The sequence below is a fragment of the Typopeltis vanoorti genome, chromosome 4 (assembly GCF_054136105.1).
Source record: "Typopeltis vanoorti isolate ZY-2024b chromosome 4, IOZ_Tvanoo_1.0, whole genome shotgun sequence".
NCBI lineage: Eukaryota > Metazoa > Arthropoda > Arachnida > Uropygi > Thelyphonidae > Typopeltis > Typopeltis vanoorti.
This window is the reverse complement of record NC_143552.1, coordinates 3,878,821-3,994,290: the sequence shown is the minus strand read 5'-3', so window position 1 is coordinate 3,994,290 and position 115,470 is coordinate 3,878,821. Positions and strand designations below refer to the sequence as shown.

Sequence of the window (115,470 nt, the reverse complement as noted above, 5' to 3'; positions counted from 1 at the left end):
AATAGAAACATTCGGAGACATTCAACTGATACTCACAGGACAAAACGGGCCAAGAGTCATCAGTGCAGAATGGAACGACGTGTTCGTCGATAATATAGATGAAATCACTCGTGAAAAGATCATTGGTCTTATCGATGCAGAGGACGACGTGGGACTAGCACTGCACAGAGGCCTCTACATGCTAAACCACGTCCGTGGAGACAAATTAGCAGATCTCATCATCAAAACCCACAACAATAGACAGCAGGAGGATTTAAACCTCGCCTAACAAGTCAGTCGACTCCTAGTATCGATCTGCCAGAGGGGAAAAAAAAAAAAAAATTCTGGTTTGTTTTTTCTTCTTTTTGTCCTCTTTCAGATTAGAATTTTTGTTGTAAAAAAGGTCTATGTCTATTCCACACAGGAGGGGGTATCCTGAGAACCTGGGCTGCGAAGGCTTACACCGAGGCGGTGCAGCTCCTTGTGGGCTGCATCACCCAGGCCAGGATCTGCCCCCGCTCTTCTCTTCTCAGTATTAAACTGGTCATTCAGGTTGAAATTTCAGAATTTACCTAGTTTCTTACAAATTGTTATATGTAATTTTAAAGGTTATTTACCAGTTCCTCTTTTTCATGTGGTGCTTCTTTCATTTGTTTTTCCCCACTTTCCTCGGGCAGACACCTGAAGAGGTGACTGACCGGGAAAAGCTGAAAAGAACGGATGGAGGGAGATAATGTCGGAGATCTGCTTGGTGCTGACATTTAAGTCAGGCCAAGTAGATCGACTGAGGCCTCTTTTAACTATCTACTGCTATCCACTCTATCTTTCTCCTCCTCTCTCACTATCAAGCTGACTCTCAGCACAACTTTTTTAAATCTAAAGAGGCCAGTGATGAAAGGCATGAACTCCCATTCGACCTCAATAAAGGTCGAAACCGGTCTGGGTAGTGGCCCCTTGCCTTTAATACAAAACATCATACATCCCCTTATTGGAGATGTGTTTTGGCATTAAGGATAAATATTAAGATTAGTGATCGGAGCTTGTTCCACGTCTACCACGAGTTGCCCTGGTCTTGCACTACCTGTAGGATCAGCTTGTCTTGTATCACTTGCAGGCGCAAACTTAACATTTTTGTCTGTTTGCTTACTTGGGAAATATGGAGTAAAACCAAGTTTAAAATTGCTTGGTATCTTTAACATATATTCATCAAAGCTTGATTTGCTTCCTCAGTCTTCAGTGGAATATAACCAGCCTTTTATTAAGAAAAGGCTGGTCATATTCCACTAATTCGACCCTACCCAAGGGCCTATGAGTTGTGGAAATACTTTCTGAAAATGAAAGCTGTGCCGAACAAAGTGGCCTTTTGCAGCTGCTCAATTTTTAATTTATCTAACTCGAGTGCTTCTAGATGTTCTTTCAATGTTTTAGGGATGACGCCTAAAGCACCTATTATTATGGGAACAACTTTCTTTTTTTTTTTTTTGCCAGATTCGTTCAACTTCGATTTGCAAGTCGCGATATTTCTATAAACCGAACACCCTTGTTTTCACTTTTTTCAACCACTGTTATATCGGGTGTATTACATTCCAAGCTTTTGTCAGTCTTTATTTTGAAATCCCAGAGTATTTTAGCTTTTTCATTCTAAACCACTTTCTGGTGAACTTTATGCTTCCAATAGTCTTTAGATACTTTAATCCCATACTTTTTACATAAATGCCAATGGATGATCTTAGCTACGTTATCATGCCTTTTACGGTACTCAATTTGAGCAATTTTGCTGCATCCACTTATAATGTGGTCTACTGTTTCTTCATTTTCTTTGAACAATCTACATTTACTGTTTTTTTGAATTTTTTGTATTTCTGCACTCATAACGTTGGTTTTAATGGCCTGTTCTTGTGCAGCAAAAATTACCGATTCTGTTTCTTTCTTTAGTGCTCCATTTCTCAACCATTGCCAGGTCAAATTGCTATCAGCACTATCCTCTATGCTGTGAAGGTATTTTCAATGATGCCTTATTTTTCCATATTTCAGTTCTCACTTTTACTTGGTTGGTTTTGTATTTCAATTTTGTCTCCATGGGTTTAAATAAACACTTTCCTTATCTCAATTAGAAATGTTTTCGTTGTTTGCTGCAGATAATCATCCAGATTTCGTTTTTATTCTTCAACAACTTGCTTTACTTGTAATAATCCTCTACCTCCTTTTTTTGCGTGGTAGATAGAGCCTATCAATATCACTGCGAGGATTAAGGTCATGGTGCATTGTCATTAATTTTCGAGTTTTTCGGTCTAAATCTTCCACCTCTAGCTGGGTCCATTCAACAATGCCTGCTGAATATCTCAGAACAGGTATGGCCCAAGTATTAATTGCTTTTATCAAATTTCCAGCATTAAGCATTGACTTAAGGAGTTTTCGCAATCGTCTTATATATTCTGCTGTAGTTCTTTCTTTGATCTTATTGTGCAGAATTTGTGAATGCTTCTAAAATTCCCAAATATTTATAGCTGTCTTCGAATTTTATTCCCTTGATTATTTCACCATTGAGCAGCTCGATTTCGTTCAGATCTTTAAACTTTCCTCTTGTTATTCCAGCAGTTGCACATTTGTCTAAGCCAAAATTCATTGACATATCTTGACTGAATATGTGCACAGTATTAAGCAATGATCCGAGTTCATTCTCTGCTTTTGCATACAACTCCAGATCGTCCATGTATAAAAGGTGAAATATCTTTGCACTTTTTTGCGCAGTTTGATAACCATGAGCAGTTTTATTTAAAATTTTAGTTAAGGGGATCAATGACAATATAAACAATAGAGGAGATAATGAGTCTCCTTGAAAGATACCCCTTTTTATGTTTACCTCTCCAATTTCTTCTCTATTCAGAACCAACGTTGTTTTCCAGTTTTTCATGCTGGATTGCAAAAATGTTTTGTACGTTTTCGCTAATACCAAATAGTTTTGTGCATTTTAAAATCCAACTGTGAGGCACCGAATCAAACACTTTTTTATAATCTATCCAAGCCATATGAAGGTTGGTTTTTCTACGTTCAATTTTCCAGAATCATTTTATCAATCAGCAATTGGTCTTTTGTGCTTCTTGAGTTTTTGCTGTTACCTTTTTGTTCAATTGGAAAAAGAGAATTTGCTTTAAGATAGCTGTATATTTTATCAGCTAGTATGCCTGTGAGTAGCTTAAAAGTTGTTGGCAGGCAGGTTATTGGTCGGAAGTTTTCTGGGTTTGGACCTTTTTCTTTATCCTTTATGATCAAAAACGTTTTCCATGCTGTGAGCCACTCTTCTTTGTTTTTTTCCTTCTAGAAAATCATAAAATTGGTTAGCAAGTCTTTCTTGTAAGCCTGTTAGATATTTCAACCAGTAGCCATGTAATTCATCCTTCCCGGTGTTGACCAATTTTTTATCTTTTTAGCTTGCTTTTGAAATATTTCAGTTGTTATTTTCAATTGGTCCATTTTTCGTTCTTGAGATTCGTTCGTAATTTGTTCAATTCACTTTGCCTTGTTATTGTGCCTCCTAGGGTTGTCCCATACACTTTTCAAAAACTTAAGAGTATTTTCTTTGTCTCTGGTATTTATATTTATATTTTCTTTAAGATTATCATTCCTGCAGCAATCAAGTTTCTTGTAAAACTGGTGCTGATTTGTGCGAAACATCGACTTTTGCTTGTACTGTTCAATGCGTGTACTGTATCTTCTTATTTTAGCTACAACTGCAACTATTTTTTTGCTTCACTTCCTTTAATACTTCATCAATAGGTCATGTTCCAGTATTATATTTCTTTATGAAGTTATTTCGGATTTTCGTGTTTTTCAGCTTCTTTTCCTTAAGGTTTTTCAAATTTCTCACGTCTGCTCTGAGTTTAAGAATTTTATTCTCCAGTCGATGCTTCCCATTTTGGTTACTGAGCCTTACTGCTTTTGGGTTCACTAATCTTATATCCTAATTCAGATGTTACGACGTAGGATATATATATATACACACACACACACACACACATGGTGGTTCAAAATTCCACGTACAAACTTTGAGGGATGGTAGAGAACATCAAAATCAAACATATAGGAAAGTATGACCGGAAACGCCACCCGAAGCGCTGGCGCTGTTCGCCAGCGCTCCAGGTTAGCAATTGGGACATCCTCATTTAAGCTTTCGACGTCGTACGAAGAACATGCGTCGTTTTACGCATGTTCTTCGTTTCACACACCTGATGTGAAACCATATTATGTATCCAACTACTATTGAACTGTTCAGTTATGCCTAATAAAGTTTTTACGCTACTTACTGCCTTGTGTTATTGCTGTATCTTTGTGTCTTTGTGTCTCTGTTAGTACCTTCCGGTGGCGTTTCCGGTCATGCTTTCCTATGTGAATATGGTTGATTTTGATGTAATTCAAAAATGCACTGACTCAATTGATTGAGTCAGTGCATTTTTGAATATAATTAATTTTGTCTTGTCAGAGTTTAAGTGTATGGAGTTTTTGGTGAGCCAGTCAATGAAGAGATTTATATCATGCTGCATATTTGTTTGGGCTATGCTTGCATTATTATGGATGGATATTATAGCTGTATCGTCTGTGTATTGGAAGATTTTAGCTTTGAGAGGTAGCTGGTTAATATCGTGCATATAAATGTTGAATAGAGTTGGGGAGAGAACAGCTGCCTGTGGCACTCTACAGATTACTGGTAGCTGTATTGAGGTTGGGCCCGATACGTGTGATCTGTTTTCTATTTTGAAGGTAGTTTCTAAACCACCTGTGCAGAGATCCATCTATTCCAACATGCCTTAGCTTTTCTAATAAGGTTTGATGTGAGAGTGTGTCAAATCTTTAGTCAAATCAATAAAGACTACCGTGACAATTTTGTTTTTATCTAAGGCGATAATAATTGCGTCCGTAAAATCTTCCAAGAGAGATGTTGTTCCCTTATTGTGCTTTGGGGATAATATGAAAGTTCTGTGTATATGTTGCGAGTTTCCTTAGTACGATCCGCTCCATAATTTGATTGATAATTGGTAGAGTTGCTAGGTTTCTGTAATTATCGATTAAGTTTCTTTTTCCATTTTTGTATATGGGTGTAATTATGGCCATCTTCAACATACTTGGTATGTTGAAGACGGCCTATTCCTCTATTCCTCTTACAGTTCTTATTCCTTATCCCAGCTCCATCCAGCAAAGTAAGGTTGGCCAGTATTATGGGACTTTCAATGTTTTCTATGTAGTAAAATATAGTATTTTTTAAATAACTGGCTAAACATATATATTTGATGAACAGGAAACAAGTAACTATTTACATTTTAAACTAAATATAGAAATGTACAAATTTGTACAAAATGTACAAATGTACAAATTGTTTTTAAATTACATAAAAATAAAAGAAAAAAAGAAAGAAGAAAGGAAGGATGCTTCTCTTTCTCTTGATGCAGAGTACACACTATTTGTCCGGTTTTAAATATTTTGTTTATTAATTTTATTAAGAGAGGGCCTAGGTTAGTTTCGTGTTGTTTTGATATCCTTAGGTCTTATACCATCGATTCCTGGGCCTTTGTTTGGTTTGATTTGTTGTATTACAGAGAGAGAAATTCTGCTTCTTTTATGGTTAGGAACCATAATGTCTGTTTTGCATGTGGTCGTGGTGGAGGATCAGGTTTCGTGATTGGTGGGATATTTCTCTGTAGTACTTGGATGGAATCTACAAAGTATTGGTTAAAGTCATTTGCTAGTTGTTGGATAGGTTTTGAGTCTTCATGAAGTTGTGTTTTTGGTTTCAGAAGCGGTGGTGTTGGAAGCACAATCTAGCATCTTGTTGTTCAGATGCCGGACTTGTTTCATGTTGCTTTGTGCAGAGGTTAATTTGTCTCTGTAGTAGTAGTTTCTTTTTGCATTTCTTATTTGCGTTCTAAGGCGATTCCTTGTTATCTTATATTCGGTTTTTAAAGCTGCTTTATTTGATATCGCTTTAATTGTTTCCACAGAGCGTCCTTTCTGTGTATATCAAGGATTATGTTTTGCACTATTCAAGGATTATGTTTTGCGCTATTCAAGGATTTAATTTGGCTTCTTTTAACATGTCTGGGATGGTTCTACTTGTTTTCCTCTTGTTTGTGAACGAATTCTGGCTTTCTTTGGAGCTTTCTTATATATTTCCTGCAGTATGAGTTTAACGGGGTTGTATGAGGTACTTGTTGAATCTGGTGATGCCATGTGTTTACAGTCGATTTTTCCTATTTCGTGGTTGACTATTTCTTGCCTGTTATTGTTTTATGTTGCTTTTCATATGTGGGACGCTGCTACTTTGCTCCTTATCACTTCTGTAATGTAACTATTGGCGGTGCTCGAATGCTTATATCAAGGGTGTTCAACCCGTCGATCGTGATCGACTGGTCGATCGCGGAGCGATTTTTGGTCGATCTCTTGTGTATTCCTCCTTACTTACAAATTTAATTAACACACTGAAAACATAATGTTTTATTTATCATTATTTTGTATTATTTTTAATTCGCTTCAAGTGTATTACTGTTGTTTATTTATTTTTCGTTAAAATTGTCAAATCAGTAATTTTCTTATAAGTCCGGGTAAATGAATTAATTTGGATCATTGGAAGTCAAACAGCCAGTTGAGTGAATACGATTATAAGCAAAGTGTAAAAACTCGATTGTAGCTTAAACATTAAATATTCCAAAACACATTACATGATTTTTTACTTAGGTTAAGTCCCATGAATATTGTAAACAAATAAATTTTGTTTGTCTCGGTATAGTTTGTATTAGATGTTTTTGTAAATAACTCTTTTGAACCTAACTGTATATACTGCTTTAATAAGAATATGTTAGAGTGTTAACCCCTTAACATACAAAGACGTCTGTGACACGTCTTTTGCTTATTGCACCAAAATTGATTTTGAATTTTGGTTTCACATATAAATACAACCGAATATAGACGCTAGACAATCTTGTGCCTATTTCCTTTCAGCCGAGAAAAGATGCCAACGGCGTGTATCGGCTATTTCGTTTGCGTTTGCACGAATTCATCATTATTTTTCAAATAATGATGACTTTGATTCAGCAAATAACCCTCGGCCAAAAAATTGGCAGAAAAACGACCGTTTTCTGATTTTTAATTGGTACGTTAAGTGATTAAAAACAAAGGCAATGTTTTTGTCGCCGAAGCTGTTCATGGCAGCATTAGAAAGATTGTTATTGAAACTTGTATGTATGTATGAGAAAGGTTTGCAGGCTATAAGTGTAAACATCTCCGAAGTCAGTCAGAAAGAGTTCTGACAACCTTCCGATGGCCGGCAACTTACAATCAAAAGAAAGCGGAGGAGAACAAAAGGTGTGCCGAACTTGAAACTTAAGATGAAAGACTCATACCGATTCTTTGGGGATTGCCAAACTTCATGTGAGGTCTCAGAGGAGGCCTAATAAAAAGGGACTGAAGCAAGCAGAAGGGGTCCCGGTTCCAGAATTGCTGTGAGAGAGGAGGCTGCCTGGTCCAGAGTCGCTGTCAGAGATACTGCCTGGATCCACATTGCTTGAGAGAGGAGTTTCCCGCTTCCAGAAAGGAGCTTATCAGTTCGAGACGTCGATAGAGAGAGACTACTTCTAGACCGCGGACAAGGTTGCAAATTGCCGAATGGAAGAGTTCCAATTGCCGGAGAAAAGTTTCCAGGCCAGGTTAATGTCAGACATTCACCAGTGTGTTGTGTTTTCATTACAATTTGATGAATCAAACGACTTCACTGATATTGCTCATTTAATGGTATTTATTCATGGTATTTCAAGATTATTCAAGGAAAGAAGAACTTTTGGAAATTATACTATTATTGGGAAGGACTAGGGGAGCAGACACTTTTTCGGCATTTGGTGAATTTGTGAAAAAACACAAACTTCCGCTTTTTAAACTTGTGTCTATTACTACTGATGGTGCTCCTGCAATGATAGGTAATAAATCAGGCTTCATTTCATTATGTAAAAACGATGATAAACATCCAGGTTTTTAAACGTACTACTGTATTATTCACCAACAAGTACTGTGTAGTAAAAGAGTAAACACAAAAGATGTTTTGGATATTACATTTAAAATTGTAAATTCTGTTCGAGGAAAACCCTGCAATGGCGGTTATTTAAATTACAGGCAGATGATGATAGGGAACTTCTGTTGTACAATAATGTTCGCTGGCTCAGCAGAAGTCAATTTTTAGAAAGATTTCTTGTATTAATTAACGATATAAAATTTTTTCTTGATGAAAATGGAGATATTTATCCACAATTGAGTGATAACAGATGGTTGTTACACTTATCATTTTTAGTAGACTTCTGTACGAAATTAAGCAATTTAAATTTAGAGTTACAAGGTAGAGATAAAAATTTAATTGACAGGTTAAATTCAATAAAATCTTTTCAACAATACTTACTTTTATTAAAGAAAAAAATGACTGCCAATTTAGATATCTCCCATATTTATTAAAATTTTTTGAACAAAATCAAGAAATGCTTCGCTATGATTTAAAAGAATTTATTCGTGAAATAGAATTAGTTGAGAAATAAATAAATTCAATATTTAAAGATTTTAATAAAACTGAAATGATTGTATCTTTCATCAATAATCTATTTCAAGAAAACTTGAACATCACAGAAATTTCAAATAAAATTAGTGGGATGTTTGATATAAACGAAGCTGAAGTAGAACTTGAGAATAAATATTTCAGAATAGTTTACATTTAAAATCAATAAACAATGAGGTCATTTGGAAGTATGCACATGAAAAATTTCAAATATTAACTGATATTGCGCGAAACCTTCTGTCGTGTTTCGGATCGACATACTTGTTAGAATCCGCTTTTTCAAATATGACCGTGATAAAAAATCAATTAAGAAACCAAATTACAAATGATCATTTGGATGATTGTCTGCGATTGGCCACTTCTTCATATCAACTTGCTATGAAAATATTGCGAGGTCCAAACAATGCCAAATTTCACATAATATTTTTTTTTTTAATCTACCAGCATTTTCTGTAACTTTTCAGTTTGTAATCAATCTGTTGTTTTTTCTAACTTTGGTTTTCCGAAATAGAGAAATATTTTATTAAAAAAATATATATATTTTTGTCAATTATTAAAATAATTAAAAGTGATAAATAAATTTTTAAATACACAAATAAAGTTTTTAGTTGTGTGTTTTTTTTAGTTTATTTTTAGTTGTTTATTTGTGCGTTGGGGGAACGTGATCTATATAAGAGAGTAGATCGTCGAATAACTTATATATAAGAGAGTAGATCGCCGAATAACTTTTTATAGAAAAGTAGCTCACGTAGTAAAAAAAGATTGAACACCACTGGCTTATATGATCTAGGCAGGAAGTAGTGATAGTATTTCCAACTATTTTTTCTCTAGTACATGATATTCTTGTTGGTATTAGGTTATACATGGATAGCGTATCTAGGTATTGTATAGTGTTGTTATGGTTTTCGTTTGCAATATTTATGTTTATATCACCGATTATCATTTGGTATTCTGTTGAGCGTAATTCGTGAAAGCCAGCAATTGAGTTCGTGCAGGAATTTTATCACGTTTAAGTTTGGTGGCGTTTAAATAGCATTTAGTATTATGGGGTGTTCTGTCGATTGGCGGTATTAATGATTTTCAAAGGGTTTCAGCATGCTCAAACTGATAAACAGTTTCTTTTGCTGTTAATTTATGTTTGGTAAATATTAATATTCCATCCCCTCTTTTTGATTGGCCGCAGGATCTATGTTATTGAAAGCCTGGAATGTGCAAGTCAGTTGCTTTATCATTATTAACGGATACTTCTGTTAGGACCAATATATCAATAACGTCGGTGTAATTCTTCAGATAAGCCTGTAACATTAACCAATGTTTTTGGATGCTTCTGATGTTAATATGCAGGATGGAGAGTCCTCGCACTTGAACTTTATGTTGTTTACATGCATCAAGTGAGTCAAAAGTACAATTGCTGATATATTCTGGTGTTATTACATCTGTCTGATGGTTCACATTCATTTTTTTTATTGTGGTGAGGTCTTTTTGTTCTAATTAGGAGTCTTTTGTTTGCACTGTGTCAGTCTATGTCTTCTGAGTTTTATTTGTGTCAGTTTTGTAGTTTGTGACTCCCTCAAGAATATCTTGGCATCTCTGATCAACAAAAAACTGGTAATTTTTTTATATTTTTGCTTTTCTTGCTTGGTACTACTGATTCTGGTTGAATAGTGTTAAATACTCAGATAGGAAGATTGTTGTATTGCCTTGCGATGCATTTAAGTCCTTGGCAACTGTTGTTTTCAGTCTGCTGGTTTTTATGAGATTGTCTCTTGGATTTGCTTGTAACATGAACTATGACTGGTGTGGGTCATGGCAAGCGTTGTTTTTTGCTCTTCCAATTTACTGTCTGAATGGCGTTATTCTGGTAGGGGATGTCAACTTCATGGCCTAACTTTAAAACTACTCTGAGATTTTCTGTAGGTTCGGTTTAGGAAGACCGTTTACGACAAGATCTTTATATTGTTGCTGATTTAAAAGTTCGTATTGTAGTTTTAAGGAATTAAGTTCTTGAAGAAGTTCGGAGGTCTCTTTCATCAAATTCTGCTTCCTGTTAGTCCGTACGTTAACTCTAATTTTGATGTCTCTTGACGTTTGCAAGACTTCTTTCACTGCTAAATTATTATATTTAACAAAATCCTCATATTCGCTAAATTTGTTTTGTTATTTGTTCGTTCTGCTTATCAAAGAGTTCTTGGACAAGATCAGCTAAACTGGCTTTTATAGTCTCTAAACAGTTTTCTAGTAGCATATTTAAAGAATTCAGCTTATAGGGCTCACCTGTATTTTTTGCCTCTTCAGTTCATCGTCTGAAGTTCTTGGCTTATTACAATCTGCACTGTAGGTGAGACCTCATCTCATCCTCTATGAGTATGCAGATGAGGTTGAGGATTGAGATGTTGATGCAGATGCAAAGGGGAGTCAGGATGTACTGAAGTGAGGTGGTATATTTTCTTCAAATTATTAGGTAGAAGTAGTAAGAGATTTCCAGAAGACAAAATAATTTGTATGGTAGGCTCTTGAGTGTTTCTAGTTGAAATTCAGATTCTTTCAGGTAGGTGTACATATCTGGAAAGTTTTCGTAATGACTGTTTCAACTTGTTGATATTGCTGTTTTGCTTTGGGAGTTTTCAGCAGTTTTCCACTTCTAATTCAGAGTTAGAAGGTCACTTATAGTTCTTATTTCTCTATTCCTCTTACAGCTCTTATTCCTTATCCCAGCAAAGAAAGGTTGGCCAGTGTTATGGGACTTTCAATGTTTTCTATGTAGATAAAATATAGTATTTTTTAAATAAATGGCTAAACATACATATTTGATGAACAGGAAACAAGTAAATATTTACATTTTATAAACTAAATATAGGAATGTACAAATTGTTTTTAAATTACATAAAATAAAATAAAAGAAAGAAGAAAGGAAGGATGCATCTCTTTCTCTTGATGCAGAATACACACTATAATTCATTGTGATTTTTTAACCATACGAGAACGAAGAAGTTATTCTGTTGCACTCGGAGGATGAGGCAGAACTCTTTGCATTACTCAGTTGGTAGTGATTATTTGATGTGGACATGCGAGACGAGAATATTTATATCACCCTCTTCAAAGTTAAAATGGGTTCTCGGTAAGATATAGTACATATTTTTAGTAGATTATATATATATATATATATACACACACACAAAGATAGTTATAGACATTTATAGACAGTTTACACAAACATCGATTATTAAATATAATAATTAAAAGATTGATTAAATCTGCAGTCAAGTTTCGAATCATTCTTCGCATGGGTCTAAGCCAGTATTTCCCAACGTTTTTTGGATCATGCCCTACTTCAACGCCTCAAAGATTTTGATGCCCCCCCCGCCAATAATGGTGAGTGTTTTTAGTATATCAGTGATGAGGTGACGAATGCAACATCATTTTCTAATTGCCCCCAAAATATTTAAATTGCCCCCACGTTGAGAAACACTGTTCTAAGCCATGCAAATACTGGAAATCTCTTCTTCCCTTTCTCGGGGAATGCCACTCCTGCTGTTAAGTTGGAAATTGGACAGTGCTACTGTTGCACTGCTCAGTTAGGAATTGGTTCCTTTTATTCTAGTGTTGGTATAAGAGGACAACGTTTTCCTTAACGGCTGCAAGTAAGTGGTCATTTGCTTCTCTAAGTGAAGGTGTCATACTGTCCCCCTTTGGGTGTCTGAGATAAAAGTTATATATCACTGCTCTCGCAGTGATAAAGAGCCAAATGAGACGAACGGATCATTTGGCGGTTTACAGGGCACTCTAAGTAGATGTGACGAATTGTTCCATTTCTGTTGGAGAAGACACAATTCTCTCATAATTCAGAGTAAAATTTGTGTTGTATAGTAGGATTGAGGAGTGCTTCATGTCATATTCTCCACTGTATGTCAGCGTCAGGTTTACTCCTTCGGTAGGCAGATCCCACTTAATGAGTGTTGAGATGACGAAAGATTCTATTGTAAACCTGATTGCTATTTCTTTCGATTAGAAATTCATGCTCTTTGCACACGTTGGATAAGCCGAGTGCCACGACCGTATTGCTTGTTTGTAAGAGATACAGAGGCGTCGAGTTTTCTACTATTAGTTCTTTAAGGTTTGCTACAAGTGCGATATCTGGTATTTCTATCTGAAGTGCAGATTTGATGGTATCCATTTAACTTGATTCCCATATTCAATGTTTGCTAGCGATTAGAGGCAGTGCCATGTGAAGTTTGAGGATAAAATATCCACTATGGTTTTCACCCTTCGCCAACTCCATGTAGTAAAAAAAGCTGTTAGTGTTAGTATTAGGACTTCTTATCTTGTTAAACAGGGCTCCTTGAGTATTTCTGGAAGTGAAGCTGCTTTCACTGTATGTTACAGATCGACTCTTTTCCACCTTTGGAGGGCATATCTGTAGAAGATGGTCAGATGTGCCAGCAAATACGCAGTTATCATTCTTAGGGCAGTGGAGAGAGAGACCTCTGGTGGCAGAGGAGAATAAATATTCTGCAGTCTGTTCGTGTTGCTTTTCATCACGTTGACTGTTTATGGAAAACAGAGTAAGAAAGGTTGTTATCTTGTAGTCGATTGATGCCAAGCCCTGCCCTCCCATACGAAGAGAAAGACAGAACTTGTTGTAGGGGAGCCAGTTGCATTTGTTCCGTATGAAGCAGTAGATTTCTGATATGTTCTGGAGGAGCTAGAATTTTTAATGAATGCTAAAAGACACTAGCAGTTATTTGACCGATAATTATCACTTTCTCTTTAACGGAGGCAGAGGTTCTTACTTCCGCCAATTTTCCTAGTAATTGCTTGAAACGTTTGATATTTCCCAGTTCTTATCCATATAAGAGGATGGGTTTCCTAAGTAATTCCCAGGTATTTGTTTCTCTCTGAAGACCAGTGGTCAAACCAGGGACATCAGTTAGGCTTCTCCACTTGCCATTACAGTCCTGTGGTTTTATTTGTATTTATTTTTTTTTCTCCTCAGGCTGTTTGATATTCTTGGTATGGTCTGTCATTTTTAGAAAAATTCTGATGGTGGACTATAACAGTAACATCATCATCGGAACATGCTGTCAGGGTAATAGCTTGGTACTGGAGATTAGGATGGGTTGGCCCAAGCAACATGTTTATACGATTGCCAAAAACCCTCAAAAAGGGTTTTTGGCAATCGTATAAATAGGACCAGAAAGAAGACAGCCTTCTTCAACCCCTCTGCTGTATGGTATACATATGATGAGCCCGTTTTTTATTCTTCAAGCAGAAGTGAGCGTTAATGTGTAGCGTCTTAATGGCTTGAAGCCTGGGCAAAAACCGAAGGCTTTTAAACAGCTGAAAAGGTATGAATTTCAATACAATCGAAAGCTTTTTCTTGGTCAAGTATTACAAGGTTCATAGTTTCGATGTTATAAAGGACTTGATATGCTTATCAAGTCCTTTATAAGATATGATTTTTCTTGGATGGATCGTCCTGGGAAGAATAGCTCTGGTACTATTTATTAATTAGTTCAGAGTGAGCTTACGTCTGTTAGCAATAGCTTTTGATAATATCTTACAGTCAGTGTTTGTAATGGAGATGGGTAAGCAAGTTTTCTAGTTTCACAAGGTCACCTTTCTTTTTTTTGGGGGGGGGTATAAGCTTAATGACAGATATTCTCATGTTGGGTAGAAGGCTATTGGCAATTGCTTCGATATACATAGTCGGATATTCTATTATTATCGTATTAGTCGTATTATTCTATTCATACATTGTGTATATTCTATGGAATCAAGATTCAAACTGTTCCCAGAAGTATTTGTAAAACTCAATGGTGATTCCGTCTATACCAGGAGATTTATCTTTCGCTAAATAAATTCAGGCTTTTGTCAAATCACGTAGCATGATGGCGGCTCTATTTTATGTTTTATCCAGGGTGAGAGTCTTCTCAGATTAAAGAGGATTTTACTGGTGGCATCAATGGCATGTTTGTACATTGTAAAGTATATCGCAGCATTTCATTGCGATACCAGATATTCATTTTTATATATTTTAAATTTAACTTGATAAAATATACATTGGAAGATAGGCAACAAAAAGACATATTACATATTATAAGAATATATATTACAGAGGAAAAAAGGATATTCTTTTTAGATATACAATAGAAAGGAGGCAAAAGTGGTAGACAGGATTTTGTCTTTTTTAGTAAAAGTCAATATTACGGTTCAGTATCACTTTTAGTTATTTTTCAGCTGAAGTGTATCGTCGCCGCCAATCCAGAACAGGGCATCAGTTGGATTCCACTTCTATATGAATTTCGCGACAGTTCTTGTTTCATTATAACAATCAAGTTCCAGTAAAAGCCTGCTTTATAGTTTCCGACGTAGGCTACACATGAGAGTTTGTTCCGATTCAGTGATGGATGGGTGCTGGTTATTTCTTGTGTGCTTAAGGTAGAAACTGTAAATTACGGCCTTGGCGCAGATGAAGAGGAAATTGCATATTCTGTGTCTGTTCCCTTCTTTATGGACTAAATTCCAGTAGTCTTCTTGGCTGTGTGCGTAGTTACGGGTGCTTAAGGCAGTATTCAGGGCATAGGTGATCATCACTTTGTTTGCAGGACTGGTTAGATATATATCTTTCAAGGTACCTGAAACTTCGCAGAATAGACAGAGATCCGATTCTCTAAGTTTAAATTTGTACAGCTTAGTAGGAGTTGGTAAGATGTTATACCATAGCCTCCACTGTATGTCGGAATCTGGTTTGACACACTTCGATTTATATGGAAGATCCCACTGAAAACTGGGTGGCATTTGCAACTTTGTATATGAGAGGGTTAAGATGAATACGAGGGGTGATACGAATACGAAGGGCGAAGTGTGAGGCACTGACATGAGGAAGTGGTATATTTTCTTGTAGTTGGAGGGAAGAAGTGCAAGTGAGACTTCAGATGATGCAAGATGAAAGGTGAGCTCCCCGCAGTTGCTAGAACGAATACGGATTCCTTGAGGTGTAGCGATATCTGGGAAGATATTTATAATAGCAGCTTGCATCTGTTGATATTGCTTTTCAGTTTTTGGGTTTTTCAATGGTAGGCATGTGAGTGTTTTCCACTTTAGGGTCGGGGTCAGGAGATCCCCTATGATTCTTATTCCCCTATGTAGGGAAAAGAAAGGGCTGACCAGTTGTGAGACCTCTTATGTTTCTGTTTGAATACAGTGGTTCTGTTAGTACAGCTGACTCTATTGAACTTGTCACTGTGTGTGATGAAGTTCTGTGTTTTTCCACCGCTGTAGAGCGTCTCTGTAAAAATGAGGTCGTTTAATAGGAGTTGGCACATAACTGGCCATTCAGAGGATTGCGGAAAGTGTAAGTCTTCTGGCGGATGATTTCGTGATGTAATCGAAGGTGGTTACATAAGTGTGATTGGAACTGACGCGTCTTTAGGAGAAAAATTACCCTGAAGGATGTAATCTTGTTTTCAAGGAAATCAGGCCTTGACATCCCTTATTGAGTGGCTTGTAGAGTTCAGAGTATGTTGTCCAGTTAGTATTGTTCAATAGGAAACGTTTTATTTCCTTTTGAATGAAATAAGAAAATCTTCAGGGGAGGGGGGATTTCACTACTTTGAGGGCATGCCATAGTAAACTCGCAGCCATCTGGTTGATTATTCAGACTCTTCCTCCAAGCGAAGACATTGAACGAATGCTGTTCCATTTTCCCAGCACCTTTTTAAATCGTTTGTGCAGCTGTGTCCAGTTCAGTGCATTATATATTTTGGTATTGTCAGCGTGTACAACTATGTTTGTGCTTTATTTGACCAGAAACATTCAATTGGAGAATCAGTCCTAGCCTTCTATCTGCTTGACAACAAGCCAGTGGCTTTTGCAGAGTTTAATTTGGTCCCTGAGGCTTGTGCATATAGTCTGTGTGCTTCATCGGTTACTGTCATTTCTTCGTCATTACGGATTATTACGGTGACGTCATCGGCATATGTTGATAGGCTTATTTTTAGATGTGGTTCTCTTATGTTGGTTCCTTTGGAAATCATGGTGTCGTGTACTCTTTTTAAGAATGGTCCTATGGCCAGCGTGTATAATTATATAGAGAGACGACATCATTGTTTGATCCCTGAATAGTATGGCAAAGTGCGAGTGAGCCTGTTGTTGATTTTTAAACAGAAGAGTGCATCTCTGTATAGCAGTTGGACTGTTTCAATGATGACAGGACCATAGCTGAATTCCTTTAGGACTTCATAAAGGTACTCGTGCTCTATTCTGTCTAAAGCCTTCTCCTGATCAGGCTAACGAGTGCTAAGTTTTCATTTCATCCACATCGCAAACGATTGCTGTTTGCGATGTGGATGAAATCTTATTAAATGGAAGTTAATCAAGTATTCATTTTCCTGGAACAGAATAAGTTTGATGTCGTCCAATAACTTCAGGCGGTGTTGGCTTTAGTCGGTTTGCGATAACTTTGGAAATGATTTTGCAATCTGTATTGATTAGTGAGATTGGACGCCTGTTTCGGATGTCTGTGTGGTCTCCCTTTGGTATCAGTCGTGCTACTGTGGTCGTAACGCATTCTGGAGCCCTTTGAGGTAGGCTTCTTGCAGTGTTTTAAGGAGAAGTGGTCCGAATTGATTCCAGAAGACTTGGAAATACTCTGTTGTAAAGCCATCAAGGCCGGGAGATTTGTTCTTTGGCAAGGATGTGCATGCAGTTTTCAGTTCATGTAGAGTTATTGGGTTTTCTAAGTGGTTCCAATCTGTTGCAGAGATTCTTTTTGATTCTTACAGTGTTTCGTGAATAGCATGAAGGCATGCTCCTGTAGAGCTGTATGCATTCTTGTAGGATTTCGGAAGTGATTTTACTTGGATCTTCTGTGATGCTGCCATCTTGAAGTCTAATAGCAGAGATGAAGTTTGACGCCTGGTATTTTTTTTTTCCACAACGAAAAAATATTTTGTGGGTGCATCTGAAAGATTTATTTATGTATGCCGCGATCTAAGTAGGGCAGCCTTTGTGGATACTTCTAAATGTCTTTGCATGGCTTGGAGGGCTCAATGATTTTCAGAGCTTTCTTCTGGTAGATACTGGAGCTGTTCTTCGAGTTGTCGGATGCTAATGTTCCTCTGTTGATTTTTCTGGTGACTGTAGGTGATTTTAGGTGAGGCGACCATGTTTTCATTGGTTCTGTATTTTCCCCCTTCGAGTGAGTGAGGTTAGTATTAAAGCCTAAGAGTTTATTATATAGGGTGGTTCAAAATTCCACGTACAAACTTTAGGGGGGGAGGTAGAGAACATCAAAATCAACCATATTCACATAGGAAAGCATGACTGGAAACGCCACCGGAAGGTACTAACAGAGACACAAAGATACAGAAATAACACAAGGCAGTAAGTAGTGTAAAAAACTTTATTAGGCGTAACTGAACAGTTCAATAGTAGTTGGATACATAATATGGTAAACGAGGCATGTATGCCATCTCAGCGTTCGTAAAATGACGCATGTTCTTTGTACGACGTCGAAAACTTGAATGAGGAAGCCCCAATTGCTCACCTGGAGCCCTGGCGAACACCACCACCTATCACTTTCGGGTGGCGTTTCCGGTCATGCTTTCCTATGTAAATATGGTTGATTTTGATGCTCTCTACCTCCCCTCAAAGTTTGTACGTGGAATTTTGAACCATCCTGTATAATCTGAATCTATCAGGACGGTTTTGTTGAAGATCCAATAGGCACTTCCTCATTTGGATGCTTCCAACGATAATGATAGTTGCAGCTTTATGAAGAAATGATCTGAGATGTTTCTAGCTAGAGAAACAGTGTGTTTGGAAGTGTAGTATCTGTCCAGTCGTGCTTGGTAGAGAGGCCTATTAGCTACTGTGATTGCTGATCTCCATGTGTAGGATCTCTTATCTGGATGTTGATACCGAAAGACATCAATGAGTTCATTATCGTTTACCAGTGTTTGAAGCTTGTTTATTAACGAGATACGATGATCAGCACATTGAAGTCTGTCTTTTTCTTGGTCAAGAGTACAGTTAAAGTTTCCAGCTATTATGATATGTTCTTGTCAATACTAGAAAGATGGTTTTGAATGAAGTCCAAGATTTGTGATGCTAGAACATCCTGCAGTGGTATGTAAATATTGAACGCATGCAGGGTATTATGATTGGGTGCTTTTATGTGAGCATACAAGGCGTATCCTGGTATATCTACAATCACTTTCAGTTTGTAGGGGGGTCGACGATGTACACCTAAGCTAACTCCTGCTCCATGATGTTGTTGGGTTGCAGAGTGATGTAGGTCACAGTCGCGCACTCAGGATTTAATCTTGGGGGGGGGGGGGAGGCCGAGTTGAGTAGACGATTTGAGAATACACACTACGCATCGCATACGACCTATGACTGAGCATCTGCAATGATCGCTATTTCATAAGTAGTATAGAAATAGAAGACAACACAAAATAAATAAAAAAAAAAGGAATTTTAATTAGGAAAAGATTTTTGGACAATTTTCTAGTGTTTTTTTCTCCTTTTTGTGGGGGTATGGGTCCCTTGACCTCCTCTGGGTGCGTTACTGTAGGTCATAAGGCCACTCTGCCCATTTTCTAGATAAATTGGATGAGGAGTTGATATTTGTTTCTTGTAGAAGTATTAGGTCTATATGATATTTTTGTACCTGGTCAAGGTATATTCTGTTGCGTAAAGCAGAGGCACATTCTCTTGCATTGAGAGAAAAAAGACTCAAAGACATTATGTTTATGAAAGTTTGATTGTAAGTTGAATCTAATATTGGTCCTGGTATTGTGTCTGTAGCCCATTAATCAGGTAGTAGATTCGCTTACTCCTGTTAACCTCTGCTCTTCTCTTTTTTACATTTCAGTTTCAAGTGTAGGTCCTGAAGTTGAGATGTTAGTTCCGGGATTCTCGTGGTGTATTTACGGGCTATAGTTAATTTGTGAGGGGAACCTTGCACTTTCTGTATGAAGGATAACAGCTGCTTCATGGTTAGGGGATCCTCAGTGTGGGGAAGTTTTCCCTCAGCTTCTTCCTCTTCTAAGTCATCATGTGGAAGTACAGTTTCATCATCGTCTGGAAACTCTCTTCCTCCTTGGCTGGCTGCAGGTGATGAAAGGCCATTTTAAGTAGTTTCTTCTATCGGATGAGGTTTTGAATTATTGGGAGGATGGGTTAGTGATTCTGGTTATTGTGTCGGGGTGTTGCTTTTAATTAGTTCATCCTGGTCATCTCTGTTTGGAGGATCCGTGTTTTCATGCTGTTTGTTAAGTGTTGCGTGCTGTGAGACTTCGTTACTAGAGCTTCGGAACTCATTACTTGGCAGGCATTCAAGAAGTACGGAAAAGTGAAGCGAGATCTTTTATACGATAAAGAAAGTTGGACTTTGTTTTGGTCGAATTAAAAGTGATTAGGCTATCCTCACGCTATTGATGGATGCATTGAAGATCTGTGTTTAGGATAATTTGTTTGGAGACCGTTTTATTTTTCATTCAAAAATCGGAATGATCTCCCACTTGTCTTACTTTCTTCAAATGAAGCTAATAAGAAATTAGGTTCTTGGGCTTAATAGGACTAGTTTGGTAGTTCATCGAAAATCTGTGTTTTTCCTTTCCTGGCGACTCCACATTCTAGTCTTCTAAGCTTGTTTTTCAACCATTTCAGTTGTTATCATAATTACTTCCATGTATTTGAGTTTTCTTTTATGGTTTATTTTGTGTCTAAGTTTTACTAAATATGTGAAGCTACTTTTGATCTTTTCACATCAGTTTTCTGTTTGTAGACCGCTTCCCCATTGAATCCTCATTTTTCACCATCTTTATTTTATATTATGTTTTTTGTGTTCACAGCTGCATTGTACATTAACCGATGTTTCCTTCAATGGTGGAATGTTTTTAATTATTTCATTTATTTCTTGTAATTTGTTAAAGCTAGTGCAGCCCTGTTGCTTTGTTACTTCATTGATGCGCTGCGCGATCTTTTCCTTTAACACTTTCATTGCCAAGCTGAAAATTGGAATTTCGTGTGGTGGCCAAATTTTTTATATTTTTTTTATTTAGTTAACGACGTCCACTCGATAACGCGTGATCGGCCGTTTGGTGAGAACTCGCATCGTGCGATATCGCGTGATTGGCAATGAACGTGTTAATTCTTATCGCTTAGCCATCAGTTGAGATTCCTAACAGAATACTTTACTTCTGATTATAAACGAACACTACTTAAAAGTAAAGTGCATTCACTTGTATCAAATGTAAAGAACTCCAAAGCAACTGAAATTAGTGAAGTCCAAAATAAGCAACAGAAGAAAGAGCCGACATAAATTAGGAAACATTAGTAACTCTAAGCAGAATCTCAACTGATTGCTAAGCAACAAGAATTAAACAATTCTTTGTTTTCCCTAATATTTGATAATTCGAGTTAGATATCCGCGAGCAAGTGGGTTTGGTTAATAGTAATATTATATAGCAACTTTATTTTCAGTCAACCCATTTTTAATTTTTGCGAATTATAATTTAAGCGAATTATAAGCATCATGAAGTTTCTAAGAAGTGAAGTTTGTACTGTTCGTAACAGGTCACTGAGCCCAACATATAGAGTAACCAGAACAACATATCAAATAACAAGACCACATTCAACAAACTACGTAACATATAAGTACAACAATCACTACAGCAAAGCCACCCGAAACTTCTACGTACCTGACATGATAAACAAACTGCCGTTCGACAACAGAAACCTAGGAACATACAGAGAGCTGAAACAGGCACTATATAATTATTATAGCGAGAATGAAAATTACAGCAATTCCTGTTTCTCTCTCCCACACCACACATACACACACACACACAAACCTACAACCCCTCCTCTCAAAAAACTACCACTACAAGATAGCAGTCGAAGTCTTTCAAGCACGTACCAACAAACAGTAAAATCAACACCTGGCTTGTGACCACTATAGGAACACAACCATGAAACCACCACCCTCTGTCATCTATTACTTCCTCAGATAAGCTCTGCTAAGCTTCGAGGAAGAAAATTACTAACTTGCAAGTATCTGTTATACACACTTGTAATGCATTATAAATATTATATACATATAATTACTACAGCAACTATGTATGCAATTCATCTGAGACATAAAAAAAAATAATAAAATAAAATTAAAAAAAAAAAATTCTGTATAATCCTTATTGTAAATACTGTAAATATTATTATTGTATGTAACTTATACTGAGACATAATAAAATGTAAAAAATGTAAAAATGTAAAATTATCATCAATCTATTATTATTATTATTATTATTATTATTATTATTATTATTATTATTATTATTATTATTATTAATCTAATTAATAATAATAATAATTAACAATAATAATTATTATTCTTAATTATTATTATTATTAATCAATAAAAGATCTACTTTGATTAGTTTCGACCAGGCCCAAGCCTCCGTAAAAGGCGGCTTTTTCAGCAAGAAATTGAAAACCATTATTATTATTATGAAACAAAAAAAAAATCAGCTTTGCTTGCGATCCTAAATCCCTCAAACAGTTGGCAAACAACTTTAACCAGCACATTGTGAACTCTGTCCAAAATCTTCAGGAACATTCTCTCCGATGAACATATTTTCACAAAGAAATATTCTCCATTATTATATTTTCACAAAGAAATATTTTCATGTAGTACTGTCATATCCTGTACATCCCTTGAGGGTACATGGCAGGAATTTGATGATGATGATGATGATATTCTCCATTATGACGACGGGAAATCCAGTCAATGTGGTCCCACCTGTAACAAAGGAAGAACTGTCACTTGCAAGTCATTAATCCCAACAAGGGACCAGTACGGGATCGGACCAACGTACATCAAAGGACACTGAACCAAACTATGTCCTGTTATACTAAAACTGTTAAATAACGTCTTCGAAACGGGGTACATACTTGAAGCACTAAACACTGTTCGGAACGAAAGACTGAATTAATCCACCCATACATAAACACATAATTCCAAGCACTAAATATGGTTTTCAAAAGAAAAAAGGAACAACAACGCTCCTGGAAGCCTTTCACAGACCTAATAAACGCTACTTTAGATAGAAACAGTATTAGTAATATAAATAGTATTAGTTGTTTTTATTGACCTGACGAAAGCGTTTGATACACTAACACAAAACCTCGTCGAACAACCTTATACATATCGGAATCGGAGGACGCCAGCTCCTGTGGTTCAAAATATACATGGAAAACAAAAAGTACATCACGCTTATAGGATCAGCGCACGCCAAAGATTTACCGGTAACCTGTGGAGTACCACAAGGAGCTGTTCTTTCTTCGATTCTACTTAACACATACACACACGACAATTACAAACTTACCTAAAAAGAAATATCTTACAATACGCGGACGACACGGTCATAGTGTTACTTCACAAGAAGCAATATGCAACATGACATTAATCTGGTCACCAGCAGGCAACTGTAAGTGGCATATACATAACATGTGAGAAAACAAAGCTGATGATATTCAAAAACCCAGTTGGACAGTGGAAGAAGATGGAGGAGGTGAGAAGGAAGTGGGATGCAGGATACAAGCAGGTTGGAGGAACTGGAGGGAGATGGCTGGAGTGTTATGTGATAAGAGGGTGCCGATCAATCTGAAAGGCAAAATTTATAGGACAGTAGTGAGGCCAGCTATGACATATGCTATAGAAACTGTGGCCCTGAGGAAAAATAACATTAGCAGGATGGAAGTAGCAGAAATGAGAATGCTTAGGTGGATGTGCGGAGTGACCAGAAAGGATCATCTGAGAAATGACTATGTCAGGGGAACAGTGAAAGTTACGAACTTAGGAGCGAAAATACAGGAGGCAAGGTTGAGATGGTTTGGTCATGTGATGAGGAGGGAGGACGAATATGTGGGAAGAAGGGTCATGCAGATGGATGTGCAAGGAAGGCGGAAGCGTGGGCGGCCAAAGAAGAGATGGAGGGAGCTGGTAGAAGAGGACTTGAAGATGAAGAACTTGGATGTGGTGACAGCCCAAGACAGGAAGGTGTGGAGGAGACTCATAATAAACAGTGACCCCACTTAAGTGGGAGAAGCTGCAGAAGAAGAAGAAGATAGACTCAACTCATAGATACTGATCACCTAACTATCTGACATCCATCGCCTATACACAAAGCACTGATCCTAAAACCTCAATCATTACACAGGTGATAACAACACGTTAGCTTAACCTTCACTTCGATTTTGATCTAAGTTGAAATATAAATATAAATTATCTCTGGATAACAGATGTTTAGACCAGGACTTATTTCCTTTGCAGCAAAAGCTATTCTATGAATCATGCAATGTGTCCAAATAAATTGTGGGGATTTTTTCCTCACAAGTGCTTGTAAACTTTTAAACCATCCAGACATAACTCGAGCGCCATCAATGCAAATTCCAACACAATTTTTCCACTGTAAGTTTGCCTTGCATATAAAATCGTCCAATATTTTGAACAATTAAGGTGCTGTGGCTCTTCTTTCTATTGTTTACAAACCAATAACTCTTCAACTGCTGATAATCTATCGCAAAATCGAACATAAGCATTAAATGCCAATTCTTGTTGCTATCTGTTGCCTCGTAAAGTTGAATTGAGAATAATTGTCACAAAGTTCGACAAAAGTTGTTTGCTGCGTATCTTCACATATATATATATATCACCAATTCGCCGAGCAACAGTATCATTTGATAGAGTTATGCACTGTAGTTGTTTAGTAAAACTAAACAACTACAGTTGGTAGAATTAGGTCTTCTCCGATAGTGTGGGGCTTTTTGCACCTAGCTATTTTATATGCAACTTTGCAAGAAGCTAGTAAAGCTATTTCATTTACAGACAAAGCTTTTTTAATGCTAGATTTTTGCAAAGGGGGAACGTGGGCAACTGTAAGTGGAGACACAAAACTAATGTTAAAAAATTAATATTTGGACACACATGAAAGAAGGTTGAGAAACCCTGCTATAAAAACAGACTACGACTTAACAGATTACAATGGTTGCAGTATAAAATGGTAAAAATGATAACCTGGGAACAAAGATATCTTACACTTATACAGGTCGCAATGAAAGAACACAAAATATTTAAATTAAAAAAAAAAAAACACACACAAGAAACAATTATGCCACTACACAGTGATGCTAAAACATTACTTCAGCCCAACCAGCAGAGTAATGAGAACAACATATCAGATAACAAGACCACAGTCAACAAAGTGCTTAACATATAAGTATAATAATCACGACGGAAAAGTCACCCGAAGCAAGCTTCTACATACTTCACATGATCAACAAACTGCCATCCGATAAGAGAAACTTAGAGACCTACGACAGGACAAAATTAGAGAGAAATTCCTCAAAAAAAACAAACAAACAAAAAACAAACAATAAAAAAACAACAACATAACGACCTTCTCTCAAACTTTAGTATGAGGATCACAAACACATCCTATCCAGCTCTCTCCCTGGAAAAAAAAAAAAAAGTTCAAGAGCGCATATTCAGTGGTTGTCCGTGGGCTCATTGTTGTGCTGCTATAAACTAAACTCACACACAGTTAAATCGACACTTGGCTTGTCCTGGATACTGAAACAAAACCCCAAACCACCTCCATCTAATATCTTACTTAGGTAAGCTCAGCAAAAGCTTCGAGGAAGACAACAGAAACGTCATCAGAGCAAAAAAAAAAAAATTCAGTGCAGCAGTGACAAAAACAGTCATGAATATTTATCCAAGCGAATGTTCTCAGTATTTTGTATTGACCAGTAAATGTAATAATTTAGTTTTAACTGTACATATGCAAAAATGTTATTTATTATAAAAATTATTATCAAATAATTTAGATGAATTATTATTTATCAAAAAATAACATACTCAGCATTTTGTGTACAGAATTTTTGTAGTGATCAAAAATATAATAATTATATTTTAACTGTATATGTAAATATGCTTTATAATAATAAACTTTAGCATTATATCATTGTAAAATATTATTATTATTTATATTTTTTAAATTTAAAATGTGAAAGTATTTTTATTTTAAAATTATTATTATTGTTAATGCTAAAATGAACAAAATAGTATGAGATTAGACAGCGTCTTGTCATGAGTAAAATGTTATGTGTGAAATGCGGAGTGTTTGTCTGCGATTGTTAACGATAATATTCCATTCTCAAGTTCTGTTTGTGAGCTTTCATCGTCTTTTGAAACTTCATCCAATTTGTTTTTGGATGTTTGGATTTATAAAAGACTACGATGAACCTTTTGCGAGGCCACCCGAATAATGTGAACAGTATTCTCAAAGGTTCGACGAGTGAGATATTTGAGATCCATCTCGGTAGTTTCATCACTCCATAACGGCCACTGTGTCACGCCAACGTTTTTATGCTTATATTTATCGCGCACTACGGAACTTCACTTTAATGCAGAACTTTCTAATCCACTCTTCTCACTTAGTACTTCACGTCTGGTCACATCTTTTGTTTAGTGGGTATAGTTAGCATAATCTGACGAATAACACTTTGTAGTAATAACAGTTAGCTTCTTTCTTGTATTGTAATGTAAAAAAAACAAAATTCATGAAAAGATATGCTATTCACCCGGCCTGGTTGGCCGAGTGAATAGCATATCCGCTCCCCCTCCCCCCCCAGCAGGTGTGAGTTTGATTTCCACCTTGGCACGGATGTTTGTAAAAGCCTGCTGCTCTAGAAGCGTGATAGTTCTTTGTTTGATTGTAAAAAAATATCAAACGTAGTGTCAGTGTGTCAATTGACTTAGCCAACAGCCATTCTGAATATTAGTATTAAGCGACCTGCCCTTTTATTTTTATAGCAATCCCACTCACGAAGGGTGGGATTAAATCTGACGTACGTTAGTCCTTGGTTGAGCAAAGAGCTCAACCAAGGACTAACTTGGTTGAGCTCTTCGCAGATTTAGCTGATCCGTTCTTCATCACAAAAGAGAGACCAAACATGGACTTCTTTAAGCTACTTTAGGTCTCCAAAGCAAAGTGGCTTAGAAACATCTGCATATCCACAACGGGATTAGAACCCACAATCTGTTGGTTGGAGAGTATGCTAATAATCCGGTCAATTAGTACGCAGAAATATTTGGCCACCGAACCAAAGCATCGTAATCCAGGACTAGTTTTTGTGGCCCAAATCTGTAGGACATCCTCAATAAGTTGTCCTTGCTTAAAAAGTCCGTTCTTCTGATCTGTTCCTACACTCCGGTATTTTTATACTCTTATTTATATTTTTTTCATAACATACTGCAATTTTCGCTTAATTTCATCACTCGCCTACTTTTGAACAACTCCGTTTATTCGTAACTCTCTAAATTCAGCTTGTTTTCCTTGTTTTATCAGAAAAATATTTCTTCTCAATTTTATAACGGAGGATAATGACGTAGTTTTCTTTTGCTTACTCTGTTATAAAATTTCCACTAGTCATTATAATTGCTCAATGACAGAGAATTCATTGCGCAATGGTAGAGCATAAGCAGAAAACGTACCCCCCCCCCCCCTCCCAGTTCTGTCTGTCGCCATAACTGGCACCTTGTGATATTTCTTGATGCTTCCATTTGATTCAAGGTCACGTTTTTTACAGCATCAAGGTGTTTTCTTCAGCGAAGGAGATAAGCAGCGTATTTGCCTACAAGAGAATAATTATGGTTCATGATAAACCAAAGGAATAAGCTTTACAGAAATCAGAAGAAGCAATCTAGGGGATCTAATAAAACTTTAGGGGCCGTCTGTATATCAGACTCTGTAAACAATGCTAGCGATTAATTTATAGCTCTTAGCGTATGTTTGTTCAGTATGTTTGTTTTCAAAATGCCATACATTGTGAAAAGTGTATGGCATTTTTTTTACCTTCGTTTTTCAGGAAATTAAAAATAAATTAGAAATTATTAGTAATTGTAATGCTTATATTGTAATTATTGTAATTATTACTCCGGAAATATATTTCTCTCTCAAAAATTCTATCAAACATGATGCCACTAATCTGCTCCAAAAGATAAAAAAATGTGACCTAGAATTTTGACGGGACAAATTTTATTTAGATGAAGGATTCTGTTTTTCAGATAACAGGCTGCTTGTCTATATGACGAAGCATCCATCTCTCAAATCGTACACTTGGTTGCCAAGAATGAGATAAGATTCTGCATTTCCAAAACTATTTCGGTTTATATACATGAATTTCTTCCAGAAAGCTTTTCTTTCTGCAGATGTGTTTCCAACGTGGACTTAAAGCATCCCTTCATATCCGATACTGTCCGAACCAACGCGATAAATAAATTTGATCCAGTTATGAACTTTGGGAACTTTACAGATGACATATTTAATAGAACAGAAGTAAGTCCAATCTCTTCTTATTTTATTTTATTATTATTTTCTATCTACAATTTATTGTCATTTAGTGCTCTTCAAGCACCTACTTGAACTTATAACTGAAGACGCACTTCGCGACCACCTGCAAGTTGAGCATCGTTAGGCGCATTCCTTTCACTCTATTCAAGTTTAAACACATAAAAACACCTAGAGGAACCTATTCAGTCTCTTTCACTACGTGTATATGTTTGAACTCTGATATAGTTGAATTTACAACTATATCAGAGTTCAAACACATAATCCCATTTCCCTTGGCCCCAAATCTCTCCCCTCCCTCTCTTTGCATAAGCAACTAATTAAAATGGAAACTAACAGTTCTTTCCCATTTCTCAACTGCGTAATAAATTTACTTTCTGTCTCTCTTGGTTTATTTTCTTTAGAGAAAATCCACATTCATTTAAAGGTATCTCAAGGTAAAGTCTCATCCTGATAATCGAAAAGTAAGCGCAATCAAAACATCATTGTTTTGATTTCGTTTTGGCGTTTTCATGTCGTTCAGTAGATCGATGAATGCTATGTCATCTATAGAAAGTCTGTTTCACACGAACAGGAAAGTAAATGGACTGATTGCTTTCTTTCCGAGATGATAACATTTCTAAAATGAACAGTGAATCCACTGCATTCGATCTGGTATATATTTAAAAGACATCTCCAAACATTTTCTCATATTCTTGAGTTTAATTAGACTGCTGAATAATTTTTAAAGCACTTTAATTTCGTGATTCTAATGAATTCCGAGAAGCTAGAAAAAAAACTCGTTTCTACAGCTATGTCCGCTTTTCGTACTTTTTTAGAATATTTATCATGACGGATAAATAAGAGGAGACCTCATATAATAGCATACACGGAATGCAGAGACTGTCCGGGTCTTCTGTTCCGGACAGTCTCTGCATTCCTTGTATCTGGATACTGAAGAAACTACTGGCTGGGCTACAATTTTGGGCCTTAGCCTACATATTTGGTCAGTTATTGTCAACACACGAATATGATGGCCCAACTTTATCAAATGTTATGTCGGATACGACGCTTCTCCGTTTTTGCGAAGAAACCGGGATGAACAGTGAAGCCTGAGTTGATGAAGTAACCACAGAACTCAACAGAATTGAAGACAGGAACAATGAACGTAGGCATCAGCACTGGAAAAGAGGCGTGGAACTAAAGGAACAATTATAGTAAACGTTAGAGTTAATTGAGAGGAAGAAGATTATAACAAGTGAGATATTCCTTAATAATAACGATAACAGACAAATTTATGCCAAGGTGATCAGAGAAAGAATATGCAGTATCTGTGGCATCAACACAAAACAAGATAAAAACTTGTTGAGCGTTTTCAGTCAGTTTCAAGCAGAGTGATGTGGGAAATTTCAAACGAGAAACTGCTCGATGGGAAATTGAACAATGAGAAATAGTTGTGCTTATGGATCCACAAAATAGTATGCACCCCCCCCCCCAAAAAAAAAAAAACCACCTGGTTCCTGTCGAAGACTGAAACAGGAGTGTAAGAAATCACAAACCTACAGAAATATTCAAATGAAAAATGGAAAACAGATAATATTAATGATAACTTCTTTCTATGTTTCCGTTTAAGATGTGTTCTTAAACGGAAATATAGGAAAAAGTTATCATTAATGTTATCTGTTTTCCAAATTTTCATTTGAATATTTCTGTAGGTTTGTGATTTCTTACACTCCTGTTTCAGTCTTCGTCAGGAACCAGGTGTGTTTTTTTTTTGTTTCAATACTGTGCACAATACGACGTGTGTGTGTGTGTGTGTGTGTGTGTGTGTGTGTGTGTGTGTGTGTGTGTGTGCGTGTGCGTGTGCGTGCGTGCGTGCGCGTGCGTGCGTGCGTGCAATGAGAAAAACATAACTAAGTTAAATGTAAAAGTCAATAAAGCAAAAACATAGGAAGATTCGTAATAATATAGGGTATCCTCTGTGTTATCATGAAATATCATCTACAATATCAAGAAAGTGGCCGAATGTTTTGAAGCCATTAAAAAACTTGGAAATGCTGGAAAGAATATATAAGCAATCAGAGACGACGATAAAAAAAAAAACAACTAAAAATAACGTTATTCTGAATGTTGGGAATAATTACACTAAAATATTCAATGAAATAATCAGTAACATGGTGGAAGGAAGATATTCAGGCGATACTCAATCTGTAGGCACTGGAATAAAAGATATTCGATACATAACGTTCAAATGTAGAAATATAAACTTTTCACATGGCTACCCTATAAAACTTTTATATTTCATCATTCCAAACATATACGACCTTCTGACCAGAAATCGTATAAGTTTGGATCAGAATTCTTATAGTAATCATCTTTAAAAAGAGAAATGAAATGAACTTGAGAATTTCAGAGGAATTCCCTACAGAGTGTTGCAAATAAGATTTATGTAGGCATACTTAAGAAATGGCTAAAAAATGTGAAAAAGAAATCTGAGTAACATAAGGTAGGTCACTCCAAATGGGATTTTTAAAGATCAGATTTTGACTTTTCTTTTCTTTTTAAGCAAGCCTTATAAACTCGAGGAGCTATATTAGTTCGTCCAGAGCAGCTTTGACCAAGATTCATGCCCACAATGAGATTCGAAGTCACAACCGGGTCTTTCAGAGAAATCATAGGAATATACCAAATATCAGTTTACTTTTTTGTAGATCTCAAAAAGGCATATGATAAGGTATAAAGACAAAGAGTATAAACAGAATATCATATAGAGCAATATATAGCATCTATATTGAAGTTGTACGTCGGCACTTAGAACTGAAGGATGCATAAGAAGTTAGTTTGATGTAAAATCAGGTGGAAGCCAAGAATGTACACCATTTCTGCTGTGACTTGTCATCTGTATCGATTCGATCACATTAAGAATGAAATTAGCACTGAATTCCGATATCATTTCAGCTCCTTACTTTATGCAAATGATGTTATACTTATAAATAAGTACAGTGAAAGAAATCACTACTTTATAACTAAATTTAGTAACAGCTGCAACATGTTTAGTATGAAAGTCAAACTCTGAGCCTCTCTCTTTCATTAATGAACGTTGCAATACAAACTCAGTCTGTCGCTCGTGTTCTAATGTCTTTGAATTTCTCATTGACGTTGGAAAACAAGAGCAAAATGCTTTCAAATCTATGATGCCTAAGTAAGCGTTAATCATCCACCACATCACTCTTGAGGTAAAGAAAAAAAGTGCTGCATTCTCTCTCTCTCTCTCTCTGCTGCTGCTGATGCTGCAGCCTTGTGAATCATTTGGAACCGAATTCAGGAAAAACCGATTTCGGCACTAATTAGAACTGACCATAGATTCAGAAAAATGCTTTCGCCATGATTTGTGGACAACAAAAAGATGCCTATTGATTCTTACATCGATTAGTAATTCGTCTGGATTTTCCATGAATCCCAAACATTTCATGTTGTACTCAATATGAAATGTACCCTCATAATGTACCCAATATGACCAGCACGGCACTTTTAAATCTTCTAGCACCTGCTCGCACCGCAGAATATTTCAGTACTCACTGACTGACGGATGATAATCCTTATGCATCCCTTGTGAATAGGAAGTCATCAGGAATCAGCTGGTTCCTACTCAGGAAAGATTTCATGAACCAATAATGCGTTCGTATCGTGGAAGGACTAAGGACTTTTTCTACTTTTAAAAATTAATTTTATATATTGTTTGCGAGGTCTGAAAATCCTTCGTGGAACTTTTTTGAGCCACTTCAGGCCTCCAATAAGCTGGAGATGGTTTTACCGGGAGATGAAATTCATCTCTACCTAAAGAACATCCGAAAACAGCCCACCCACGGCTGGATTCAAACCGGCAGCTTGTTCTTTAGAGATCGATTGCATTAATAACTCGGCTAATAATGTAGTCAGGTGAAATTAAGCCTTACAGCATAATTAGCCGAGTGGTTAATTAGCCAGAATATTTTGCGGGTTACTTTTTATTGCATTTTTCTTCAAAATTTGTTGTTGGTCATTTTTCGAGCTTTGAGGATGTTAGTTGTTACGCTGTTTAAACATTAGCTTCAATAAAAGTTATTTGATTGTATGGTTGATTGCATCTTAATCCGCTTTTAAACGTTGAACTTTATTTAAAATTGGGATAGACAATGATACGCACTTAACAAGCCAGCAGTGCAGTTTCATGCAAGTTTTTACTGAAGTTTCTTGTTTATTCATTTTCAGTGCAGAAATGTGAATTTTCTCAACGCATCTCTGCGGTGTAATTTTGTTCAAACAGCAGAGGGATGCCGAAGTGACATCGGATACATAGACTACGTAACGTCCATGTACTGTGCTCTAGGTCCAAACGGGGAATCATGGGCAGTTGGAATCAGTGTAAGTTACAGTCTTCCTAAGAAGTGTTTGACGCATGCCATTAACTTCTGAAATAAATGTAACACAAGAGTAAAATAATCAAAATCTTGGGCAGCAGCAGAAACTAAATAATTAAAAACGTGCTTTTCGTTAATAAAAAGCATCTATGATAGCTTATTTCAATTCGAATACATTGCGCATGGCGCTGAAAGATCATTTGGTAATTACGATTCATGAGTACCAATTCAATATTTCATAGATACTTTTTTTTTATTAAATTCTGTCATGCATTTTAAAATAATTTAAACAGTCACATGAAATATTTCAACTATTATTAAGATTACGTTATCTAATACTGAACAAACAATAAGTAATTTAATTTAATTTTATTTAGGTGCTGTGGCTGTTACTGTTGTTTGTTGGATTGGGAGTCACCGCAAATGATTTGTAAGTAATGAACTTCGTCAAACTTTACCTCCACGTATATACATTACAGTTTGACTTTGCTATTTTGCGTGAATGATACAGAGCATTTTCTTTCTTTTTTTAGTCTTTGTCCTTCGCTGTTTGTCATATCCAAGAGTCTTGGGATGTCACAGAACGTTGCTGTATCCTTTTCCTTGTTTGCTAACAAAAGAAAGCGACACTACTGTAATTTAAGTATGCGAAGGACACTCTTTCGTCCAGAAGCATGGGCGGAAAGCAAAAACTTGTAGTAGCTTACTAAGTAAACCATCTCTCTGTCCTTTTGCTTTAAAAATATACGGTGTCGCAATGATTTCGTTCTGTCGGTATTTGCACAACTCTGCTTCAGAAATGTTACTTCGCGAAACGTTTGAATTTAATAATTTCGAAATTTTCTCAAAAGGAGGAGAGAGAGTCATCTATAAATTGCATAACTGTTCAAAAAAGAAAAAAAAAAGACGTCTTACCCTTTCACCTACGTCACCAAACGCTGTACGATAGTAATAACAAATAGAAGGTACTAAAAATGGGGAAAGGAACATCAAGTAAAAAATTGCAGCAATACAGAGATTCTTCAGTTCTAGTGCTCTCCTGCCCTTATGATTCTTGAACAGCTACAAAAAACCGACTTTCGAAAAAATCGGTTTTCGATTCGAATTTCAGTATTTCCAAAAAATCGGTTTTCGAATTTTTACAAAAAATTAAAATAAAAAAATAAATAAAAGAGTAAAAAATATTTATACTTATTTTAAAAGATTTATGATTAAAAGATAACTAAAATTCGTACAAAATATAAATTCTAATATTTTATTTCATTTAGTATTTTGCTTCAGGAAATATGATTTCAAAAAACATAAAACGTCCACTGAACGATTACATAATCTTGTTCTTATTCTTCATACAACATTGCCTGAACCAGAAAACACTCTCCCTCAGTGGCTACTGAACTTTGTTTTAGCGTTTTCAGGGATTCAAATAATAAATCTAAATTCTTTGTTCTTTAATTGGTTGCCTCAAATACCGAAAATTCGGCCTTCAGTGTCTTTGGATTTGATATTATTTCTTCAGGTTCCTCAAGAAACCTAAGAATTGTTTTTTCCATGGCTTCTTTTTGAGCATTGCCCTACTTAATAGTTTCTCATCATCATCATCATCATCATCATCATACGTATCAAGGATTTAGGCCTAGTATGGCCTGTTCCGGCCTCAGAAGTCATCGTTGAATCGTTTAAGAGGACGTCCTGGTTTTCTTTTTCCTAATGGCTTGTACTTTAAGGCTTGTTTTGGTAATCTTTCTGTTTTCATTCTTTGAACGTGTTCCATCCATCTATGTTTATAATTTTTAATTTTTTCAATTAATATTTATTTTCAATTAATATTTCAATTAATTTCAATAAATATTCTTGGTTTAATTCTTTCATAATATCTTCGTTTCTTCTTCTTCTTTCTTCTTTCCAGATAATAGTTTCTCCGTCTCCGATATATTCATCAAACGAATCCGTTTCCATACAAGAATTTGGATATATTCTAGACAATATTTTTCCAGATAACTTAATAACATCGAGTTTTGAAGCTAGTGGAAATCCACTAGATTTCTTTGTTGAAATGTTTTGTGGATTTTGCAAATATAGCAAAAGGATTTCCAATCCAACTTGTCTTCTTTCTTTAATTCGTACTTCTAAAGCATTTGTTTAAATTTTTTAGTTAATAGAAATTCAAATATGCCTTCACTTGTTAATAAATTGGCATGTGCCGCCGCCTTAAGGCCTCAGCTGCTAGATATACTGGTCCCAACACTTTAAGAAGCTCCATGATTTTAGAATATTGAGCTGCATTCCGCATATGAAAAGCACCAATATCATTCAAAGCTAAAACAACACATTCTTTTAATGTAATTATAAATCTTTCAATCGTGGTCTCTAAACTATTCCATCTCGTTTGGCAGTCAAGAATCAGACTTAATTCCTTTCCTTTTTCTTGTTTTACATAATTCTGAAGGATGCTATCTCTTACGGGAGATTTTCTAAAAAATTTGCAAATTTTTTAAACATTTTTTAAAAACATTCACCTGACTCATGAAGATTAGTTTTATTACAATATGCATTAATTTTCAAGTCAAAATGTTAACGTTTTTAATTAAATAAATAATTAATTTTTACATATTAATTCTACTATCTAAAACCGGTTTTTTAAATTTAAAAACCGGTTTTCGAATTTTATAAATTTATCCAAAGAAACCGGTTTTTAAAAACCGACAAACCCGACATAACATAAACATTCTTGAAGCCTTAATCAGTACTTTTTTTTTTGTTCGTGAAACAGTAGGTACTCGCTGTTTGTTAGCAGGTAAAAGTGAAAATTAAATCGATGTGAAAACAAACAAAACTTAAACTTTGTTCTTACTTCATAGTGTGATACTATTTTTGAAATAAGAACTGAAACTGAGTATATAACACAGTTTCTTAAGCATAAATTTATTAAATAATATGTATTGCAAATAATAATAATAATTTTGAATAAAAATTTGATGTCGCAAATATCTTTGCGACATCATTTTTTTTTTTAAAAACATTCGCCTGACTCATGAAGATTAATTTTATTACAATATGCTTGTGCCCGAGGCGATTTCAAGTCAAAATGTTTACGTTTTTAATTAAATAAATAATTAATTTTTACATATTAATTCTACTATCTAAAACCGGTTTTTTAAATTAAAAAAAACGGTTTTTAAATTTAAAAAAGTTTCCATTTATATTTTTCGCTATCTTAACAATAGCGAAAAATATAAATTTCATTAAACTAAACTTATTTGTATAGTAAGTAAACGTGTAAAAAATTACTGAATGTCACAAATTTCTAAATGTCCCACATCCGCATGTCACATGCCACTGTTCAACAAAGGTGCTGGTGCACCCAAAAAAAAAGCACTGGCCATGCAAATTTAAGCACACGAGTAACAATGATTTCACAATGCCTGCGTTGTGAAGACTTGTGCGTCATTAACAGTCTGCTTTTGTCCGCTGCCATGCGTAGGCTAAACGGGATACTTGATCAGAGCCAAGTGATTCAGTTAAGGCAGTGTGATCAATGCGCGAGTACGAACCAATGCTACTGGATACAGAAGTCAATATTTGCATGAAAATACTTGATTTAGTAAATAAACGACAGGAATATATTTTTTTTCCGTAAAAAAGAAGTTGCTGCTTGGCGTTAATAATAGAACTACAGATGCCTTGTATTCCCCCCCTCAAAAAAAAAAAAACTGTAATTTTACATGTAAACCAGTAACACTTCTCGCTACCCTCCGAAATCCCTCAGAAGGGCGCAACCTGGTATGCGTGCTCTCTCTTGGGCTGTATGCTAGTACATGATATGATGCATTTGTAGAATCCACTGCGATTCTTTTGTGCTTCTTGGAGTATTTGAGTCGTGGAAACGGAAGATTAAATCAACAGAAGCAAAGGCTGCACATTGACGTTCCTGCTATAACTAAATCAGAGGAAGATTTATTTGCTTTTTTACCATTTCGCTTTGTAATTTTACGCGAAAAAAAAATGTATAGGTGAGTCTTGAAATAGATTCATTCTTATTTCTAGTACGAAGTTTCCATAACTGTAATTCTAGGGAGTCACTTTATTGGCGTTTGGGAATGGTTCTCCTGACATTTTCTCTTCTCTTGCAAGTATCCAACAAGGAAGAACAGAACTAGTGATCGGAAGTCTTATAGGTGAGTTTTCTGATGCTCTAAATAATTTATTAACAATATTATTATTCATTGATGATTAGTATTAATTACAGTTATCCATTTCACAATGATAAGCAGTCAGTGCAGACAACGTCGTGATTACTCACTTCTGAGTGTATTCAATTCCAGAATTCATTATTTAGTTTCAAGCGTTTTTTATTTATTTTCTTCGGTTCTATCTAATCACTCCCGGATAAATTACCTGAAATAGCAAGGAAGGTATATTCAGCTTTTTTTTTCTTTTCTGCAATTCACTTGCGTAGAGTGTTGGTATGCGAAATATATATTTGGTGAAATTGGTAATAATAATAATAGTAATATTAGTATTGGCTTGGTGGCTAATGATTTGGAAATAGAGCCTTGATTTAACATGGTAGCCATATTTAACAGTAATGATATCATGAAGAATCAGTTTATTTAAAATAAGAATATTCATAGTTCCTAGGAGTAAAACTCTGTAACTAAAACTCTGTAGCTAACGGACATCATTTACTTTCATCTCTTTTAGTGTGTAATAAAATGCTTTACAGTATACTAAGTGCATGTTTTATCCTTTGCAAATAGTGTTTTCTTCCATAGCGCTAGACCGGCAGAGGAAAGACACTTTTAAGTTCACTTGTGATAGCAGACTATAGAGATTAACTTTCTCTAAACCTTTTTTTTTTTTTTTTTGAACTTCTTCCAGAGTTAGTCAATCTTCGGCACTGTCAAATAGAGTGTTTTCCTCCAGGAAACTCAAATTTTTTTATTCCATAACTAAAGAAAATTAATCGTAGAACTTATGCTATTTTAGAAAATGATATGTCGTTCAAAATGGTGTGATATGTAGGATGGCGCAATCGTCTGCTGCACTCTCCTCCACTTATGTTTATGAGATAAACGCAAGTGGAGGAGAGCCATTAATACCTTTTATGCTAGCTGTTACTGATGGCTAAGGATAGAAATTTAGGACTAAAGAGCCTCTTCATTTACTTTCTCTTGGGAATAAAAGTCAGAAGATTTATTTATTTACAAAATGTAGTAAATAGAATAATAGTTATGCCTAAAGTATTCGCGGACTGAGTTAATGAACAAAACTTTTAAACAATTTTTTGTTTTTTGTTCTATTCTTCAAAATGTGTGAATTTGGGATCTGCATTGATCTTGTGAAAAAAACATGTCTGTGCGTATGTTCAACTTCATTGTTTGCATTTTATGTCAACGAAATGTTGACATGAAATGTTACACCGTGACATTTCATGGCATCACCGTGACATCATAATATGTCAAGTGACGTTCTTTTCGAATCCGCCATTTGAGTCTGAGAATGAGCTTAATCGTCATCGTCTCATTTTACTTTTGCGCTACATGGTACACTTTATAATAAAAATCAATGTCCGCGAGGAACAGAGGGAGCAGTGGTTTGTAAAATGTATTATTTTGTAAGCGCGATGAGCAAAGAACGGCTCGTGCTCATTCCGTCTTCACACTTCACGACGCAAATCCTTAACCTATACAGGCTTTCATTCATGGGATTCCCGATCGGCTAAGCAGTCAGTTGCAGTGTAATTGCCTGCAAATAGGATGTAAAGATAACAGGTCCTGGAGAGAAGGAGACTTAAAATTTGGTGGAATGTGACAAAAAAAAAAAAAAAAGCGTTTGCATAAATGTCACCTGTAATAAATTTGCTTTTGTTTTTCCATTAGTGTGTTTTATTTTTTTGCATTCCCCAAAGGAAAACATATTTTCTCTTAAAAATGCACAAATGATTATCAGTGGTCGTACAGTTAACACACTGGGGCGCGGTCGAATTGTACGTCATGGAAAATGCTCAATTCTAATCCAGGTTTCTTTCAAAATCGGTTGTTTTCTAACAGGCGTCACTTTGAACTGAGGAAGGTAAGGTTCGCTTTCCTTGTAACGCTGCATGACTTGTTTTGAGGTCGAAGTTAAGCGTGTTAGTAAAGAAACCGCTTACATACAGGTCGAGTATGCAAAGTACTTGTAAACTGAAGATTATTTGTTCTTCTGTCTTTTATTTACATTTCATCATCTAATTTTTATAGTTCTTTTATATATTTCAATAAGGTACCTGAGGCAAATAAGGCCAACCTTATTTGAAATTTGAATAAGTTAGACAATTGTTTAGAGACAATTGTTTGTTCATATTAAAGTTTGTATTATCACTAATTAATAAAAAAAACACAAATAAGAACAATTCATGCAGTAATTTATATTTTAATCAAATCTTTAAAAAACACCTTGTATGGGCCTTATTAAACCATAGTAGTGTTAATAAAGCCCTTGAACAAAATTAAATATTTAAAAAATAATATAATTATTTTTAATTATTATTAATTTTAATCATAATTATTAGCTTAAGAACAGTCATAAGGGGATACAAATACGCCACATTCTTCTTGGTGAGACCAACACACTCTTCATGGTACCATTTAAAGACACCGTGTGCATTGCCTCATATCAGCAACTTTTCTCTCTGCATCCATGGCAATACCACCCCTCTTTTGACACTCTGTTTGTTCCTTTATTTCTTTTTTGGTTCTTCCTGTTTTTTAGTTGCAGCCTTCTCTTTCTTACTATCATTTTCTTTGAAAAGATCTTTGGTCACTCTCTGGCCCTTATAATTTAACGCTTTTCTTCGTGGTGTTGCCTCTACAACTGCATAATTTGGCGTTGGCATCAACTCATGAAACGATGACTTCAAAGAGTTCTTTGTTTTTAGATTTACCAATGGAATCTCATGATCGGAGTTATCTGAATCACAAGATGGAGGATTAGGACATGTTCTTACAGCTCGAGCAGGTTTCTAAAATTGAGCTTTACGTTTAGAAATTGTTGGGTTTCTCTTTAAAAATAACTGCAACCTATCTTTTCCTGCGAGGTCACTTTCTTTATTGAAGTTATTCCTAATTTTATTTTCTTCGCAAAATACACAAGTTTTCCTGCATATAGCTTTTGGAGTTAAAGGGACGCCAATTGAAGCAAACTTTACTACTATTCTTTCTACCGAGTTCTTCTCTTGTTCTTTAGTTAGCACAGTATTTCTTCCTAATCTTTTCTGTCTTTAGGACGCCAATTGAAGCAAACTTTACTACTATTCTTTCTACCGAGTTCTTCTCTTGTTCTTTAGTTAGCACAGTATTTCTTCCTAATCTTTTCTGTCTTTAAATGGTTCCTCAATGTTCTTCTAGGTACTTCATAGCGTTTTGATGCTGCACGTTGTGACAGTTGTCCTCTTTGCACAGCTTTCATAGCTGCTTCTAGTCTTTCATCAGTCCAAAGACCCCGTTTCTTCTTAACATCTGATATTTTCAGAGGCCTTTAGCAATAAAATAAGTAACTATTATGAGAAATCACCAAAAAATAAAATAATAAATTATAGCAGTTTAATAAGGCCCATTAACAAATTTACTGGGCCTTATTAATTACCGCGAACTAGATTAGATCACATCTATTTTCACGTAAAATATGAATTAAAATCAATTAAACCATTTTTTATCATAAAACTGAATGTTGAAAGAACAATTTAAATATAAAAACAATGCGAAAAGAACAATTTTTTTAAATTAAAACTTACCAATTATTGCGGCGTAATATTATTAAACGGAAAGACACAACCACCTCCCACAAAGGTCTAGGTCAAACTGACACAATACAGTCGCTAGACATCATGGCACCACTGATTTGCCATTGCTTATTGCGTCCTGTGTGTGTGTAAGAAACCAAACCGGCACAACTTACCGTAAATGTGATTTTTTTAAAACGGGCCTTATTAAACGCTGGGCCTTATTTACCTCAGGCACCTTATTTTGTTTATATTTGCTTCTCAGAAATTAAAAAATCTCTGTTAGTGACTTAATCGTTCATCACGTGTTTAGCGCGGAGCCCGGGAACTCTGCTTGTAGATAGTCCCGATGGCGAATAGTCGACTTAACCTGAGGAATAAATTATTCATGACTTTTGTACCGAATCGTGATGAAGGTAACCCCAAGAATATCAGTGTAAAGGCGGAGGGTTATTTTTTTTTAATCATACAAGAGTAGAATGAAAGGTTTTGCTTTTATAAATTGCCAAACGTTTTAAAAAGACCTGTGTAGATGGAGAATGATTGAGTAGTGTATACAAGGGGTTGTATGCTGTACACACTACGTGAGCCCTTTTTTCTTTCTACTAAATGTCAAGAACAACAACAATGATAATAAAACAGCAAACCAGCTAGAAGAAAACACGCAATTTACAAACACGATAGTCTGGCTTCATAGCTTTAGTTGTTTCGCCATAAATTGAAACACTCAACTCATCTATTAATATTATTTTCCTGTACTAAGAGTAGCGTTCTCCTTCTCTGAACTGATAATATTCTCTTATATTCTCCGTTTTAGATACAACTGCATGTTTGGAATTCGATGCGCTCATTAGATAATCAGTCAGCGCCACTGTTATTACAAATCAGTGTGCATTCGTATTTCACCTTCATGCTTGCAGTACTACAGAACTAAACCGCGTGATTTAATGATTTTCTTACAGCAAAAAGAGAGAGAGAAAAAATTATTACTTTAATGTTCATTTGCTACAGCGATAAAAGTACATTAAAAGGTTGTTTTTTATTCTCGTGTAGGTGGAGGAATATTCGTCACGACTGTTGTAGCAGGTTCCATCTTCCTGACTCAGTCGTTCACATTGATGAAGAGACCATTTCTTAGGGATGTCATCTTTTATAGCGGAGCTGGCTGTTGGGCATTCTACCTATTTTATTCTGAATCCATCGTCGTTTATCACGCTATAGGTAAGTTTTCTGTGAATTATGATACGTATTTAAAATATTTGTAGCGTGCTTTCGTAGCTTCGTACATTAGGGCACTAAGTTAAAATCGGATACAGAATCGCTATGTATTATATTAGCATATTATGCTAAAATGGCATAAAACTCTGATAAATTACCTACCAAACAATTCAGATCATATAATGTTCAGCTACCACTATTAACGAATTATACTTAATCAAACGCTTATCCAAATATTACTATCATAAACTGCAGAAATTCGGAAACATTGCAGTGCCATCCTCTCGAGGCTAACTAGAGCGATTTGAGTTATGAAATCTCCATTAACGCAACAACCGGCAATTCAGTGATACACGCAGCAAGATATTAAATAATCTTTAAGAATATTTAAAATGATTTGAGATATAAATTTAGAAGTCTCTAATTTATGGCATCGATGGGATTTCAGAGCGGAACTTTATTTTCAACAGTGAAGTAAGCGCTTCCTTTATATGATTTCAAGCACTTATTTGTTTTAAGTAGGTAAAACAGTCCATGATTAATTGCGAAATCTGTAATGGTATCGTTCCTTGACAATCTTGCCCTCAATTCCATCCCTGTTGTATAGAAACTGTCGGGGAACTTTAAACTTAAGAAGCAACTATTCATATATTCAAAATCAGGATACAAACGGTCGAAACGATGTAACTTATACTGTAGATGTATCGGTGAAATGTCCACTTATAATCCCTTTTTTTTTATTACACCGATGTTCTCAGAGCGGAGAGCGTAAGCAACTAGAGCAGTGGTTCCCAACCTTTTTCCACTTGTGTACCCCTTTTAAACCAATTTCTATAAATTGTTCCCCTTGTTTTTAAAATAGCGGTGATTCAAACTTAACATTTATTGTTCCATAACTAACGTTTTGCATTTTGTTTAATTTACTTGTTTTTCCGTCATTACTGATATCATATTTTTCGTGTATACCCCTGAATGGCCCAGCACGTAACCCCGGGATACGCGTACCACTGGTTGGGAACCGATGAACTAAAGGAACAGTTATGTTCTAAATTTGATAGAAATTGGTTGAAAAACGCAACGCTGCATGTAAGGTGCTTATAAGTGGAAGCAAGAAGAAAGGACCCTTTTCCCCTTTGCTGCTATTTTCAAAGAGCTCTTTTTTCCTTTCTTCTCTCTCTCTCTCTCTCTCTCTCTCTCTCTCTCTCTCTCTCTCTCTCTCTCTCTCTCTATATATATATATATATATATATATATATATATATATATATATATATATATATATATATATATATATATATATATATATATATATATATATATATATATATATATATTAATGTTTATTATTTACTCGGTAGAACTGTATATAAAAGGAAATTAAATGACTCTATACCGAGAATGATAAGTTTAATGTTAAGATACAACTAGTTTCGTTGAATATATCAACTTCTTCAGGTATCACAGGCAAAGAATTAAATAAAAAAATAACAGAGACATGATAAAATACATTAACAGATCTAGTATAAATCACAAGTACATTTACATTTAAAAGAGAGGAATGTGTGCTTGAGTTCCAACTGAAGTTGACTACGTGCGAGAGCTGGCGTAAGTGCGCCAGTATTGGATAGTGGCAACGTGCACGTCAGAGATATTATAGCTAAGACTATTGTTAATATGAGATGAATCAAGCGATATTTCTCTAGATTCAATTATTTTTCTTTCAAGTTCAACATAGCACACATGGATATTAGAAGTTCGTGGCCAGTCTACGAGGTGTTGGCGGCCCTCATTCTAGTTGATAGAGAAGAGAACATGGCTAGAGAGGGCTCTGGTTCTGTTGTAGGAAATGTCTCTTTTATGTTCTTCCATGCGTAAAAGGATGGATTTAGCTGTCTGGCCTTAGTATAGTCTGCCACAATCACACAGAATCTTGTAGACTCCTGGATACTGAGTAGGGAGATGTTTCATTTTAGGTCTACTGAGTATGGAACGAAGTTTAGGAAACGTAATGAAGCAAGTTCATTTATTGGGAATTTATTTATAGAGAACATGGCTAGTTTCTCTCCAGAATTTTCATTCCAGAGAATCGAAGCATTCATCGAAAACACGGCGCTAGCAGAGGAATCACAGAAATACCAAGGCGAGATAATTGGTATAATGAAGACGTGGAAGAATAAAACAAGCGCGATATGTCTGTGTGATAATCCCTAATTTACACAACAGCGATCAAGGAAGGTAAGAAGCAGCTATAGTTGAGATTGTGATGTGAGCAGAATTTCAAAAAGGCAAACTGGCAATGTTTCTTATTTGTGCCTGCCGTCCCAAGAAGAGTGTAACTGAAAGAAGTAAGGAAATTTTTCGAGTAATTAGAGGGCAGCTGACAGTGTCTATGAAGGCTCACATAACTTGGTATATACTTGTTAATATATTAGAATCATAACTCGACATGATATTAAATTATAATGATTTCTTATAATATACACCCTCTGTCCAAAAGGAAACCGAACTTTTCGAAAATAGAAGAAATTAGTGGCGCCATCTGTTGTATCTTTTTGTTGTCGTAAACGGCAACCTTCATTAGTGTTGTTTCAACTGTTTATGATATTTGTTTCATTAGAAGCCGAGTTATAGTGTCAAGATTGACGAACGGTCGGAAAATGAGTTTGAAACAGAGAGCTGCGATTGACTTTGGTGTTAAATTTGGTAAAAGTTTTACCGAAACGCATTAAATGCTTCAAAAAGCATACAGTGATGAATGCTTATCCCGTACTCAAGTTTACGAGTGGTTTAAGCGATTTCAAAGTGGTCGTGAGACGCTTGTGGACGACGAAAAGCTGGGCCGTCCAAAAACTAGACTGAACCAAGTTAACATCCAAAAAGTGCGTAATTTCTTCAAAGAAAACCTGAAATCGTCCGTGAGATTGATTGAAGATGAATTGAGTATTCCAAAATTAACTATGCACAACATTTTGACCGAGAATTTGGGCCTTCGTAAATTGAATTCACGATTTGTTTCCCACAAGTTGACCAAAACATGTATCGAATTGAACACTGCAAGGACCTTATTAAAACCGCTCGTAAGGATTCAGACTTCCTTGAAACGATAGCTGCTGGTGACGAAACGTGGTGTTTTGAGTATGAGCCCGAAACAAAGCTCGAGAGTGCTGAGTGGAGACCACCAGAAGAAGGGCATCCGAAAAAAAGTCGCTTGGAGATGTCAAAAGTAAAGACAATGCTGATTTGTTTCTACGATTCCAAGGGCATTATCCACAAAGAATTCCTTCCGCTTGGCGAAACGGTAAATGGTGAGTTTTATCTCGAAGTTTTGAAGCGATTGATAGCGAGAATTCATCGCGTACGGCATGAATATCGTGACGACCGACCATTCGCCAAAATGCACTCACTCTTGATACTGTAACTCGACTTCTAATGAAACAAATACCATAAGCAGTTGACACAACACTAATGAAGGTTGCCGCTTTCGACAACAAAAAGATACAACAGGTGGCGCCACTAGTTTCTTCTAATTTCAAAAAGTTCAGTTTCTTTTTGGACAGCGTGTACGTTTAAAATGAATGTCAACATTATTTAGTCCCATGAGGTGATCTCTCAATCTTTTTCTGAGGTTATTGATTTGATTTCATTTCGGAATTTATTGTAGCTGCTTGTTGCTAGGTTTTCAGAGGATTTATGAAAAATTTATTTGTTTACCTTGGGTACTTACCAGCAAGTTCCGGCTATAGCGTAAAACCATAGTCCGAAAAACTCACAACGTTCTTTCTTACATATATTATACAATAATAAAGATATAGAGTTTCTGTAATGGTAAAAGTATTATGAATGCCAAACAGATCGTTGGTTGAATGTGCGAAGTCAGTAAATGGCTATAGTAGCTCTAATTATTCTATTTTGTTTTCGTAATGTAAGCAGATTGTTTTAATAATCTCCACCCAACAGTAAGGAATTTACCCAAGAATAGTATAAGCATCTTAAGAATGCTGCATTTACAAACTTTTTAACATAATATATTCTGTTATTTACGAACTTCAACTTATTTGTTAAAAATGTGATGTGGGAGTTCCATTTCACATTGCTATCGATGTGGAGACCCAAATACCTGACTGATTTTGGACTAAGCTACAATTACAGTTGTAGATATCACTACATTTCGCTCTTTGTGCCATTTTATGGTTGTATCGTGAACTATCTTATCTGTTAACGTGAATACATATATCTTGTTTTATCGGTATTAATTTTAAGACCATTATTGCTAAACCACTTATTTAGTTGTAAAATATCATGGTTAATCCGATTTTCTAGATCCTCAAGGGTCGTTTCGGTGTATACTAATGCCGTATCATCAGCGAACGATATCATTTTGCCAAAACGTTTGTAGTTACACAGATCTTGTTGTTCTGTTGAATGTGCTCTAGCGGTATATTGTTTTCTATTATTCAAATAGGATTTGAACCAGTCTTTAGTAACTCCTCTAATGCCGTATTTAGACATTTTCAGTAGGTAGGTCATGGTGAACACTTTAGATATACCAAGAAAAACGGCTGCTATGTACATTCCTTTATTTATTCCACTACAAACTATTTTATGGAACTCCAATAGCGCCATTTCAGTATCGGCTATTGAGACATGCTTAAATTACTATGGAGGGAACATGCAAGAAAGAAGAAAACTATTCTTAGCGTGCTATTGTTGATAGTGGTGGATTTTATTTCGGGATACAAGAATATACACGGGAATATTAAATAGAAAGTGATCGCCATCTACTTTAATAGCATAAATTTCCTGTTCATCTAGATGCTGATGCCTCTTGCAAGTAAATAATATTGATAAATTTCCTGTAATTCGAAGTATGGTTTGGGATGATGAATCTAGAGGGAGAGGGCTGCTTAGGAAAATAAGATTTGCGAATTGATTGTCAATATGAATTGTCAAAGAAACGGAGCTACAAGAATTTCATGGAATTTGTTTCTTTTGGTTTAGAAATTTCCTGAATATGAGTGTACATAAGTTAAAATAAATCCTCTAACGGCAAAAACTTTTAAAAATAAAATGAGAATCGAATATGCCAAATGCCAATATTAATGCCGAAAAATGAAAATATTTGTAAATGAAAAAATAAACCAACCTTAATACCCAATGGCAAAATATGAACAAAACATTGTTTGGTTAAGCCGGGAAGCGAAGTATAGATAGAAAATGGAGTGATCAGTTATAGGATGCAGTTCTGCAAAGAATAAAACTTATCGAAAATTGCACATGCAGATTTATTTTAATAAATTAGCGTGTGAAATTTTCATTTATTCACTTTGAGAAAATTTTAGAAAGATGAAAAGTTTAAATACATAAATGGATCAAAGAAACATCTGAAGCTGCAAGATATCTAAATATCTAGAGGGGTGGCTACAAATGTAGATGAATCCAAACAGACAGTAATCCTCAGAAGCTAAACAAGTGTTTGGTGTTATGAACATGTCTCCTGAGTGAGACATAAACGAACGACTAAGTCAACAAGTTTTGATTCTCATCTTAGAAAACCCTCTGCCATTGTGGAATGATAATAATCAGAATGTGAATACATACTTGATTGATTTCAAACAACGGCCGAAAAAGCTGTCATTCCAAACAACTAACCTGTCTGTAAATTGCGTATGCGCTGCTGGAAGAATTGCCCAATTTTCCCGATGAAAAACTCTGAACACCACCGTATTAAAGAGACCGAATAATTTACTTTCAGATGAAAATACTCTTAAAAGCCTTCCTCGCGTTCTTGATAAGATTCGAACAAAAGTCTTTCAAACAAATCTTGTCGTCGATACCGACTGAGCTACGAAGACTTGGAAAACATAATGAAGACGTCATCGAAACACAGCGGAGACGTGAGATGGAAGAAGAGCAACTGGAACACATACCATCGGAAAATGCAAACTGAATCCGGTCCTCGTATTGATAAAATGAAATGCAAACGTCATTCAAGTTTCCATCTTCTTTTAGTTATTTCTTTTTTCATACTATCTTATTCAGTTATTTTATTTATTTCCTGTCACTTAGTTTCTTCTTTTTTGTGTTTCGCTAAAAAAGTCAACTAATCTTAAATTACTTTGTGTGTGTGTGTGTGTGTGTGTGTGTGTGTGTGTGTGTGTGTGTGTGTGTGTGTGTGTGTGTGTGTGTGTGTGTGTGTGTGTGAGAGAGAGAGAGACATATTAATGAGTAAGGTGCATTGTAACCATAAATAAGACCTCTGAAAAAGGTGCGCATAACGCTATGATATCATTCGGTAATGATGCGTACTACAGCGAAACTCGCCGATTTGTAACTATAAACGCACACACCGACCATTGAATTAGAAACGTTTATGCGGATATACGTAAACATTACTTACACAGCGTATATGCAAAATACTTGGTCACGTGCGTTACCACGTGTTCCAGGCAACTATTTAAGAATGCTGCTGTCAGTAATCGAGAACAGTATCGATCGCAATGGGAAAAACGAAGGATCTTTCGGAGTTCGATAAAGGACTTAATGTGGTACCCGTCTGGCTGGAGCTACGATTTTGTAAAGAGCAGAGTTGACTGGTTTCTCAAAAGGTGAGATATCCCGGTTGTTTAATCAGTGGAAAAATAATCTACATTGCTTGTCTAAGAGGGGTAACTGGGGTCCTAAGATAGTCTGTGAGGAACGAGATCGCTGTCGTCTGAGAATGCTTGCGAGGACAAACAGAACTTTATGTGTGCAGCAATTGATCGAAGCATTTAATGAAGGATGTTCCCGAGCCAGATATTTCAATGAACTATACGCAGGGAAGAGAATTGAAGAGAATCGGTATCGGCAGTCGCATGCTTATATGTAAAATTACGCTAATTGCTGATATTGACTATATTGGTTTGTTTCAGTCTCTTTATCCATCCAATATTATCTTTTGAGGTCTACTCGGCCTTCTCCTTCCATTCGGTTTATATTTTATTAATTGTTTGGGATACAAACAATTAATAAAACATTGGCTATTCGGTTTACAATTTCTATCCAATTTTGTTTATAATTGCTTAGTTTTTCTTAAGTGGATTTTATTTTTAGTTCATTTAAAATGTCTTCATTCCTTTTTTTTTTTGTGTAATAATGTGTATTTTGCAATCCTTCTCATGAATCTCATTTAACTTGTTTTTATTCTTTGCTTATCTTGTTTGTTTATTGCCAAAATTTCGCTGCTTTATAATAATGTGGGCAATGCTAAAGTATTGTATATTTTCAAGCGTGTTTCTTTTTATACAATATTTGGATTCAGTATTCTATTTATCAGGCCTACAATCACTAAAAAGTGTGAAGTTTTTTAATATGATATGATATTTCCTTCATATGATATTTCACATTCAAGATAAGTTAAAGTATTTATCTGTTCTGTTATTTTATTATTAATAACTATTTTACATCTAATTGAAATTTGTCTGCAAAATGCCATTGCTTTAGTTTTATCTGTGGATATTTTTTATTCCAAACTGCTCTACTGTAATGTTTAAATTATATATTGCTCTTTGTAAATTGTTTTCCTTATCTGATCATCTGCAAATAATAGCGTATTTCTTTTGTTATTCCGGGAAATATCTATACTTGGATTATTTAAGGCGTTCTACTGTATTAATATTTCATTAATATAAATATTAAAAAGTGTTGGAGAGAGAGGGCATTCCTGTCATAATCCTTGGTTTTCAGATTTGTTTTTCAGACATTTTTTCATTTATTTTTATTTTATTATATATATTCAATATTACGTGCACCAAAATATTAGGTATATTTATTCTTTATAATATATATATCAAACAGTATATATCTTTTCACTTTGTCAAATGCTTTTTCATAATCTATAAACAAAATATGACTTTCTAAATTGAATTCTCTTCTTTTCTCTATCTTCTTCTTCTTCTTTCACTCTGCCTTATTCCATGTTAAACGGGATCGGCGCACCAATCTTTAACCTTCTTCTTCCAAGTTCTCCGGTCCAGAGCATCCTTCGGACTCCATCCTTTCTCCCTAAGATCCTCTGTCATCTTATCCCTCTACCTGAGCTTGGGCCTGCCTCTTTTCCTCCTTCCCTCCAACTCCATATACTCCACTCGTTTACCAACATACTCCTCATCCTTCCTCTCAACATGTCCAAACTACCTCAGCCTACTTTCTTGTATCTTCTTGCCAATTGGTCCCACCTTAACCGTCCCTCTGATGTAGTCATTCCTTATCCTGTCCTTCTTTGTCACACCACTCATCCATCTCAACATCCGCATCTCCGCTACCTCCATCTTCCTCTCCTGTGCCTTGGTTATAGGCCACGTCTCCGCACCATGGAGCATCGCCGGCCTTACCACCATCTTATAGAGCTTTCCTTTCCTCTTACAACGCACTCTCTTGTCGCACAGGATCCCGCTCATCTTCCTCCAATTCATCCAACCGCATGTTATTCGGTGCTGTATTTCCTCATCCAGGTCACCATTCCTCTCGACAACCGACCCAAGGTACTTGAATTTCTTCCCTGAAATTAGCCTTTCACCCTGGAGTCGTATGACGATATCCTCATCACTCCCCGTTGACATATATTCAGTATTCACCCGGTGAATTCTCATGCCACTCTCCTCCAATGCCTTTCTCCACTCTTCCAGGGTATTTTCAAGCTTCTCTCGGGATAATTCGCATAGAACAATGTCATCGGCAAACAGCATACTCCATGGTGCCTCCTTCTTGACATCCTCCACTAGTACATCCATGACCAGGTCAAAGAGGTAGGGGCTCAGAGCTGACCCTTGGTGGAGCCCTACGACAATAGGGAACCCTTCTGTCATGCCGATACTAGACCTGACCTGAGTTTCTGTTCCCTCATACATCTCCTTCACCAACCTCACGTACTTCTCCGACACCCCTTCTTCCTCATACACCTCCATACCTCCTGCCTGGCCACTCTGTCGTATGCCTTTTCCAGGTCTATAAACACCATGTGCAGATCCATTTGCATCTCTCTATATTTCTCCATCAATCGCCTTAGCGCAAATATTGCATCCGTTGTCCCTCTTCCTGGCATAAATCCAAACTGCTCCTCACCAATTTTCGTTTCCTGCCGTAACCTTGCTTCAATTACTCTTTCCCATATTTTTAATGTGTGTGACATCAGCTTGATTCCTCTATAGTTGCCACAATCTTGAACATCTCCTCCTTTGTAGATTGGGACGAGAATACTTTTCCTCCATTCCTCTGGTATCTTTTCCTGTTGGGCTATTTTTACACATCAGATCCCATAACATATCCACGCCCTCACTGCCCAAACTTTTCCACACTTCCCCAGGTATCTGGTCTGCTCCCACAGCCTTTCCATTCTTCATTTTTCTCAGTACCCAAACCACTTCCTCTCTACTTATGTCTTGCACCGGTTTCTCATTTACCTCTCCATCCTCGCACCTCTCTCTTGGATTCTCCTCATTTAGTAGTGTTCGGAAATATTCTTTCCATCTTCCTCTGATTTTGTCCTCGTCTTGTAATACTACTCCTGAGGCATCCTTTATCTGCTTGACTGATGTTATGTCTTTCGAGGCCTTATCTCTGGCTTTCGCTATTCTCAACAACTGAGCTTTGCCACCGTTTCTCTCCAGTTCTTCATAAACCTCATCAACTGCCCTCGCTTTCGCCCTTGCCACAGCTCTCTTTGCATTTTTCTTTGCTAATCTATATGCCTCCTTGTCGGCTCTAGTTCCAGTCATGTCCCATTTTTTCTTTGCCTCTTTCTTTTCCTTGATCTCCAACTGCACCTCCTCATTCCACCACCATGTCTCCTTATCCTCAGGTGGTCCCTTTCCTGATGTTATACCAAGCACTTCTTCTCCAATTTTTCTAATATTCCGACTATTAACGTCCCACCATTCTTCCACATCCTCTGGTAACTTCATTTCTTTCAATACCTCTTCTTTAAACTTATTCCTTGGTCCTTCCTCTTCCAATTTCCACCACTTTATTCCACCACTCTGTACCCACCACTTCCGTCTATTCTTTCCCCCTTTTATATCACAGTCTACCACAACCAACCTGTGCTGTACTGCTACACTTTCTCCATTAATCACTTTACAGTTTTTCACCTCCTTCAGATGTTTCCTACGGCACATAATATAGTCAATCTGACTCATTCTATCCCCGCTCTTATAGGTTATCAGATGCCCATCTCTCTTCTTGAACCACGTGCTAGCTATAGCCAGATCGAAGGCCACAGCATATTCTATGATTTTTTTACCTTCTTCATTCCTTTCACCACTACTCCAACCTCCATGTACCCTTTCTTCACCACTTCGTCGCCTTCCTACATGCCCGTTCAAATCTGCTCCGACGATCACTCTCTCACCATCAGGGATTCCCATTACTACTTGGTCAAGTTCTCTCCAGAATGTCTCTTTCTCCTCATCAGCACAACCTACTTGCGGGGCGTAGCCACACACTATAGTAGCCATACTTCCTCCCATCTCAAGCTTAACGCTCATAATCCGATCATTCTTCCGGCACACCTCGTAGACTCCACTCTTTAGCTCCTTATCGATGATAATTCCAACTCCGTTTCTTCCCTTCTCATTCACACCGCTATAAAACAGTTTATATCCCTCCGCCAGCTCCTTTGCTTTATTGCCTTTCCACCTTGTCTCTTGCACGCCCAAGATCTTCAGCTTCCTTCTTCTCATCATGTCCACTATCTCTATAAGTAGTCTTAAACAAAAAGCTGCATCCATTGTTGAGCGTCATTTTCTAAATTGATTTTTAATTCTAATAATATTTTTTCACTTTACATTTTCAATTTTTCACTAAGTATTTTACTATATAATTTGTAGCTTGTATTCAATAAACTATTACCTCTGTAATTAGCAGGTTTTCTTTTATCCCTTTTTTAAATATAGGTATTACTCTAGTTGTATTCCATTCTATTCCTATTTTCCATTTGTATATATATTTTAAAAATGCTAATTATGTATGTCCATTAGGACACTTTTTTACACATTTATATATCACTTTTAACGCGTTTATTATGGGAATTTTACTAATGCGACGTGTTTTGCTTTATTGCATTTTCTGTTTCAGGGTTTGTGGTTTTGTACGTGCTATATATAGTAGTGGTGGTATCCAGCAGGTTTGTCCATCAACGATTCCTTAAGACCACAGAGAAAGAGTCAGGTTAGTGGCAATATTTATGAACTTTATATCTTCTGTAGAGATTCTAAGAAATATTATTAATAAGAATTATAATAGAATTATAAGAATGCTTTGATTCATAATAAGACCACACATACACTAATCGATGGCATCATAAAGTGTCTTTGCTATACGCATTTCGAAAGATATTCCTGCTCTTTGATACTGAGGGCATTCTGAACACGATAACAGATCAAGGCGAAAATTGAGGAGTAGCGGTATGCATGTTTTTTTATGGATTGTTCCAAGAAATGCAAACCTCTAACATCTAAGTAAAATGGAAGAGCTAAAGAAAATATAATTCTGTGACCCTGTCTCCAGATGACATCGCATTTTTAAGCCACTTCAGACCATTAAAAAGCAGAACAATGATCGCAAACAAGGCTGCAACTTAAATATTCATAAAACTGACTATGGAATTTGAACTCATTTTGTGGGCAACAAATCGGAGAGTAGTCTGCACTAAGATTAAAGTCTACACCGCTTGAAAAGACATCAACGATACCAAGTGTGAGAAACGAGCAGCCATGGCGTCCAACTTAATAAGATGTAAGGCCTCCTTTCGTTGCAATGACTACAGCAGTTCTACGGGGCATACTTTCAACAAGCGTACGATAGCGATCAATGGGAATTCGGACAATTCTTCCTGTAGGCATGTAATGAGATCCTGGAATGCTGTTTGGCTGACGTCACTTGACCCCATCCGACGCTCCAGTTCATCTCACAGCAGTTTAATAGGGTTAAGATTAGGGATCTGTGGAGGTCACTCAAGTGTAGTGACGTTGATGTCGATAAACCACGCATTTATAGCAGTAGCAGCCTTATACGAGGGTGTGATGGAAAGTTGTGATAATCACCATGAGGGAATTGAGGTACTTGACATGTCTTCTTATATATCCTAAAAGAAAAAGAACAAATTATTACAATTAGATTGTGGTTATATCAGTTGCTTTAATGTCATTTTTGTAGCTGCTTATCAGAACTTTTCAGCTCCCTCGTAACAAGCTGCATTGTCTTGCTGAAAGAGTGATAATCGCCGTTTCCGTAGAAACACCAGAAAGTTCAGTGTTTGTGGCACCACAAACAGAGGTCCGAGGACAAACCAGGAAAAACAGGACCATACCATCGTACCGCAACCTCCGAATTTCGTAGTTGGGATTACGCACTCTGGTAAGAGACGTTCATCCACCACATCCCTCCATCTGCACGGGAGAAGGTGTTGCGTGATTCGTCGCTGCATACAGCTTTCCAATCTTCCATGTCCCACTGTACATGCTCTTTCCACCACTGAAGACGACTGTCTTCAGTAGTGGAAAGTGGTGGACAGTCTCTATGTTGGTTCGAGTATTGCGGGGCTTGCATATTGTGGTGCTACCATGTGGAAACCCATGTTGTGAGCCTCTGAATGTCTTTGTGCAAATTCGTGTTCTAGTCGATGCCCGCAACTCCGCATTCAACTTGTCGGCCGACGAATGTTGGTTTTTACATATTATCCCTCGTAGCTCCCCGCAGTCACGATTGGTGAGTGTACTTGGTCGTTCATTGCCGTAGCACTTCCAGTTGACTCCCTGCGCTTCCATCTCAGTATGGTATCACTGACTGTTGACCTGGGATGGCCCAATATGTCAACAATTCGCCGAACAGACATGCCTGCAACATGGCATTCTATCAGAACGCCTCTTTTAAATTTCTTCAGTTCTCTTCTAGCAGCCATTTCACCCGGGTACAGTTGCAGTGATTTGGGAGCATCATATTGCTCCAATTTATATTAGAGGAATATGATGCTATTATATACACTGCTCCGAAAGAAGTCAACGGACACCCCAAAGGCAAGATGCATCGAATAGCATACCGTCCATGTGTTACTGATAGATTAAATTTTACAAATGACATTTTTTAGAACACATTCATCATTGGGAAGTATCATTCCGGCCACAGCAAATGCAGCACGCAGTTGGGCATTTTGGCATCGCTACCTAAACTAACTTAAGTTTATATGCTATTAACAAATTATTTTCTTTTATAAAAAATACACTAATTATAAAGTAATATTTCTTTCATTTTGTTCAGACAAATCTTCCAAAATTTTATCGAAATAAAATTTTTGAAGATTTTATTGCGGAATAAAATCATAGTGCGGAACGGACTGGATTTGGTTGTTTATAGCCGGCCCGATTTCTGAGCAATAACTCTACCAAAAACGTTAACACCATATTAAGGATTATCCCAAAGAAACCTGCGCTAAGAAATTTGTATTATAACTGGTAATTGCAGCTAATTACCAGTTATTACTTATAGCTGCTAATCAATCTTCACTTAAAAAGCCGTGATGAAATTTTAAACAATGTAGGCTTTTAAACGGCATTTTTAATATTTTCGACATCATCGCTACCGTTTCTCAAAGATTTTAAATTTAATTAAACGTGAATCTTGGAAGGGATTGTTTTTATTTTCATGCCCACTACATCTGTTAGTGGGCATAACAGAAGTTGCAAATTTGTGTAATCCATCCATAAGGAAACATATTTCTTACCCAGTATATTTTCAGAGTGTGAGCTTGCTTAGTTAGCCCCACCGCTTTTTTTTTTTTTTTTTTACAAGCTGATTTTATATGCGTTCAAAAGAGATCATATTATCTATCCCACGACCTGAATTCGTCAAGTTGCGCTCCTGGTGCGGATCCTCATTGTAACAGGATCCGGATGAAACATAAAGTACTAGTGCTACCATATTACTGTATTATCATTACTACTACTACTTTATTGAGATCCTCCGTAGCTCAGTCGGTATAGACGAAGCCCTTTGGTCGGAAAGACCTGGGTTCGATTTCCGTCTATGACGTGAGGAACTTTCATCTGGTCTCTTTAGACTGAAGGTGAGTTAGCCGGAGGCAGAGGGTTTTCTCTCTCAAAAAATCGGGTTTTTCGTCCCTCAAACCAAGCAAGCCATCCCCCTGAACACACACGAATCCACAGTCAAAAATGTATACTTAGTCCTTAGAAGTCCCTCCAATGAGGGACTTCTAAGGACTTCTAAGTATGCATTTGTAAGGGACTTCTAAGCACAGCCACAGGATGATGGTGTGATTGTTTGTGTAAGTATCTGCCTGTATGTGTGGGTTTTCTGAAAAACTGAAAATGATAAGGAACCATCTGGGAGACGTGTGATGAGTGTATCCAGGAAGGGCAGACAGTTGTTGGCTTCCAGTTCCATAGTAAAGTGGATTTTTGGATGTTGGCTATTTAAATGTGCTAAGAATGTTTTCAATGTCTCAGGGCCATGTGGCCAAATAGCAAGCACATCATCAACATAGCGTAGCCAAAGTGTTGGTTTGAGAGTGGCTGTATTGATTGCTTGTTTTTCCAGGTGTTCTATGTAAAAGTTGGCTAGGGGGGGGAGAAAGGGGGGAGCCCATGGCTGTCCCATCAATTTGTTTGTATATTTTCCCTTTCCATGTGAATAAATTAATTATTTACTTAGTTTCTGTGTTCTATTATACCGTTAAAATAATAAACAACATGTTCGACGAACACATAAGTCTGTCCACACGTTTAACAAACTAATTTATTGTTTATTCATAATCTAAATTGGTAGTTTGATCGATATTTCTGTTTTTTTTTAGAAGCTGAAGAAGAAGTAGTGAAAGAGAAGAAACTGGTTCGGAGAACAAAAAAGAGGGAGGATAATCCAGAGGCAGCTGGGATTGTTTTGACAGGTAAGCTGGCTATTTAAATATGTTATTGACACTAAAACGGAGGGATTGCTATGAGTAATACCCTCCACCGACAAGAACAAACAAAGGGACAGCAAAGTTAGATATAACTGATTGCTAGTTTTTCTCATTTGCTTTCTAGATCGCATGGAATATCCACTTTCATCTTGATAGCTTAGGGCTGTCAGTAAATTTTACGAAATAAGCAAGGAAATAAATAAAAAAAAAACCCATTTCGTTTCCACGTTTTCAAATGATCAGCAATTACTGGCGCATTTTTCATTTTACCTGTTTTAATAATTCTCTGATTTATATAATATAATATACATTATCAGAAATGTCAAGTTCCTACTTAGGAATTATGTACTGTTTTCAACATTGATTGTTGAAAAATACTTGGCAAACTTAGCAATCATATATTTTGGAATATAACAGTAGAAATATTTTTTCTTTAAACTTCTTACTTATGTACCTCACAATCGGCAGCGTATAAAATATACTAACTATACGTATAAATATAAAAGAATTAATATACATGAGCAATTATTATTGACTGCGATTTAAAAAAAAAGCCCATTTATTATTTAATAAAATTGAAAAATGTAACGTGAAATAGGAAATGCATATTAGGTATAGTCATCAATTTGTTACTTTTCTTTTTAAATAAAAACGCGATTCTTCTATTAGCAGAGCATTAGCAGTTTTAACCTAAAACTATGAACAGTATGTTTGTTTAACACACACACACACACACACATACACACACAGTTTTTCAGTTATGATTATTATAAGACACTCTGATATTTGGAATTTTGTTTAGCTAAACCGATTTTATCTCGATGTTTTATATTTATTCTAGTGAAAAACAATCTACTCTTAAAAAGAAAGCTCCAAATTTAAAATTATATTCATTTAGAAAAGACAATTTAAATAATTTCAGGTTTCGTATAATTAACACTGTTGTTAATATTTAAAAGAATAAAACCTATAGACAAGAGATGGTTTATTAATAAAACTTCATCTTGATAGATAGATTTAGGATAAGAAAAAGTAATAATAGATCTGAAGCTAAATTAAAACTTTGTGTGTGTTGTGTGTACACACATGATCCTCCGTACCTCTGTCAGTATAGATGAAGTCCTTACGTCGGAAAGACCTTGATTCAATTCCCGTCAGTGACGTGAAAAACTTTGTATTTAAATATCTGGTCTCTTTCGACTAAAGGTGAGTTAGCCGGTCTCGTAGGTAGGGTTTTTTCCCCACCGGGAAACTCAGGTTTTTTTGTCCCCCAGAACAGGCAAACCGGACCGTGAACACGCGCATGTACACACATAGAGCTAACCACTTTTATCCTCGCTACGGTAGCAGTTAAATGTAGAGAAATCCCTGATACCGTAAGGTAAAAGAGGAGGGAAGGAATAAAAAAGTATATATATATATATATGTATATATATACACTATGATATTATATCACTCCCACACGCTGGAAGTCGTATAATAAGTAAATGCCTTTGGGAACCTGAGTTAAGAGAAAAGAAAAGAACTGGAGTCTTGATGGAATATGTCGTGGCGGGGGGGAGGGATTGTTCCATGGATCTGAGTAGATGGAACGAAAGATGAGGACTAGCTGGTTCGGTCATTCACAAGTTCAACTGTAAAAGAGCGTTGGGTAGTTGCTATAGGCATAGTAGAAATGGGGGAGCATAATAAATACTAGTTCTGCTGAACAGCCCCCATTGATAGATCTTTAGAAGAAGAGACGTAATGCTAAAATGTAGTCTCTGAGACGATGGCTGAAGGGAGTCAGTGAGAGAGAGAGCAGTCGTTAATCAGCGGAACTACACTCTTCTGAATACCACCAGAAATGTGAGATTCAGTATTCCACAGTTGGGAGGATTTGATTTTTTTACAAAGTAAGTAACTGAACACTTAAATGTAACGTCTCGAGGGAAAGAGGATGCTAAAAAGTGATGTGATTGTATTGTGTAAGGAATGTCTAGGAGTAAGAGTCAGTCCCAGAAGAGAGATATCATCTTGATTGTGAAATTGAGTTTTTGAGAGAGAAAGACAAAGCTGAGTCTTGGACATTGCAGATGACTAGGTATTATGTTCCCATTGCAGGAAGGTGTGAAGATCAGGCATCTCAAGATATTGACGCTTGAGATAGTTGGGCTCCACACTCACCCTACTCATACGACAAACGTTGTAGTGTTGCAATAATGCCAGTGTTCCTCAATGTCCCAAACTCGTCTTAGTGTACGTAAACGTTTCCCTGACTTCAAATCCAGCTCACAACTTTGCCGATGATGATAAGCTATGAGAATGCAATGAAGTCAGGGAAAGCTGGTCGTTTACGTACACTAAGATGAGTTTGGGACAACCAGGAACACTTGCATTATTAGTACTGATGAAAACACCTTCCACATTAAATGTAACGAAGAGAAAATTAGCACTCCAACTGCAAAAGAAGATAGACTGTAAGATGCAGCCTGATAGCCAAATCCTGTCTAATGCCTTGGAAATATCAAGTGCAGCAGATTTGGATGATCTAAGTTAAGAGATTTCGCCAATCAAGATTTCTGGATCTTGATTGTCGAAATCAATATTAGTGGTCACTAATTAGCTGACAGTTCTACGAATGTCGAACTTTTTAAATATATGTAATTTTGGTTTGTAAGACCAACATATGTTTAAGTATTAAAAATAATGGCAATTTATATAAGATTTTTAGTTTTATTTATTTATTTTTTCTTTTTTCTTTGTCTGTGTATCTTATGGAAACTTTACTAATGTTGGTCTTAAGAATGTCTTACGATTTCCAGGTTATCAACTATTAGAGAGACTTTTTCCATGCGTTTTTTTTTTCTTCTTCTTTTTTTTTTTTTAATTTCTTTAATTATTTTTAGAGCGAATTCCAGAATTTGTCGATATATAGCGTAGGCAAGCAGGATTTTTCTCCCTGGTATTACGTAAATAGATGGATTAAGGCTTAGGAACGTACTCCCTTTTTTAGACGCTATGAGAATGCAATGAACGGGTGGACCCAGTATTAGGGCGCCCAGATTGAAACAGCAAGAGATGAGTATAAAAGATGGACGGCTTTGCTTTACAGTTCTGTACTCGGCGCCTCCTTAGTAGAGTCACACTTGGTACCCCCACAACATCAGTGGGTACGTGATGGGACAAGATTACTTCCAGGTTTTGAGTTTATTGATTTAATAAATGCTGCCCTGCCCACTAGGGCCCGTACAGCCCGATTGGACAGTGAAGACATTAGCTGTAGGGCTGGCTGCCGTTACAGCGAGACTTTGTCTCATATTTCGGAATGCTGTTTCCGGACACATAGTGTCCGTGTGCAGAGACATGATACTGTGATCTCCATATTGGCTAACCGTTTTAAGAACAAAGGTTGGGATACCACAGTTGAACCACACTATAGAACAACTTCTGGACTTAGAAAGCCAGATATAGTAATGAGGAGAGATGGTGGTGTTTGGGTGATTGATGTCTAGGTAGTGGGTACTGGGCGCTCACTTACCTATTGCCATAAGAGCAAGGTTCAGTACAACGAGCGAAATGCTGACCTTGCCAGGCAAATAGAAGAGGAGTTTGGAGCGGCTCCTCGTTTTACCAGCTCCACCGTTTTATGAACAGCGTGTGGAGTGCTGCTACTATAGCGACTTGTCCTTACTTGGTTTACTCAAGAGTGATGTTAAAGTTATTTCTTTGAGGGCCCTTCAGGGTAAACTGGTGGCCTGGCGTTACCATCAGCGCATGACAAATAGGATACCAAAGACTGGTGTCGGGTGATACTCTTGCAATCTTTCTTTTATGTAAAGGTTTCTTTTATGTAAAGGCGCACAATAATGAGGATGAGGTCGTGGTGATGCACATACAGTGGAGAGTGCAAAGGAGAGTGTTAAAGATGATATCAACATTGTGGATTCATTGTGGATGATATCAACATTGTGGATTCATTGTGGATGATATCAACATTGTAAATTCTTAAGTCCTTTTGGACTTAATAATCTCTTCGTACTGCTGGCTTCGTACTGCTCTATCAGTACGAAATATAATAAAATAAAATGAAATATAAAAATATTACGCGTAAGTTAGACAAGGGGAATGCATATATCATGATACTTTTGAACTTTGCTAAGACTGTTAAGTGGATACAACATTGAAGACTGTTGCATAAGTTATAGGATATGGGATTGATTATAAGCTGTTAGCTAAAATAAGAGGATGAATAAGTGAGAGACACAGAAGTGATGTATGGTGGGGGTGAATCTGTAAAATTTCAAGGTGAGCAGTGGTGTATCCCAGTGATATATCCTTGGCACATTAGTTTTCAATCTTTGCAGTAAAGACACTGGGAAGGATATGACCGGTGACATACAATTACAGCCGTTTGCTGATGATGCAAAGTTAGGCAGAGTAATCATGAATGCGACTGACATGCAACACTTCCACAGTGATTTGAATTGGCTGTAATTGTGGTCATGTGAAAATGGCTATCAGTTTTATGTTCGAAATGCAGAACTATGCCCTTTGGTGTGTTAAGATATCCAGTGACTGGTGGGATTGTGCTAGAATAAACTCTCCAGTCTGTTCATCTTAGAGTTTCAATAGATAGGAAGTGGAAGTTCAAGAGTATACTAAAGATTGCGAATACAACTCCTAGGATAATTGCAATGCTCAAACGGTCATTGACATATAAGGATAAAGGAAGTCATTTTGCCTGTTTACATGGTTATGATACCACCTTACCTGGACTGTTGTGTTCAGATCTGGTCTCGTGACCTGCGCACAATAATGAGGATGAGGTCGTGATGCACATACAGTGGAGAGAGTGCAAATGAGAGTGTTAAAGATGATATCACCATTGTGGAACGTTGATTACGAGAATGCATAGACTGCAGACGCTAGCAAACAGGAGAAAGAGGGGGTGATGTGACAGTCCTATAAACCTCTGAAAGGGGTTGCAGGTGTGCAGGTTATATAACATTGGTAGATGTGATGTCTCGTTTTATGGAGGATGAGAAGAGGACGAGAGGGCATCCATGCAAATTTCCTTAGTTTCTGGACTGCATTCGGTGAAGAAAGGCATGCAAACTAGATTTTCTCATACAGTAGTGCGTGATTGGAATGGCTTGCATTTCGAGGTGATGACGAGTAGCTGGTGTCGGTGATTTGTCGCCTCCATACATGAGTTCTTGGAGGTCTCTGCTAATAATAATATTAACAAATAAATAAATAAATTTTGGAATGCGATTCTTCTTGTATATCTAGCTGGCCGAACCGTGAGCGTATCCGCTATCCAACCAAAAGGCTGCTGGTTTGAATCCCGTCATGGGAATAGACGTTTGTGAATGATTTTATGGAAGATATGATTTTCATTGCATAGTCAATGTGAGCCCACCATCTTGTTGACTGGAGGCCAGGAGCGATTTGATAAAGGTCCATGTTTGGTCTTTAGAGTTGGGTGGGGTTTCCAGATTACGCTAAAATGCGAAAATACAAAATTAAATCCAACACTCCAAATCTCGCAGCTTATCCACGGTACCAGTGTACTACAGAGCTCAGTCTTTCATACGTGGAGGTCACATACAAATCTGATATTAACCTAAAGATTTATATTAATATTGCTTATGTAAATTATAATTTTATCTATTTTCATAAGGGTGCCTGGGTAGACTTGAGGAAACGCTTTTGCTTCCATAACACTAGGACCCGAAGAAAGATGTTAAACACTTTTTCTTGGTCTTCTTTCAGGGTACACTGGTGTACCCTGAAAGAAGACCAAGGACATAACACTTCCATAACACTAGGACCCGAAGAAAGATGTTAAACACTTTTTCTTGGTCTCCCTTCAGGGTACACTGGTGGCCTGGCGTTACCATCAGCGCATGACAAATAACGCATGACTTCTGAGTTAGTAGATCTTTAAGGACAAGTAAGGTTTCTCCATGAAGCTCGGATTTTTACTCGCATTTCAAAAACTGGCGTAGAACTCACGCTATTACGAGTGTTAATTAGGATTTAGTCCCACTAGATGGGACAGTTGTCTGTCGTACTCGCTCTCTCTCTCCTCCCTAATGATTTGATTCCTTGATAGCTTGGGTTCACTCTCAGTAAAAGCTGAAGGTTAGAGACTGCTAACACTTTGTGAAACAATTAAATAATCAAACATCATTAGCAATGTGTTTTTCGACCACTAAATACTTAAATAAGATAACCGAAAATTGGGTTTTAATTGGTCGGAAATTTGATACAACCAGTAACCGACTAGTTTTTTCGCCACGTTGACTGGTGGCTTCTTCTGGGTTAGATGAATATGCATACTTAGATTGTTTTGAGCTGTTATATGTATATTCATCTAACCCAGAAGACACGACCAGTCAACGTGGCGAAACTAGTCGGTTACTAGTTGTATCAAATTTCCGACCAATTAAAACCCAATTTTCAGTAATCTTAATCAGACATCAGCTAAAATCACATAAAAATAATCCGATTCACAACTATGGAGAAATACCAATGCTCCAGAATTTAAAAATACAATAGTCTGATCCATCTGATAGCTTTAATGAATTTACAAATTAAGTAATGTCGGGTATGAATGATTATTTTCACATTCGTGTTGGCTTTTATAAATTTTGTTTGTATTGTTGAATGATAATATAATTTAAATAAGAACTTGACGTATCTGTAGCTTGGAACTCAGTGATTACTCACACATAATATTTGCAAGTGGAAAATAAGGGTAAACATGCGCAGATCATGCACTTCGAAGAAACAGCTTGGTTCGTCCGGAATTATCTTTCAATTTCTGCAGCGTAAACGTCTAAAATAATGTTAGTCAGGAATGCAGGTTTTACTTCTTAGTACCTGAGAAATATGAACGGCAACTGAAATGTTCAATCTGACACTTCGATGAAAATGCATCGGTATCCATAGGGACGAGATACAATTTTAGATCCCCTCAGGATTTTCGTTATTGTTTTACGATACTGTAAGTTAAATTCTGTCGCTCTAAGAATTTTCTAGGAACTTTGTGTATTGACATTCAACGCCGCCCGAGTTAACCACAGTTAATGAATGCAAATAAGAAACCACGTGAGTGAGGCGTTTGTTTTGGCATTGGGAATGCATTTCATTAGTGCAAAATAAACGCTTGGCATTATGGATAAAGAAATCGAGGAAATTTCGTGAACATTTTTCGAGGAAAACTTTTTCTTACTATAAGTAGGTATTTCCTTCTTTTATTGGATAAGAAACATAAATGATCCTCACGATGTGTATTAAATTTTCCTTTCTTTCTTTATTCCCCCCCCCACCCTCTCCCCTAGCTTTCAGAAAAAAAGCAATTTTTCAAAGATACGAAATGAAGTTGTACGTGCAGTTCTTTTTTTAAGCATGAAAAGTGCAGTTCGCGCAGCTATGTCACGTGACAAGTTCACGTGAAGCAATCTTAATGATTTACTGGCATTTTACTCGGCTCTTTTTGTTTGTTTGTTTAGTATTACATGAGAGGCTAAATGGTATTTATACTTGATTTAAAGTGGTGATATTTCTCATGAATTAAGTTTAGTTGGCAAATTTGATTTTTGTGTTGATTCATTTAATCCATTTGTTTTTTATTTAATCTCTTTCATTTAATCTCATATTTGTCTCTTATTTGATCACGAATAAACCACTCAGCCATTTTGTTATCTTCGTCATCATTCTGTCACTTTGTAGTTTGTAATTATTGCAAGATAATACATAAAAAGACAAAAAAAAATGTTCTGAAGTACAGGATAATGTTTAAAGAGAGAAAAAACAGAGCACTGCGTTTTTTTTTAAGTGGAGTTCATTTAAGTTATGAATATTTCTTTCGTGTAATAATAAACCAATTCCGACATATTTAGTTGCTTATGTCTCGTATCCTTCTTTCTTCTTAGTCAGGGACGCGAAATGACCCTAAACCGGCATCTTCAATGTTGATCTCAATACTAATCCCCCCCTCTCCCTCCCCTCCATTTTCTTTTCACATTTTTTTTCAGTATTCCAAGTTTTAAAATGTCCATTTTTCTCTTTAATCTTTCAAATCCTTCCCATTTTTTATTTCAGTTTTTAAATTCTCGCTCTTTACTTCAAAATGTTTATCTTTGCACATTGTTTAACGTTGCTCAGTTTTTGCAACTGAATTCCCATTTTTGTTTGTCTTTTTCCTATTTATATTTGTCTCTGTGGGCTCCAAATAATCTGGTTTTGCGGATTATTGTGAAAATATCTAATAAATTTAGTCATTTAATTATGGGTAATGGATGTTTGTGATTGTCTGTGAAAATACTAGTAGTAGTTGTGGGTGGTAGATGGCATTGATGTAGTTGCAGTTCGTTATAGTTGGTGGATTGAGTGGTGGAGACAGAGCGTTGTAGAGTAGGTGCCCTCCCTCGATGAGTCTTTGGACTCCCTGGAGGTGTCACGTAATGATAATAATAACTGTTAAGATTCTCTATGGAGAATCGTAATTGAATTCATACTGTGAATTCAACGGTGGTGAGAAAGCAATTTGTTCAAAACAGTTCTCCACCCAATGCAGAAACAAGAGGCTCGATGCTTCACGCAACGCAACCCCAGAGCTGTGGGACAGCGGTTTCAACTAGGAAAATTGAACCAGATTAAAGATAATTAAAGATAAGAATTATGCTATCTTGAAAATATGAGAGGTGTATATTTTTCATAAACTTTTTGTAGTGCTCCTATGCTGTTATCACGTACTTCCTCTTGCGCAGTATTGATATCGTATATTACTGAGTGGTTGTCGATATATAAAAAAAAAAAGCAATATTACGAAATAAAGGGAGCAGCTGATATGCAAGGTCAGCAGATAAGCGAGAATGGAATAAAGCAGCAACATATTTGTAGCAAGAATCAGTTTAATCTATGATATATGCAAGATATATCATAGATCAAAACATGTATCTTGCGTCCCTTGTAATGCAAGATACGTTTTCAGTACTTAAAAAGAGAATTAACATTTAAAAATGGCCATATATTGCAAACTTGTTTATATAACAGTTCTCAGTGAATTTAAAATGCATTTAAAAACGAAATAAATTTACTTGTTTAACGAAGAGCAGATAAGGCGCTCGAATTTAGAAGTTATTACTTAGTTATTAAACTTAGTGTTGCCATTTCTGTCTCAAAAGAAAGAATTCTGCTTGCTAAATTGCTCCGAGCGACTGCAGAGAGTGAACGTTGTTTTTATTTATTTTTTTTCACACTTGCTTTTTGTAAACTGTGCAAAGTCGCAACGCTAATCACGGAGAACATGATTTGAAATCTCCAAGAAATATACTATTGTTATCTGAAAAGAATATTGAATTGACTTAGTTGTTCAAATATTTTAATAACGTTATAAAGAATTCATCAATTTCTCATTAAAAAAAATAATTGTGTATGTTGAGAAGCAGACCTTGATTTATTAAAGTTATTAGAATAACGAATCTTTAGATGACATCTTCAATTTCCAAACAAATGGTCGCAATATTTTAAAACTTTTAATTGCGTTTTACTGCATGAAATCGATTTTTTTTTGGTGTTATGGAAACCTTTCTCAGGATTTCTAAATTACCGCAATGGACTACTTTTTCTTGTAGCTTTTTTCTTTCTCAACGATGAGTGGGAAAGTGAAGATTGCATCTCCACTACATCCACTGACGAAGAAATTTATTCCATTTCGATAGCTAATGACAGCCAGTCTTGTGGTAAGTTAGCTCATAAAAAATCTATGTAGAAAGTAAGCAAAGTACATGAGGAAGCAGAAAGTTGGCTGCGATTTAGAAGCGACTGATTTAATGACAGTTTTTTTTTTTAAATTAGTGGTATTGTTGTTGTTGCTAATGTTATGGTACTGCTAATTTCTAAAGAGAATTCTCAGATTTAACAATTAAAACAGTCAGCCAAGTAGTTGCTTAATTGCAGTCATCTTCTTGTTTTTCCCGCACTTGATTCACTTTTAATAATATGCCATTTTTTTTTAAATGAGACGTGACTTTTCTTTCCTTATAACAAGTATGTAAAGCCGTCAACTATCGCATTTTTTCGCTTCCGTTGTAACCTGGTGTTACATTTTTGTCCAAATATGCAGAAGTTGGTGGGGGGGGGGGAAGGAAGACAGAGAGAGAGGATTTAACATCGTAAGAAACAAAAGCAAGTTTTATAAATGTGGCTGAAAAATATTGAACGAAGTGTCTGAAAGCAATCTTTCCACAATTTCTCTCTCTTCAGTTTACTGACTGAACTATATTTTAAGTTCCGAAAGAATCTTATGAAATTTAAGAAACAACGATACATCAGATTTGGTCGAATCCGTTGCGTAACTTTTTTTATTATTATTTAATTAGATTTAAGAGTTCCAATTTGGCAGCTGTCTGCGGAGGCGGCCACGTATCTCCACTTCCGCTCTTCATTTTAGTCCTAATGCGGTAGATTTCGGGAATTTTCAATTGTTTGAACGATATAACCCATAGAGTCACCGGAGGAAGGAAGATTTCCTTTTATAACTTTCGTTTTTGTTGAAGTTTGCTGAAAATTTTACGAAGAATAAATCTGATCGATCGAACGATCCAACATGCAGAGGTGTGTACGTTGGAAGCACAATTCCTATGCTATTCTGTACAACCTTTTAGTCTGTTTAGACTAAAAGGTTGTACAGAATAGCACAGGAATTTCTTAGGGGTCCTTTACCAATTTAAAAAACTATTTTATCCAACAGTCCGTTTATTTGCTGTTTTACTAATTTTTCTAGTTTTTGTTTGTTTAAGAGGATTTAACAGTTCCACTTTGACAGTCTCTTTTGTTGCTGAATGCTTCCATTCAATAAAAGCGGCAGCTTAGCCGCATTCAGTTTCGAAGCGGAGTAACAACTCATGACTCTGGATTTCAAGTTTAGTTCATATCGGTTGCAAGAGGAAGTCTGTGGAAGAGGATGAAGAGAAGAAGGTAGTTTTCGCTGTTTTCAAATTGCTATTTTTTAAATTTCTTTCGTTCTAATTCGAGGAATTCTTCTTTGAATGTCAAACAGATGTGGCAGATCGATAATATTCCACTTATAACGGAGGTCATGGCAAATCGAGTTTATGCAGTAATGATTCTTGTAAATAAAATAGTAAGTGGCTCGTTAGTATTACTTGCGTTAAAAATTACTTCCTTGATTCCATTTCTGTAATTAAATTCAAAAAGAAGGAAGTCGTTTAGAAGTAACTGAAAGGGACAAATAACTAGAATTAACTTGGAGGAAAGATTTAGATTGCATTTTTCTTTCTTAAGCTGATTTAGTCAAGCGAAAGCTAAGAATGAACAATATCATTCTTCAGACGCCTCGTTCCCACTCTTTCCTGGATTTTTTAGAACCTTCCCTTCTTCACAAAATGACACGTATATTAAACATCCCAGAATTACAATAATTAATCCTTCCCTTTCTCTATGAGCCACCAGCGTCATAATAAGCGAATAACATTATTTTTTATCTTGGTTTCGTATATAAATAAAACAACCCAATTTATTCAGTATTTTAATAATTTTAATATACTTTTCTTCAATCAATCATACTTATATACCATTTGTATTAGTACGTGTACATATGCATGCAAGTACATACATTATATGTACGTGCAACTACAATGAAAATGTACATAAAATTCTAATGTTACCTTTTACAAATTCTGCACTAATTATAATTATGCGTTGCTTTATAATATGTACTTACAATAATCTAGTTACCTTTAATGAAATATTTTTTCATTTTTATATCAGTTTTCTTAGGTTAATCTATCTGTTTGAATCCGCGAAGCTTGTGTTACGCTTCGAGAAAGCAGGTCATCATCTTACAATCTTTTGATAGGATTATTATACGATTCCATTCCATTCTAGTCTGTCATTCTCTCTGCTTATTCGACAAGCTCAAACATCCTAGGCACCAAGATCTCTTACAACCAGTTCTTAAGCACTGATGTTATTACCAACCAAACCATTCTTCAATGGGGCGAGGATAACGTAGTCATTTTCGATGCTACTGAAACTCAGTATTGCTTTCTTTCTCGCAAAATCGATGGCAACTCGCCTTCCCTAACTGCCAGTAATACACATTTGCACAAATGTGCACAAATCTCTCTTCTTTGACTAACATTTATTTCTAAATTTTCCTGCCATCAACCATCAACATATCACGTCGATAGCTTCTCGAGCCTTTAACAAACTGGTAATTCTTTTCCGTTCAAGATGCTACTTTTCACCCATCCAGCTATCAATGCTTTGCAAATTCCAAATCTCCCCATCTTTAGCAATACTTTTCTTATGTTTAGAGTGGCATGCCAAAAACTCTTGATCCTGTCGACAGCGATTCGACAGATAAATGATTCCTCTCTCAAAAATAGGAGCAGTAGCTGCTCACCATTCGTTTTTAGTCCAATGGCAAACGGATACCGAACGTGCTTCGCTTGTTTCTGTTCTATTCCGCTTCCCTTTGTTTTTACAACAGCCTTTCTCATAAAGTGCTATCCAGTAACACCCTCTGGGTTTTCCAGTCAATAAATTCACCGGTCATTAAATTTTTCCCACCTCCCATGGATATGACTGATACTGGAAAAAAAAAAAAAAAACCTCTAGGCAAAAACCCTCTTAGTCTACCCATGGTAGTAATATGCGTACTTAGGTTTCCGGATTGCATCGATGAGATTACCACATATAATAAATATTAATATATAATGATTTGAATATCTTTCGTTTATTAAACGTTTCAAGGCTGTTTATGAATATTTATGCGCATTTCTGCCGGCCAATTCATCCGGGTATGATTAATACATGCACTCCCATAAACAGGTATGAATCCGACTGTGAGCGTGAGTTTGTCTTTAGCAGGTGGTGGACGGTTTCCGTCGTCCAGTTTGAGTCCCAAACACCGCTAATTGTAGGCCTTAAATGGCATGGCTTGAAAAGTTCCATGTTTAGTCTCTAGAGCAGAGTTTTGGGATTTTCTACCTTATACCACCCACGGTGTATCAGTGTTCTAAGATATTAGAAATGTACGACCTTTGGTGGGTAGGATGCACATAAAAACATATATCTGCATGTCTATTTGCTGTTATCAATTTTCAAGGGTCAGTTGAATAAGGATCTGAAAGTCCAACCTAAAAATTCAAGATAAATTACACTGGAAATTTATCATACAGTCGCGAGCAACGATGTTGACACGGTAACACTCTATACTTCATTTTCACCAGGGTAATCATTACCATATTTTATTTTTTTTCTTCAAATCATTATTATTTTAGAAAAATAATGATAATAATTATAATTATTATAATCGTTATCATATTATTAAATTATTACTATAGATTTAATATATTACTTATTTTAATTTTATACATTTGAAGAAGTCCTCTGTAATAAGGATGAAATTAGTGGTAACATAGCTTCATTTGGAAACAAACAGGATGGATAGTGGTTATTCAGGTCTGCAAAGACTAATCCTCTAAAGTGATGATTCTGAGAATGTACCTAAGAAGTCATCTAAAGAATGGTTGCCATCTGTCAGTCTCCGCAGTATTAGTTTCAGCTACCCGGCGGTTCCTCAGGCTTAATGTAACTTGCTGTCTTCTCCCTGCAACGTTTCTCTTTTCGCGTATTCAGTCTCTGAGGTCAGTCTCGAGGACATCGCAACATTTGCCCTTCGGCTCGACTGCTGGAAAGGCCTTGGTTTGTCTAGAACCCGAAAAAGCTTTATTTCACTATTTATTTATTATTATTATTTTTAATCAGGGCTTTGCAACTGAAAGCAAGTCAGCCCATCTCATACGGTGGTGTACAGTTTTAATACCTGAAAATTGGGCAGTGCACTTAATACTGAACAGACATAATACTCTCACGTCAGCTCTCGTTTCTTCGGCCATAACTTTAAACAGCCAACCTTCCAAGTCAAAAAAGTTGACCATGGAATAGCTAGAATTTTATCCGCATTAGATCTTAGTAGTCTCCTGTCGATGATGACCTGAAGATCATTGTCCAAAAAAAATCGGGATTATATAAAATAGTTACGGAAGTCTAAATTGAAAATATTCTTGACATTAAAATACTGTATACCGCCATCCTCATCGCAATATACAAGATACTATGGTAGTACTATATAATAATGTTGATAATTTTACTGACACTTTCCGGCAAAATCATCTGTCAACACGCGATAATTGTCAAAGCTAATGTTTTAGTCTCACCGATACTTCTAGATCAAGGTGTTATTCGAGATCTTTTCTTGCCATAGCTTTACCTCACCTCACTCATTTAGTGTAATTGATCCTGTCTGGCTGCTTGATCGGAGTGTAACGTACTGGTTCTTCATCTAACAGGTCTCCGAATCGAATCACGCCTTGGGCATAAATGTTTGTGATTCTCTTTAAGTATTTTTTAAGTAGGAGTGGGGAGTGGCATTGCCAGGTGCAATACCACTCCCCGCTTATTGGAAGCCTGAAGTTGGTCTCTAGAGCAGGGTTTCTGGACTATATACAAAAAATAAACATAAAATCATAAAAAAATAAAAATCCTTATCCTATCCACAGTATGAATGTACTACAGGTTCACAAATAAATAGACATTTCTTAGGTGGAAGCCATATAAAAAAGAAATAACAAAATAAGAAAACTGTTGTGCCATTCGACTATGTACACTGGTCACATGATTTAACCAAAATCTCTATAATTCATATTGCCAAGTGCACTCTGGTTTTGTTTTGTAATTTATGTACTGTTTTTTTTTTTTTTTTTTAGCAATAACAAACTTTTGAATTTGTTTTTCTTTCATTTATATTTCCCTAATTCAAGAGGCATTTTTATTATGTTCAACTTCCCGAATTCGAGTGCTTCTACTTTTCTGGCAATTGAGGTTGCTGCAGCTGTAGGGATTAGAAGATGTGACGTTGGTCAAGTCGAAAGTTGACCACCTCGTATACATACATACCGATTGATTCTTGATTCACATCTTAAGTTTCTGCGCAATCGCTACAATTATTTGCTTCAGCTCGTCAGTAACTTCACCCGTTGTTTTGTTGATGAAAATTATATACCTTTATAAGCTAGTTTTTGATTATATTATTTTCATCTGTCTTTTTTCAGATTGTTTAACTTGCTAGATCAGCACGAAGAGCATGCAGTTTTTGACTTTTCATTTCAACCGGAATTTCGGTTGTGCAGCTTGTTTTTGCTTCTTATATTGCGATTTGCAACCAAGCTTCATTGCAGTGATATAGGCCGCGCTGTACAATTGTTTCCTTTAAAATTTTAGTTAGAATCGTTTCTTTTACTACTTCTGTGTCTAATAGACTATTTTAACGGACATTTATTTTTAATGTTGGTAGCATTTGTCTATCATTGGTTTCCAATAAAAGGTTTCCAATATGGCCTGACCCTGCATTTCTGTCAAAGTATGAGGTATGTTTGATCATCAAGCTGATGATCATTGAGTTGACTTGAATTTCTAGCCTACATGCAGCTGCTTCCTGATGATTTGTTACGTAGTTCTGACTGAAGTCCAATAAAAATAAAAATTATTTTCTTGGATGTCTCTTCTGTTATTCAGATTTTTTCTGATATTCTCTAAATCATCTGCACTGGTTTACTAAAACCCCGTTTTTCTGCTGTTGATTCGTAATAGCATTTCATAACGTCTGGGTTGCCTTCTACAGTTCAAATTTTGTCTACTTTCCTTCTATAGTCCATTCTGTTTTTCTTTTGCTTTTTTCCAATGATTTTCAGCGTCCTGCTCTGAATGTTCAGCAAGGAGAGCTTTGTTCTCTAATTCACTCACCAGATGCTCTAGATCCCAACATCTGAACTAGTTCTTTCTAACCAGGGTGCCGAATGATCCAGATGGGGTAGAGCATCCTGATTCTGGCTCTTTAGTTGAGATCCGTCCGATTTGGGTGGTGCTTTTGGTAGCTACACCATTACCAGCATAGCTCAATATCATTGAAGCACAATCTCACGCCACAGGAAGGCTATGTTCACTGTAGAGATTATTGCAATACTTCCAGAGCGAAAGATTCATTATGAATCCCTCTTCGGATCGATTTTTTCCTTTTGTAATATTACTTGTTGCAGTAAAAAAAAAAACGCCCAGAAAAGTTAATTTTTATATTATATATCAAATTATAAATACCACAGTCTATTATATAAAGTATGTAGTTGTGCAGAATTTACCATATCTTGTGTACAGCATTTGTGAAAGTATGTTTGCTCTGCAGACAGCGTGAGTGTCTTAATGGACACTTCTTATCAGACGAAGAGTGAATGCTTGAAGCAAAAGAAAGATGAGTGCGAGAAGGAAGAAATGCTGACTTGCATGGAATTTCTCTACAGATTGTCTCCAGTGGACGTCAAAGAATGGAAGAACCAGAAATGGTGGGAAAATGTCTTGGACATCTGTAAGGTTAGTTGCGAGATATTTTTAAAAAAATTATTAGTTTTTTTTAAAGTTTGCACAGAATTATTTCTCAAACAATATTTAGTCGTATCATTTACCCAGTAATTACAACGGACATTTTATTTTATTTATTTATTTTTCTGTCGATATAAACAAATGAGCTCCTTTTCTTTGCCACCTACTTTGAGAGGAGAGGCTTTCGCTCATTATGAAAATGCATTTCAAAAATTTTCATTATTTAAATTGTTTATAGTTCCCTTATTTTCTAGCGCAGACACACAACGCCGTAGTAAATTCCAAGAAAGAATGCAAATAAATAAATAAAAAAAAACATGCGTGTGATTCCGAATTTATTAATGGTTCTGGGATGGAACAAGAATAAAAAGTTTTAAGTTTTGTCAAGTTCTTGATAGCTTATCGGAATAACGAAATACCAAGATAAGGTGTACAAAATTGTTCCTTTACCGTCATCCGGCATTTTAAATTTCAATTCTCGACAGTTTTCTTCTTTGTAATTACCGAAGAAGTACTGATTAAAGGATTTCCCTGCAGGCAATTCAAAGGAGGTTGATTTGTATTCTCAACTGTCATCAAACAGAAGCTGCATAATTTGAAGACTAACAAAGATAACTTCCTTTAAAGTGAATGAGTTTGAAGTAAGTTAACCGATCTCATAGCAGGTTTTTTCTTCAGATAATTCGAGTTTTTAATCCCATATAGGAAAATCAGCCAAACGCAATTTACAGATAAGAATATTGTTAACATACCCAATGAAAAAACAAATGTGTATCAATGTTATCATCTAGAATAAACTGCATCATCGAAATATATATATATATATATATATATATATGAGTGTCTGTAAAAATACTAGGGCTGGTGGTTGTTGTGGTTTAGTTGTGGTTGGTGGATTGAGTGGTGTAGATGGAGAGTTGAAGAGTTGGTACCCTCCCTCGATGAGTCTTTGGACTCCCTGGAGGTGTCACGTATGGACCCATAAGTGTTTCCCAGATATTTCATCGGAAGAATTGCGATGTGCAACAGAATACATTGAGAAGACAAGAGCTAAAAGCATCATAAAGTAATTTAACCAAATAAAAATCATTCTACGCCACATTACGAATCAAATTTCGCTACTAGAATATCTTAAAAAATTCTAACAATCTTCTATAATGGAAAAACTGATAAAAGCTTTTCTGTGTGCGAGTATGTCGTCATAATAATATGACGACACGCACACAGAGAAGTACAACGTCATATTTAACAGACAGTATGGTTTCTCAGAGAAGAATATCACCTACCTCTAGATCGGAGGAAAGCATTCGGAACCTCGAGAGAATGTTTAAAAACAACTATATAGCCGGTTTATAGCCTTCCTACTGGATAGAACATAGACCAAGTACACATGCAGCAATGTACTGCATACACCAACAGTAGTAAGGGCATTTACACCAAGGAATCACTGTTCCAGTGTGCTAGTGACAGTGCTCTGAACCACTTTATCCACACTACTCCAAGTATGAAGTAGCAAGTTTTAATGTATAAAACTTGTAAATATAATGTATAAAACCTCATCTTTCCTCAGAGCACACAAATCTATAGTACACGATGTATCTGACTATTAATTAATCAGTTTCACAATAGACAGAATCAAAGTGTACCTCCCGAGCAATCATATAATATATGCCATAAAGAAACTTACTCAACACAGACATCGAGGCCTCTGTACAGAGACGAATACATGAACTAGACAAGACATGTTAATCGCATTTGTTAAAAGATGCAACCCTAGCCACAACTCTGTCCAGTTAGACACCGCTACGCTATTCCTTTCTGTGAAAATCCCGTACAAAAACCTGTGTGTGTGTATGTGTACAAAAATGTATAGCGAACCGTCTAAACCTTTACCTCCTTAACGTGTAGGCTGAGCTTGGCTCAGCCGACAAGCCACGAAATAATCTACTGGAATTGTACCAAAGCCTAAATACAAACCTCAGCAAGAAGTGAGGTTTCTTTGAAGCTATAGTACACGATGTATCTGACTCTAAGATATCAGACGCTGTCTGATGGGTCTTGTGAACACCTTACCTCTGAACCAGAGAACTAAAAATAGTTCTGCAAAACTCCTCAGTGTTTAAGTTTAGTCAATCCGAACAAACTTAAAACCAAATCTGAACATTTCGATTTCACCTCTGTGTGCTATACTAATATACACTATCTACCAATAATTGGCCAGACACCTCTGTTATTTGAAGTTATGGAACACTCCAGGTTTGTTAACATAAAATCCGGTTTGCAGATAATAGGAAGCAATATTTCATCGTAGCAGCTGAACATGAGTGGTATTTGAACACGACGTGAACTCAGTGACTTTGAGAGAGATGTCATCGTGGGCTGTCACATTTTTGCATGTACATATGTGAAATTGTCAACTAGAGCATTCAAAATCAACGATGGGCGATGTGATCAACAAATGGACACGTTATTGTATCACTAGTGCAGTAAAACAACCAGGGGGGGGCGCCGAAAATGATTGACAGGGACAAGAGGGTGATGAAAAATGTGTGGCATGCAAAAACTGGCTAAAATTGGCACAGACCATCCGTGATGAGTTTAGGAGTGCCAGGAACACCATGATGAGCACTGATAGTTTACGAAAATAACTCCATTTACTGGGTTTCCACGGAAGAACACACAAGTCAAACATCGCAACAACGCGGCTCGTCTGGCCTGGTGCAAAGAGCATGTAACCTGGACATTTGACCACTGGAAAACGGTACTCTGGAGCGATGAATCAAAATTCATCTATTTCTAGTCTGATGAGAGTGTGTGTGTGGGTGGGTGGGTGGGTGTAGAGGCAGCCTGACAAACGCTTGTTACCACAGTAAAGTTTGGTGGTGGAGTAATCGTGTGGAGTGCATTTAGCTGGTTTGGAGTGGGATCACTGGTCGTTGTCCATGGTTCCATGAATACACCTCAGTGCCTTGATATGCTGGATAATTATGTGCTGCCTACACTGAGGAGTTTTTATGGAACGAACCCATGTTACTATCAAGACGACAATGTCCCATTCCACAAAGCTGCAGCTGTTATGGAATGGTATGAAGAGATGGGTTTTAAACGACTGCCCTGGCCTGCGCAGAGTCCTGACCTCACAACCCCACCGAACACTTGTTGGAAGAACTAGAGCGGCGATTGAGGTACAGAGCAGCACGTTCTCTATATGTCGCCGAACTCAGTGTTGCTGTGATGGAGGAATGGAGACAAATTTCACCTGATGTCTGTCGATTATTTCACTTTCTATTAACTAAACTAACAATAGTATCATTTGGTAAAGCAAATATCATGTCAAGCTATTTAAATATCTTTACGTTTAAAACACGACACTATACCGTGCATGTGTTGAAGATCAGATCTGATCGAACAGCAGGATTCGTTATTTAATCCCAGTCTGCCGGGTTTGTTAATTTTGGTATTCTTTGCCAGTTTGCAGGGTATGTGGAAGGAAACCCTATCACTCATGTGTGATTTTTTAAAAAAAAAAACATTATTATTTATTTATTTTTTTTTTCAGAGTCCTGTGACTTTCTTGCTAATTATCACAACTCCAGTGGTTGATTTCCGCAGCGAGAAGCGCAACTGGTGTCGGTTGCTGAATACCATCCATTGTGTCACTGGTCCAATGTTCTTGACTGCTGTTAGCGGTAGTAAGTATTTCACTTTCTTCAGTAGACATGGAGAATATTTCAAAGAAAAATAACATTTTTTTAAAATATTTCCAGAACTGGTGTGCAATTTGCAGTTCATTCTTGATAGCGAACAATTTTTAATACTGGGAGGTGCTTTTTTTACATTCCTTTAGCTAATCCCCAAAAATCTGATAGTACATTTATTCTTCCATGAATATCTTCCATATCTACCATCTCACGTGCATCTCAACTGTAATATTCGATGTAGAGATGACCGTGAATCTTTTGGCTTGAACAAAGTGGAAACATATTTGACTAGAATTAATTATACAAATATTTCGTTTTAAGTTGATTACAGTTCCACTGTGTTTACGTATATTTTATTTTCATAATATATAAAAAGTTAGTCAAATTCAGACGACGTGTGTGTGGATAAGGGGGGGGGGATTATCTGTAATTTTAAATCTCCTACTTTGCTTAAATTTTAATAATTGCTGGCGTTATTGCTGTTACGGTAGTGCTCGAATTTCAGCAAAAAGGCAGTGTCGTCATTTAAAGGCAGCCGCATTTAAATTGCCGCCAATCTCTTACTTTCTCAGTACTTGGCTCACTTTCGAGCAAATCTAATTTGACATTTTTAGTTTAGGTAAAAGAATAAAAAAAATTGATTTAATCGATTGAAACATGAGATCTGCAACGGTGTGTCCGCAAATTTTTTCCCCTTTTCTCTCTGCTTTACAGTCCTGTCCTCCCATTTTGATTAAATTATGATGAAATTGTCAGAAAAGCTAACTTGGTAAAAATGTTGAAATGTGGTCAATTGTTGAGCGAGGCCACGCGAAGAACGATTCCTCCCCCACCACAATCGGTCGAGTTCGACTGCGTTGAAGTTCTCAAGCTAACATGAACAATGCAAGAAATAACAATAGACCAGATTTGATCGAAACTTAGTGTTGAAACGACAAAAGGCGTACAGACGTAATGCTTGTTTTTACTGCCGTGAACAGCTAATCCTCATTCATGTTAGTTTTATTAGAAGGAATATTCAGGAGGTCTTATGCAATGAAGCAACTGCATTCGAATTCTTGAAATTAGTGGATGATGTGATCTGGGGAAGTGTCTGAGAACAAAAAATTAAAAAAAAAAAATCTACTTTTTTTGACCTTTTTCGCTATTCGTAAGGTGTTCTAGTGTTTCCATTACATTTGTATTTCATTTGATTTAAGCCATCTAATTAGGTTTGATCTGTCTTATTCACTAAACATGATGAATCGATAGTATTAAACTTAGACCAGAAGTTACAGTAGGTCGAACTTTAGCCCCGAAACACTGCAATGTAGGAAAGCTTAGCAGCTTATCTTCCCAACAAAGTGCTCCTTGGGACTTAAAATACTGAAAAACGGACTGCGGAATGTTCTTCAGGGCTCTCTCTCTCCCCTGATAGCTTGTTTCGGTCTCGGCCCAGTTCTGTTGTGGACCTTGAAAATCCACTTACACGTTGTTCTGTATCTTAATGTTGAGGTGTGTATCTCTAAGTCTTCCTTCATACCTTCTTCTCCTAGATCGTTTTCCTGGTCATCCCTTTGGACTTTCTTTAAAGAGTTTGTCTGGCGTGAGTTCCTCTTCAGTTGTATTAAGTTCGAAATATTGAATTTTCCCCTTTTACTGTACTGTCCAGTACTGAGTGTTTATGTATTTCCCACTGCAGAAACTTTTTTTTATTTTGAGAAGCGTTTCTGTCCGATATGAACTTGGCGAAACGAAATGATTTCAGATTATGCAGCAGATCTTTCATGCAGTTGAATGTTTTGCTGCATAAAATGAACACAATGTCTGTGAAAGGTCCTCAACTGTTATTATAAATTTTGCAGACGATGGGCGATATTCACGCTAGTTTTAAATTGGAGAATTAGTTTATCTTTCGTAATTTGTACGTTATTTCAAACTGACCTCTCATCTTTCGTTATCTGTATGGCAAGCAAATGGAGGATAGAAATCGATCCGACGCTTCCCTTGTTCCGTCCGTAAAATCCAAATCTCATCGGATAATGGTGCCGAATGCGATTCAAGTTACTAAGAAATTCTGCTAAGTTATTTGTTTAATTTGCCTGAGTAACTGCTTTAAAGTAAGGGGGCGGGGGTGTTTGTAATACAATTTCCAACTCTTCCCGTGTCAACATGTCATCGGTTTCTTAATTAAATAAAAGTCGAGATTACTTTGAAAGAAAGATGAATCACAGGAATTCACCAAAGGAATGGGCAGTATTTTTGTATTTCATTTGAAATAAATAAAAAATCTTTCGAAGAAAGGACATTTTTTTAACATTGTTTCCTGGAATGCTTTTGTGTCATAATCAAACAGAAGTTGAAAAGTTTAAAAGTTTTGAAATTGGCCAGAAAACTATTAGAACACGAGCTCCAGCATTGGGGTTGCCTGGGGTTTGCGCTATTTAAATCATGATGGATTCTTCTTCTTCTTGTAAGAAGACGTATTTGGCTAAGAAAGAATAATGGACATTCATTCTTTGAATAGCTGAAGCCTTATCGGACTTTTATTCAACACTTATACCTGAAGTGGCTTTGGACGCCTCATTTATTACGTCTCTTTTTATAATACCACTCACAAACCCGCGAACGGTTGCAAACTTGTATTATTATTCGATTATGCTAAGCAGTAGATATTCCGGAAACCCCTGCTCTAGAGACTAAGCGTGGAACTACCCCCGCCCCCCAATCCACTGCAACCTTTTCTCTCTCTCTACCCAGCAGGGTGATGGTTTCACCGTCAGGTAATGAAATTGATTATCCACCTAAGGACATTCAACAGCAGCACTCATAATCTGCTGCTGTTGAATGTCCTTAGGTGGATTGTCCTTGGACGATCTGGCGTGAAAAACAGACGTTACATTCGTGCAGGTTAATCTTACGCAAAACTTCTGTATATTTCATACAGAATTAATAGACTTTTTGCCACCTCTCCATCCTCACTTCCCATTCTGTATCCTCTCCACATATTGCTTGATTTCAGTTTGGGTTTTATCATTTTAGACCTGCAATTGTATTTATTTCCTCCGATCTTCATGCTGTGGTAAGCACGATTTTGGATGTTCATATGACGTAGTGCTATACTGTATTCTAGAGACCAGTTTATGGTCTAAGGGGCATGTTTGGGTACAGTTCAGACAGGACACCGCCCTATATGAGCGACTGAAGTCATTTTTCGTTAAATAATCGCTCATTTCCGATAGTTTCTCGTCTAAGTCGGCTCCAACACAAAGACGCCTCCATTGAAGCATTAAGGAATTATAATTCCTTATGGATGCAGAGTGAAAAAAAATTAGGTAATCGTATTCCCCCCCCCCCCTCTTTACAAGTTTCCTTTGGACTTGATTTGAATTTGCATGTATATCCGCAGAACTTCCACCTGATAAGTGTGTGTATCAGTTTTGTTTCTCGACCTTCTTAATCGATCTCTGAAGTGCTGTGCTACCAAGCGATACCCTTTCAAAAAGACATGCAGTTTACTGGACCCTTCGTGTTGAGAACACATGTTTCAAACAGCGTGCCTCCCCGTCGCTTTGTTTTGTTTGCTTGTGCATATTTGTATTTGGAAAGTATTTGTGTTATTAGCGGAATTATGATTATTATAACAGATCTTTATGAAATCTGTCTGATTGTATCCTTCATGGACTCTTTTCCATCGAAGATTTTTTGTCGAAATTTGGCTTCTTCAGTATAAGAACTGATTTGGAGATTTAGTTTTCAGCGTTACCAGATGCTAATTTTTTTATTATCTTTTTTTCTAGCCTTTCCTCCTCGTCAGCAGAATCAAGTATTTAAATAAAGAGTTCATGGGAGAATTAGAGATGAAGTTACTCTTGCTTCGAAGAATCCCCCCCCCCCCTAAATGCATTCTGTGGGTATAGTAGGGAAGGAAGTTAACCAGAGAGAGAGAGAGAGAGAAGCAACAGAGAAACAAAGAAAGGCAATTGTGCAGCTCATTCCATTTAGCACTTTTCTAGGCCCGAAGGACTCAAGTATGATTATGGAAGATATTCTATGAGAATACTTCTTTACAGAATGTTAACACTTTGTGAAGAATGTTCTTCACAAAGAGTTAGCTTCACATCTGATGGCAGATGTGAAGCTAACACTATAAATTGTTGGACGGACTAGTTGGCAGATTGGATAACACACTCGCTTTGCAACCATCAGTTTGGAGAGTTCGAAAGCGAGTTCAAATCAGATTCCCACTGAGCATGAATGTTTAAGACTGTCTTAGGTGGAGAATGATTTTAGAGCCCGTGTAAGAACATCTCGCTCCCTGCTTTATTGGAGTCTTAAAGAAGTTTCATGTTCTATGAACGTCTTTTCCAGATTATGTACACACAATTTTTTTTTAAAAAAAGGAATCTTATTTCACTCACGGTACTAATGTACTACAAGTCTATAACATTTCGACGGTGTCATATGAAAAATGTCTCCCAGCAGTTTCACAAAGATCGAGAAGAATCGGAGCTCGTTACGAAATTTAAGCGTTTTTTTTTTCTTTTCCAGATCCCTTTCTGCTGATTGGAGCCAGGGTTCCCTTAATCGTAGTGGTCACCGGAGTGTGTCTCTGCGCCGCAGCTGCAGTCTATCTTACCTCTTCAGACGAGAATCCGCCAAGATATCATTTCCTTTTCTCTTACTTGGGATTTGCTGTTGCAGTTACGTGGATCTACATCATTGCCAACGAGATTGTTGTACTGCTGCAGGTGAATCTCATTGCTGTTGAAATTATGACTTCCATTATTTCCCTTTTTTTTAAAAAAAATTCTTCTAAAAAATTTATTCAAAACTTCATATCGTAATACACAATTTTGGATAATCAAATGTGTAACGTAAGAGCAATAGCTCGACTAGGTTACGCTATGCATATAATTACAGACCGTTATGTAAGCAAACATCACTTGTTGGATATTTACATATTCGTTATTGTTTTTATGAATAGCAGTAATATATAAAGGTATAAATATTTAATGTTTAATATGGCGTACTCGTATTTGTTGCACATTGCACTGTCCTTGTATTTGTTTCTAGTTAAGTTTTAAATTGCTTTATTCTGAGTCGAAAGTTTTAGCGTAGTGCGATAGATCCCTCCCCCCCCCGCCAACTTAAAATACCATATTGTAGTGTGCTTTGAATCCATGCAGAATATAACGGATTTGACATTTTTAAATTTAAGAATCTATTAAAACAGTAAAGTCTGTTTAATCCTCACTTTTTTTTTGCGACATCGGCGATGTGCGTGCGGTTTCCAAACTTAAATTACTATCAATTTTTAATCACAAATAAGTTATTACATTAACTTTTCTATTTTCCTACAGTCACAATTTGCGAAATATTAGCTGTATTTCGGAAGTTCATATTTAGTTTTTGAGACATTCAAACTAAGTTACTTGACTGGATCCAATTTCTTGCTTTTAAAAGAACGGCATTCATTATGATTTGCATTTGTTTGGATGTGTCCGAAGAGAAAATTGGCACCGTATCATCCGTGAAAGCGAATGATGCAGTTTTCATGTTTAGTTCAAGATTTAAGAAGTCATCGATATAAATACTAAATAAAATTGGCCCAGATTATTGTGGTACAGCGAAATATACGTTTTAAACTGCTGTAATTATTGTTTATTTTTTAGAATTTAATTTAGCTGTTTAGTAATGTTTGAACCAATATAGGGCTGTTTCTCGTATTCCTATCGCTTTTATTTTTTTTTATAATTAAAATTTTCAAATTCAAATTTTTATTTAAAAAAAATTTTAATTAAAATTTTTAAATTAAAATTTAATACATTATCCAAAGCTTTTTTGGCCACAAAATTGCATGAGTAATTTTTACTAATTTATGTAATATTTTCGAAAGACCGGTAGAAGGGAAATCGGTTTGTAATTTTTCAAGTTATTTTTGTTTGTTTTTTGTAAATCGGTACAACTACGGCCTTCTTAAAATTCGATGTAAACGTGCGTGTTAACTTTTCAGTGATACATTAAAAATGTGCATTAAGGGTTCCACAATACATTCCATAGTACATTCTTTTACAAAGCTAGTGTTAATGCCATCGTATCCTGAAGTTTTAGTTGTTTGCTAGCTATAACACTTGATTTCGTTTTCCCAGGTGGGGAAAAATATATCGAGTGATCAATTCTTTTCGCAGTGCAATTCACAAGAATGGGTTTAACATTGCTTAGAATGCGTTCACTGACTGCAACAAAGTGATTATTGAATTCTTCAGCTAATCTTCTGTCTGCGTTTACACTATTCTCTTTGATATTTTCACGTAGTTTTCTGGCATCACTTTAGCATTTTAGGGATTCGTTTCTGTAGTACTACGTTTTCATTTCTCTTAATTTACAGTGATTAATTTATAAATAGCTACAGTAACTGAAACTGTGCTCATAATATTGATTGTGTGGATATTTAATTTTTTTTTATTCAGTTTATCTCTAATTATTATGCAGTGTCTGATCTCTTGTGTAATCCACGATTTACTTTCTTTCATTTCGTCTATTATTATAACTGAGTCTTCTATTTTACTGTTTAGTATATCAATTTATGATACCAGTCACTATAAATTTATGATACGAACAATGAATATTTGTTTCCGTTGTTATCTCTTCTCAAGAGACAGTGCTCAAGTTGTGTTTCAGTAATCTGTGGTGAGCTATTGGATAAAAGATTATTTATTATTATTCGTGTCACCTCCATTATGTTTTCAGCTGTAATAGTAATTTAATACGGACTGGAAAGCCCTGGAGACTGACGTAGAGCTATTTGAATTTTGTTTCTAGCTAAAGTTCTAGCAAACGCAAGTTACAAGGACGGCGTACTACCATTGAATTTTCTTGTGGGAATATTAATGTATTGTTAGCCAGTAAATATATATAATTGTGACAGTCGCTGCTATTCTTCATCAAGTCGATAATCATATTCCTAATTATGAGAACGTTGTCAAGTTTTGATCTCTTCTACAATACCCTCCAATTCTCACAAAAGTTGGACTCTATAACAGTGTGCCCTATAGACGCCCATTATATATACACTGCTTGAAAAGAAGTTAACTGATGCTCTACTCTCATGCGCAAGGTGCTTCATAACGTATTTGTTACCGGAATAAATTAAATGCTCCCAAGACAGTGCAACTGTGTTCGGGTGAAATGGCTGTAAGAAGGGAACTGATGGAGTTTGAAAGAGGCGTTCTAATAGAATGCCATGTTGCAGGTATATCTGTTGGGAGAATTGTTAACAAAGCCATCCAAGGTCAACAATTAGTGATACCATACTGAGATGAAAGTGCGCCCACCTTAATAAGACGGAGGACCTCCTTTCGCTACGATGGCTGCAGCCATCGTACAGTGCATACTTTCCAAAAACTTACGATAGAGATCAATGTGAAATTAGACCATTCTCCCTGTAGGGATTTAATGAGGTCCTGCACTGTTGTGGGCCGGAAGTCCTTTTGACTCACCCGACGCTCTAGTTTTCACCCGACCCAGATTTCAGTACGGTTAAGATCTGGGTTCTGATCAATGATACCATATTGACCTGGCATCCGCCACAACCACACCCGTCCATCTGCTCGTTAGAGGGTGTAGCTTGATTCGTCGCTCCATAACACGGCTTTCCACGTCCCAACCTTTTTGCACCCCTTAAGACGACGCTGCATTTTGGTTCGGGTAATATGGGGTTTGTATATTGCGGTCCTACCATGGAAATGCATGTTGCGATCCACGGTTCTGAATTTTTTTGTGCAGGTTTCAGTCGATACTCCGAACTCCACATTCAACATGTCGGACGAACATGGCGGTTTTTCGATATTGTCCTTCGTGTCACCATACGCTCACGATTGGCGAGTGTGGTGGGTCGTCTACTGCGGATAGCGCTTGCAGTTGGCTGCCTGCACTTCCATCTCAGTATGGTATCATTGATTTTGACTTAGGATGGCCCAATTTGTCAAAAATTTGCTGAACAGTTAGCCTGTAAATGGCATCGTATCACAACACCTCTTTCAAGCTCCTTCAGTTCCCTTCTCTCTGCCATTTCACTCCGACACAGTTGCATTGACTTGGGAGCATCATATTCCTTCAGTTTATGTACTTTTTACTAATATATTAGTTATCAGTTGTATTTGTTCTAAATAGTTTCTGTATCTGTTGTCATGTTTTCATTTGTACTACTTAGTGTTTTAATAAATTACTTACTAATACCGGCTACAAACACGCAACTCGCTACTCATTGTAGATTGTTCGTTGACTTCTTTCCAAGCAGTGTGCAGAATACCTATTCTGCTGAACGTCTTAAGTTGGTGACGTCCTTTTTCTAAGTTTCTTCATTATGCCTATTAAATCTGCAATACAGATATTGCTCGCAGGAAGTTTTTACACTTGGTTATAAATTAAATCGAAAATACCAAAAAATTCTTGGTATTTTCAATTCTTCTTTAATCCAAGTGTAAGCAAACAAAGTTTGCGCGTGAAATTTCTTCAGGAGTATGATATATTTATATAGAGCCTAATGACTCCACATGAATTGCATTAGTAGATTTTAAGTATACTCGTATATGCTTATCTCTGTACTGCATTGGTTATTATCCCCGGGAGAAGTTGCCAGAGGGCGTTCTCGAATGGCGTCCTTTGCTGGCAAAGAATTTTTTCAAATTCTTTGCCAGCTGAGTAGGATTTTGATGTTCGTCAAACTTGCACGAAGTGCATTTACAGTTTTGTAAACTGGCTTTCACTGAGACAGCACAGTAAAAATTATAACTGATTTTGTATTTATATGCACATTTTACATAATAGATATAATGTCAATACATGTCTTTGCAACGGACGGCCATTAATTTTAGTGCTAAAGGTAATCCACTCCTTTGTATACTAGTCAGTGGAGGCCGTTGACGGACAGCAAATTGAGTAGGCAATTTTCTCACGCTGCTTTACATTCACACTGTTTACATTCACAGAGCTACGAATTACATCAACTAGTAGAGAGCGCGAAAGGCTACATTTTAGGCTTAATATGAAACATTTCAAATAAGTCAACTATTTAAAAATTTATATATTACAGAGCACTGCTTCACACGAACATTAGGCACTGCTTCACCGAGCGGACTTCCATTGCATAAAGGTTGAGTGTGACATTTGAGTTTCCCAGTGGCACAAAATTCAACAAAACCTCCAGCGCATTCATATTTGTAAGAAGAGTCGGAAAGGCATATTTTTGTGCACTGCTGCAATAAACTGCACCAATCCTCTCAACAGTGACGGAATTGGATTGATGCAGAAGTTTTCTTCCATGCGGAGTGAGAGAAAATACATTTTCTAAAAAAAAAGCATCAGACTATTTTAAGTTCACACAATCATCATAATTTCCATGTATTGTCGAATCGTCAAAATGATAGATTAAATGCGATTAGTGCCGTGGGCGCCTGAAAACCCGTGTCTATGCGCAATGGGCATCCATTTGGGCATCCTGGACCCTGCTTAAATAAAGTTCGACTTGGGAAAATCAATAAAAGAATAAAATCTGAAAATAATTTTTCCGCTCTTTAGGGTCAAAGAAACATTTTTATTACCGAATTGACAGAAGATTTCTTTCAAAATAAAAACTCGAACTGAGAGCATGCGCAACTAACACACAACACGCCTGTTAATGGGAATGGTTGGAATAGGCGATGCAACTAAGACAATAAAGTCAAATTCTCGGGGAGATATTAGAGCTTCTTTATACTCCCAGACAATCAAGGCCAGGGTCGAGTACGTCGCGTCTCTAAGTGTTCATGTTTGCTGACACACATTTATCTTTTTTTTTTTTTTTTTTTTTTCATCAGAGTAAACTCCGATTTCCCTGCCGGGAATGAAACCTTTTCACCTGCTATGAAAACCAGCACTTATCAAAGACGATACTCGATACCGCACTGAAAACTCGGTGTTCTATTCTTATGAGAAAATTTAGCGCCTCTTGGAATAAATCATCGTCGTTTTCGAACAGCGTTAGCCATTGAATTTCACAGGGAAGAGGAGTTATCTTTAAGCGATTTGGGAAATGCTGTTTGCATTGACGCAGACCTGCATTAGCCTCTATTGCGTCATATCTGAAGTAGATATATGTATTACATTTGCTGCTGAGATGTTGTAAATGTTTAAGAAACAAAAAAATCCTGCTAAATACAGTTTACTTTAGGGTCATCTGTCATAGTTTTAAGTTTTACACGTTAGTTTATTCTTTAGCTAACATTTAGACACTACTTTCTTGTGGAATTATACTAGGAAATTCCGAGAGAGAGAAAGCGCATATTAATAAGATTTTATGTTTTCCAGGCCGTAGGAATTGTCTTCAATCTCAGTGACACCATCATCGGGTTAACCATCCTTGCCTGGGGAAACTGTCTACTAGGTAAGTCAATAACTTGCACAAGAAAGATATTTTTTAATACTTCCTGCACATTTAAGTTTTGAAGATTATCCCCTTTTCACATAATTGGTCTTTTGTCTTCTCTTAATTCAGATTTCCTTTCTAATTTGGCCGTGGCAAGGAAGGGGTTTCCAAGAATGGGAATAGCAGCCTGTTTCGGATCTCCATTCCTGAGTATCCTTTTTGATGCTTAATGCTACACCAGTTGGCAAACACTTTAAAATCACTTTTAAAGGAACACAGTGTGTTTTCTTATGCGCGCGCGCGCGCACACACACACATACACACGAGAGAGAGAGAGAGAGAGATGACGCATGAGAGTCAGCGGGTTTCATGGGTTTTTCTGAGCTTTGTTAAAAGGAACTTTGTAATGACCCACCCCATTTAATTTTCTTAGAGTTTTATTATTTATAATTTATATATAATTTCGTTGCATTTTTTCAGTACGCAAATGAGAATTTTAATCCATTGGTGTATTAAAATTCTCATCAGGCTATTTTAAACATCATGACTGAAAATGGTAACTTCAATTACTATTTCCGTCTATTATAATATAAAGAACCTGTTTGTTTGTTTTTTTTCAAAATATATTTCTTGCAGAAAATGAACGAAGCATTCTCTACTGATCTTATAAAAATCGTAGCACAAAATGTTGCTTTTGCGATGAGAATAGAATGTGACGTATCCTTTAAAAGTGATGCCAGTTTCAGATGAATACTGATGAATACAGTAAATGGTTAATAAATCTCAGGAAGTTATTGACTTTATTAGTCCGTTTATTCGAAAACGCAGTCAAAACAGTACATCTAAACGAAAAAAAAAAAATTAAAGATCTAATCAATTATTCCCGAAACATAATCCAAGGAAATGAATTAAATTCAGAATATTCATCCCTTATGTTCAAAATTTTGGAACTTTGTTTCATTTTATCTGGCCATAGCAACAATGGATTAAGCAAATATCCTTTAAAATTTAAATTTTAAAATTTAAAATATCCTCAATTAAAATTACCGGCATGAAGGATCTGAGGCGCCTTTTGTTCTCATATGAAAAAAAAACACAAAAAAAAACACACGATTTTCTTCAATTTATTTTTAACCAGTTTCATAATAGGGGAGCTGGCCTAAACATACTTGGTGTGACTCAATATCATTGATAATTTCCTTCATAATTTCTTTCATGGTTTAATTTTAATTACTTGTTCGAATGTAGGAAGACATGTGCGAATGTACGGTATGAATGGATGTAGAAAGGCATGTATGAATATAGGAAGGAATGCATGAATGTTGAAATATTTTTGTCTGTGTTCCTTTCTAGTATAATCTCGAAACAGCCACACCACATTTCAAACATGATCATCTTCTTAATACGCCTTCGCTATTGTTTAGGTGCTGGTTTTAGACGATAATGGGTGCTATTTTCAAGAAACATCTTCATGTTTTCAATATTTCGATGATCTGTCCTTTTCATTTACGTTCCATTTTGAAAGTCAGCTTTTTTTTTTCTATACTGGAAATAGTTGTTCATATTGTTAATATACATGCAAAGTATTATGCTGTTAACAAAAAGCCACTATTCCATAGTTACCGTTATATTTTAAGGAGTTTATTTCCAATAAAAATCTCCTATCAGTGAGAAGTAAAATGCGTGTATAAATATTATTTATTAATATATGCTTAACTTGTTCCATCTCTCCTTCTCGGAGTGGGCATTCCATCAATGATACAACTTTTAGGGGAAGCTTCCGAAGGAGAAATAAAGGTAAGAAATTTAAAACATATATCACAGTACAAGTTACATTTAATATTCTTGCCATCTAAATTTTAGGTTTTCCAAGGCATTTGTTATTTGGGAAATTATTTTGAAAATATTTATTTATTATATTTATTATTTATTTATTATTTGGAAAATATTTAAATGCTATTGTCAAAATCATATTTAAATATTTTGTTTGTTTTGAAAGGATTTTATGTTATTATACATAAAATCAAACATGTTATTTTATGTTATTAAACATAACTTCAACTGGCTTTGATATACTATATTTGTTAGACTCCTGTGATTTGCTATTCAAATCATTTCGATACAATCACTCAACCTGTCCATAAATATCAGTTAATTTTCGAAAAAGACAATTTCTCATTCTTCCGAAACAAAACTTCATCAAAACGCTTGAACTTTATTTAAATACTCTACAAATTGAGAATCTCAACTAAGCCAACAAACATGTATATAAGCATTACATACACCGAACTCACCTCCTTCAGTGAATTTTGTCTTTTGTTCAAGGAACGTGCAGAAATTTAAACTGATTATTTTTGTGAAAGTTTTCGTCATATCTTTAAGTTCATTTTAAGCAGGCTCCTCATGAAGAATAAAATAAAACTTTTGGTAATGGTAATTAATAAATTTTTGTAAATAAATTTACAAACTAGGCCGAGTGGATAGCATATCCTATCACCAACCAACAAGTTGTTAGTTCAAATCCCACCTAACATGGATGTTTGTAAAAGCCTTTTCTAGATTAACATGATAGCTCTTTGAGTTTATAGGGCTTGTCTTGATTGTAATAATAATAATAAAAAACCTGACTCTCTATCAATCAATCTGGATGTACCATCAGTTTGTTTCTGAAATTATTTTCGAAAAGTGAATCTTTTATTAGATAGCTCACTTACTATCTGCTTTACACACCTCAAGCCCTGTAGCGTGGTTGCAGAAAGTTACCAAATGATGTCCCTTGTCTCATCCTTTCTTTCCTTTGCCCCTTTCATCAAAATCGAGCAATATTGGCTAGCCCAGCTGTCGGTGTGATATCTGTATCTTATTCTTTGTTTCGCTTTAAGACAAAATAACTTAGATGATGTATGTTTTGCTGACTACGTCTATTTTTACGTTTATTATTTTATTTTTACAGCGTTTCTACACACTACGAAATCTTCACACGCTGAATAATTATCAGTTTTTTGAAACGATAAAGAAAAAGGAACACATTATGACGGTCATTATTTAATGTAATTTCCATCACTGAATGGTTTTCCATGTCGAGAAATAATCTTTGCAACCCCGAAACTAGCAGCCACGAATTTAAAGCTATCCGAAAGGTTTGATTGTGCTTCATGGTTGTTGATTGCTCGTGCATCGTGTCCCTTTTGTTTTTGGTCACTTACATCACAAAGCCATTTATGGCTCTTTTCATAATGTGATGTTTTACGGAGGAAATTCTACAGACCACTGATTCATTTGCCGGCGTTGCACGCATCTTTCATATTACAAAGGTTATCTATAAAGTCTTCTGTATCACCAAACTTATTATTTCAAGTTTGTTGGTGATTTGAGGAAGCGCGTAACAAAATCATGGAATGCGACGATTTCTTAATGGTTACTGGATAAATTTACCTATTAGTTATGACGACTATAATAGCAAAAATCCTCTACAATTTAAAATTTCAAGTTAAACGGCAAAGTACTGAAATTAAAGAAGTTTTTCCTCTTTCAGCTACACTACTCAGGAATGGTGACCGTCCTGTTCACGGCACTTGCGACCAGTCTTCTCTCTACCGTCGTTGCCATGACAGCACTGAAGTTCCAAGTGAAGAGACCCTACGGTGTATATCTGATTGGCGTTTATCTCATCTTCCTCGTCATCGCTGTCCTGACCGAGTCGAGAGTTTTGTGAATGGCGAAGTTCACTCCCAAAGTGGGAAGTTTGTTGAAATTAAGCAATAATAATCAGAACAAGAAGTGTAATTTTCTTATCTCAGTTCAGTAAAAATATTTTGCTAGATTCTTCCTGGTCTGTTGCAATATTGTTTTTAAGGAGACGCGGCTGCTTTGCATGATTCGAAGTCTCACTCGATGCCTAAAATATAAAGTTCAATTAAGTTTCTGTAAAATTTTAAAAGAAACTCTCATTTTGTCTAAGTTTTCCTTCCTTTTTTTTTTTTTTTTTTTTTGGTCCTCCATGTAGGACTCGTGTTTATGTCGGCAGTTCCGGCGATTAACTGTCTTCAATTACTTGTACAGACGCAGAAAAAGAAACATTCAGTTAACCGAGTGCTTCATTCGGTAATGAAGCACTCGGTTGCAGTCGAAGGAGTTCACCTTGACACGGCTTTATTTATTACCTAACATAACGCAATTCATGTTCTACATCATAGTAGTCACATGATCAGGTATTCTTTGCAAAATATTTTTGCTGCTGTGTAACTAGTTGATGTATCGCGCGATAGAATATTTATTAATTTAGATATTTGCAAAGCAAGAGGAAAATCACCTTAATGCTCGTCTCCCCGACATCATATTCACAGTGATATTGCGACTTTGCGTGTGTGGGTGTAAACGATATTTAATAAACAAGCGACCACAGTAGTCTTTTTGAAATTCGTGTAGTCGTAGTGTGCGTTTCTGACGAAAGAAAGGACGACTACTGAAGGATCGTTCGTATCCTACTGAATATTTGCTAAACAGCATTCCCAGCGGTAGTAGTAAAATGTAATATGCGGCTTTGTAATTCTTTTTTTGTACTTCGAAACTCATGTTTGTTTTTCAGAGCGTGTCCAGTCTAATTTACATTCAACAGCCAGTAGCGTAATTTAAAAAAAAACCTTTTTCATAATTTTTATTTTTTTAAAAATAATTTTTACATTTACCAGCCCATCCACGGCATCAATGGATTGTGGGCGAGAGTATAAAAGAGCATATACGAGAGTATAAAATACATTAAAATGGAATGTATAAAAGTACAACTGAGTTTGAGCGCGCAGATCGAATGAAGAAGTTGCTGAATTTTTTTTCTCAAACCGTAAATTAACGATGACGATAACAGTCTTCGTTAATTTACGGTTTGAGAAAAAAAAATTCAGCAACTTCTTCATTCGATCTGCGCGCTCAAACTCAGTTGTACTTTTATTTCTTTCGCTCTTTAAAGAAAATCTTCCGTTCTTTTTTCTGTGAGTATTCCATTTTAATGTATTTTATACTCCGCCGCGTACAATCCAGACAAGAACCATAGGGGATGGTCTTCAGTGGATTGCACTTGACTATTCTACCTGCTGTGAGTATTTTCTGACAGCAAAGAGAGAGAGAGAGAGAGATCTGTATCGAAGGAAATCTCATAATCTTGCAGTGTGTGTGTGTGTGTGTATACAACGTTTAGCAACCTGACCAACAGCAGTAGATTTATTTTCTGATAATTGGTACATGGAAATTGCCTGAACTTCATTCCATTTGGACCACATTCATTTCAATTACACAAAATTTAGTCAGCAAATCATTTTCGAAGACTAAAATTCCTCTATGAACAATGACTGAAGCAATTTCGGCCACGAGACAGACCAATATTATATGTCTGTAAATTAATTCGAATTCTTTGGTCGGTTTTGTGTGTTACTGCAGGATGAAAACTCCGTATGAAGACGGATAACTCAGCCAAATAGTAACTGTCGCGATATCCTCGGGAGTGCGCTATGAACGACTCGATTTAAACTGTAAAGAGGAAAGAAATACAACCGAGGTGTTGTCTTTCCTCATCGAAGGGAAAAGATCGCAGGCAAATTTTAACGAAACGATTATCGAAAATAACTGGCAATCTTAGACAAAACTGATTGTCGTATTAGCCCTGTCGTAGGATTAGGTGCAGTGCGATCAAAGTAAATAAACTACTGATCTCGAATCGCCGTACTGTTGTTTTACCAATTCATATATCCAACAACAAAAAGATTCTTCAGTAGAAGAATGCTTTGCACGAGCATTTTGGTGATTTTTCCTTTTTCATGTGGAACTTTTGTATGTATTGGTTCAGTTATATTGAGCCGTCGTATTGTGTTCATCGTTCTTGTGTTTCCTCTGAATTCTCGCCTTTCCTTGTCCAGAAGGCTGTTCGTGATATTTTCTAAGCATGAATATATCCGGAAAACTTAAACCACTTAAAAGCCAAGGTAAAGAATACATTTAATATGCGATGAAAAATAAAAACATAACGCACTCAAAGTTTCGCTAGGGTTTGTATGACTATCAGGCACCTCTCTGTGCTCTTTTTTTTTTTTTTTTTTTTACTATTTTTAATGTTATGGGGAGGTGGAGGGAAAGAAACCATACCTGCATTTGGTCTGCGAATGAAAACTGGATTTTTGTCTTGTAGCAATTTAAATTAAATTGCTGTCAACAAGACATTGAAATTCAGTCGCACAGTACCTTGGAGATCTTCTGTGAAATGAGCTGTTTTCATACCAGTATGTTTTTATTTCACACCTTAAACAATAGCACGTTACTTTTTCTAGATAAGCCACAGCCTCATCCTCCCCACCCATCAGTCAGTGACACTGGGGTGGTGAGGATGAGGCAAAGAATCTGTATTCTTGGATCAAGTTTTTTTTTTTTTTAAATCAATTGCACTCCGAAATGCTTCAGCCGTTTTTACAAGACTTACTGTTAATCCCTTATCTAAACGCACCAATGAAAAACTACCCAAGATTTTAACGCGTACAGTACAAACTAGCAGGGGGAGACAAAACCAAAACAGGACCAACTTTCCTTTTTTGTAATACATGATAGGTTCCAATGCAAATATGTCTTCCTTTTACGGTCCGCGGCCTTTGGCGAAGTGGTCGTCCAAACAGAGGAATGAACTCAAGATTCCATTGTAATCACCGAACGAAGCAAGACTTTCCACCCCACTTTGTAGTCTTATCCGATCTTTGCCACTGGCAAAGATCGCTCACTCTTGGATAAGTTTTTTTCCTGGAGAAGAAATGAACTCTTCCTGTTTCTTCTCCAGAGCAAAATCGCCTGCAGAAAACTTACCTTTTGTACATGCGCACAAACGAATGGATACCCGCTGATTTCTAAAAAAAGTTAAGACTAAAAGAGCGCCACTTGCTTCTTTTTGGGTAAGAAAACGGATTGGAGGATTTGTTATTGTCACTTAGTGAACTACCGTGGCGGTATTACGTAGGTCAAAAATTCCCATTTGCTACTTTTTGGGGTTGGTGAGAAAATGAATACTCACGGTTTTACCACTGACAAAGAGAAGAAATCACTAGGAATTTAAGAGTCATCACTACGTGCAGAAAGATTCAACGCTCCACATCCATACAAGGTTGCTTCTCTTCACTAAGGAAGCAGATGGGCACAATGGTGTCGAACATCCTTAAATTGCACGCGTTCAAATACTTTGTGAATGTTATTCTTGAATATTGTAAGTGAACAACTTGTCGATGCTATTCATTATGCTTGAACAGTATTGCGCAGTACTGTTCAATTCCTAGTTTATTACTAAAATAATAAACAAGATATTAACTGGCTAATATTTTACTAGATTTTTAACCGGCATCTTCAGTGTACAACTGCTTGTCACCGGACACAAGGGACAGTGATGTATAAAATAATTCAGATTTTAACGGATGAAAGACCCGAAGTCCTAACCTGGCGCTCTCGAACGTTGCATAAATAATATTTTATAGTTGTCGACTTGAAACTGTTATTAAAGGTGTGTCTCAAATTTTAGGTAAATTAATGGCAGTCATACTTGTTGAGGTTAGAAGAGTTATCATTAGAGTTATCATTGCCATTGATAACTCTAAAAGTAATCGTTCAAATTTGATCAAAGTATGATCACAGTCCAAAGCAGCGTTTTTACCACTGACAAAGATCGCTAACTTTTGGATAAGTTTTTTTTCTCCTGGAAAAGAAAAAAAAAATCGGCCAGTCTTGACTTCCACAGTGATGGTAGCGAATGTATTTGTTGTGTTCTCTTAGTAGAATGTCAGCAGATCTTCCTGTCTGTCCATCGTAGGACAAGTTAATCACAGGGCACCTGATATACGTAACGACGTTAGTGACAATAGGACTTGTCCTGTAGTCGGTAAATCATGTTCACTACTTTAGAGTATGGTTTGAACATGAGGTGCAGGTTATATTTACTTACTACTGCCGCTCTCAGGTGTATCCTGAATATATGAGAGAGGAATGGTGGTGCTTTGGTTTCACATTCATAAAGTAACATTTTTCTCAGTTCACAGACTTGTGTGAATTATTCAGATTTACACTATATGTGAGTTACTTTGCATAGAAGGAAAAGTCTACAAACAAATTAATGGAATTAAAGCGGGTTCTTCCTTTAGCTAATTCCTAAGTGGAACTTTTGAAGAATAAGGCATTTAATACAATGACTCCCGCCTTTAGTCTGACTATCTTGTGAGCAGATTATGTAGCAGATGTTTGCTAATTTGGTCTAAAATTCGCTTCACATTACAATAAAGAATCAAATAACTGTCTGTCCTTTCTTGACATACGCCGTTCAGATTATTCATTTCTTTTCTATAAATAGAAAAGAAAGACAGAATAATCTACACACACACACACACACACACAATTTTTTTATTTATAAAAAAAGACAGTGAATAATCTTCGCACGCTCGCACTGGAATGCTGCAACAATCTTACCCTCAACCCAGCAATATGGGATCCTGAAAACCCTAATTCAGGGCCAGGGCTATGTGTTCTAATGACGCCTTTCTTGGTGAAAAATAATTACCTTCGCGACACTTTTCTCTCTAATGACTCAACCCCATTAAATGAAATACTGCATTCCCCTACTTTCCTCTTCCCTAACAGACAGGATAAAAACACTACTGTTCCTATCCCCTATGTTCAGGCAATGTCCGAAAACACAGCTAAAGTACTAAGTAAATAAACCATACTTCAAGCTAGAAATCCTGATGCACTCACTAAGTTCGGTCCTCTATCACACCCTGAAGTGGATTAAATGCATTGTGACTGTGAATTTGCTACAAAGGGCAGACAGGAAATCTGCTAACGTTCCAGAGAACACAAGAAATATATTCGCTTTGAAAACTCCTTTACACAGGATTAGATGGAAGAAAAGTAATGTGCGGCAGAGAAGTCATTGCAATTCAGAGAGACCAGTTTAGAGTCAGCAAGCAATGAAACATTCATCCTTACAAAATATGATGATGTTAATTTACCTCAAATTTTGGAGACATATTTATCAGCTCCATGTCGACAGCTGTAAGAAAACTTATTTAGGAACGTTAGAGAGCGCCAAGTTATGAATTTTGGTCTTTCATCCTTTACAATTTGAATTGTCTCCTACATTCCAATGAGTGTCACTTGTGTCTCGTGAATAATAGTCGTTATTAACTGGCGAAATTCAATATTTCGCCAGTTAATGAATGTCTTATTTGTTTCTATTTAGTAGTTGAATTTCACTACATTTGAGTATTTACGTCATTGATAATGTTAAGTGTAATACAATTTAGCGCAACTTCGAGTGCAATATGGTTTTAATTTATGTTTTCATGGTGTTCTGCGCGAATGGTTCATGTTTCTACAAACCACGACAGTCTTCACAGTAAGATGTTTGTGATATTATTTTTTTTTTCTTTTCTCTGATGCAGTTCTTTTGAACTGTTCGCATCATTTGATGAGATGATATTTTGTTAATTGTTCTGTTTTCGAGGTTCTTTTGAACTCGAGAAATATTTTGTACGAATATCCCGTTTTTGTAGTAGTGTCCCTCTCGTGTAGTGTTTGTTATGGTGTCGATGTTTTAGTGTGAAAACAGACTTGTTTTTTTATGTTTCTGTCGAGTTTCCATATTGAACCTCGAAGAATTTTTGTGTACTGTCTATGATAATCCTGCGTAGATGATATCACTCACTGGTGTCGTTGTTATTTGGTGTGTGTGTGTGTTCGATGAGTACTCTCCATGCATTATGGGATTCGGAAGAGTTTTAAAGAGGTTTGGCCATCGTTTTTGTTTACTGCGGAAGCAGTGGAGATGCGTTTTATTGTTGTCATTTGTTTCTTCGTGTTTATTTATGATGAAGCAGCGGTCTCCTTCCTTTTTTAATCATCCTGGGACCAACTTGTGTTAGATGGAGAACAAAGTGAGAAAAAATAATGGAAAGAAAGTGTATTGGCTTTAAATTAAAGCGTAAAGTTTTAAGAAATAAATATTAAACTTTTTTTAATAGCAATTGTTAATGAATGTTATATTGGGTTCTCCAGATATAAGTGAATTTTAATGTTTTGTGATTTTTTTTCCCAACTATCAGATTATAATTTCGATGTATTTCTACCATCATTGATATGTTATTTGTAAAGTTCCTCTCAAAAATAGTTTGATGATGATGATGATGTAATAATAACAAATGCTAAATTTATCACCACATAATAAGAAATTCAGCAAACAAATAATGCTATGATGAATTTGAAATGTTACGTTTACCAAAATAACTTCATTATTAAATTATGAAGGTATAACAGAGTTGATTGAATATTTGTAATAGTCGTAAAAGACGTATGGCTATTGAAGGAAATTCAGTTATTGTTGTTAAAGGAAACAGAAACTGACAGTGAATTTCTATTTGATTAAAATCAACAAAAAGAAAGAAAGAAAACAAATCCCCAAACTCCAAGCCTGTCGGTTTCATTTATTTCCTTCTTTTAATTCCTGTAGATTACAGAGAAATGAGATCTACAGATGGAGAGATTTCATTTCTATGAGTGTACATATTAGCCTTTCAGAACTAATTACTAGTGGTAGTTATAGAGATGTCGCCTTCGACATCTATTAAAACTTGCATATGGGATGTTACCCATCCCATACAAGTTTTAATAGTTTGCATTAATACGAGTTAGAAATAGCAGTTTGTTATTTCAAAGTTGTTTTATTGCTACATAGAAAAGTAGGAATAGTAGTAAAGTATCATAGTAATAGCGCCATTTAAGTATTCTTTTGGTTAAGGTAAGCATCTCAGAATATTAATAGTTGATTTTGTAGCTATACTGTCTAAAACGTTGTAATCTCTCTTATGTTAGCTTTGTAAAGAAGAGCTCTGCCACGCTAATTTTTTTTTTTTTTTGCTTTTCTGGTTTGTTATGCTGTCATCTTTGGAAATTCTTGGTTTGTAACATCTTTCTCCCTTTAATAAAAAATAAAGCAGTTATGTTTACCCCAACAAGCAAAAGTGCCTGAATGAAATTCTCACATACACACTCGTAAATTCACAGCAGTTTATTGTTGCTCAAAGACTGGTAGAGTCTTTGAGCAACCGTTACTAGCAATAGTAACGGTTTCTTGATTCTGTTAATTTGCACTTTCTTATGGTAATTCCATTCAAGATATGAGCTCGTAGTGCACTACTACCGGGGGCTGATATGAGATAAATAGGAAGCTCAGCATTGAGGACCTAACATAGTATGGTCTACTTATTCGGTGATAACTACAAAGTAAAGCGGCGGCAAGAATTGTCGTTAATCCCCCCCCCCCCCCCCCCGACACGCATACATGTTTTAACAATAAAAATTTTGGGATACAAAATGATTGCCATACTCTTTCCGCGAAAGCACTTATCTCCTCTTCCTTTACTCATCAGGTTTTAGACTCTGTCGAACATCCACGTAATACAATACTGTTTCTTTGATGTGGAGATCTACACCAATTTAACCGAGCGATGGCGGGGAGATAGTATTTTGAAGTATGCGTAAGCTTCCTGTAACTCGTCTCTCTCTCTCAGTCAGTCATTCAATCCAACTTCCGTTTCGATCGGTGGAGTGTATTCTTCGTTGTAAGGTCTGATGCACATTTCGCTTGTGTAACAAATGCGTATGACAGACAACAGATAATTTACGTCATTCAGACATTGCGACATTAGTCACAATCGCGACATCAACACGAAATGGGCCGCCCCATGCAAAATGTGTTACGACAGATTCATTTATTGGAGTTAGGAAATGCCACCTCATTTCCTGTCATCGGTCGGGGTACCATTTATGTCGCCTTCCAGTGGCGTGCTCAATCTTTTCTCTCATCTCCAAACTTTCACGGGATTCGTATTAAATGCGAGTTCTTGCTCCAAGTTCATTAATCTTTAGTTTGTTCAGGTGGTATTCTTGTATACAGTTCGTCTTATTTCAAGTATGCAGAGGTGTCATGCAGATGTTTTGCATGCTGTCCTCACTTCTTGAGAAAGATTCATTGCATCCCAAGGATTCCCTTTCGTGGCAGAGTTCTTTTGCTATATGTTGAAGTGTATTAACGCATTCTGTCAATAAACGATTGAGTATATCGTATTATGTGTTTCTCGGTAATACAAACCGACAGAAACATAAAATAATCGGTGAATAACACCAGAGGTTTTGTTTTGATTTCTTTCTTTTTTATGTGAGAAAAATGACTCTCTTGGTGGATAAATGAGTAAACTTGTTATTTATTACATAAATTAATAGAAGTAAATAACTATGCACATTAGCTTAAATGTGTACAGAGAGTTTCGAGACACTAGCGGCATCTGTTATTAAATCGTTAAATTTTATTACTAACTAATAAGGCACTCCAGAACATACAATGAAGTTGAGTGGATTAATGCTACGGTTTATTTATGCTTTCATTGTAATTAGGGGAGGGATGAGAGAGATGTGCATCAGGCGGTGGTCTAAAACAATGAAATATGGTAATGTATAGAGCAGAAGTAGTAATTAAGAAATATGTTTTTTAATTATTATTTTATAGTAGATATAACGACTTTAAATGCTTCCCGTTTCGGAATTGCCTTAAATGTACAAGTTTATTAACTTGTTAGCACCCAGGTTAAAAGCAAAAACAGCACTTACGTTATTCGTTTGTGTCCTGTAGGATTTCCGCAAAGTGCTGTTTCAGAAAATAATACAGAAGAAAACGTTTTCGTTCTCAGATGCACAAAGGTTTCCAAATTTCTGTCGATTATTCGCACGAACGCCGCCTTCAGTGACGAATTTCAACCGATTCACTTCACTCTCCTAGCCTGCTTTATACGCAGTCGAGGAGAGTGAAAATTGTAATGACTAATAAAATTGTGTTAGTCATTAATACATGTGCTGCTCCTCATTGTGCAGTACTTGGTTGTAGATACGATCGCATATTTCATAATTTTCACATTTATTATTTCCACAAAATTTCAGGCAATATCTCTAAACGATCTCAAGGCTCGCAGATTTATTTTAGACGAATTATAATACTCATGTTGTATTACATCTTTTAATACTTATCTAATTTCAAATTCAACTTCAAATGCGTTTCTTAAGTTTACTTTCTGAAATTTTCAGAAATTGTGCAGTGATCATTAATTTCTGTCTGATTCTTTAACAAAATTCCCAGTTTAATATTTTATTAGGATCAACGACGGGTACTGCTTTATGATCTCCCTTCCTAGTGTAAATTCTTTTCGGAAACGTGACATTTTTTAACGTAAACAACCTCGAGGTCGTGCGCGTCGACAAGCAACATAACAACCTAAACATGATGCAATGTTCGGGTTGCATCTTGCAACACGAACATTGGACATATTTTCAAGTCTTCTTCACACTTATTGCATGTGAGGGAAGAACAGAAGACTTCTCGTTGACATTATGCGGGAAAAAAACGGTAATCTTTCGACTCACTTTAATCCCATTCTTCTCTCAAAATATGAAACTAGAATTTTCTTTCTTCATCCTTAAACACTGATCTTTTTTTTTTTTTTTTGTTTACAGAAAGGAAGATTTCCATTCTACAAATGACTGTTCATTCGTCATGTACTTTTAGCTACTCATTTTATTTCTATTAAATTTTGACTCGCTATTTCTCTCTTTCTATACTTTCCCAAAAGTATATACTTGCCCTATCAATTCACTTCCCTTATCCAGCAAGGGAAGAAAATTGATATGTGACAACGTTGTTCCTTGGCTGTGTTTTCTCCTAATAATCGTTATTTAATTTAACTGGCTCATATGGTTATCGCCCATCACTCCACTGTGATACTCACCTCTAATTATTATTTGCAGCCTCCGTAATTATCAAACGGATGTATATGAATTTAATTAGTCATTAATTTCGTAGTCCTTCGTTATAAGTAGCCACGCTCTTACCTCCCTTCCTCTCTTTTGACATTATAGCTCTCATCTTGTTCTGTTGACTTCTTTATACCCATAATTCTGATTATGTACTCATCAAGAAACTCACCTTGGAGCCGCCAATAGGCAAGCGGTTAAGGAGAAAGAAAAGAAAAAAAAATCATAGTTGTAGTCCTTGGAAAAAACAGGGCGATTAAGGCTGTTCTAAGATACAGATTGGAATGAAACGTGAAAACGATTCTGCTTACTAAGGTTCAATCTTATCTTTGTAATCACATTGAATAGCTGATGCTTGTGTTGCGCACGTTTGGAGGAAAGCGAAAGAATGGCAAGTCATTGGAATACTGCCCATGAAAATGTCTTTACAAGAGGCGTGTTAGAAATGTTGATGCTGCACGGATTGTCCCGGACAGCAACTATTTGTATGAGTGATGTGATACATCCCAAGTACGATAACCGTATTCTTGGAATGGACGGATTCAGAATTTATTTAGTAAACGTCTTGCACAGAAAAGGAAACAGTTTTTTTAGACTTAGGATGTTATAGATACGGTGTGTTTTTGCCAGGGAAGGTAATTCAGTCTAAGAGGTAAAATGTGATCTTCTTGTGAGATATGAGTTACCAAAGGCAAGGAAAAAGAAGCCAAAAACAAGACTAAATAAGTTTTGGTAGGGAAAAATGATGATTACTAGATTGCTGTCATTCTTTTGGAGAGTGGCAAAAAAAATTAATGTTTAAAACAAGAATTATGAAACATTTTCACGCTTGGTTCATTTGAGCACTACAGGATTCTTCGAATGAAGAGAAGATGGAGGAGAATGTTATCAAAGCACGATGGTTAGAATTTTGTGGTTATTCATGTACAGAAGGAAGAAAGTGAGTGAATAAAGAACTTTTATTATTAAAAGCCCAGAAGATAAATGATAATAAAAAAATAAGAAGATAATAAAAGTTCTTTATTTTAATACATCAGACCAAATATGTACAATTTAAAGTGAGTGAATGTTCAGAATCTTGAGTACTTATAGGGAAGGCTGAGGAAAACGAAACCATCTGTACATCATCATTCACTAAATGATATCGTCGGCCATGTATTGAATGACGAGAGAGTTAGTTGGTGACCCAGTTGCAAATGGTGGAATGCGGACTGAGATGGTAATTTGGTAAGTATACTTTTATTTAAGATCTGATCTTAAATACCTTGAAGTTGAAACAGTAACCATAAGAGTTTCTCCAAACACCTTTCCGTAACTTATGTTGAAAGATAGGCGACGGGTAGGAGATGATGTCAACGAGAGTGGCAGGATCAATATTGCCGGTCGCTAATTAGTGGTTGACTTGCGAGTGGTGAAATAACTGACCTTTACTTTTGACCATTAGGTTCAGGAGAACCGGATGAAGGCAATGAGACGATCGTTTGATATTCTTAATATTCGCTATAATCCATTTTTTACTATGAATTACACCTCGTTATTATTATCATTACGAAATAAATCTTGTTAGCTCGAGCTCAGCGCTGTTCACTTATAAACATGAAGTTTGCAAAAAAAAAAAAAAAAAAAATCGCTTTGCAAGCAGTTGAATACATTTCCGTATATCTTCTGTACTCCTTTCTTACGAAAAAAAAAAATGTTTAACGAAAAAATAAAATAAATAAATAAAAATAACAAGACAACCGGAAATGCTGAACTGTTTATTCTCTTATGTTTTTCACATATTAAGGAGCTCTCTGTAAAATGTTAACACACAGAAGAAAATTGGAAGTTTAATTTTCTGGTTTTAATTTGTTTTATTACCTTTTTCATGTTTCGGCTTTTAAAAATACAACTTGAACAACATTTCAACCAATTTTGTCTTCAACAACTGATGCCGATTTTTTCCCTCCTTCAAAAGAGCCTCCTCAGTTTCGTCAAAATTCCGACTTTTTTCTTCCAGCCGTAAGAAGTCATGACCCACTTCTTAGGATCCCCAGGCGGATCGATGCCCGTCATTTGAATGTGGTGGGCTATTTTTGCGGCAAGCAAAGCGCTTTGCTCTTCACGGCGGTTCTTTCGTTTTTGCTCTTTTCGCTGGGCTTTCCTGTAACATAGTAGCTCAGTCAGCTGTATTCTCATAAAAATAAAATGAGAATTTCTTTTTAAAATTGGCAAGTACGCCCCCCCCCCCCAAGCAAAATATAGTAATACCCTGCAGCACCGTCCTTCAGATACCTTTTTAATAGCAACAATCCATTAACTCCTTTTCTGTCCCAAACACGTGATACTGTTTTGACTCGAATTCTTTTGGAAATGTCTCCACCTTTCGTGATCATATTTCTGTAGAGGATGGAATAATCAAACCTACAATGGTTGGTTTCATTATTTAACGATTATTCCTTGCTGCAAGCCATTGTGGACTTGATATGTCATGTCATGGAAGTCAGCACGAGCTGTTCGGACTCCCTTCTGATATTTCTATGGATCTAAGTTAAGGGGATAAAAATCCCTTATTGTTTTTCAGCCAGTAAGCGAAACTAAGATCGAAAACTACGATCTGTGACGTTTCATGCCGACGAACTGTCAGCGTATCCAAGCGTAAGTGACCACTTGGTAGTGCCACACCACGGCAACTCGTTGCAAAGGTGGAGCAAGATCCCTCACTGTTCTTGATATTTTCTCATAATGTAAAACACACAGCTCTTAAGAGATGTAGTACTGTTTTACACTATGAGGAGAGGTCACTACCCAGACCGGTTTCAACCTTTTTTTGAGGTCTCATCAGTGAGTAGCTAGACCTAGAATATCAGAGTTTAAGTGAAGAAAACTTACATATCTTTCCTTCACTTAAACTCTGATATTCTAGGTCTAGCTACTCACTGATGAGACCTCAAAAAAAGGTTGAAACCGGTCTGGGTAGTGACCTCTCCTCATAGTGTAAAACAGTACTACATCTCTTAAGAGCTGTGTGTTTTACGTTATGAGAAAATATCAAGAACAGTGAGGGAGCTTGCTCCACCTTTGCAACGAGTTGCCGTGGTGTGGCACTACCAAGTGGTCACTTACGCTTGGATACGCTGACAGTTCGTCGGCATGAAACGTCACAGATCGTAGTTTTCGATCTTAGTTTCGCTTACTGGCTGAAAAACAATAAGGGATTTTTATCCCCTTAACTTATATCAACTTCGCCAGAAAAAAACAGCCGTTTGGCTTTTCCTCTTAGTTATATTTCTATGGATCATCAAAGTTATTCACTCCTCTGATCTCCCATTCAGAGAAGATGGTGAAGATTCCAAATGAAATGACTCGTTGCTGATTTATTCCAAGATGAGACCTCTGGTTGAATATAATGAAACTTAGAGATACATCAATCGACTTTTTTATGATCACAAATCTACGTCTAAGAATGAAAATGAGCTCTTGAAATATATTTCCTGTACGCTCGAGAATGTTCTGGTTTCATTCAAGAACGGATAACCGTCGTAGGGCACTTTTCAACCAAGCACGAGTAAGCTTGTTTGGGAAGAAGAAAAAAAACGAGAAGGTTTCTTCCACTCGTTTTTTTATCCACCTAATTACAAATTACAGCTCAACATTTTTCGACAAGCTTCCCTCTCTTTGATTGCAATAGACGTGGACAATAACGACGAGCTTTACAGAGCGTTCATTGCAGGTCAAATTTCAGTTTTTCATCTCAATAAAAATCTTTATACTGGAGTCGCAAGGAGAGGCATTTTTCCTCCTTGTGAATGTTCGCCGACTAACAACTGCTAGTCGTGAAATTGGAAAGGTGAACATAGTATTTTTGTTGAGATGAGAAACTGAATTTGATCTGTAATGAACGCCTGTAAAGCTCGTCGTTATTGTCCACGTGTCTGTTGTCATCAAAGAGAGGGAAGCTTATCGAAAAATGTTGAGCTATAATTTGTAATTAGAAGAATTTCATGTCATGAAATCCATTTCGATTCCTGCCCAGGGTGTTATGTTTCTAGTAAACGTGAGTTATTCAGTTTTATTTAACGATTTTTCCTCCCTTCCGCTTCTAAGATTGCAGCGTTAGTTGCTTCGGCCGTAACTGAAACTAAACTGAAGCCTTCAAGTTTCTCTTACATTCTTACATTAACCAACACTTTTTAGGAAGATGCGAAAGTGCTTTTAGAAAAAGGTCGTGGCGATGCCTCGTGATCGGTGTTTCATTGCCTTCGAAATGAAGCCTTTGCTCATTGTCACTAAATAATCATTAGGATGAAATTTATCTGTAATTACAATCAGAGGTAAATCTGATTCTAATTAGAATCCGAATTAGCACTAAATTCTTGCAATTTAGAAGCATAATCATTATCGTAAATAAAAAACGTAAAAATACCGTCAACATTGTCTTTTTAATTTTTGTGCGTGAAAATTCTATTCAGAATTGCATTAGTGCAGCAATATGTAGAGTTCCCATACACAATACTAAAGTACTATAGGTTGACCAACCAACTCTCGTGTATGGGCGCGCCCTTAAAATAAATTTCTAACAAATAAATTAATTTCTAATAAAATAAAAAAAAGCCATCGACAATGTTACGGCTAATACGTAGATCAATTAAACCACTGAGAGCAAAGCGAAGACGTCACTTCCAAATTGAAGCCAACTTCCACTTTTCAAAGTACGTGACTTTTTTCTTTTTTAATAAATGAGATGTTGCTCGTTTGGAAAAACTCGTTCCTATCGCATATTAGAAACACGGACTTATTAGAAAACTAAACCAGAAAGGCTCTTCAAGAAATCTAGAAAATATTAGGGCCGGTGTGAGAAATTCATCTCCCGTCTCAAGAAGTATCCACGGCTGGAGGGAGGATGACTGAACAGCGGATAAGATGAGCCAACCGGGTATTTAAACCCCAAGAGGTCTCAAATGTTGTCGTCTTTTCCATAGCGGGAGAGCCATGGAAATTTGGGACCCAAGCAGTGTTAGTAATAAGGACGCGTCGCCATTTATTAATTAGTATAAAATGAGCGCATTCATGCAAGAAAGCTACAAGAAAACTTCTATTACTTTGACCTTCTTATTTAACACCACTTACGTAGATTCCCCATTGTACACATTAGTCGAAACATTGGTAGCTGTTTTAAGATTTTTGTCTCCGCTTGTGTCGGACAAGGAGGTTTCATCATCATTGAGGGTTCTCAGGATCTCTCGTGTAGAATCTTCTTTTGCACCTGCGTAAAACGAACATTTGGAACACGAAGTATTCAGTGGATTCAAAGCTCACTCAGATTACGATTTTTGTATTAGGATGAATTTCCTAAGAAATCGATTAATGCTTCTCATTAACAGTACTCTAAAATTAGTACGTAAGTGTGTCCAGTTGTTATTTATGCTGTCATGTTTATATGTGTCAGAAACAAAGTAGTTGAGATTTCAGTGCAAAATACGGGGATCAACTTACCTTTAAAAATATGTTTGATTCGCAGCATTTTCCTTTTTAATTAAGTTTTTAATTAAGAAAAAAATTTTGCTGTCCCTAACTAATGCTGCGTTGCGAGGGCGAGCCAACCGACCTTCCACTTACTCAGCTAAACTTTTTTTCTTTAATTGTTGCGTGCTTTAACGCAATTGAACCAACAGAGCTCCAGTAGCAACAATTGGATTTCATTGCAAGTAAAGCAGCTTGCGATAATATTGAGTGGTGTGTTATCAGGTACAAGAATAATTTTCATGTACAATTTTCTGAGTATTTTATTCCTTTTAGTAGATCTTCTGTCCAACAAAATCTACTCTTTAAAAAGAAATGCTATTTGAAAGAAATTAAATTTCTAAGCGACTCCACATATACCTTTTGAATTGTTTTACTTTATATTTTCTTTTAATATTAGAAGATCACTAAATTATTCATGCTTCAATGTGTGTGTATGTGTGTTCATTCACCAATGCTCATTGGTGGATGGTTTCAAGAAACCGTCATTTCCACTCTTCTCTAAGAAGAGAGTGACTTTGCTCTTACTCCGCTTTCTCGAACCACCGCATCTGATATAGTCACAACCGTTGGTTAAGTATTTCCGAATCAATCATTGAATGGATTGACTTCACATACCGGTCACTAAATTAGAAACTTTTATTTAATACAATGTTTCCGTATAGACATGCGACTGCCAGTACCGATCCTTTTCATTCCCCCTCCCACAGTTCGGTGAGATGTGGGTTGGGAAAAGCATTTCATTAAATGCTTCGGTCTAAATTTTTCACGTATAATTTCTGTACAAGTTTTCTCAGGTGACGCCGATCTCGTTCCTTACATCGACAGTTACGTTAGGACCAAATTTACGTCTCTTAGACAATCAATGTAGGTTATTTTTCGACTGAATAAACACCCGGGATATCTTGCTTTTTGAGAAACCAGTCAGCTTTGCTGTTTTGAAAATCGTGGCTCCAGTCAGATGAGCGCTTTATCGAACTGTAAAAGTTCCTTTGGTTTTCCCATTGTGATCAACATTATTGACGATTGCTGACCAGCAGGATTTGTAAATAGTTGCCTAATCATGTGATCGAATATTTTGCACAAACGCTGTGTAAGGGAAGGTTACGTATATCTGCAGAAAGGATTCTAATTCAGTGGCCGATATTTCAGTGTACCAGGAAGACTAACTCATCCCAGCTTCCGACTAAAAAAAGAAACTAAAATTTTGCAGCAGAATACTCGCTGTGCGAAAGCGAAGATACACAAAAATGCTTGTTAATGAGCTGTTGTTTCGAAATGCAGCTCTCTAGGATTGCTGCATTTCGACGTTCGCTGCAGTCACTTGAAATGAGGTTGAATTTCTTTTCGGTTTCAGGTCAAAGCATCATTGTGCTGCGACTCTTCTAGTTATTATACATATATATATTACTGATAATAATCGTCAGACCTTCTAGCGCAAGACCTGTTCCGATTGGCCTTCGTAAACATGGTAATTTTAGAATAAGGTGAATAGTTCTGTGTCTAAATATATATTTGTGCGTATAAATTGCGGTTTACTTCGGTCCTGTTTGAAATCGGATATTTTCTTTCTTATTATTATTTTTGAGTAACTCTCAAATGAAAATGAATAAAGAGCGATTTTGAAATGATGATAATCAACCTATTACTTCACATTCTTCAGACAATTTTTCAGTGCAGATATGATTATTCATTTAATTTCTTGGTTTCCTGGTTCTGGTTTTGTTCATTTTATTGGGTTCGGTGCTAAATTAACACAGAAATTGGTTGCCGCTTGAAAAGTAAACAAACGCTCACATAAACGCAAATGAAATAAGTTGTATTAAGTAGTGGACGTTTATCACAAAGAAGAAAAAGAATAGAGAGAGAAAAATCCACTGCTGTATATAATTGTTATAATATTACATTCGTTCTCTCTCTTTCGTGTTCTATTCAAATGGCTTCGTGAACTGCGACCCATAGTGCGGAAACCCAATTCCTGAAGTTTCAGATAACCATTCGGAAAGAGGAAGTGAAACCGATTTCGAGATTTACATCCAATCATAACAGACACACGAGACAATCGGATTAATCTGAAGAAAGAGTCCAAGATTTCAACTTGCTACCAGAACAAAGTATTTCTTCAATGACAATCAAACTTCTTATTCTTGAAGAAAGTTACTTTGATCTGTAATGGAAATCAGACGGAAAAGTGTTTCTGACGATTAAGCAAGTTTACATGGCATACACTACTTAGAAAGAAGTCAACGGACACCATAGTCTGAAGAACAAACAGCCGTGGTGCCCACCTTAATAACATGTAAAACCTCCTTTCGCTGCAATGAATGCAGCAATCCTATGGGGAATACTTTCCACAAGCTCACGATTGCATCAATGGGAATTTTGGACCATTCTTTCTGTACGCGTGTAATGAGGTCGTTGACTGTTTTGGGGCGGACTTCACTTGACCTCCCTCAACGCTCCAGTTCATCCGACAGATGTTCAGTATGGTTGAGGTCAGAGCTCTGTGTAGGCCAGTCAAGTGTGGTGACGTTCTTGTCCACAAACCACATAGTTACAGCAGCCTTATGACACGGTCCATTGTCATGCTGATAGATATTGTGGTGAGTTCCATAGAAACTCCATAAAGTACGAAGCATTGCGTTATCTAGCATCTTCAGATACCTCGAAGTTCAACGTTCGTGGTACCACAAGTAGACGTCAGAGACCAACCCAGGATCACACTGCCACCTCCAAATATCATAGTTGGAGTTAGGCACTTTGATAAGAGATGCTCACCGGGCATCCGCCACACCCACACCCGTCCATCTGCTCCGTACAGGGTGTAGCGTGATTCGTCGTTCCATAACAATTTTCCAAGCTTCGACGGCCCAGTTCACATCTCTTTGCACCCCTGAAGACTACACTGCATGTTGGTTGGTTTAATGTGAGATTTGCATATTGAGATCCTACCATAGAAATCCATGTTGTGAGCTTCGGTTTTGAATGGTTTTGTGCAGATTCGTGTTCCAGTCGACTCCCGGAATTCCGCATTCAACGTGTCTACCGACGAATGTCGGTTTTTAAATACCGGCAAGATAATACCAAAATTTTAAATTTCGTATTATCGTACGGTGAGTCGTACACTGCTGGGAGCACTTGCAGCAGACTCCCTGCACTTCCATCTTAGTATCACTGACATGGGATGGACCACCATGTCAACTATTTGCCGAACAGATAGGTGTGCAATATGGCGTCCTCTTGCAACGCCTTTTTCCAACTCCGGCAGTTCCCTTCTCGCAGCCATTTTAACTGGTACACAGTTTCACTGACTTGGGGCATCATATTCCTCCAGATGCCGGCTAGAAACTCATGACCCGTTCTATGGCCATGGGGGATGTCTGTTGACTTCTTTTCAAGCGCGGCTATTTCATTGAGGAATACCATCACCCTAACGTTGTTGTAAACTTTGCAGTGTCTCTCACACACACACACACACACACACACACAGGAACTAACCGCACGAAAACTGGAAAACATGTCCTTGAAGTGTAAAAATTCTAAACTCTCTTCGCTGCGATTTCAAGACATTTCGAAGACACAGGCAACAAGGAAGAGATGGAGAGCAGATATACAAATGACTTAATTTACGAGAAGAGATACCGAAGACAATCATTTTTTACAGTTTCGCTAAAAACGGGAATCTGCCACTGATAAATCAGCGTGGAACAGCGAATGTCTGTGTTCATGTCTCCAATCAGGTCATGTCCTTGTTGCTTCAGCCAAGATTCGTTTTCCTGAAGAACACGCTAATTAAGGAATTTGTTTCTGATGAGGGATTTCTTTAAGTGTCTTTCGTGACAATTACAGTTTATTCAATTAAGAATGCAGAGGGAAAGGGTCTTACAATATCTTTCTCACCACACTATCAGATTGTCTTTTTCATTACGAGGAAATTGCCGCGATTTAAGTTTTTATGATCGTCATCATCATCATACCTATCAAGGATTTAGGCCTAGTATGGCCTGTTCCGGCCTCAGAAGTCATCGTTGAATCGTTTAAGAGGACGTCCTGGTTTTCTTTTTCCTAATGGCTTGTACTTTAAGGCTTGTTTTAGTAATCTTTCTGTTTTCATTCTTTGAACGTGTTCCATCCATGTTTATATTTTTTTAATTTTTTCAATTACTGGTTCTTGGTTTAATTCTTTCATAATATCTTCGTTTCTTTTGTGATCAAATAGGGTATACTTTGCAGTTTTTCTCATAAACTTCATTTCTGCTGTTGTTAATCTTTGTTTGTCTTTTTGTTTTATTGTCCAGATTTTGCTTCCGTACATTAAGACTGGTAAGGCTAATGTATTGTATACTTTTAGCCTGGTTTGTTTTTGAACTAGGTTTGGTTTAAATATACAGTTAATTACACCTGTTATTTTTAAATATTTTGCAATTTTTACGTTTATATCTTTTTCATTTTCATAAGTGATCATACATCCTAGGTAGTTAAATGAATTCACCTGTTCTAAGATCTTGTTATCTAATACTATTTTAGTTCTTGCTGGATCTTGTCCTTTAAAGGCCATAGTTTTTGATTTTTCCGTTGATATTATCATACCATAATCTTTGGATATCTCATTTAGATTTAAAATAGCTTTCTGTAAGTTATCTTCAGAATTTATAATTATTATTTGGTCGTCTGCAAAGAGGAGAGTGTCTAAGTTAACTGTAGGTGAAAGTTTAATTCCTTGATGTAAATTTTTGCTCCATTTTATTATTTCATTTAAGTAGATATTAAAAAAGAGTTGCTTAGAGGGGACATCCCTGTCGGACCCCTTGGTTTATCTCTCTTGTATATGATAGCTCATGATTTAATCTTATTTGTATTTGATTATTTTCATATATACTTGTGACAGCTTTTAGGATATTATTTGGTATTTGTCTTTCTTTTAATATGTTAAATAATATGTTTCTTAACTTTGTCAAATGCTTTTTCAAAGTCAATAAATGCAATATGTGGTTCTAAATTATATTATCTTCTTTTCTCTATTATTAATTTTAGGCAGAAAGCTGGGTCTATACATGATCGTCCTTTTCTAAATCCATTCTGTACTTCTAAAATAAAGTTTTCGGAATATTTCATTAGTTTGTTATTTAAGATTCTGCTGTATATTTTGTAACATGAATTTAGTATACTGATACCTCTAGAGTTTTTATGATCATCTCTATTACCTTTCTTAAAGATAGGAATCACAATTGCTTTTTTCCATTCTATTGGGGGGATACCAGTTGAGTAAATTTTATTTAAAAATAATAAATCTTCCTTTGAATCTTGTTCCTGCATATTTATATAGTTCTGAACTTAGCTTATCTTCTCCAAGTGATTTTCCGTTTCTTGTTTCTTTCAGGCTAATTTCTAATTCTTCTTCAGTTATTTCCTTTTCATTTTCGTTAATTGTTTGCCAGTTGTCTTTTTTAAAATATTTGTCTGTCCACAGTTCTGTGTAGTAATTTAGAAATTCTTCTAATTTCAATTCTGATGATTGTGTTTTGTCGAATTGCATGTTCAAATTTTCCGGGAAAGTCAATCAATTCAATTCTTTTATTATTAATAATTTCACTATTGTTTATTTATTTATTTTTATAGATTATTTCCTGCTTTCTCTTATTATTCACCCATTTTCCATATTACACTGATATGGACGGGATTATGTGTAATCGTGACTGGTTCTTGAAATGAATTCTTTCGCTTCAAGAATATTCGTACTGGTCAGTAGCCATACTCAGTTCAACTCGGTATTATTGGATATACTTCTTCGATAATACCAGCTGAATTTCATTTCTAATGCTGTTCTTTGTAACAGACCTCCCCTTATTCGTCAAGAGAAACACATTAATTAACGGATTCCTTTGTTTTTTTGTAGGTATTTTTCGTATTTTTCTTTAATTATCTAGTGTTTGGGAAACGAGAATCAAAAAATTCGTGCCGAGTTTAGGTATCATTGCTGGCAGCATAGCGACTAATTCAGGAATTGGTCGAAGAAAGGTTCTTTCTTACGTTACGAAAAGTTCATCCAGTTGGCAACTAGGCTTGAACTTTAGTTGATCTTCGTATGGCCTAGTCCAGAGGATGCAGTCATTGCCCATAGAGCACACGACCCGGAAGCTCATACCACTCGAGAACCGTAAGACTCGACGAATGAAGAAGAGGAATTACGAGCGCTGTCATTAACAAAACTGTGGATAAGATATGAGGTCATTGATGTACAGAAGGAAGAGTGTGGGTGAAGGACTCCAGCACTGGTGGGAGAAATCTGATGAGAGGAAAACCATCCACCATTGCACATAATGAACGACTAGAATGGAAGCTGGCAAATCGAACCAGAGGGTAGGAGGGAGAAAATATGATGGGAATTTATAAGATGATCGCGATGCCAGACTCAATCATATGTCCTAGAAACATCAATATCAATCGTTGTTTATCTGTCCAAAGTTAGATAAGGTTAAATGAGAAATCTGTTAAAGAGCAAGAGTGATGGAATCAATATTAATGATCATTGATTAACTGATTGGTTCACAGTTAGTGAAGAAGCTGATTGTGGATGATTTTCTCCATCAGTTTAAAGAGTATTTGATGTGAGGGCGACAACACGATTGTTTGATGGCCAGGTTTTATCGTCTATTTTAGGAACAGGCTGGATGGATATTTGCTTCCATGCTGTTGAGTAGATGGTAATTAGTGTGACAGTTTGTAAAGGTGATATACAATGGGTTTTAATTCTGGAGAACAAGCTTTTAAGTACAACTGGTTAGATACCATTTGGACCAGGAGACTTCTCGCAAAAGATCAGTGGAAACATGCAGGAGGCAGTTCCTGGTAAAGTGGGAGAACATTTGCCTTGGACATTGGTATAAGAGAGGAAGGAAACGATTGATGTTAAGAGATCTGCCTTCTATTTAGATGTTACACTAGTACCATTTGGATGTGAGAGACGCGGAAATATGAAAGGACAAAAGTTGCGTCCATTAGCAAGAGTGGCTAGAATATACTACTGTCATTGGAGCAGGAGGAAAGCAGTTTGCTTTTGGTCTTACGAAGTTTGCTTTGGATACTTTGATGATTATTAACATTCTTCGAGCTGTACTGTAGGCTCTAGTTTATGACGTAAAAATTTGAATATATACGGAAATTTTATCTTATATCTAGACTCCGGTTAGAAAACCAGAGTCTAGATATAAGCGGGCGTTGCAGTGATGTAGGGAATGATAGCCCTCGTGGTTTCAATAAGAATTATTTCAGTTGTTTGGTTGGAGCAGGTGTTTGTATCAGGAAAATGGAATAGTAATTACATCATAGAAAAGAACTGTAAAATCCAGGAGGTCATAACAGTTCGCATCATTGTAGTCCCATAGAATGCAAGGCATAGGCTGGGAGAAGATCGAATTGCAGAAAAAAAAAAAAAACAGGATGTGCGGATAAAGTTATGATCAGCATTGCCAAGAAGAGAGCAAATATGAGCAATGTATTTGGAAAGGAATTGTTAAGAAAATGTCGAGGATGTTGGGAGAATGATGTGAAGCATCTAGTAATCTAGTCGGCAGGTGAACAGTTTGTGTTGGATCATGATTAGTAGCAAATAATTTGACTTCCCTTCCACCTTGATGGTTGAACTCAGAGAAACAGAAAATGGTAAGATTAACTTCCGTGAAAGATAACTTAAGAAAGATATGAAAACAATTTTCATGAATAAATAAAGCAGTCAGATTATCTGAAGTAAGAAAGTGATAACGGCAGAAAACAAAGGCTACAGTGTAAGCCATAGCAGATCGTATAGAGGAAATTTCAAGGTTAATGATAAAATTCGACAAAGTGTGTCTGATTTTGACAAAATCAGATTTCCTTCCTTTTTTTTTTGGTGAATATCGTGCATGATATAGCTGGGCAGCTGAGACGAACTGAAGTTGTCGATGCTAGTTAGGGTACGATAAGGAAAAGCAGTTGGGTCTGATGCCTGTTCGTAGTGATGCACATCATTCATGTGTGTGCAGTTAACCACAATATTGATTTTTATTGTATGAAATTTTAATGCTATTGTGGGTTTCTTTTTTTTTTATGTTTGTTAAATTTCGCAATTTTCTTCCATTTTTCTGGTAATTTACAGATCATGGGAATGCAGCAGGGGTGAAGGAATTGTGTTCGTTCTCCAGTTCAACGTGCCTCGACACTATCTCCTGCAGGCGCAAGCTGGTAGAGGTAGGAGCAGGATTATTCGTCACCTGGTCGGAAAGCGTTACCAACAGATTCAGTTGGGCTGTAGAAATCGCCATACCGCCGAATCCTCGAATGGAGGAGGTGCTGGCTCCTTAATTTATTGATAACAGTGTGTTGAGCAAGACCAGCCATCATCAGCACTGCCTGTCCTGTGAAGAAAGACTGGGGGAAGAAATCAGAGGCCTAATTCTGGAGAAGAAATGGAAGCGGCCACTCGCCTCCCCCCATATTAAGCATAGCGGTGGTGTTTTACAGTGCGAGGAAAGTATAATCTAACACTAGCTACAGCAGGATGAACGCGTTTCTTTTTGTGAAATGATCGTCCTTAAAATTCTTATTACAAAAATCTGGAAGATATAGAAGTGAAACTTATTCAGAAATTCTATTGACACGTGCTTCATTGTGAGTACTGGGGGTCACTCTACGGATACCTCTCCAGATATAAATGTTCCAGATTGCGTAGCATTACCTCGTAGGCTAGTTACGCATTAACCTTCTGGATCGTGGCGCATCAGAAATCCTGAACCCAGGGGTCAATTTCGGCTGCTGAGCCGCCATTAAATTGAAATGGCAAATGTCTCGGTAACTCATTCGGTATCGACGATGCCGTTTAGTTGAAAAGACCTCGTTTAGGATTCCGTTTAGAACGCAAAGAAGGGCTAATTTTTTCAATTTCTAATTGAGGTGCATTAGCTGATCTCACATAAGGGTTGTTGCGACTTTTTTTTTTTTTGAATAATGAACAACGCAATTACGGCTCTGAGACTGTATCGTGTCTGAAAATTGCTCGTGTTCTGGCCGGTTTGTTTGTTTTGTTCGATCAATAATTCAAGTTCCTAGAATTAAAACTAAACTGTGCATGAAACGGGCTAATTCATGTTCAGGTGAGTAAACCCCGATAAACTTTTTTGCATCCCAATGAGTACTCGAACCAGTTCTTTCCCATCAAAGGACATCGTCGATACAGACTTAGCTACATAACGGTGATATCTCTCTTATTTTTTCGTCTTTTAGGTAAC

The 115,470-nt window shown here is 36.4% G+C and overlaps 1 protein-coding gene across 1 annotated transcript; it reads left to right on the top strand.

Annotated features, from left to right (window-relative positions):
* The first annotated feature begins 12,815 nt into the window (after positions 1-12,815).
* On the top strand, positions 12,816-90,551 carry LOC150107080 (mitochondrial sodium/calcium exchanger protein-like). The gene is made up of 15 exons (XM_090391612.1): positions 12,816-12,935; positions 32,212-32,364; positions 32,738-32,790; positions 32,894-32,951; positions 36,433-36,535; positions 41,173-41,340; positions 52,450-52,542; positions 56,183-56,275; positions 72,555-72,739; positions 76,308-76,440; positions 80,980-81,179; positions 86,779-86,854; positions 86,966-87,046; positions 88,563-88,633; positions 90,372-90,551. The coding sequence occupies exons 1-15, from the start codon at positions 12,816-12,818 to the stop codon at positions 90,549-90,551; spliced, it is 1,767 nt and encodes a 588-aa protein (XP_090247738.1).
* The last annotated feature ends 24,919 nt before the right edge of the window (positions 90,552-115,470 follow it).

Excerpts from the sequence above, each read along its gene's own strand:
- LOC150107080 (XM_090391612.1), top strand. The coding sequence starts at position 12,816 with ATGGTTTTCACCCTTCGCCAACTCCATGTAGTAAAAAAAGCTGTTAGT. Across the intron at positions 41,341-52,449 it reads CGTCGTTTATCACGCTATAG|GGTTTGTGGTTTTGTACGTG; the intron begins GTAAGTTTTCTG and ends TTTCTGTTTCAG. Across the intron at positions 88,634-90,371 it reads CTTCCGAAGGAGAAATAAAG|CTACACTACTCAGGAATGGT; the intron begins GTAAGAAATTTA and ends TTCCTCTTTCAG.